This window comes from Bufo bufo, chromosome 4 (assembly GCF_905171765.1).
Source record: "Bufo bufo chromosome 4, aBufBuf1.1, whole genome shotgun sequence".
NCBI lineage: Eukaryota > Metazoa > Chordata > Amphibia > Anura > Bufonidae > Bufo > Bufo bufo.
Genome location: NC_053392.1, coordinates 120,042,988 through 120,187,166, shown reverse-complemented (window position 1 = coordinate 120,187,166; position 144,179 = coordinate 120,042,988). Strand labels below are relative to the sequence as shown.

Genomic DNA, 144,179 nt, shown 5'->3' with positions numbered 1-144,179 from the left:
CCGTTTGCATGCAGATTACCGGCTTTGGCAGCCAGTTTAGGCGACGGAACTGCTTGCCGGATCACTCTGCCGCAAGTGTGAAAGTAGCCTTCCACTGCCACAAGTTCCAATTTATTATCTTGCATTTAGCGTTATTCTGTTAGGGCTCTTTCACACCTGCATTATTGTCTTCCGGCATAGAGTTCCGTCGTCGGGGCTCTATGCCGGAAGAATCCTGATCAGTTTTATCCTAATGCATTCTGAATGGAGAGAAATCCGTTCAGGATGCATCAGGATGTCTTCAGTTCCGGAACGGAACGTTTTTTGGCCGGAGAAAATACCGCAGCATGCTGCGCTTTTTGCTCCGGCCAAAAATCTGGAACACTTGCCGCAAGGCCGGATCCGGAATTAATGCCCATTGGAAGGCATTGATCCGGCCTTAAGCTAAACGTCGTTTCGACGCATTGCCGGAGCCGACATTTAGCTTTTTCTGATTGGTTACCATGGCTGCCGGGACGCTAAAGTCCTGGCAGCCATGGTAAAGTGCAGTGGGCAGCGGGAAGCAGTATACTTACCGTCCGTGCGGCTCCCCGGGCGCTCCAGAGTGACGTCAGGGCGCCCCAAGCGCATGGATCACGTGATCGCATGGACCACGTCATCCATGCGCATGGGGCGCTCTGACGTCATTCTGGAGCGCCCCGGGAGCCGCACGGACTGTAAGTATACCGCTCCCCGCTCCTACTATGGCAGCCAGGACTTTAATAGCGTCCTGGGTGCCGTAGTAACACTGAAAGCATTTGGAAGACGGTTCCGTCTTCAAATGCTTTCAGTACACTTGCGTTGTTACGGATCCGGCAGGCACCTCCGGCAACGGAAGTGCATGCCGGATCCCAACAACGCAAGTGTGAAAGAGGCCTAAGTCAAAAATTATTACATGGATTAACAGTTTCATTATTAGACATTCCATGCAATTATGAAACTTATTTAGTAACGTGGAGAAAATAGCTATGGAGGGGGAAAAAATATTATTTCGATCAAATGCTGCTTCTCAAGAAAAATTTCTACTGGAGAAAATATAAAAATCGAAAATAACATTAGATACAACAGAAACATATTTCCCAACAATATTATCTGTCTAAAGAATATACAAAAATCTTATTCTTCTATTGTCTGACCTCATATATAATGACTCTACGTGTCCTTGTACAAAATGGAAAAGAGAGGATGGAGCCATTCTTTAAATTCATGTTTTATCCTACAATGTGCTGATCTTACAATAAGTATCACATTCCTCTGTATATACTTGTGTACCATATAATAATAATTATGCCGTACATTGTCTCATAATTAATCAGAACTTTTATTTTGCTTACTTTAATGGGAAAAACTAAATCGTATCCTTATTCAGGCCAAAACCATTACCAATATGTCTATCCTCAATATACCTATTTCTAGCCAATACTAAACCCTATTCTCATAACTTCTCTATTGATGAGATCCTGGAATATCCTACTCAATGTGACTGGTTTAGAAATGTCAAAAATTTTTATTTCATTTAAGAAATCCATTGACCGCTTTTTCTTAAATGTTTCATCAATAATAACAGGATAATTACATTTAAAACCCATCTGGTTTTAGATGTCTATACCTTTGTCCTCTAGGCTGGTATCTGCGTGAGCAATCTGACATTTTTTTCCTCTGTAGATCCTGCTCTGGAGTCGGTCTATATGTAGATGGCTGAAACTGAGAGTTATGTTCAGTTACAACTGGTGTCTGTGGTTTGTGTCTGTGACTGATTTTATCATATGATAGGGTTTAACCTTTACATGTAATTTTCTACGTTCCTCATAAAAATCTTTGGGTTTTTGAAATGTATTTGATATTTCAGTCTTCTTAGGCCAGATTTTGTCTATTTTTACATCTGCCTGTGTTCTCTCTATACTTATGTGTGATGGAGACAAGTCTTGCTTCATATTTTTCCTCATAATGTCCAGAAACTTTGCAGCGTGAAATAATGATTGTTTCTCTGATGCCAACACGAATATAGAAGGCTCTAAAAATGTTAACTTTTTGACAAACATGTGAATGATATTGTTCTGGTTCTGATCAATGGTCAGGTAGGTTGATACACTGCTCCAAATTAGATAGATACGTGTATGCACGGTGAGAGAAATAACACTGTCACTCTATATAAGGTCAAAGAATAACTGTAATTTATTAGGTAGGGGCTTCACATTATATACCCTCCATATAAGTGGGAGTAGTGGGCTCACATGATAGTTTATTTTTTTTTAGCAAGAAGGAATGTAAACCGGAAATAAGTTTAAGGCATACCGTATTTATCGGCGTATAACACGCACTGGCGTATAACACGCACCCTTCATTTTAAGGGAAATTTCAGGAAAAAAAAATAAATTTCAAATTGTACTGCTATGGGGTGGGGGGGATCTGTGGATGGAACTGTTATGGGGGGGATCTGTGGATGACACTGCTATATGTCATCCACAGATCCCCCTCATAACAGTGTCCATTTCAAATTGTACTGCTATGGGGTGGGGGGATCTGTGGATGGAACTGTTATGGGGGGGATCTGTGGATGACACTGCTATATGTCATCCACAGATCCCCCTCATAACAGTGTCCCCCAATACACCGGGCCCCGCCGCTCACCGAAGTATTTATAAACGTGAATCCTTATCCTGTTATTAGGCTGCCCTCTCCCATGTTCCCATGTCCCCCCTGTATCCCCACAGCACTTACGATTCACACGCTTCCATAGCAGGCAGAGCGGACGGCACCAGTAACGTCACTCACTGACGTCGCGCGTCTGCTCCGCCTGCTTCATTCATAAAGGGGGCGGAGCAGGCGCTCGACGTCAGTGAGTGACGTTACTGCTGCCGTCTGCTCTGCCTGCTATTGAAGCTTAAGTAAGTGCTGTGGGGATACAGGGGGGACATGGGAACATGGGAGAGGGCAGCCTAATAACAGGATAAGGATTCACGTTTATAAATACTTTGGTGAGCGGCGGGGCCCGGTGTAAGAGTACAGTGACTGCACCGGGCCCCGCCCCTAGTTACGGACTCCAGCCCCTCCTCTCTCCCGGCTCATACAGCGCAGTGAATATCGGCGTATAACACGCATACATGATTTGCCCCCTATTTTCAGGGGGAAAAAGTGCGTGTTATATGCTGATAAATACGGTATGTATGATAGACTTAGAGGAATTCCTGACCGTTTCACGTTTTTGCTGCAAATAGTTTCAATCATAGAATGCATACTGGGGGTTGTCGCTCGGACAGACACCATTTTGTAAGTGACAAGCAAGTGTGCATTATATTAATATATTCCATAACAGTCCCCCTTTGGATTCTTGATTGTAGAACTTTCCCTGCCTAGTGAACCTCTGGGAATACCATTCGCAATCCTCTCCACCCACAGTGGCGACAACCTACCCCTTTTGGGTAGACTCCCAGTTAATCAGACTTATGATAGGGAAAGATGAATCCCAGAGTACTATCTGGGTACGACATCGTAATTGGTGGGGGAACTTGTGTTGAATTCTTTGGTTTCCATTTCTTCTTCACCATATAGCAGCATGATGGGCTGTTCAGTAGTTGAAGTCACCAATTTTTTCACATATTTTTCGGACACAGTATGATGCAACATAACACTACTGACATAATTACTAGCATCAAGACTATCACCATACCTATCTGGGTGAGGAACGATTACCAATTTTTGAACCATCCAAAGTACTCATCCCATGGGTCTGTTATCGAGTTATGTTTTAATTCCTCTGAGAGGTTAGTAAGCTTGTTTATTGCTTCAGTTATCTTCCCTTTGGGGCCAGTGTTATCTGGGATGTAGGTGCAGCAAGTTTGGGCAGACTAGATGGGCCAAATGGTTCTTATCTGCCGACACATTCTATGTTTCTATGTTTCCCCAATCATTTTACAAACTCCCCCAGTCTCAGCTAGGATCAAATCTAGGGCCATCCTGTTCTGAAAGGCCACAGCAGAAGCAGCCTCTAACTGTTCTGCAATTCCTTTTAGGGCATCACGGGTGTAATTTACAAATCATTACTAGGGGTGCACCGAAATGAAAATTCTGGTCCGAAACCGAAAATTCAGGATGCCCTTGACCAAAAACCGAAACTGAAACTGCCTTTTTGCCCAAATACTTTTAAAATACTTTTTTTTTAATGATTTTATTAATAATTCTTTTTCATGAATGAAATTCATCTGTGGGTGGCGCTGTTATGGAGAGGGGGATCTGTGGGTGGCGCTGTTATGGAGAGGGGGATCTGTGGGTGGCACTGTTATGGAGAGGGGGATCTGTGGGTGGCGCTGTTATGGAGAGGGGGATCTGTGGGTGGCGCTGTTATGGAGAGGGGGATCTGTGGGTGGCGCTGTTATGGAGAGGGGGATCTGTGGGTGGCGCTGTTATGGAGAGGGGGATCTGTGGGTGGCGCTGTTATGGAGAGGGGGATCTGTGCACTGTTATGGGGAAAGGGATCTGTGCACTGTTATGGGGAAAGGGATCTGTGCACTGTTATGGGCATAACAGTGCACAGATCCCTTTCCCCATAACAGTGCACAGATCCCTTTCCCCATAACAGTGCACAGATCCCCCCTCCCCATAGCAGTGCCATAGACCGATCCCCCTACCCATAACAGCCCCGGCCCTGCTGCTCACAGCATCACTCACTGCATCTTTATTTTACCTTACAATCTTGACGCTCCAGTAACAACTCTGCAGGCAGAGCGGAGGGCGGCGTAACGTCACTTACTCATGTGACGCACCTGCTCCGCCCACTTTATGAATGAAGGAGGCGGAGCAGGCGCGTCACGTGAGTAAGTGACGTTACGCCGGCCTCCGCTCTGCCTGCAGAGTTGTTAGTTACTGGAGCCTCACGATTGTAAGGTAAAATAAAGATGCAGTGACAAAGTAAACCGCCCGCCCGGCGCCCGCCCGCAGATGGTGGGTGACAAATCCCACACCCCATATTTTCGGCCCATATGTAACAATATCGGCCGAAGTGGATTAGGTGCATTTTCGGCCGATATTTTCGGCTGCCGGAATTTCGGTGCACCCCTAATCATTACTGATTTATAATATATGTAGTTTATCCAGTCGATGTTCTTATTGATTGTCACTATTGGGAGTAGGGATTCAAATCCAGGTGCCACCTGATCTCTGGCCTTAAACTCGTTGGGGACCCCCCCTTGGGACTCCTATTGTGTCTATATACACATGTGGATCAAAGCTCCCCTGTGGGGAGGCCTCTTTTTGACCTCCCTAAATAGTTTTTTTGAGTATACTCTCTAACTGTGGGGTCATCTTCTAGTATGTGAAGGGGCATTATGGCTTTTGCTAGGGCGCATTCACCGGACAAATTGCCTTCTAACCTAGTTCTTATTTTTCCGTCTCCACAGATCCAATAGATGTCCCCCAAAGGTACCCTCTGATTCTGTGTTTCAGTGGACAGGTTGCTGTAGGATGAGCAGTACCCCTCTGTTAAATTGCCAGGGTTGATGTAACAGGTGTAGTTACCGGGGTATATGGTTAAGCCTTCACCTGGTTTGGTTTTTTTTACTACCAGGCGTATTTTCTCTTCCACTTTTCACAGGCAGAATCCTTCACGCTAGTGTTGGTGTATAGGCTGAGGAAGCAGCTTTCAGTCTCAGGTGGGAGATGCAAGGGCACTGTGCCTAGGTGTGGGCGTGTTCCCCCCCCCCTTCCCGCATGTGTAACAGTTTGTCTTATTGTGTGTGTCAGCATTGTATTTCATCCATTCTAACCACAGGTTGGTGTCAGAAAATCCTGTCTCAGCGGCCATAGTATCTTCAAAGGTGGAGGTAGTGTAGGGTTCGGACGGACCCTTCTCTATCTTTGTGAGATTATGTAGTTCTTTTAGGTAGAACATGCCCATGTCCCCAGAAGTTACCCTCATCCAGGTGCCTATAAGGTATGTCCCTGCCTCATTGGGGCATCTTCCACTCTTAAACAGTGTCATGCGGGTAAGCAAGGATTTACCCATTTTGTCTTTTTTGTCTCGGGCACTCTGAGGTCTGTATCCCTATGGGTCACCCGTGTTCCACCCAACTGCTCCCCACAAGTTACACTGTTCCCCATACTGGTTATCAGGGACACAGATGTATGTGGATCTATGGCTGCCCGTTTGGTACATGCTGCATTGCCATGCTGGCATTGGGCACAATACTAGACTACAGTAATCGAATTTGAAGGTAGCCACGTGAGTACTGGAGGAATTAAACCAGAAAGTGGTCAATATGTAGCCATCCTTCTCTTTTTGTGGGGTGGTGGCCACTTGTCCTCCTGTCTTTGGAAGATTCTGTGTATATGTGACCGTGTAGGTGTAGACAAAAAGTAGCAGAGCGATAACTGTTGCAAAAGGCATCATGCAGATTCAGCGGTGGTTTCCTAGCATTTCCCGACTTCTTGGGTTAATCTGGCAGTGAACGCTGGGCCCTGATCACTCTCAATGACTTCAGGTACTCCAAAACTACAGACAAGCTCCTGCATCAATTTTTTTAGCAGTAGTAGTTGCTGTCTGATTTTGGACGGGGTAGGCTTCTGGCCCCCCAGTGAACAAGTCTATCACTACCAGCACATATGGTATGGTCGATTTGTACAGTGCTGCCCATAATTATTTATACCCCAGGCAAATTTTGACTTAGTCACTTTTATTCAACCAGCAAGTAATTTTTTGACGGGAAATGACATGGGTGTCTCCCAAAATATAATAAGACGATGTACAAGAGGCATTATTGTGGAAAAAAAAAACATTTCTCAGCTTTTATTTACATTTGAGCAAAACGTGTCCATTCCAAAATTATTCATACCCTTCTCAATAATCAATAGAAAAGTCTTTATTGGCTATTACAGCAATTAAACGCTTCCTATAATTGCAGACCAGCTTTTTGCATGTCTCCACAGGTATTTTGGCCCATTCATCTTTAGCAATGATCTCCAAATCTTTTCAGGTTGGAGGGTCTTCTTGCCATCACCCTGATCTTTAGCTCCCTCCACAGATTCTCAATTAGATTCAAGTCTGGATTCTGGCTGGGCCACTCCAAAACGTTAATGTTGTTGTCTGCTAACCATTTCTTCACCACTTTTGCTGTGTGTTTTGGGTCATTGTCATGCTGAAATGTCCACTGGTGCCCAAGGCCAAGTTTCTCTGCGGACTGCCTGATGATGTCGTTGAGAATCCTCATGTATTGCTCTTTTTTCGTGGTGCCGTTTACTGTGATTTAGGTTCCCTGGTCCATTGGCTGAAAAACACCCCCAAAGCATTAGGTTCCCACCACCATGTTAGACAGTGGGGATGGTGTTCTTTGGGTTGAAGGCTTCTCCTTTTTTACGCCAAATGAAGGAAACCTCATTGTGACCAAACAATTAAATTTTTGTTTCATTTGACCATAACGCAGAAGACCAGAAGTCTTCTTATTTGTCCAGATGAGCTTTTGCAAAGGCCAAGCAAGCTTTTGTGTGCCTTATCTGGAGAAGTGGCGTCCTCCTTGGTCTGCATCCATGGAACCCAGCAGTGTGCAGTGTCCATTGGATTGTCTGCCTTGAGACATTGCCACCAGCAGAGCCCAGATTCACCAGGATGGCCTTGGTGGTGATCCTTGGATTCTTTTTCACCTCTCTAACTATCCTCCTGGCCAGCACAGGTGTCACTTTTGGCTTCCGACCACATCCTCTGAGATTTTCCACAGTGCGGAACATCTTGCATTTTTTTATAATGCATTGCACTGTAGCCACTGGAACTTGAAAATATTTAGAAATGGCCTTGTAGCCCTTTCCTGACTTGTGAGCAGCCACAATGCGCAGCCGCAGGTCCTCACTGAGCTCCTTTTGTCTTAGCCATGACTGTCCACAAACCAACTGCAGAGAGCTGCTGTTTTTCACCTGTTGAGTTGATTAAAACAGCTCTTCTCAATTAATCAGGGTAATTAGGATGCTTTAGAACAGCTTGGACTATTTGGAAAGGTATAGAACTTTTGATTTTCCCACAGACTGACAGTTTGTGAAGGGTATGAATAATTTTGGACTGGACACTTTTTGCTCAAATGTAAATAAAAGCTGAGAAATGTTTTTTTCCCCCCCCACAATAATGCCTCTTGTACATCGTCTTATTATCTTTTGGGAGACACCTATGTCATTTCCCGTCAAAAAATTACTTCCTGGTTGAATAAAAGTAACTAAGTCAAAATTTGCCAGGGGTATGAATAATTATGGGCAGCACTGTATGTGTTTCATCTCATTCTGCTGAGTTCTCAAATCATCATCATTCTTACTTTCCTCTACTTTATTACCAATTCCACCCTCATCTGTTGCATCTTCACAGATCACAGCATGTGTGGTTGGAACTTCACTAGTACAACTATACTTGGATCTATCTGACACTAATCTGTGAAAGACCTTCACCATATGGAAAATATTTCTTATTTTCTATTTCTTTTTACTGACTAAAATACCCTAACAGTCTATATTTTTATTTTTCTGTTCACATTCTGCATATAAATCAAACCATATTGTTTGCAGATCATACTGTTCACTAGGCATAAACTTAAATTGTAAGCTACTCTTAACAGCAATAGAATTTATTATTTCCATACTCGCAACCTCAGTAGATTCAAGGCTGGGCTTCTGTCATCAGCATGTCTTGGTACATCTGGCACTTGTTGTCCTCCTTGAGAAGATTTGATTCTCCGACCTATTAAAGCTTGATAATTCTTTTTGAGTTCACGCTTCCCCCTCTTCAAGCTTGAATATGCGGTATGGTACTAGCTCGCCAATTGTAATATAATGCCAAATATAAAATAAATATGTAGGAAAAATATCAAACTGATTTGGTAATCCTCTCCAAATCTAGTGTATGAGTTATTTGGAGTTAAGAACACCCGGAGGACTCATCACCAGGATTTAACAAGAGTTATATATAAAAAAAATAATATGAATAATGTGATTTATTTTCAGTCTTCATAAAAGTTTATTACTTGCAAAAATAGTTTAGGAAAAGTCTTAGGCCTCTTTCACACTTGCGTTGTTGGGATCCGGCATGCACTTCCGTTGCCGGAGGTGCCTGCCGGATCCGTAACAACGCAAGTGTACTGAAAGCATTTGAAGACGGAACCGTCTTCCAAATGCTTTCAGTGTTACTATGGCACCCTGGACGCTATTAAAGTCCTGGTTGCCATAGTAGTAGTGGGGAGCGGGGGAGCAGTGTACTTACAGTCCGTGCGGCTCCCGGGGCGCTCCAGAATGACGTCAGAGCGCCCCATGCGCATGGATGACGTGATCCATGTGATCACGTGATCCATGCGCTTGGGGCGCCCTGACGTCACTCTGGAGCGCCCGGGGAGCCGCACGGACGGTAAGTATGCTGCTCCCCTGCTCCCCGCTACACTTACCATGGCTGTCAGGACTTTAGCGTCCCGGCAGCCATGGTAACTATTCAGAAAAAGCTAAACGTCGGGTCCGGCAATGCGCCGAAACGACGTTTAGCTTAAGGCCGGATCCGGATCAATGCCTTTCAATGGGCATTGATCCCGGATCCGGCCTTGCGGCAAGTCTTCAGGATTTTTGGCCGGAGCAAAAAGCGCAGCATGCTGCGGTATTTTCTCCGGCCAAAAAACGTTCCGTACCGGAACTGAAGACATCCTGATGCATCCTGAACGGATTACTCTCCATTCAGAATGCATTAGGATAATCCTGATCAGTATTCTTCCGGCATAGAGTCCCGACGACGGAACTCTATGCCGGAAGACAATAACGCAAGTGTGAAAGAGCCCTTAGTCTATTGTCCTTAAAGTATCCTTTCTGTAGAGGAGGAATTCCTTCTTAGGGCTCTTTCACACTTGTGTTCTGTTCCGGCATAGAGTTCCGTCGTCGGGGCTCTATGCCGGAAGAATCCTGATCAGGATTATCCCCATGCATTCTGAATGGAGATAAATCCGTTCAGGATGCATCAGGATTTCTTCAGTTCCGGAACGGAACGTTTTTTGGCCGGAGAAAATACCGCAGCATGCTGCGCTTTTTGCTCCGGTCAAAAATCCTGAACACTTGCCGCAAGGCCGGATACGGAATTAATGCCCATTGAAAGGCATTAATCCGGATCCGGCCTTAAGCTAAACGTCGTTTCGGCGCATTACCGGATCCGCCGTTTAGCTTTTTCTGAATGGTTACCATGGCTGCCAGGACGCTAAAGTCCTGTTTGCCATGGTAAAGTGTAGTGAGGAGCAGTATACTTACCGCCCGTGCGGCTCCCGGGGCGCTTCAGAGTGACGTCAGGGCGCCCCACGCGCATGGATGACGTGATCCAAGCGACACGTCATTCTGGAGCGCCCCGGGAGCCGCACGGACGGTAAGTATACTGCTCCCCCGCTCCCCACTACTACTATGGCAACCAGGACTTTAATAGCGTCCTGGGTGCCATAGTAACACTGAACGCATTTTGAAGACGGATCCGTCTTCAAATGCTTTCAGTTCACTTGCGGTGTTACGGATCCGGCGGGCACTTCCGGCAAATGGAGTACACGACTGATCCGGACAACGCAAGTGTGAAAGAGGCCTTAGGCTCCATGTGTGTCTTCAATCATGTTCAGCAGCAAACAACCCCCAACAGACGTGAGAGTGAGAAGACGACCCCCTTGTCTGTCTGTCAATCGTTTATACCATAGATACAGCCGTGTCTTACTAATGTATGGGCTTATACATTGTCATATAAGGTAGATTTCAAATATAGATTTTGAAGTCTTCATACAAACCTCCCATTGTCAAGTGTATCACTATAGATGGTGTCAGTGTGTAGTGTAATACATCCTTTATATTAAATATAAATTAATATATCACATGTTTTTTAACACTGAATATGGAGATTATAGCCATACAGTAACCAGGTACTTTCTCGTTTCCGGTCAGTGGTTTAGTATATTAGGTCTTGATGGGTTTTTTCTGGTGGGTAAAAGTGTCTACTTTTTAAACCCTTTAAAGAGTAACTAAACCTTTATATGAAATTTTTATATGTTGTCTCTAATGCACTAATAAAACTATTTCTAATATACTTTATTAATCAATTTTGTATTTTTTATTAGACTTTTACATCCCTAAAGTGCATCATTTCTTGTGCGCTTAAAACACAGTTCTTTGTACACCGCTGAGGGGGCACGGGCAGCAATATGCGCTCCTGCCCATAATCCCTGCGCTGCTGCAGCCCTGTTGATAAAATGTGTACTCCGTACACCACTGAGCTGTCAGCGAGGAACGGAGTTTTAAGCTCACAGTGAATGGTGTGCTTTAGGGACGTAAAAGAGTAAGAAAAATACAAAATTGATAAATAAAGTACATTAGAAATACTTTTATTAGGGACATCATATTAAAAGTTAATATAAAGATTTAGTTACTCTCAAAGGGCAGCCAGCAGGTCTCTCATACATAAAAAAAAAAAGGCCTGAAATCGTTAGCAGCAGTAGAAATGATCTGATCAGACGTTTTGGCTTATGCTTTGTGATGTGGATATTATTAAAACGTAATTCATTTACCAATACCTGTATTACATTTACAAATCCAAACCCAGCTGCTGTCTAATGACCTGAACATGGTGCCAGTGTAGGGGCCATTAGACCAGGGTGAGGCTGGGATATGAGGCCATAATACAAATGCTAAAATACAGCAGGAAATTCACTCTTGAATCTGGCACAATGCCTTGTAGGACTAGCTGAGCTCATTTTAATGATACCTTTCATTTAAAGGGGTTATCTGGGAAATACTATTGATGACCTATCCTCTGGATCAGTCATCAATGTCAGATCTGCAAGGGTCCAACACTCGGGACCCCCTCTGATCAGTTGCTACAAGGGACCTGGTGCTTAGTGAATCCTGCAGCCTAGCCCCATTCAAGTCAATGGGGCTGAGCTGCAATACCAATCACTGCCACTATACAATATACGGTGCTGTGCTTGGAACTGCTGGGAGCCTGCCACACGAACCAGAGCTCCGGCAAGCTCTGCTGCTTCATGAAACAGCTGATCGGCGGGGGTGTCGGGACTCTGATACCCAATGATGTGATAATGATGACCTATCCTGAGAATAGATCATTACATTAACCCCGATAACCCCTTCAAGGATCCGTTGCTGAATTCTGGAGAAAAAGTACTCTTAATCCATATAAAAATGAGCAATTAAGAGCACTGAGGGTGGACCCAAGTCACTCTGTGCACCCTTGCGCCTCCTGCTTCTGCCAATACCTCCTCCTTGATTGACAGGCCATGTATCTGCTTAGTCGTCTTTCCTGGCCCTGTCTATCAATAAGGAGAGGGAGGGGCGGACAGATTATGCAGGAGGAGCAAGGGTCCACCCATAGTGCACTTAAAGGGAACCTGTCACCGGGATTTTGTGTATAGAGCTGAGGACATGGGTTGCTAGATGGCCACTAGCACATCCGCAATATCCAGTCCCCATAGCTCTGTGTGCTTTTATTGTGTAAAAAACAACAACGATTTGATACATATGCAAATTAACCTGAGAGGAGTCCTGTCCCTGGGATGTGTCCTGTATGTGAGAGGAGTCAGGGACAGGACTCATCTCAGGTTAATTTGCATATGTATCAAATTGTTTTTTTACACAATAAAAGCACACAGAGCTATGGGGACTGGGTATTGCGGATGTGCTAGCGGCCATCTAGCATCTCAGAAGCCATGATCGGGGATGCCTGCATGAACGACAGGATCACCTGATGAACGGTCGTCCCTGATAATCTGGACAATATTTGGCTTGTTTAAATACAGCTTTAAGCCTCATGCACACGTCCGTAAAACACGGACCGTGTGATACCGGCCTGGATTTCTAATCCAGGCCGGTATCACACGATCCCTGTTTCACGGACGTGTGCCTGAGGCTTGACACCTGGAATCTCCTAGCAGCCATCAGTGAAAAACGCACGTCCTTGAGTGATTATTTTTTATTTTTGTTTTTTTTATTTGAATGGGCGAGTCCTGTGTGATAAACTGAGGAAGATCCCCTGAATGGACCAATGATTTTTGCAGACCCATAGAAGTGAATCGATACAGATGCAAAATATCATGTGCATGAGGCTTAAGTGATGGGTATTACATTCAGCTGAGCTAGCCCTACAAGGTATTGTGCCTGGTGTAACTTCTTGCCCCTTTTACATGGGTTCATGTTTGGTTGAAAGAACGTTCATACCCGTGCCCAGTGATCAGCAGACGGTGTGTTTGCAGTGACCCTACCAGTGACGTTAAAGAGGACCTTTCACTTGTAAAAACAATGTGAACTAAGTATGCTGACATATAGAGCGGCGCCCGGGGATCTCACTGCACTTCTTATTATCACCGGGCGCCGCTCCGTTCTCCCGTTATGCCCTCCAGGACCGTTGCTCTTTAAGTTATAGTAGGCGGTGTCTTCCCTTGTCCTGTGGGCGTCTCCTTCTCCTAGGCTGCAGCGCTGGCCAATCGCAGCGCACAGCTCACAGCCTGGGAGAAAAAAAACTCCCAGGCTGTGAGCTGTGCGCTGCGATTGGCCAGCGCTGCAGCCTAGGAGAAGGAGACGCCCACAGGACAAGGGAAGACACCGCCTACTATAACTTAAAGAGCAAAGGTACTGGAGGGCATAACGGGAGAACGGAGCGGCGCCCGGTGATAATAAGAAGTGCAGTGAGATCCCCGGGCGCCGCTCTATATGTCAGCATACTTAGTTCACATTGTTTTTACAAGTGAAAGGTCCTGGCGCTGCCATAGGTTGCCACAAATCAGTTTGTGAAATATCTGATGTGTTAAATGCTTTTCTTCTGAAGCGGAAATGTCTAGGAATAATGGCTCATACCCATATACTGCTGCCTGAGCTAAAAATTAAAACATCACCCCCTCCATGCCAAATTCTCAACCTTACCCCTTTCCACCAACCCTACTGTTAAAGACATACTTGGAAATCATTATATACAGCAGTTCAGAACATACAGGGTAATGCAGCACCACGCACCTCTTAGGGTACTTTCACACTTGGGTTAGAAGTTTCCGGCAGGCAGTTACGATGCCGTAGCTGCCTGCCAGATCCGGAAATCTGTATGCAAACGGATAGCATTTGTTTACGGATCCGGCTGACAAATGCATTGAAATACCGGATCCATCTCTCCGATGTCATCCGGAATAACAGACTAGGAAACCGGATCCATTTTTTCCAGAACACTTGTTACCGGATCCGGCATTATTACATTTTGATGGAAATTAATGCCGGATCCGGCTTTCGGGCAAGTGTTCTGGAATTTTGGCCAGAGAAAATACCACAGCATGCTGCAGTATTTTCTCCAGCCAAATACTGTAAGAGGGACTGAACTGAAGACATCCTGATGCATACAGAACGGATTGCTCTCCATTCAGAATGCATTAGGACGTGACGTTACTCAATACCGGAAAACGTTAACGCTAGTGTGAAAGTACCCTTACATCCAGTGACGTCTCCTCTGATGTGGATATTCTCTTTCCTCATCTTCTCCATTCAGACCAGACCACCATGATGATTTCTTTCAGCCATCCGTTGTCTCTGCAGAGTTTGACACAGACGTCTTAGTTTCCCACTTCTCCATAATCCTTCCACCTTCTAAACACCCCATTCTGCCACCCCCAATACTTTGCCCTCTGTGCTCCCCAATACTATACTGCCGAAACAGTCCCCCTGAAAAATACTAGTACCACACAGATCGTGCCCCCTTTAATAATTACTGCCACACAGTGCCCTAAAAAATAACTGTACCCAGCAAATAGTGCCCCTGACACTAATAGTGCTGTAAATATAGTGTCCTCCAAAAATAATTGTGCTCAGCTGATACTGTGCCCCCACAGTAATAGTGCTCCCAACATCCTACCAGTGTTAGGCTACTTTCACAGATCCGTTTCAGGGCTCTCACAAGCGGCCTAAAACTGATTAGTTTTGCCCTAATGCATTCTGAATGAATAAGGATCCGCTCAGAATGCATCAGTTTGCCTCCGTTCCGTCTCCATTCCGCTCTGGATGTGGACACCAAAACGCTGCTTGCAGCATTTTGGTGTGCGCCTGACCATGCGGAGCCAAACGGATCCATCCCTATTGACTTACATTGTGTGTCAGGACGGATCCGTTTGGCTCCGCATCGTCAGGTTTTCACTGACACAATATGGTGCAATTGAAAACGGATCCATCCCCCATTGACTTTCAATGTAAATCAGGACGGATCCATTTTGACTTTGCATTATTCTTTAAAAAAAAAGGCTTTTGACACTGTCCCACATAGAAGACTTATCAATAAACTGCAGTCATTGAGCATGGACTCCCATATTGTTGAGTGGATTAGGCAGTGGCTGAGTGACAGACAACAGAGGGTTGTAGTCAATGGAGAACATTCAAAACAAGGTAATGTTACCAGTGGGGTTCCACAGGGATCTGTACTGGGACCAATTTTGTTTAATATCTTCATAAGTGATATTGCAAAAGGCCTCGCTGGTAAGGTTTGTCTTTTTGCTGATGACACAAAGATATGTAACAGGGTTGATGTTCCTGGAGGGAAACGCCAAATGGAAAAGGATTTAGGAAAACTAGAAGAATGGTCAGAACTCTGGAAACTGAAATTTAATGTGGATAAGTGCAAGATAATGCACCTGGGGCGTAAAAACCCAAGGGCAGAATATAGAATATTTGACACAGTCCTGACCTCAGTATCTGAGGAAAGGGATTTAGGAGTAATTATTTCAGAAGACTTAAAGGTGGGAAGACAATGTAATAGAGCAGCACGAAATGCCAGCAGAATGCTTGGATGTATAGGGAGAGGTATAAGCAGTAGAAAGAGTGAAGTGCTTATGCCGCTGTACAGAACACTGGTGAGACCTCACTTGGAGTATTGTGCGCAGTACTGGAGGCCATATCTCCAGAAGGATATAGATACTCTAGAGTTCAGAGAAGAGCTACTAAACTAGTACATGGATTGCAGGATAAAACTTACCAGGAAAGGTTAAAGGACCTTAATATGTATAGCTTGGAAGAAAGAAGAGACAGAGGGGATATGATAGAAACTTTTAAATACATAAAGGGAATCAACTCGGTAAAGGAAGAGAGCATATTTAAAAGAAGAAAAACTACCACAAGAGGACACAGTTTTAAATTAGAGGGGCAAAGGTTTAAAAGTAATATAAGGAAGTATTACTTTACTGAGAGAGTAGTGGATGCATGGAATAGCCTTCCTGCAGAAGTGGTAGCTGCAAATACAGTGAAGGGGTTTAAGCATGCATGGGATAGGCATAAGGCCATCCTTCATATAAGATAGGGCCGGGGGCTATCCATAGTATTCAATATATTGGGCAGACTAGATGGGCCAAATGGTTCTTATCTGCCGACACATTCTATGTTTCTATGTTTCTATGTAACGGATCTGTTCTGAACGGATGCAAGCGTTTGCATTATTGGTGTGGATCCATCTGTGCAGATACAAGACGGATCCGTACCGAACGCAGGTGTGAAAGTAGCCTTAACTGCCCCTAATAGTAATAATGCCCCCATAGTGCCTCTACTAATAATCATGTACGCCATAAAGCCCACAATAATGCCGGCAGTAATAATAGTTCCGCTTATGTGTGCCAGTGCAAAAATGCTCCCTTACAATGTGTGCTAGTACAAAAAATACCCCCTTGGGGGGGCGTGGTTTGCCGGCCGAGCAAGATGGCTGCGTGAGTTGAAGCTCCGGCACTACCTCGGCGACAGCGGGATAATATAACCCACAATCAAGATTCTAACTGCAGCCGAGAGATCACAGACGGTCCGGATGATGACTAGGGGCAAGAGGTCCATGAAAAACCAGGGAAAGCTGGACTTTTACCTGGGTAAAGGCGCCCCTCCTGGAGATGCTTCTCCTCAGCCCTGCCAGCAAAGCCTTGATGCTCCAGAGGCCTGGAACGGCTCTCAGGTCGACACGATGGCTGACTCACCAGACGCCACGTCTGATCAGCTCCTACCTGCCTCATTTGGATCCCCGACGGGGTATGACCAGCCCGGAGCGTCCCGCAGATCTCAAGCGGGAAGCCCACAGAAGCGCGCCAATACTTCGGCGCCATCTTCAAACTCGCCTAAGGCAGGCCAGACGCGACTGCAGCAGGCCAAAGAGACAACAATCGGGGAGGTGAGTGACCACACTACCCCGGCCATACAGGCGATTATGACCGATGATAAGCCTGCTTCCAGCAACCTATTAAAGGACATGTTAGTTCTTCTTAGTGAGTCCATGCACAAAGACCTATCCGCACTAGTCTGTCCACTTCAGGCAGCAGTGACGGCGGTGGAGGGCAGAGTGGATCATATTGAGTCCAAGATGGGGGATTTTGCCTCATCTCATAATCAGCTTATCGATGCCCACAACGATTTATCTGAAGAAATAGACAGGCTCAAAGCTAAAGTAGTGGACCTGGAGGACAGGTCACGCCGGAATTATATTAAGTTCCGAGGGGTCCCTGAGGAAATATCTCCTAAGGATTTAACCCCTTATCTACAGAGCCTCATGTCAGCCCTGATACCAGACCTCTCCTCATGATCTTACCTTGGATAGAGCGCACAGAGTGATGAGGCCAAAGCACCTTCCCAACACGTCGCCGAGAGATGTCCTGGTGAGGGTCCATTTCTTCCATATTAAAGAAGCCATACTAACAGCATCCAGGAAGCTAGGCACACTGCCTTCTCCATACAGCCGAATCAAGATCTTCGCAGATTTGTCGGCCGTTACTCTTCAACAGCGGAGATCCCTTAGTGCCTTTACTTCCACTCTTCGGCACAATACCATTCCTTACAGGTGGGGGTTCCCGACCAAAGTCTTGATCCATCACCAGGGAGCCGTCCACGTCGTCTCCTCCTTAGAGTCTGGGAAGAAACTTCTGGACTCTTGGAACATCCTGATGGAGGTCCCGGACCAAGGACACAGACCATCTGCTCCCCTGGACTCTGGTTGGCAACTAGTATCCCAGAAAAGGAAATCCCACCGTGACAGGTGATCGTGGGTCCACAGATGCACTATTGATTGTGGTAGTGTTGTGCAGTCCTTCCCGGCCAGGAGCCGTGATATTTGCCCTAACGTATGTTTCGCGGCACCATACGCCGTGTCTTTGTTATTCTTTTTTCAGTTTGGATTTTGATTTTGTTATTTGAGTTATGCAGATCTGTTTTTCCTTGTATGTCCTGTTACTCAGTACACTCACATGAGGGGATGTTAATAAGCTCTACTGCTACGAGATACCCTTATTTGCAATGTTCTACATCTTATTGGTGTTCTACGCCTACACAGCATAGTCTTCTTCCAACATGGTCTTTAAAGTGATAGCCATCAACACTAAGGGCTTGAACAGCCCATTTAAGAGGTCTATGCTGTGGAAGGAAATGAGAGCTTTGGGAGGGGATATCATTTGCGCAACTGAGACACACCTGTTGAAAGAAGATGCACATAGACTCAAAAAAACTCATTTCCCCCATATTTTCCACTCACATTTTAAAAAAAACAGAGGGGTGTGATGGTTGCAATCAAAGATTCAGTTGTGTTTCAGTTGTCCAGATCTATAGAAGATCAGAATGGCCGATATATTATTCTGATAGCGTCTATAAATAATGTGACATACACGATGGTATTTGTATATGTTCCTAACAAACACCAATTGCACTTTTTACGTAAATTAATGAATAAGGTGAACGCAGTGAAGGAAGGCTTGGTCCTCTGGGGGGGAGATTTTAACTCCATATCAGATCCTCATTTGGATTCAACATCCAAAACCAGAGCTCACCCGCAGAGCCTTAACCAGATTTTACTGAGGGAAGACCTCTATGATATTTGGAGGCTACATTATGATAGAGAAAAGGGACTATTCGTTCTTCTCGAATGCCCACCAAACCTACTCCAGAATTGATATCTTCCTAGTTGATAGTCACCTCCTGCGGAACGCCACTCACTCCTCCATAGAATTAATCACATGGTCTGACCATGCGCCCATCACTTTAACTATTAGTGAAAAACCAATAGACCCCCCTTATTCCCCATGGCGTAATAATACGTTCCTGTTGGAACACCCTAAATACAAAGTAACACTGCTTGAAGGTCTGGAAAAATTCTTCCGTATTAACGACGGGTCTGTATCAAACCCCTTCTCGTTGTGGAATGCCCACAAGGCATTCATGTGGGGACTGTTTATAAAATCTGGGTACAGGGCGAAAAAAGATAGAGAAGAACGAATCCATGCGTTAACCCAACAGATTAGATCCTTAGAATCCAGCAATAAAACCAACCCTTCAACTAAAGGAATGTCTCCTCTATAAATATGAGAAACACCTAAAATCAGTTTGTGCGACATATTATGCGCAAGACAACAAATCAGGAAAGTTACTAGCTCGTAGATTGAAAGAGAGATCCGCTAAAGCTAAGACCCCCTTCATTACGGCACAACAGACAGGTAAAAAGATAATAGACCCTCAGGGAATTGCGAACTCCTTCAAAAGCTTTTATGAAGCTCTATACAATTTGAATCCACAGAATGACACTCCCCCTCAAACAGCAACAGCGGTAGACCAATTTTTAAGCTCTCTAGCTCTCCCTAGCCTTACCAAGACCCAACTAGAGGACATAAACTCCCCTATTACGCAACAAGAAATCCTTGGGGTCATTTCTAAGCTGCCCAATAACAAAGCCCCCGGCCCAGATGGGTTTTCGAACGCATATTACAAGAAATTTAAAAAGGAACTTTCCCCATACTTATGCCAAATTTTTTGTCAAACTGTGAACACAGGCTGTCTCCCCAAAGAGATGTTAGAAGCGACAATAGTTACTATACCTAAAACTGATCCCCCCGCGGATGATACAAAGAAATATCGCCCGATATAGCTCCTAAACACTGACACAAAAATATACGCGAAGATCCTAGCGAATCGCTTAGCCCCCTATATGCCAATCCTTACCCATGCTGACCAGGTAGGTTTTGTAAGAGGAAGACAGCTACAAGATAACTCCAGACGCTTCTAAATATACTGGACTATGTACAGCGATTGAAACTTCCCACTTTGTTGGTCACATTAGATGCCGAGAAGGCGTTTGACCGCATTAACTGGTCATTTGCTTTCACAGTCCTACCGAAGATGGGATTCTATGGGGCCATCCTGGCGGCTTTTAAAGCATTATATACCCAACCTAGTGCTAGGGTGTGGGTCAATGGGGCACTTTCAGACCCATTTGACATTTCCAATGGTACCCGCCAGGGTTGCCCCCTATCCCCTTTGATATTCATTTTGACTATTGAGCCCTTAGCCCAAGCCTTGAGACAATGCCAGGAGATAACAGGCATTAAGATAGGAGACAAGGAACACACAGTCAGCCTATATGCCGACGATATTATTTTGACATTAACAAATCCCCAAACGTCTCTTACAGCCGCTATTAACATCATATCTCAATTTGGAGACCTCTCCTTTTATAAACTTAATGCGACCAAGTCCCAGGCCCTTCCAATAAACATCTCCCCTGAACAGGTAAAAACGCTTAAAAATGCCTTTGATCTGGATTGGCAAGATAGCCAGATTGACTACCTAGGGATAAAGCTGGCAGCATCATTTAAGAAACTATATGCCATAAACTATATCCCATTCCTAGAAATATTGGAGAAAGACCTCTCCAATCTCTCCAAATACGAAATGTCTTGGGTGGGTAGAATTAAATGAGGGGTCTGAGGTAAATATAGCATCCTTTTTGTTTTACATCATTTGAGGGTTTGACGGACATTTTTAAAGGGGTTGTCAATAGAAACATAGAATGTGTCGGCAGATAAGAACCATTTGGCCCATCTAGTCTGCCCAATATACTAAATACTATGGATAGCCCCTGGCTTTATCTTATATGAAGGATGGCCTTATGCCTATCCCATGCATGCTTAAACTCCTCCACTGTATTTGCAGCTGCCACTTCTGCAGGAAGGCTATTCCATGCATCCACTACTCTCTCAGTAAAGTAATACTTCCTGATATTACTTTTAAACCTTTGCCCCTCTAATTTAAAACTATGTCCTCTTGTAGCAGTTTTTCTTCTTTTAAATATTCTTTCCTCTTTTACCTTGTTGATTCCCTTTATGTATTTAAAAGTTTCTATCATATCCCCTCTGTCTCGTCTTTCTTCCAAGCTATACATGTTAAGGTCCTTTAATCTTTCCTGGTAAGTTTTGTCCTGCAATCCATGTACCAGTTTAGTAGCTTCTCTGAACTCTCTCCAAAGTATCAATATCCTTCTGGAGATATGGTCTCCAGTACTGAGCACAATACTCCAAATGAGGTCTCACTAGTGCTCTGTAGAGCGGCATGAGCACCTCCCTCTTTTTACTGGTAATGCCTCCCCCTATACACCCAAGCATTCTGCTAGCATTTCCTGCTGCTCTGTGACATTGTCTGCCTACCTTTAAGTCTTCTGAAATAATGACCCCTAAATCCCTTTCCTCAGATACTGAGGTTAGGACTGTATCACAGATTTTATATTCTGCTCTTGGGTTTTTAGGTCCCAGGTGCATTATCTTGCACTTATCAACATTAAATTTTAGTTGCCAGATTTTTGACCATTCCTCTAGTTTTCCTAAGTCCTTTTCCATTTGGTCTATTCCTCCAGGAACATCAACCCTGTTACAAATCTTTGTGTCATCAGCAAAAAGACACACCTTACCATTGAGGCCTTCTGCAATTTCGCTGATAAAGATATTAAACAATATGGGTCCCAGAACAGATCCCTGAGGTACCTCACTGGTAACAAGACCTTGGTCTGAATATACTCCTTTGACTACAACCCTCTGTTGCCTGTCCCTCAGCCACTGCCTAATCCATTCAACAATATGGGAGTCCAAGCCCAATGACTGCACTTTATTGATAAGCCTTCTATGTGGGACAGTATCAAAAGCCTTACTAAAGTCTAGATAAGCGATGTCTACTGCACCTCCTCCATCTATTATTTTAGTCACCCAATCAAAAGTGTTGAGCGAACCCGAACTGTAAAGTTTGGGTTCGAATGGAACTTTTAAGATTTTAGGGACCCGAACCCGAACTTTGCCGGAAAAGTTCGAGTTCGCTGTTCGGGCATTTAATAAAGATTGTTGAAAGGCTGCAGGGCAGCCAATCAACATGCTTTTAAGCTGTGGGCACTTAGAAGCCATCACAGCCATGCCTAGTAATGGCATGGCTGTGATTGGCCGGTGCATCATGTGACCCAGCCTCTATAAAAGCTGGATCATGTGTAGCACCGCCCATCAGCTCTGAGTAGTGCAGGGACAGGAAGCAGGCAGCTGAAGTGAGGGACAGTGTTAGGAATCTCATCTGGCTATTTGTTCTGTTGGTGACCTATAGTGAATTTTATGTGGGTGCAATGTACCATCTTTGTACCCCTGACACAAAAATATAATAGTTAGTCTGTCTGTTAGTTCGGTGGGTGACATATTCCCATTTTTTGTGTGAGTTACACCTGCACTGCATACGTGACAGGGAAATTGATATAGTTAATCCGTCTGTTAGTTAGGTGCACGTCATATACCCATTTATTGCGTGAAGTACACCTGCACTGCATACGTGACAGGGAAATTAATATAGTTAATCCATCTGTTAGTTCGGTGGGTGACATATACCGATTTTTTGTGTGAAGTACACCTGCACTGCATACATGACAGTGAAATTGATATAGTTAATCCGTCTGTTAGATTAGTGTGTGACATATTTTCCTGTCAGGTATGCAGTGCAGGTGTACCTCACAACAAGAATGGGAATAAATATAGTTAATCCGTCTGTTAGTTCGGTGGGTAAAATATACCCAATTTTTGTGAGGTACACCTGTACTGCATACCTGACAGGGAAATTAATATAGTTAATCCATCTGTTAGTTCAGTGGGTGACCTCAAAGAATGAGGAGAGCATCAAATAAGAGACGTGGCCCTGGTCGTGGTGCAGCTGTTGTTGGTGGAGCGCCTGTTGCAGGGAGAGGATATGGTCGATCTGTGCCAGTTACACACCCAAATGAAACACCTTCCTCAGTTGCATGTAGGCGACAGAACGTTCAGCGTTATTTTGTAGGTCCGAATACTGGTGCATGATTGGTGAGGCCAGAACAAGTAGAGGCAGTAGTAGATTGGGTGGCTGACAGTGCCTCCAGTTCCTTCACATTGTCTCCCACCCGGTCTCCTACTGAAAGCGTAGAGTTGGCACCTGCAGCCCATGGGCATCTGTCTTTCACCTCACCCCCTTGCAAATCAGCCAAGCAGTCTGAGCCCCAGGTCATGCAGCAGTCTCTTATGCTTTTTGAAGACTCTGCTGGCGGGGTTTCCGTGGGGCATCCACATAGCCCTGCCCCAGAAGTGGAAGAGATTGAGTGCACCGATGCCCAACCACTTATGTTTCAGGATGTGGACATGGGAGGACCATCGCAGCATATCTCTGATGATGACGAAACACAGGTGCTAACTGCTGTGGCTTTCTGCAATGTGCAGACCGACAAGAAGGGCAGGGGTGAAGACTGGGTGGAAGATGATGTGGAGGATGATGAGGTCCTAGACCCCACTTGGAATCAAGGTCATGGGAGTGACGTGTGCAGTTCGGAGAAAGAGGTGGTGGTCACACAGCACCAGCCACACAGCAAAAGAGGGAGCAGGGTGCAAAGGCAGAGTGGCCGTCCCCTAGCCAGTACGCCTGCTACTGCCCACCACACCCAGGGACCGAGCACACCAAAGCCAGCAACAAGGAGTTTCCTGGCATGGCAGTTCGTCAGACAATGTGCTGACGACAAGACACGAGTGGTTTGCACTCTGTGCAATCAGAGCCTGAAGCGAGGCATAAATGTTCTAAACCTGAGCACAACCTGCATGACCAGGCATCTAAATGCAAAGCACGAGCTGCAGTGGAGTACACACCTGAAAAACCACGAAAGATCTCAGGCTCCTCCTGCTCCCTCTTCTGCTGCAGTCTTGGCCTCTTCCTCCCCCTCTGGAGTGACAATGGCACCTGCCCCCAGCAAACAGCAGCAACGCCACCATCTCCGTCATCGTCACCAAGCATCTCCACACTGTCCCATTGAAGCGTTCAGCTCTCCATCTCCCAAACACTGGAGCGGAAGAGGAAGTACCCCCCCCCCCCCCTACCCACCTGCGATCCCTAGCCCTGAATGGCAGCATTTCAAAATTCCTGGCCTTTGAAATGCTGTCATTCTGTCTGGTGGAGATGGAGACGTTTTCGATTTTTTTTTTTTTTTTTTTTTTTTTTTTTACTCGTTTTATTGAAATATAACAAGTAAGGCAAGTTACATCAATACAGTGCAGGGGTAAATCCCACGCAGGGGATACAATGACAACATAATATATCTCGATGATCCTACTACAGATCTGGAGAGGAATCCATTCTCAGATAGATGTAAGAGAGCAACAAAAGCAATGAGGCATGAGTTAGAACCCAGGATCACACAGCAGGCACATGGATGACATCAGCCACAGAGTACATGCATGCATTGTGTAATGTTAAAAGAGATGAACACCATTCTCCCCACACCTTGTGGAACTTTTGTGGGCATTTTCTGTGAATAAATACAATTTTCTCCATACTCACAGCGTGGTTGACAAGTGATTTCCATTGACCCAGTGTGGGCGCCCTGTGGGCCATCCACCTCAAAGCAATGGCTTTTCTAGCAAAGAATAGAGTCTCACTCAAGAATATCCTATGGTGATGCCCCCAGGTTTCTTCATCTAATACTCCCAAAATACAAACTTTAGGGCAGAGTGGTACTGCAGTGGGAACCAGGGTTGTCAGTATCTCTGTGACCGCTGTCCAAAAGCCTTGTATGTGCGTGCAGTCCCACATGAGATGCCAGAAGTCAGCGTTTTCCTGCATGCATCTGTGACACCTATTGTGAGGTAGTCTGCCCATTTTGTGCAGTCTAGTGGGTGTGAGGTAACTTCTGTGCAGAATAAACAGCTGAATCAACCTATTATTAATTGATGGGGAGACTTTAACCGGAGCCATCAGGGCTTCATTCCAGTCATTAGCCATCAGGGAAGGTATGGAATTTTTCCACTTTTCCTCGACATCGAGACGGTTCATCAGCATCCGGTTATTGAGTAAATGGGTATAGAGTACAGAAATAATACCCCTCGGCCCTTGTGATGCCAGCACACCTATTAAAGGGTATTTTGACATTTTCGGGTCACCCGCCCCAAATTGAGCTATTAACGCATGCCTCAGCTGCAGATATCTAAAGAAAAAGTTACGAGGCAACTCAAACTTCTCCTGCATCTGAGCAAAGTGTGCCCCCGACATATAGGTCTTTCAGGATAAGGACCCCGTGGGACTTCCACAGATTCCCTCCCTCTAATTCTTTCAGATGTGAGAACATGGGATTATCCCATATCGGTATATCATCCGGGAGATCCTTAAATGATTGCATCTTGGCAGCGCTCCACACCTGGTGGTCCAATTTGTGTATGGGAAGCAAGCGCGTAGAGACAGACCGTGACCCCTCTAACAGTGGCCACAGGGATGATATGCTCAGATATTCTCTTAGATAATATTCCGCATTTGGCAATTCTGGCGTTAGGATCCATGGGGATAAGAATTTCTACTGTCCAGCTAGGTAGTACAGGAAGAAATCTGGCAAGGCGGCTCTGCCCTCTAGTTTAGACCTTTGTAGGACTTTAAGGGAGAGTTTCCTTCTAGAACCCCCCCAAATGAAGTTAGCTACTAGTGAATGAAGGCGTCCAAAGAATCCCTGTGAGATCGGTGTGCATGCATGCGCCAGGAGGTAAAGCCCTTTAGGCAGTAGAATCATTTTGACCAGATTTAGGCTCCCCATAATTGATAAGGGTAGGGATTTCCATATTCTAAATTTATCAGTAAACAGGGATTCCAGGGGTGCTATATTTAAGGAGTACGCCAATTGGGGATCCCTGGTTATCATAATTCCTAGGTACTTGAAACGTTCTACAACCGGTAAATTGCAGTACTGCGAGGGCCACGTGTGTGCCCACAGAGGCATAAGTGCTGATTTCATCCAATTATGTGTAAACCCGAGTACTCTCCAAATTTTTCTATAATATCAATCGCTCTAGGGAGCGTAGTGTCAGGTTCATCCATAAAGAGAAGGAGATCATCCGCATATAATCCAACTTTATCTGTTCGATCTCCCATGCTCACCCCTCTAAAGACCGTGTCCTGTCTGATTCTTAGGGCAAGATGTTCTATCGCTATGGTGAACAACAACGGCGACAGGGGACACCCTTGCCTAGTGCCTCTATGGAGTCCAAAAGACTCTGAGAGCGAACCATTCACCAGTATATTTGCTTTGGGAAGTCGATATAGTATTTCCACCCACTTAATAAATTTAGGGCCAAATCCAAAGTTCTGCAATACCTCTAGTAAATACATCCATTCCACTGAATCAAAAGCTTTGGCTGTGTCCAACGATGCCAGAGACCAGTGCTTATCTCCTGCCGCTCCTATCTGCGCAATAACCTGTGCTCTCCTAATGTTATCAGACGTCGACCTGCCCGGTATAAATCCTGACTGATCTTTATGTACTATAGTGATGATTACCTTGTTTAATCTAGTTGCCAGTAGTCTTGTGAGTATTTTATAATCTAGGTTCAGGAGCGATACCGGTCTATAAGACCCACACTCCAGAGGGTCTTTGTCTGGCTTCAGGATCACCATTATAGTAGCATCATACATAGATTCTGTTAACCGGTGCCCTTGCTGGGTGGCTATATATAGTTTAAGGAGTTGGGGCCCCAATACATCAACATATTTAGAGTACACTTCTACCGGGATCCCGTCCGGGCCATGCGCTTTGCCAGCTGGCAACTCCTGTATCGCCAATTGAATTTCATCCAATGAAATGTCAGCCTCTAGCAGACTCCTGTCCTCTTCACTAAGCTGAGGGTGTGCTACCTGCGCTAAATACGACCTAAGTTCTTGAGGTGTATAGTGAGCTGCAGACTTATAGAGCTCTTGATATAATCCCTTGAAGCATCCCAATAGTTCGCTAACTGATTCTACCACTAGGCCCTCTGGGTTCTTTATTCTAATGGATTGCTGTTTTAAGAAGAAGAATTTACGCTCGCTCTTTTCTTTAAGATGCATCATGTAGAGCCTACCTTTGAGCATCCAATCCTGCCTGTTTACCTCAGAGGGATTAGTCCTGAATGAGTTCTCTGCCTCTTTGCAATTAGTATGTAGCTCTAGCTCTTTGCGTGCTGAGTCTCTTTTGATATAGGAGATAGATGATTTGAGACACCCTCTCAAGTAAGCTTTCAATGTCTCCCAGAGTAGCAATTCATCCGTCATCTCATCCTGCACCTCCAGCAATAGCTGAAGCTGATCAGGGATTCTATCATTCGTGGTCATAAGGGACAACCAGAATGGATGAACGCACGTCTTGACACTCTGTTTGACACTATCCTGAAGTCTAATTTGAGCAATGACCGGTGCGTGATCCGAGGGCCCTTGTGCTCCATAACCAATATCTTTAAGATCCGTATATATTGCGGCATTGCCCAGAAGAAAATCAATCCTGGATAATGCACCTCTAGCTGGTGTGAAACAGGAGTATTCCCTCTGAAATGGGTGCCTCATTCTCCACATATCCAGCCACCCCAATTCTTTAATCATTCTAGAGAGGTTAGTGGCATGCTGAGTGCAATCACCTCCCCTCCCCACTGGGTGGAATCTATCTATGTCTTCGTGCATCACCAAATTAAAGTCTCCCATGCAGAAGAGTCTGGCATTGGGGTACTGCGCAGCGAAGCTCATCACTACCTGAAATATGGTTATGGTGGCGGGGGGGGGGGGGGGGGGGATTGTATATATTGACCACAACATACGGAACACAATTCATAAATGCATAGACAAGAATATACTGCCCTTCAGGATCCACCACCGATTGCTGCACTTCCCACCTTATGTTCCTGTGAACAAGTATTGCTATTCCTCTGGAGTGCGTGGAGCCATACACATTTAGAGACCACTGGACCCATGGATTCTTAATTCTATTCCCAGTTTCTGGCGTCGGGTGAGTTTCCTGCAACCCCGAGATGTGAGGATTATACTGGCGGAGATGAGAGAATACAGCAATCCTTTTTTTTAGGGCTGCCCAAACCTCTTACATTCCAGGAGACAACATTTAAATCTGCCATCAGTACATTAATAGCTTATTCTACAGGTGCCCCAGCACCCTCTCTTCAGGAGAGCGAGGACCCTCTCATACACCCCCTGCGCTGAAGTACTGCAACTAGTGCAACATGCCTTAAACAGAGTAAACAGTGTAAAACTTAACTGTAGAGTAACAAATAAATGGTTGAACCTGTAGGTGATGACATTAATGCCATCCAGTAATGTGGCTGAGTTACCGGAGACCTGCATAGTGCAATATGATGTTAAATCTATGCAGGTGCCTGCTCGGCCCCGCCACAGTGGGATAGTAATGCATACTGCGTGCACACATTGATTAGATAGAGGAGAGTAGGAAGAGGGGAAGGGGTGAGGCAGTGAGGGGGAAGCAGAAGAGTAATGGCGTCCTTGCCAATATAACAAAATGTGATGCTGCTTGCTCATTCACTGTGCTAGTATGAAGTGAGGGGATTTCTCCCTAGTCCCGGACATTGATGTTAAAAGTCATCGGAACACATCTAGCAGTGAAGCATGTCAGTGTGAACAGGATACTTGCGGTATCTTCAGAGGCAGCAGTATCAGCGAGGCCCTGGACGACTCGGCCTCTTGGAGATCCATTCCTCCGCCTTCTTGGGATCAACAAAAAAAACGTTTTCTCTCCATCTATCACCCTAAGACGTGCCGGATAGGCCATGGAGTATTGCAGGTTTAAATCATGTAGCCGCCGCTTTACCGAGATGAATGTGGCTCTTTTCTTTTGGAGCTCAGCTGAAAAGTCAGGAAACAGCGATATATTCGCACTTTCATGTTTGATGTCCCGCTTATTCCTTGCTCGACTCAAGATAAGGTCTCTGTCTTTCCAGTTAAGCATTAGCGCCAAAAGGGGCCTTGGGGGAGCTCCTGGAGGGGGAGGCGTAGCTGGTTTGACGCACATCCCTTGCCTGGCGCATGTGCTGAATTTGGTGGTGCAGCGGTTCCAAAAAATTACCCCGATATGTCAGTGCAGAAAGTGTGGGCCATCTGTGCGCGCTTTCAGTGTTCTCACCCTGCTGCTGTTCGCCTGTCTGCGCTGCAGCGTAACTTCAGCCTTCCCGCTCACCGCCTCAAATGCAACGTACCCACAAGGTGGAGCTGGTGAGAGACAGTCTTTAGTGCTACCTCCGGCTCCCCCGAGCCTTCCGCTTCTGTCTGCTGCGCTGCTTGACCTCGCTTGACAGCCGCCCGCGGTGTAGTAGGGGCGCTGGCGCCATTTTGGGCCTCCTGCCTCACATACTCTTTCAGCTTTTCAGCCGCTGATTGCGCTCTGCTGGGGCCCATCGTAGCCTTCCCAGACCTTCTCCTCCTCTTCTGCAACTGCCACTCGGTGTTTGGAGTGGCCAGTATGTCAGGATGCTGCAGGATTCAGTACGGGGCTCGGAGCAGGTTTCAAGTGCGTGCGCTCATGTCGGCATTTGGCCACGCCCCCCGGAGGTGGAGACTTTTAAAAACCTTATGGCGGTGGCTGTCCCACAGTACGTGGTTCCCAGCCGCCACTACTTTTCTAGGCGAGCCATCCCTGCCCTGCACAACCAAGTGGCGGACAAAATTAGGTGTGCACTGCGCAATGCCATCTATGGCAAGGTCCACATAACCACTGATACGCGGACCATTAAGCACGGGCAGGGACGTTATATATCTCCCTAACTGCACACTGGGTAAATGCAGTGGCGGCTGGGCCTGAGGCGGATAGAAGTTTGGCGCATGTCCTTCCGCCACCGAGGATTTCAGGACTTTTCTCTTTGCCTCCTACTCCGCTTCCTCCTCTCCCACCTCCTCATCCGATCAGTGTAACACCTTCACCACCAACTTCAGCACAGCCAGGGGGAAACGACAGCAGGCTGTTTTGGAACTCATCTGTTTGGGGGGAAAACCCCACACCGCACAGGAGCTGTGGACGAGCATGGAACAACAGACCAATGAGTGGTTGGTGCCATTGAGCCTCAACACCAACCTGGTGGTGTGCGATAATGGGCTAAAATCGCATAGCAGCTCTGGGCATAGCTGGTTTGACGCACATCCCTTGCCTGGCGCATGTGCTGAAATTGGTGGTGCAGCGGTTCCCAAAAAATTACCCCGATATGTCAGTGCAGAAAGTGTGGGCCATCTGTGCGCGATTTCGGTGTTCTCATCCTGCTGCTGTTCGCCTGTCTGCGCTGCAGCGTAAATTCGGCCTTCCTGCTCACCGCCTCAAATGCAACGTACCCACAAGGTGGAACTCCACCTTGCACATGCTGGGGAGACTGTGCGAGCAGCAGGCGATAGTGGAGTTTTAGCTGCACGCACGGGTGTGTCGCTCTGTGGAACAGCACAGTTTCACCACCAACGAGTGGGCCTCCATGCAGGACGTGTGTGCTGTGTTGCACTGTTTCGAGTACTCCACCAACATGGCCAGTGCCGATTACGCCGTTCTCAGCGTTACTATCCCACTTCTATGTCTCCTTGAAAAAACACTTCGGGCGATGATGGAAGAGGATGTGGCACAGGAGGAAGAGGGATAATTTCCATGGTTATCAGGCCAGTTATTCACAAGTGGCTCGGAGTGTGGGTTCCTGCACCAACAGAGGCCAGGTACACAACTGTCCAGCCAGGGCACAGTTGTGGAGGATGATGAGGGGAAACCGTGCTCACAGCAGGGTGGCACCCAAAGCAGCTCATGACCATCACTGGAGCGTGGCTGGGGGGATACAGAGGACACAGACGATACACCTCCCACAGAGGACAGCTTTTCGTTGCCTCTGGGCAGCCTGGCACACATGAGTGACTACATGCTGCAGTGTGTGTGCAACAACCGCTGAGTTGCCCACATTCTAACCAGTGCTGATTACTGGGTGGCCACCCTGCTGGATCCCCGCTACAAGGACAAGGTGCCGTCCTTAATTCCGTCACTGGAACGTGATCGGAAGATGCGCGAGTACAAGTGCACGCTGGTAGAAGCGCTGCTGATGGCATTCCCACCTGACAGCGGTGGCTCAGTTGAAGCACAAGACGAAGGCAGAGGAGGAGGAAGAAGTCGCCAACGCAGCTGGGGCACCGCCAGCACCTCAGAAGGGAGGGTTCGCATGGCCGAAATGTGGAAAAGCTTTGTCAGCACGCCACAACAACCAGCACCACCAGCTGATACGGAACATCTTAGCAGGAGGCAGCATTTCAGCAACATGGTGGAACAGTACGTGTGCACACGCCTACACGTACTGACTGATGGGTCTGCCCCATTCAACTTCTGGGTCTCCAAATTGGGCACATGGCCTGAGCTTGCCCTTTACGCCTTGGAGGTGCTGGCCTGCCCTGCGGCCAGTGTATTGTCTGAACGTGTGTTTAGCACGGCAGGGGGGGGGGGGGGGGGTGATCACAGACAAGCGCAGCCGTCTGTCCACAGCCAATGTGGACAAGCTCACGTTCATTAAAATTAACCAGGCATGGATCCCACAAGACTTGTCCGTACCTTGTGCTGAATAGACAAGTATACCGGCTACACCCAGCCATTGTTATACTCTAGCGCACTTTACATTCTCTTTTCTGTTTCCCAATGTTTTGGGGTCTTCCCAAATTTGTAAAAAGTTTTAATTAAAAAACAACAAAAACAGTGTTGGCTACCTCCTCCACCACCACTTCTACCTACACCGCCACATCCACCGCCTCCTCAACCTCCTACTCCACTTTGACCTCCACCTCCTAGTTCAAGATTATTATTTTCTATGTTTTTTATTCTATTCTATGTTACTTTATGTAAATTTCCTATCCACATTTGTTTGCAGGGCAATTGTCCTGCTCTTACCCCCATTTTGATTCCTTTTGCAGCCCTCTAGCCCTTACTATGACTATTTTACAGCCATTTTAGTGCCCAAAGGTTTGGGTCCCCATTGACTTCAATGGGGTTCGGGGTCAAGTTCAGGTCCCGAACTTTGAGCGAAAGTTTGGCCGAACCCGGCGAACCCGAATATCCAGGTGTTCGCTCATCCCTAGTTGTCAGCTTTTTCTATATTGATGACCTATCCTCAGGATAGGTCATCAATATCAGATTGGCGGGGGTCGACTCTCACCACCTCTGCTGATCAGCTGTTGGAAGAGAGCGCAGTGCTCGTATAAGTGCTATCTTCTCTTCATTATTTACCTGCTCGCCTTTTGCAACTTCAGTGGTGAGCAGTGTAATTACACCTAAGCTGTCCCATTCACTGCTATGGGATAGCTCCTTCCTATTCAAGTGAATAGGACGGAGTTGTCCCATAGAAGTGAATGGGATGGCATAGTTATAATTACACCCGCTCACCACTGCAGTTGCAACAATGAGCAGGTAAACAATGAAGAGAAGATAGCACTTATACGAGCACTGCGCTCTCTTCCAACAGCTGATCAGTGGGCGTGCCAGGAGTCAGGCCCCCGCCAATCTGATATTGATGCCCTATCCTGAGGATAGGTCATCAATATAAAAAAAAAGCAGACAACCCCGTTATTGTTTTTCTTTTCTGCAGACACCCAGGGCTAATGTCTGCGATCATCCATAATGCTGATCACAAACATTTAACACTTCAGATGCCATGGTCAATTGAGACCATGGCATCTGACAGCAGAAAACCCAGGAGCGCTGCACTCCTGAGGCTTGAACAGCTCCCCTGCACGGCGATTGGGGGAGCCATTGGTTCGCTCTGAAATTCATGGTGTCTCTGAAGAAACCAGGACTTTAACCTCTTCCGGACACAGGGCATACAGGTACGCCCTTATGTCCTGATACTTAAGGACACAGGGCGTACCTGTACGCCCTGTGTATTTTCGATCACCGCCGGGGGGCAAATGCGACGGGGGGGTCCTGTGACCCCCCGTGTAGGCGATCGCAGCAGTCAATTCAGACCTGCGGTTTGCTGCGTTTCCGGGTTATTCGGGTCTCTGAGGACCCGATAACCCGGAACAGGATGGTGATCGGTGGTGTGATTTTACCCCACCAATCACCATCCTGCGATCCTGAGTGGTGATGGTGACAACACCTCTCAGGATCGCCTCTGATTGGTAGGAGGGCGGGCCGGCGGGAGATTCAAATGATAGCACTCCTCTCCTCCTCCTTTTGTGTCCGGAGTATGAGGAGCGCTGCCTGCACGTGTCGGATCTGAGCCAGCATCTGTGCCCCAGCACCCATCCTTGCCCCAGGACCCGATCTGTGCCCCAGCACCCCCCATCTTATCTGCAGGTATTTAGGGAAAGACTATGGAAAGGTTGGGCTAGGCAGGGAAAATAAAGGGAAAGTGTGTGGTAAAAAAAAAGTTTTCTTGCATCACCCTAAGTAGGGTGTCTGGGGTCCACAGCTGTGTGACCCTAGACCCCCCAGGGGTGCTGCTGCTTTTCCCCCGGCCCCCCTCCCCCCCCCCCAACTTTTTTGGGGCGCAGGCATTTTTTATTTTTTTTTGTGCGTACGCTGACTGTGGACGGCACTCTTAGCGTCCGGCCACTGTTAGCGCATCGCATACCCCACCGCTGATCAACTTCGGACGGTTGATCAGCGGTTTTAAATTTTTTTAATTTTTTTTGTTAACTTTTTTTCCCCTTTTCTTAGTTAGTCTTTTTTTTTCTGTTAGTTTTAGGGATAAGTACGCGAACACCCGTGCCCCCACACACACGCACACCAACTAAAGATTTACACACACGCACATACACACGCAGACACACACTCCCCTATGGCCCGCCGGACGTTCTCGGCCGAGGAGACATACGCCCAGCTTGCCTCCGACTCTGAGAGTCCCAGTGAGGACGAGGATGACCCCACTTTCCTGTTGTCATCCACGTCCTCCTCATCATCTAGCGATGATGATGAGCCCCCAAGGCGGCGGAGGCGCTGCCAGGCGGAGCAAGGGGACCGCCATGCTAGGGACCCTGTGGCCCACCCTAGTACGAGCAGCTCTGGGGCTCGTACTACTTTTCCGGCCCACCAGTTAAATCCACCGGAGCCCCCTGCCGGTGAACTTGTCTGGTGTACCCCAGAGCGATTTGAGCCCGTGATTCCTGAGTTTGTAGGCCAATCAGGAATCCAGATTTCCACAGTGGGCTTCACTGAATATGACTTTTCTAGTCATTTTTTCAGTGACCAACTGGTAAATCTAATGGTGGAGCAGACGAACCTGTACGCCCAACAGTTTGTGGCTCAACACCCGGGCTCCTTTTTGGCTAGGCCCGGTGGCTGGACCCCGGTCAGTGCAGCCGAGATGAGGACATTTTGGGGCCTCGTGCTGCATATGGGCCTAGTCAAGAAACCTAGTGTCAGGCATTACTGGAGTGGGGACGTCCTCTACCAGACCCCACTTTACAGTACGGCCATGACACGCTCCCGGTTTGAGGCCATCCGCAAATGTCTGCATTATTCAGATGATGCAGCATGTCCCCCCAAGGTGATCCTGCCTATGACCGTCTGTATAAGATACGGCCAGTCATCGATCACCTTGGGGCCAAATTTGTACAGACCTATGTACCTGGAAGGGAGGTCACCGTTGATGAGTCTCTCATTGCGTTCAAGGGGAGACTAATTTTCCGCCAGTATGTTCCCTCGAAGCGGGCGAGGTATGGCGTGAAGCTGTACAAACTTTGTGAGAGTACCTCGGGGTACACTTACAAGTTTCGTGTGTACGAGGGGGGAGATTCCCGTAGTCAACCACCCACTCTGGGTGTTAGCGGGAAACTTGTGTGGGACCTTATGCACCCACTGCTAGATAAGGGTTACCATTTTTACGTGGATAACTTTTATACTATTATCCCCTTGTTCCAGTCCCTCACCAAGTCCGCTTGTGGGACTGTGCGGAAAAATCAACGCAGCCTCCCTGCCCACCCCCTCCAGGTACCTATCCCCAGGGGTGAGACCCGTGCCCTTACCAGTGAAAGCCTGTTGCTGGTCAGATATAAGGACAAGAGGGATGTCCTTGTACTGTCCACAATACATGGTAACGGCATCACCCCTGTCCCTGTGCGAGGTACCGCGGCAACGGTCCTCAAGCCCGATTGTATCGTCGACTACAATCGGTATATGGGAGGAGTTGATCTCTCTGATCAAGTCCTCAAGCCATATAACGCCATGCGCAAAACCCGGGCATGGTACAAAAAAGTTGCGGTCTACTTGGTGCAGGTTGCCTTGTACAACTCTTTTGTGCTGTCCCGGAGCGCTGGCAACACAGGGACATTCCTTCAGTTCTATGAGGCAGTCCTCAAGTCCCTGATCTTTTCGGACCGGGAAAGAGCAGGCCGGAGTACCTCGGGAAATGAAGGCGCCCGGATCGTCCCTGGCCAACACTTTCCACGTGTGGTCCCCCATACTGGAAAGGAGGGACGAACCCCAAAAAAGTGCAGAGTGTGTCGCAGGAGGGGGATACGGAAGGACACCACTACTCAGTGCGACACGTGCCCCGATCATCCGGGCCTCTGCATTGACGGTTGCTTCAGGGAGTATCACACTTCCATGGAGTACTAAATTTATATCCCAATTTAGCCACTGACTATCGGATAAAAAAACTGGTTCTCAGACTTGAGACACCAAAAAAAATTGTAAAAACTAAAATAATAAAAAAATAAGTATACAAATTAGGTATCGCTGCGTCGGTAATAATCTCCTCTATAAAAATACCCCATGACCTAACCCCCCAGATTAACATGGTCCAAAAAAAAAAAAAAACGATGCAAGAAAATAACTTTTTTGTCACCTTACATAACAAAAAGTTTAATAGCAAGCGATCAAAAAGTCATATAGCCCCCAAAATAGTGCCAATAAAACCGTCCTCTCATCCCGCAAAAAATGAGCCCCTACATAAGAAAATCAAATATAGACTTTAGAGATACAAAAAAAAATTTTGGATCAAAAAGGATAATATAGTCTAAAACCTAAATAATTGTAAAAAAGTAGACTTATTAGGTATCGCCGCGTCTGTAAGAATCTCCTCTATAAAAATACCCCATGACCTAACCCCCCAGATTAACACGGTCAAAAAAAAATGGTGCCAAAACAGCTATTTTTTGTACTTTTCCATTTCAATCCGTTTTTTTCCGGTAACAAAGCAATGGTTAACAACCAAACAAAACGTAATATTTATTACCCTGATACTGCAGTTTACAGAAACGCCACATTTGTAGTCGTAAACTGCTGTATCACTAAAAGGCAGGGCGCAAAAGGAAAGGACCAACATGGTTTCTGGAAGGCCGATTTTGATGGCCTTTTATATTGACACCATGTCCCTTTTAAAGCCCCCCTGATGCACCCCTAGAGTAGAAACTCCCAAAAAGTGACCCCATCTAAGAAACTACACCCCTCAAGGTATTCAAAACTGATTTTACAAACTTTATTAACCCTTTAGGTGTTCCTCAACAGTTAATGGCAAATGGAGATGAAATTTCAGAATTTCAATTTTTGGTAACCTTACCTCACAAAAATGTAATATAGAGCAACCAAAAATCATATGTACCCTAAAAATAATCCCAACAAAACCGCCACCTTATCCCGTAGTTTCCAAAATGGGGTCACTTTTAGGGAGTTTCTACTCCAGGGGTGCATCAGGGGGGTTGAAATAGGACACGGTGTAAATAAACCGGACCATAAAAATCAGCCCTCCACAAACCACACAGCGCTCCTTTCCCTCTACACCCCGCCGTGTAGCCGTACAGTGGTGTACGGCCACATATGGGGTGTTTCTGTAAACAGCAGAGTCAGGGCAATAAATATACAGTCTTGTTTGGCTGTTAACCCTTTCTTTGTTAGTGGAAAAAATGGGTTAAAATTGAAAATTTGCCCAAAAAATAAAATTTTCAAATTTCATCCCCATTTGCCAATAACTCTTGTGCAACACCTGAAGGGTTAACAAAGTTTGTAAAATCAGTTTTGAATACCTTGAGGGGTGTAGTTTCTTAGTTGGGGTCACTTTAGGGAGTTTCTACTCCAGGGGTGCATCAGGGGGGTTGAAACAGGACACGGTGTAAATAAACCGGTCCATAAAAATCTGCCCTCCAAAAACCAAACGGCGCTCCTTTCCCTCTACGCCCCGCCGTGTGGCCGTACAGTAGTGTACGGCCACATATGGGGTGTTTCTGTAAACAGCAGAGTCAGGGCAATAAATATACAGTCTTGTTTGGCTGTTAACCCTTGCTTTGTTAGTGGAAAAAATGGGTTAAAATGGAAAATTTGGCAAAAAAATGAAAATTTCATCCCCATTTGCCAATAACTCTTGTGCAACACCTGAAGGGTTAACAAAGTTTGTAAAATCAGTTTTGAATACCTTGAGGGGTGTAGTTTCTTAGATGGGGGGGTCACTTTTATGGAGTTACTACTCTAGGGGTGCATCAGGGGGGCTTCAAATGGGACATGGTGTAAATAAACCAGTCCAGCTAAATCTGCCTTCCAAAGACCATATGGCGCTCCTTTCCCTCTACGCCCCGCCGTGTGGCCGTACAGTAGTGTACGGCCACATATGGGGTGTTTCTGTAAACGGCAGAGTCAGGGCAATAAAGATACAGTCTTGTTTGGCTGTTAACCCTTGCTTTGTTAGTGGAAAAAATGGGTTAAAATGGAAAATGTGGCAAAAAAAAAGAAATTCTCAAATTTTATCCCCATTTGCCAATAACTCTTGTGCAACACCTGAAGGGTTAACAAAGTTTGTAAAATCAGTTTTGAATACCTTGAGTGGTGTAGTTTCTAGAATGTGGGTGGTTTCTATTATATAAGCCTCACAAAGTGACTTCAGACCTGAACTGGTCCCTAAAAATTGGGTTTTTGAAAATTTCTGAAAAATTTCAAGATTTGCTTCCAAACTTCTAAGCCTTGTAACATCCCCAAAATATAAAATATCATTCCCAAAATGATCCAAACATGAAGTAGACATATGGGGAATGTAAAGTAATAACTATTTTTGTAGGTATTACTATGTATTATAGAAGTAGAGAAATTGAAACTTGGAAATTAGCAATTTTTTTACAAATTTTGGGTAAATTTGGTATTTTTTTTTATAAATAAAAATGTATTTTTTTTACTTTATTTTACCAGTGTCATGAAGTACAATATGTGACGAAATAACTATCTCAGAATGGTCTGGATAAGTCAAAGTTATCATCACTTAAAGTGACACTTGTCAGATTTGCAAAAAATGGCCTGGTCCTTAAGGTGAAATAAGGCTGTGTCCTTAAGGCGTTAAGAGCTGTAGTTCCTATAGAGGTCTGCAGGTGGCAGGGATTCATAAGAACAAAGCAAATCTGCAATTAATTGCTTTAGCAATCAATTCAATGTATGGTAGAAGCCAAAATGCCCAACTATTAAAATATTAAGGTATTTATCGAAAACAGTGAATGCTGTAATGGAAAAAATCTAAATGACTGATTCACCATTATTTTTTGTTGCTTCACCTCCCCAAAAAAACGAATAAATAGTGATCAAAAAGTCATACACACTCCAAAATTGTATCAATAACAACTACAGATTGACCTGCATAGACATAGACATTGCTATAAAAAAAAAGAAAAATTTTTCCAAAGTTTTTTTTTTTTCAGTATTAAAGCACAAGAAAAACTATACAAATGTGGTATCATCATAATCACATTGATCCAGAGAATGAAGGTAACAGGTCAGTTTTACCACACATGGAAGCCGTAAAAACAAAACCCATAAAAGTGTGGTGGAATTGTGTTTTTTTTTTTCCAATTCCACCCCATTTGGAATCTTTCCCAGCTTCCCACTTCATTGTCTGCAACATTAGAAAGTACAACCTGTCCCGCCAAAAAACAAACGCTCATACAACTATGTGAATGGAAAAACATAAAAGTTAGGGCTCATGCACGATTGTATGTATTTTGCGGTCCGCAAAATACAGATCTGCAAAAAAAAAGAATGACATCCGCGTTGGACAAGTTTTTTTTTGTTGCTGATCCATTGTAACAGTGCCTGTCCTTATCCGCAAAACGGACAAGAATAGGACATGTTCTACTCTTTTGAGGAACGAACATACGGAAACAGAATGCACATAGAGTAATTTCAGTTTCTTTGTAGACCCATTAAAATGAATGGCTCTGCATACGGACTAGTAAAAAAATGAAAGGGAAACAGAAAAAAAATACGTTCGTGTGCATGAGCCCTTAAACAGAAAATCCTCATGGGCTGAAAGCTTTGAATCAGGTTTTCCTACTTTGCCTAATTTTACCAAGTCCCATTTTTATATAGAAATATTATCATAAACTATGGACCGAAGAACTTCAGTCCTATATTTGAACTTATGATGTTCTTTCTTAGATGTAAAAGTGGTGCAAAATAGTTCCAGGAGTGCACAGCATATTCTGAACTGACACAAGCAGTATGAGATTGTTGATTATTAGCTTCCATTTCACGACTTCTGCTTTGCCTACCCTTCTGCTGCTCTTCTGTACATGTGCTCCTGTCCCTCGGCCTATTGTAGCACTTGCCGTATGTAATCAGCAGCTATACATAGCATGCTAAAAGCTCCTTACAACAGAGAAACCTCTTACCAGTCACTTTCCACAAATGGTACAAGCAAAGGGTCTTAATGAAAATCCCTCAGTGGTATTTAATGCTAACTCCTGCAGTTGGACTCTCTGTCACAGTTCCTGTGGTGAGAAGAAAAGGAGCTAGGAGAACTCAGAGAGAGGAGAAGTCTTTGGTCCTTTGACCTCTGTCCCTGCAGACAGAGAACAGCTATTGTCTGAAGCAGCCATGTGTGACATGGGAGGACTAGATAATCTGATAGCAAACACCGCTTACTTGCAGGCCAGAAAAAGTAGTGAGGGAGATTTGAAAGAGTTACAGAAGAGGCGCAAGAGTTTGTCGCTACCTCCAAAGGATGCTTGTCGCAATGAAATTAAAGATTCTGTTAACCTGGAGTATCATAGTATCTGTGAAGAGCAACCAATTGGCCGGAGACTATTTAGAGACTTCCTAGCCACAGTGCCTGAGTATCTGCTGGCCGAAACCTTCCTGGATGAAATCGTTGACTGGGAATTGGAGGAGGACACAAGCAAGGTTAAGTTGGCACAGAATTTGGTTAGCCAAAGATTCAAAGATAATGCTGAGGGCCAGTTGCCTTTTATGAGTGCAGATCTTATTAAAAAAGTCCAGCAGGCACAACTCAGTGAGCTTCCACCATTGCTTCAGCTTGCTAAGGAGGAGGTAAATAACTACCTAAAGGAGGCTCCATTCCAGGATTTCCAGAACAGCATCTTCTATGATCGATTCCTCCAGTGGAAGGCCTTTGAGAGGCAACCGATTACCCACAAATACTTTTATGAATTCAGAGTGCTGGGAAAAGGCGGCTTTGGAGAGGTATGAGCACTTTACATGGTTCTAGCAGAAGGACACATTAAGTACTTTTTGTAATGCTATTTTGAAGCACCTCCCCCATTAGAAATACTGCAACTGGCCATATATGCACAGATAATTGGATTTATATGACTGTGATTATGCTGGTAACCAACAGGTCTATATGGTGACAATTTGGGGAGGTTTTGCATAGTGCCCTAACTTCCTCATAAACACCACTAAAATTCCAATCTGTATGCTATCTTGGGCACAAATGTCATAAGAAGGAGCATTGTTGGTTTACCCGTTACAGCTAGCTCAATGGATAGGGCATGTGGGATATGTCCATGGGGTGGATTTGTAATATATACATGCTATCAAACATTGACCCATTCTGAAGCATCAACTTCAAATCTAAATGTCAATGCAGTTTTAATTAGGCGTTTAGAGACCTAACCTTTTACCAAAAGTTATTCAATTCTATAAAGGCCTTTTAATGGTAAATATTCTAGTTATAGATTGTCTATGTGTGACCTGTCAGTGGTAAATATAGGCTTATTTCTTGTTTCCAGATGATTTGAGGTTAGGTTGTCCATCATCATCCAGACTATCGAGATGGGCACAGATATTGGCTAACTACTGTAATGAGACTGTACGTTAATTGGAGCCTTCATATCATTTCCAAGGTCCGGCTCCATGATCAACCTATAGAGAAAACCTACTCATTGTATTACTGTGGTAACCAATCAGAATTTATTTTGCCAACCATAATTTTTCGTTTTTCTGGACAATTTATACCAAAATCATGGACAACCAAGATGCGGACAAATTAGAAAACCATAACTCATGATAAAGTTTATAAGTAATACATGTCTATAGCTCAATATACTGATAAGAACTTATTACTGTGAGCAGTAAAATTATGATAATTACCACCAAAATTAGCTATTCAAGTACCACTAGCCTCATCTGTTTTTTTTTCACGGGCTCAGGAAAAAAAATCACCTATTTTTACGGTCTGTCCAGAAACTTCTGGACAGTTGGCAAGCCTAATAAAAAGGGAGATTTCTCCCTTGCGGCAGAAAAGTGGCTTTAAAAAGTTGTAAGCTGTGTGTTCGTGACTTTTTAAATGCGACTTTTTGAAAAAAAAAGTTGCCACTTTTTTACAATGCCCTCACCACTTTTCCAAAAGAGGGCATGGCCAACACCCAGACAAATTTATCTTCAGTTACACCAGTTTTCTGGCGCAAATGAGCTATCGTAGATTTCTGTTTAGGCTCACGGACTGCCAGCAGATGCGCCTAATTTATGACAAGGCCTGAGCCTCATCATAAATTAGGTGAATCCTTATGCAGTGCAGGGATTATCAAGACTAGCGCAGAAAGTGTCGGTCTTGGTAAATCTTCCCCAAAGAGTGGAAAAATAGATCATGGAAGGAGCCACGAAGCATTAAAAACGACAATGCGTTAGCATCTCGATGGGCGGGGACACACAAAGCATGTTTTTCCAATACATTTTAATACTAATTTGTTATAAGGGAGGTTCACATTTAAACATCTTCTGACATGTCACTGACACTTCCTTCATTTTCTGATTGAAGATCTTTGTTGTCATCAGGATCTCCCATTGCAGTCCTATTATAGTGAAGGGAAACTTGGGTGACATGGTGGAGGGACATGGTGCTTGAGGCACACTATGAAGGTCACAGAGCACAGATCCCTACCGGTTACATCTTTTTTTGTGTTTTTTTAAATCTTTATTTAAACCCTTAAGTACATCCAGCAGATGTATGTGCATATTTTGTATAAAATCCTAAATTTTATCCAAATATTTTATCCAAAATCCAATATTTAGTGCATACAAATCCTAGCATGGAACCTGGGCCGCCTGCTTCATAGCCTGAATAACAGTTGTATGTGAAACGTGTAAGCCAGGCTGTCCAGGGTCCAATCTTGCCACCATAAATTATGTTGTCAAGCTTTGTCTCCAGGCTTGTCCGTCCATGTGTGGACTCCATATGGGAGGATTGTTGGGCAGACATTTAGCCTTTTTGCCATTCTTTTTCAACACCAACTCTTATTCACCTGTATAACAGAGATAAGTCTGTGTAAAGACACACATTTCTGTTTCCACCAATCTTAGCAGATAACACATTAGTATAATAGAAATCAGGAAGTAAAGCCTGATGAGTCTTCGAGTGAACCGCTGACCTTTGACTCAATCAATATCTGGTCAATACGAGCTGTTGGGACTAGTGGGATTGTAGCTACATGATAACCATCGTTGAACAATGTTAGAGTACAAAAGCCTAGAATATAGTGAACTATAATATTCATAATCAAGGCTCAACTCATAAAGTCCCAAAAGCTTTAATACACTCTAGGCACCATCATGTGAGCCTAGTTGAAGAAGCAGCAATGAAAGCTATCTGTTCTGCTGGAGGAAGCCTTGGTACATTAAATGCAGTGCATATTGTGTGTTAGCAGAAAATATTCTGAGATTGGTCTGGGTTCTCTTGGCAGATGATATAGCCCATATATATGCCACTGAGAACTTTGATATCTGGCTTCATGTCTAGATGATATGTGGTTAGCTCCAGCTTCTCAATCCTGAGGATGACCGGATAAATCTTTCACTGTTAATAATACATTTCAATCTGTCTCAGTAGAAGACTATTAATGGGTCTCTGGATTTGTGTGCTTATATAGTCTCATATACAAGGGATTACCTGACTTGTCATTTACGTATACAGTATCTCATTGCTTAGCTCATGTAGATATTTTCTTTGGTTGGTTTTGGAACCCAAAATCCTCGCTCAGGAACAATGCTAAACAATAAGGTTGATGGTTGCTTTTCATCTTTATTTTAACATTGGGTGGTATGAAATCATATACTTTGTCACATAACCTTAAAGGCACTAAGGTGTGGTTGAATTAATTGATCATTAGTTTGATGACCACTCCATTCTTGAGGATCCTATGTGAGTTTCTAGTCCTGCTGCAAATCTGTCTGTTGCTAAGAATTGACAGAGAAGTGGCATGGCCCAAGGTGAACGATTTCTCCTTGGAATTACTCTACATCAATGCAATTAGGAAAGACTTGAAACCTGACATCCCCTCTACCTTCATTAATTCCTGGTAATCCTCTGTATATAGTGAAGACATCCTGCTGTGAAAAGAAGCATTTCTTTTGGTAATTACCAGGGTGAAGAGGTGACCACATCCAAACGCACAATTATACCAACCTGTTAAGTTTTAAATGGGCTGCCTGACAGAAATTTAGATGAGGGTACTGGGGACACAAACAAGCTTGTGAAGACACTCTTAACTTGGTGGTAGACAGGGAGAATTAAGAGTGATCAGTGGACTATTCCACTATTTGAGCCTTTTTCCTAAAACACCATACATACACTAGGTTTGCTTTAATTAATGGACCAGTTCCTCACTTTTGCAGCTGAAGCCTCCCTTTGGCATGTACAGTGCAGGTATATTGATATTTTATAGGCAGTTCTAAAGATTCATGGGCAAAAGTATTGAAACATGATACCTACCTGAAATATTTGATCGCATGCATATGACAGAGGAGGAAGAACAAAGATTAACAGCACTAAATGGCTAAGAATAAGTCAACTGCTAATTGTACTTCTTTCTACTATATGGCAGAGATGGGGAGTAGATTTTTGGGTGGGAGGCTACTCTGCAGCTGTCTGCCAAGACGCATCAAGTCCATGCATGTTAGGACCACCTTGAATGCCTAAGTTTGTAAAGTGAATGCACAGGAACGGTACTTTCAAGAACCTGGTGTCTTCCTGGTCTTTTTGCTGTAACTGATATTCTAGCCATAGACAACTATTTTGTATTTTATAGAGATTTTCTTGTATTTTGTAGGGCTTTTATAGTTATCTGTATAGATATTTAGTTATCCTCTCCTCCATCCTCCACTTCAAGCGTATGAGGCTTCTATATGTTACTCCCAAAGTTACGTTATTGTGCCTCTTTTCTAAAATTATGCTCAAATTCCTTCCTCCACAATGTACTATGGAGCAAGGCCTAGAGGTGCATGTTTTACTCTACAATGTTAAGACTCGAAGAATTCATGTGAAACCTAATCACTATAGTTTTGTCATGGGAAGTCATGTAGATGTAGCTATCATACACATAAACCCCTGTGGTTGTGGATGCATGTGATCTAACTCATTTGTTGTTGGCTGCAGGTATGTGCCATCCAAGTGAAGAACACAGGACAGATGTATGCATGTAAAAAATTGGACAAGAAGCGTCTTAAGAAAAAGAATGGGGAGAAGATGGCTTTATTGGAAAAGGAGATCCTAGAGAAAACTAACAGCCCCTTCATTGTCTCTCTGGCCTATGCATATGAAACTAAAAGCCACCTGTGCCTAGTGATGACCCTCATGAATGGAGGAGACCTCAAGTTTCATATCTATAACATCGGAGAAAAAGGGCTGGAGATAAAAAGAGTGATATTTTACAGTGCTCAGATTAGCTGTGGGCTTTTGCACCTTCATTCTATTAAGATCCTCTACAGGGACATGAAGCCAGAAAATGTTCTTCTGGATGACAATGGCAACTGCCGGTTGTCTGATTTAGGACTTGCGGTTAAAGTAAAGGAAGAAAAGCCCATCACAAACAGGGTAAGTAGCACATTGTCCATTGACTGCTGACATCCCATGGCGAAGTAGAAGAAGTGACTGAGCTATTTTACCTTGTATTATAAGAGCAAGTCTTAATTCCCTAGGATTTGGCCTCCACTAAGGACCTTATGTGGCTTTTTAATATTAAAGGCAGATGGTAAGCAGATTTTGCCAATTAACCATTTGAGAACTACTTAGCTGCCAGTTTACATAATATATGGGAGGCTGCTGTCTACATGTCCCTGCTTTTCTGCCATGTGACATGCTTTAGGTCATTGATATATTAGTGACGGCTGGTAACCGTAGCCTCCTCAATCTCTATAAATGGCTTCCTTTAATCAGCTTGTGGGAGAGGTTTGGCCTTGATTGGCCTAGTGGTTGGTACTTGCATAAGGTACACAGCCTGACTTTGCTACATATGGTGATCAAGTCATGTAGTAGGGAGATAATAGGATCTTTCGATGATTATAGTGTGACTCAAGGATATTGTCCACCATGTTAAAAATTTGTCAAGAGAAGATTTTAAGAGAAGGATGGACTTCCAAGTATGGCCACTATTCCTTTGTCTAACCCCTCAGATGCCGCGGTTGCTATTGATGCAGCATGTGAGAAGTTAAATGACCAAGATTACAATCATCTCTGATTCCGGTCATTGTGGCCAGGAGTCCGTTGTATTATAGAGCCGGCACCTTCTGTGAAAGGAGCGGGATCAACAAGTGAGCCCGCTCCACACATGGCCCACCCACCCATGATAGATATCAGTTAAAGACATCTGTTCTAGGATTTCCTGCCTTTACAACGCATTGTTATAACATGGATTAATAAACTTCTTGGACTTTTATCTTCATTCCTGGATGAGTGCTGGATATACATGTTTTTGTTGATTTATAAATCGTGCATAGCTACGCACATTGAATGTATACCTGCACACACTAGCTCACACTCTGTACACCTGTATGCACACCATTGACGTACTCTGCAGTCAAATACACTGCAGTCACATGCTCAGCATATACTCCAGTCACATACAGTGGCATGCAAAAGTTTGGGAACCCCTGGTCAAAATTACTGTTACTGTGAACAGTTAAGCAAACTGAAGATGAAATGATCTCCAAAAGGCATAAAGTTGAAGATGAACACACTTTTCAACACTTTAAGCAATGTCAGTGTATTAATTTGCTTTTGTACAATTTTAGAGTGAAAAAAGGAAAGGCGTACCTTGCAAAACTATGGGAACCCAAGGAGATTTGATCGCTCAAATACAAAGGTAATGTGTTATCTTTAACTTTATGCCTTTTGGAGATCATTTCATCTTCCACTTGCTTAACTGTTCACAGTAACAATAGTTTTGACCAGGGGTGCCCACATTTTTGCATGCCACTGTAACAAACGCAACCACTATCTGTATATACACAACCGTAGTCTGCAGGAAATGAGGAGACAAGCTCTGCCTCCCACATCAAACATCTTTCCGGCTCCTGCTTTTGCTTCCTCACTTTCCACTCCAGATAGGCTCTTTATTGGCTGATGCAGGCTGTGTGAAAACCACAACCAGTGAGCGCTTCTCTTAACTTCAGGGGAAATTCTGCACTGTATAACCAGCTGCTAAGAGTGGCTGTAAGCAAGGGCATTGATAACATCTCTAAGATTCGGGGCCCAAGCACCAATGCATATGTGTCAAATTCTAGATCCAACATCTCAGACCTAAAGGCATATTTAGGTGGACATTACATTTAGTTCTATTACACATACAGGAGAATACAGACCCACATTACATCAAGTGACACCAACATAGGCATTCTCTTTCTTTATCTTCTCCATTCAGCCCAGACAACCATGACTACTTCGTTCAGCCACATCTCATCTCTGCAGAGCTTGCCACACAGACATATTAAGTTCGTAGGTTCCTCACTATCATCCTCCTCCTTCTGGTGCCTCAACAGTGTCATCCTGCTGCTAGCCCCAATATTGTGTCTTCTGAAAATACTATACTTACAAAATAACAGTGCCATACAGATAGTCTCCAAGTCTCTGCCAGAGAGCTCTCATTAGTAATAGTGCCCCATGTAATGCTCCCAGACAGTGCCTCTGGCAGTATTAGTGCCCTTCCTATCATGCTCAATAATAAAGCCAATACAGAACCCTCAGGAGTAATAATTCCCCATAGTGCCCCAGTAGTGATAAAGCTCACTAAAGTTCCTCCACTAGTAATCAGTCCTCTCCATAAGTCCCCTTATAGAGCCCCCAGCAGTTATAGTGCCCCCAGTAGTTATAATGCATCCTATAGTGCCCCTAGTGGTTATAATGCCCCTTATAGTACTCACCGTAGTTACAATGCCCTCCTATAATACCCCAGTAGGTAAATGCCCATATTGTGCCCCAGTAGATATAATGGCCCTCAAGTAGTATCACAGTAGTTTTATTGTTGCATGTAGTGCCCCTAGTAGTTAGACATGTCCCTTGTAGTGCCCCAGTAAGTATCCCCATAAGTGTCCACTATAGTGGCCCCAGTGGTTATAATTCCCCATATAATGCCCCAGTAGTTATAATGCCCCCTGTAGTATCCCAGTAGTTATAATGCTCCCAATGTGCCCCCAGCAGTTATGTCACCTGTAGTGCCCCCAGTATAATGCCCCAATAAGTACTTATACTGCCCTCCTGTATTGCCCCCAGTGTTATCTTCCCCCAAAGTGACTAAATAAATAAATAAATAACTCCCTGCTGCCCAAGTCCTGAAAGTTTTGACCTAAGGATGCCCTGACTGTAAGAAAAATGTAAAGACATGGGGGGAAATTTATCAAAACTGGTGTAAAGGGAAACTGGCTTAGTTGCCAATAGCAACCAATCAGATTCCACCTTTCATTTTTAAAAGGAGCTTGGAAAAATGAAAGGTGGAATCTGATTGGTTGCAGTGGGCAACTAAGCCATTTTCCCTTTACACCAGTTTTGATAAATCTCCCCGCATACTCTCTTTTTTGTCCTGACACCTGAAGGCAGTGTTGGCTGGGGTGCTTGGGGCCCACTAGTAAACTTCATGCAAAAATTACTTAATCCCCATTCTCCAATCTCTAAAACTATGCCAATGCACATTTCTATTCAGTAGTAGCCTGCTGCTTAGCTTGTGCCTCTGGCTGCTGGCCTGGAGACCCAGTCTCTGTGCCTACAAGTTATCTCAGCCACTGGATACATAAATAACTAGAAAAGCTACAATTTCTGGGGAAATTGCGTGAAGTGTTCTTGCCTCCACCAGTAGTCTACAACTGGAGTGGGCAGAGTAACTGGGTGGAGTGGCTTGAGTAACTGTTGTGTGGTTGGAGTGGCTGGAGTAACTGTGGAAAGGTTGGACTGGGCAGAGTAACTTTATGGAGTGGGCAGAGTAACTGTGTGGAGTGTTTGGAGTGAGTAAAGATAGTAAACATTAAACTAACCAATTGATTGATCAAATTTAAAAAGTGCACATGGCAAGCTTGATAGAGTGAGAAATGCATTTCAACTTTTATTTATTTATGTAGCACATTTAATTGCAATGTTGTTGTCCAAAGTGCTTCACAGTTACATTAAAACATACATTTATAAAAACATTAGCAGCCGATTTGTGTAGGTGGGCTTGAAAATGAGGGAGTGGTGGCAGTTTAGAAATCATGTCCTGATTTTTCAGCTCACACTCTAGCTTTTGACACTCTGCTGGCTGCTCACACACCTGGGTTCCTATGGCAACTCACTCTACAGCAAGGGCAGAGAAGAGCGGTTGATGCATAGTATGTCTCTGAAATTTTAAAAATGAAGGCACAGTCGCAGTTTAGAAATTGCCCTTCAAATTTAAGGTGGCTAGAGTGTAGTTTCAATGAATGTCAATGGGCGGCGTGAGTTGCAAATAAATGGTCATATTGTGAAAACTATCAGGACTATGGCTTAGCTGTGGACATTTTTAGTGGCAGCAGGGATAGCTGAACGTTTTGGTATAAGATTTGTGTAGGTGGGCTTGAAAATTAGGGCGTGGTGGCAGTTTAGAAATCATGTCCTGATTTTTCAGCTCACACTCTAGCTTTTGTCAGCTCCCACTCTAGTTTTAAACTTTCCGCCATTGATTCCTAGGGGACCAATTTCGCCACAAAAACGCTGATATTTCATGAACCATTCAGCGAAACGTTCCACAAAGTAATAGCACACCAAACGGGAACAATCCGCACATTTCGGTATATTACTGTCTATGTAATGTAAAAACTGTGGGAGTAGTTAGGGTGGTAAATTTGGGAATAATAATAATAATATATATGTGAGATAACAGTAAGTGGTCTTGCCATGCAAGAACACTTAATAAATTGGGTACGTTGTAAGATAATCTACCCACTTTTTATATGAACACATAGGTAAGTTGAGATACTGTACATCACCTTGCTCAAGGGCCCAAAGTAAGGGCTCATTCACACGACCGTGTGTGCCATGTGCTGCAGACCACGCGGCAGTGGCCGCGTGAATCCCGTATTGCGCGCTGACCCATTGACTTGAATGAGTCCTTGATCCGCAATATACAGCAAAAGATGAGACATGTTCTATCTTTTGCAGTGCGGTGGCACAGACCCAAAAGCCCACAGAAGTGCTTTCGAGTGTTTCCATTGGCTTCCGAACTGTGCCTCCATTCTGCACTGTGGGGATTCGCTCTGGTAGTTAGGACTAGCGGATGCAGTATAGAGGCAAAGTACACAGTTCTTGAATCAAACATCAGTGTTTATTCACACATTGCAGATAAGGTGTATCACAAAACGCTGGTGGCTTGGTGTTTGTTCACACACAAGGAAAGTCCATAAACAATAAAAGTCAACTTTTCTCCTGGGTGTTAATTCACACCTTGTTAGCAGTTCAGCCTCATCAAGTCCATAGGTGGCCTGTTCGCCATTAGAGGGGCCCGAGTCCTCCAGCCCGGCTCAAACCTCAAATCCCAGCACAGCCCTCAGTTCACAGGACACATACTCCCGAGCTCCACTGTCAGAGGGAGGTAAATCTACACCACCTGGCAGTGCTGGCTGGTTTTTATGCCTGGCAAAACCCGGCCTGGAACATGGGGAGTAGTCACCCACCCAGCACTTTGACTACTCCCAGTAAGAGCCGTCCCGGATCAGCTATGACAGCCATGCTAAATCTCACGGTGTCAATTAGCGATAGCTGCTGCTGACACATAAAATACCGGCTCTTACTTCACCGAGGCCAGGAACCTCGGTGACACATACCTTCCATCCACGATGATTCCAGGTACCTTCTTACAGCACCAAGCCGTATCTTGCAGACTGCTGACCCATCCGTGATACGGGAGTCACACAGCCGCTGCCCGCTGTTTGCAGTATGCAATATGGGCACGGACCTCCTACGGTCGTTTGAATGGGTCCTAAATGTTAGGTTAGCGGGCCATGATTGCCACTGCCATGCTACTCACCATGCTGCCCAGCGTCCCCTGCAAGCTCCTGTCTCTATTACTCCACTCTGTGCTTCCGTAGTGCATGCGCATGTTCATCCCTTCCCCAGACGATGGCTGGGGGTCGCTCGGTATTTAAACCTTCTTTTCCATGCAGAGGGTGCCTGAACTTAAAGTTCTGTGTGACCAGCAAAGGTGTTGGAAGAGTTAGGGCTTCTGCCCAATCTGCACTTAATGTCCCAGTATGAGAAAGTGAAAACTGAAATTTTGCTTATTTATTGAGAAGTAAAATCTTGCATTGACATAAGTATTCAGACCCGTTACTCAGACTTAGCTGAAGCACCTTTGGCAGATACTGTAATACAGCCTCCAGTCCTCTTGGGTCTGATACACAAGGTTTGTACACCTGGATTTTTTTTTACATATCCTCTCAAGTTCTGTCAGGTTAGATGTGGACTGTCAGTGGACAGCCATTTTCAGGTCTCCCCAGAGATGTTCGATTGGGTTCAATTCAAGACTCTGGCTGGGCCACTCAAGGACATTTACAAAGTTGTCCGTAAGCTACACCTGTGTTGTCTTGGTGGAAGATGAACCTTCAGCCCAGTCTGAGCTCCAGAGCACTCTAGATCAGGTTTTCATTAAGAATACCTCTGTACTTTGCTCCATTTATCTCCATTTATCCTTAAAGAGGACCTTTCACAACTGTAGAAACTAAAACCTAACTAGATCAGTGGGCAGAGCGGCGCCCAGGGGTCCCCCTGCACTTACTAGTATGTCTGGGCGCCGCTCCGTTCGCCCGGTATAGGCTCCGGTGTCTGCGCTCCCTCTGACTGATTTCTTGTATGAGGCGTGTCTTGCTGCAGCGCTGGGCCAATCGCAGCGCACAGCTCATAGCCTGGCTATGAGCTGTGCGCTGCGATTGGCCAGCGCTGCAGCAAGACACGCCTCATACAAAAAATCAGTCAGAGGGAGCGCAGACACTGGAGCCTATACCGGGCGAACGGAGCGGCGCCCAGACATACTAGTAAGTGCAGGGGGACCCCTGGGCGCCGCTCTGCCCACTGATCTAGTTAGGTTTTATTTTCTACAGTTGTGAAAGGTCCTCTTTAACTCTGACCTGTCCCAGTGCTGAAAAAAAAAACACAGTATGATGCTTCTACCACCATGCTTCACTGTAGGGATGGTATTGGGCAGGTGATGAGCAGTGCCTGGTTTCTTCCAAGCTTAACATTGAATTATATAAAAAAATCTGTAGGCTCATCAGGTACTAGCGCTCCGGAGTTTGGCCTACCTTCTACTACAAGGTCTCAGAATATACGCAAGAAAATATACAATTGGCTAGCTCACGGCAAGACATCACAGTTGTTATTTAAAAAACATATACCCCTATAACAAATAAATAAAAAACAATAAAAACAATGTGTTGAGATAAGGAATATGTTCCCCAATAAATTAAATTTAGATATATAGAAAATATGAAAAATAAATATATTGGTCTTGGTCCCTTTTAATCTTAGCACATGCGGAACTCACGCATGTGTAGTTACCAATTGATGGCTTTGCTCTCTAGAACCTTTATCTCTTTGATTAATATCTTATGTGTATTGATTAACTTCAATGATACAGTTCATAGAGTTCATATATTTGTCTTGAAGTTATTTCTTATTTTTATTGTATTCCATCTTATTATGTAGTCCTCTTCATTGCACTGTATTATCTTCGATTGAATAGATGGTATATATTGAACGCTGCGTTGCTACAGCGGTACCGCAATGTTATTGAATATATATATTGAAGTGTTCCTTCATAGGAGTTATCAGAATAATCCACATTGAGCGATGTGTATCATATGCTCGTTCCTATTTGGTAAATGTCTTTCAATACACATCAAACATTTTTTAGATATCCCTTACTCTATGAACTGTATCATTGAAGTTATTCGATACACCTAAGATATTAATCAAGAAGATAAAGGGTCTAGATAGCAAAGTCGTCAATTTGTAACTACACATGCGTGAGCTCTGCATGTGATAAGATTAAAACAGACCAAGACTGATATATTTATTTTTATTTTATAGATTTTCTATATATCTAAATTTAATTTATTGGGGAACATATTCCTTATAAGATCTCAACACATTGTTTTTTATTTATTTGTTACAGGGGTATACGTTTTTTAAATAATAAATGTGATGTCTTGCCATGAGCTAGCTAATTGTATATTTTCTTGCGGATGACAATGAATTAGCTTAGAATTTTCAGTCTTGGTTTCAGCAGACCAGAAAATCTTGTTCCTCACAGTTTGCAAGTCCGTTAGGCGCTTTTTTTTTTGCAAACTTTCGTGTGTCTTTTACTGAGGAGAGGCTTCTTTCTGGCCACTCTGCCATAAAGCCCAGATTGATGGAATGTTGTAGTGATTTTTGACCTTCTGTAGGGTTCTCCCATCTGCACACAGGATTTTTGGAGTGCAGCCAGAGTGCAGCCAGCGTGACCATTGGGTTCTTGGTCATCTCTCTTACCGAGGCCCTTTTCACCTGATTACTGATTTTTGTGGGGCGGTCTGCTCTAGGGAGTGTCTTGGTTGTTCCAAACTTTCTCCATTTAAGAATTTTAGAGGCCACTGTGGTCTTGGGAACCTCAGATATGTACCTCCACATGATAATGTCTGTGAGACCTTATATAAGCAGGTGTGTCTTTCCAAATCATGTCCAATCAACTGAATTTACCACAGGTGGACTCCAGTCAAGTTGCAGAAATATCTCAAAGATGATCAAGAGATATGGGAAGCCCCCAGAGCTAAATTTCAAGGGTCTTAGCAAAGGGTCTGACTACTTATGTCCATGCAAAATTTTAGTTTTTCTTTTTAATAAATTTGGAAAGATTTCTAAAATTCTGTTTTGACTTTCTCATTAAGGACGATTTAGTGCAGATTGATGGGGGGAAACTTGATTATTTTTTTTAACCCCTTCCAGCAAAAGCCAGTCTGGACCAAATGCTGAAGCCCAGTTTTTTAAAATCTGACTTACAGTACAGACCAAAAGTTTGGACACACCTTCTCATTCAAAGAGTTTTCTTTATTTTCATGACTATGAAGGCATCAAAATTATGAATTAACACATATGGAATTATATACATAACAAACAAATGTGAAACAACTGAAAATATGTCATATTCTAGATTCTTCAAAGTAGCCACCTTTTGCTTTGATTACTGCTTTGCACACTCTTGGCATTCTCTTGATGAGCTTCAAGAGGTAGTCCCCTGAAATGGTCTTCCAACAGTCTTGAAGGAGTTCCCAGAGATGCTTAGCACTTGTTGGCCCTTTTGCCTTCACTCTGCGGTCCAGCTCAGCCCAAACCATCTCGATTGGGTTCAGGTCCTGTGACTGTGGAGGCCAGGTCATCTGGCGCAGCACCCCATCACTCTCCTTCATGGTCAAATAGCCCTTACTTTCAAAGTTTTCCCAATTTTTCGGCTGACTGACTGACCTTCATTTGTTAAAGTAATGATGGTCACTCGTTTTTCTTTACTTAGCTGCTTTTTTCTTGCCATAATACAAATTCTAACAGTCTATTCAGTAGGACTATCAGCTGTGTATCCACCTGACTTCTCCTCAACACCACTGATGGTCCCAACCCCATTTATAAGGCAAGAAATCCCACTTATTAAACCTGACAGGGCACACCTGTGAAGTGAAAACCATTTCAGGGGACTACCTCGTGAAGCTCATCAAGAGAATGCCAAGAGTGTGCAAAGCAGTAATCAAAGCAAAAGGTGGCTACTTTGAAGAACCTAGAATATGACATATTTTCTGTTGTTTCACACTTGTTTGTTATGTATATAATTCCACATGTGTTAATTCATAGTTTTGATGCCTTCAGTGTGAATCTACAATTTTCATAGTCATGAAAATAAAGAAAACTCTTTGAATGAGAAGGTGTGTCCAAACTTTTGGTCTGTACTGTATGTCACTTTATCTCGTTATAATTCTGGAACGCTTTTACTGATCCAAGGAATTCTAAGACTGTTTTTTTCGTGACACATCGTACTTAATGTTAGTGGTGAATTTGAGTTGATGTGTTTTACTTTTATGTATAAATATAAATTACAGAAAATGTGAAAAATGTAGCAATTTTTCTAAATTAGAATTTCTTGGATTTTAAGGCAAATAGGGATTCCTCGCAAAATAGTTATTAATTTACATTCCCCATACGGCTAATTTATGTTGACATCATTTTGTAAATTTCATTTTTTTTTTTTCGAATGTTAGAAGGCTTAGAATTTTGGAAGCAATTTTTGAAATTTTCAAAACCATGTTTTTAGGACCAATTCAGTTCTGAGGTGACTTCCATTTTAATAATTTTTTCCTGTAACATAGCAAGGAATAACAGGAGAATAAATCTCAATATTTATTACCCTGATTCTGCAGTTTACAGAAACACCCCATATGTGGTCGTAAATCTGTTCATGGGCACACGACAGGGCTCAGAAGGAGTACAATATTGTTTTTGGAGGGCAGATTTTGCTAGAATGGTTTTCGGGTGCCATGTCATGTTTGAAGAGACCCTGACATACCCCTAGAAAGGAAACCCCAAAAAGTGACCCCATTTTGTAAACTACATCCCTCAAGGAATTGATCGAGGGGTGAAGTGAATGCTTTGACCCAAAACGCAGAATTAGAAACACTTGGCTGTGAAAATGAATTGGGAATTAATTTCCCATAAAATGTTGCTTTAGCCCCAAATTTTTCATTTTTGCAAGGCACAGGACAAAATGCACCCAAAAATTTGTTACGCATTTTTTCCTGAATATGGCAACACCCGATATGTGGTCAGAAACTGCTGTTTGGGGGCACGGCAGAGTTCAGAAGGGAAGGAGCGACGTCAGGATTTTCTAACATGTAGCTGGGTTCGAGCTTGTATATTTTCAAGATTCAATAGATCTGATTACTCTACAGTGCACTGCAATAGTCATCTATTGCAATGCACTGTACTGTCAGTATTACACTGACACTAAGCCTGATCAGACCCTGAGGGTCTGTCAGGCTTAGATACATGGCAATCCTGGGTGCCTTTGTAAGGCGTCTGGTTGACATGGTAACCATCAGGCCGCTGCCATCACAGCATGGCAGCCTGAGGGGGGAGAGAGGGAGCCCCCTCCTTCTGTTAACCCCATGAATGCTGCGGGTGGCTACTAACAGTGGCATTTAAGGGGTTAAACGTCCGGAATCAGTGCCATCACCTGAGCTCGGCTGTTGCAGCATAGTGTCAGCTGTATGCAGGGGCAGACTGGGAACTTAAAGTGGCCCTGGAATTTTTTTTTTATTAAACGTGGCCCCATTTTGTAGGCAGGTCCAAATTAACAGAAGGTGGGGCAACACAAGTAGGCAGGTTCAACAATACCGTCCCAGCAGAACCAAATAACACAATGTAGCACAATATACTGCCCCAAAAGCTGGCCCTCTGTGGTGGCCATCAATAGCTACCATCTTCTGTCCTCCTCCTCCAGTTGTGTATGGAGCAGGGGTCTTAGGAGGTGAGGTGCGGGCCACAGCAGTTGAATTCAGGAGGACATGTGCAGTCTTTGGTTGGGTACATGAGTATCTGATTTTCACAGCGTTAATTAGCTGAGAGCTCATTATGTACCTGATCAGTAGCAGAGAGGAGCACTTGGGTGGCCCCCTGGGGCATCGGCCCACCGGGAAATTTTCCTGTAGAGTCTATAGCCAATCCGCCCCTGGCTGTATGTTACAGCTGACACTCGCTGCTGATGGCGGCAGTTCTGTTCCTGAACTGCAGCCATCGCATACCGGGGGACCACACAGGAGCATCAAGGGCACAGGGGGCATTGGGAACACGGGGGCACAGGTGGAATCATGGGAACAGAGGACATCGGGGGCACAAAGGTGGCAATGGCTGATTTCAGGCTCTGATCTCCAGAGTGGAAGTCAGAGCCTGAAACCAGCATTTTCACACTGCCACGCTCAGATTGGTTAGTCTGCACAGACCAATCAACCAGAGTGATCATTCGCAAGGGACCACTCTGATTGTTCCCTTTCCGGCTTCTACCGTGTCTCTGCTCTCGATGAGTTTATAGTGCCACAGCCTCGGTTAACAGTTACACTCAGTTGTGTGAAATTACATGCTATCTGGACGTACAGTTGTGTACAAATGTGGGAAGGGGTTAATTTTCTCACAAGGCCGCAATAAAACATAATATAAAAAAAAGCAAAAGGGTCTGAAGACTACATGTGGCAGGATCAGAATAAGGGCTCATGCACATGGCCGTTGGTTGGCAGTTCCATGCATTGGCGACCACAATTTGCGGTCCACAACACACTGGCAACATCCGTGCGGTTTCCACAGATGGATGCAGACCCATTCAACTTGAATGGGTTCGTGTTCCGTCCGCACCACAAAAAAATAAAGCATGTTCTATTTTTCGCGGTGTGGAGGCACGAAGAGAAACCATACGGAAGCACTCCGTAGTGCTTCCGCGAGGTTCCGTGCTTCCGTTCTTCATCGGACCTTCCGGATTGTGGACCCATTCAAGTTAATGGCCGGTGCACACATATTGCGCACCCGCTGTTTGCGGGCCGCAATATAGGCGCAACCGACCAACGGCCGTGTTCAAGAGGCTTAACTCCAATGCAATTGAGAGGAAAATGTCACACAGCAGTCATGCAATTTAGTTTCTCATTAACCACTATTGGAGTTTGTGCACTCTTATGGTTCCGTCCACAAAAGAAGCCGGCACTTTTTCCTATAGTGTGCAAGCACGGCCACCTGCTGGCCTGCAGGGTGCTCATAACCATGCAAACGAGAAGTGTATAACGTTATGGAAAAATGAATCCAGCCAGCAAAGGAGGCAATATGGACAATTACAATACATTAGTAAGTGCCTTGTAGTAACTTTCTTTACATGATAAATGCCACTTGCTGAAGGGAGAGATTGACATTCTCCTGTTTTCTCTAACTGTAACGATGAAAACAATCGGTGCCCCTTTTTCTTCTCCTTTTATGTTTTTTTGTCTCTCTGTCTGAAATTGCCGGGCCCGGAATAATAATTTTAGATCCCGTAACTGGCCGGATGCGGGAAGCATCCGAAATTGAATAATTATCATAATCAATGATTATTACTTTTTCATTTACATAGTAACAAAGAAATACATTTGTCCATCCAGTTCGGCCTGTCATCCTGCAAGTTGATGCAGAGGAAGGCAAAAAAAAAACCCTGTGAGGTAGAAGCCAATTTTCCCCACTTTAGGGGAAAAAAAAATTCCTTCCCGGCTCCAATCGGGCAATCAGAATAACTCCCTGGATCAACAACCCCTCTCTTGTAGCTATAGCCTGTAATATTATTACACTCCAGAAATACATCCAGGCCCCCTTGAATTCCTTTATTGTACTCACCATCACCACCTCCTCAGGCAGAGAGTTCCATAGTCTCACTGCTCTTACCGTAAAGAATCCTCCTCTATGTTTGTGTACAAACCTTCTTTCCTCCAGACACAGAGGATGTCCCCTCGTCACAGTCACAGTCCCGGGGATAAATAGATGATGAGATAGATCTCTGTACTGACCCCTGATATATTTATACATAGTAATTAGACCTCCCCTCAGTCATCTTTTTTCGAAAGTGAATAACCCTAATTTTGATAATCTTTCAGGGTACTGTAGTTGCCCCATTCCAGTTATTACTTTAGTTGCCCTCCTCTGGACCCTCTCCAGCTCTGCTATGTCTGACCACACATGTCAGACCACACATGTAACTCCACCTCTCATGAATATGGAAATATATGCGGTCTGTAGCTGTGTTTAGGAAACAGCGGCATCTTGTGGCCAAACAGCAGAATGTCAGTCCAGATCATTTAATTTAATCTACACAAACAGTGTTCAGACAAGGAGAGCTGTTTCCTCATCTCACACATATCTCATAGGGTGCAACAGTAACATCTAACTAGATGACCACTAGTCTATAGGTGTCGTGGTCAGCTAGTCTACCCCTGAAGGTCTATCCAGTCAGTATGCAGACTCCATCAGAGTGATGATGGGAACTTTTTATAGCACAATTTTAACACAAAGAAAATGCTGTATGGCACGTACGGGCAGGGTGCGGCAGCTGCAGTCAGGACACTCAAGCACAGTTCTGAACCAACCGTACAGTCCATCCAATAAATGCCTTACAAGAGAGTTATGGATACTTGGCATAGTAAAACTTGGCGGCTGCTGTGCGCAGAGAGAATTGTATTTTTGCCAAGAACGGTAGTGTCAGATCAATTAGCAAACATTTTTGAGAGAAGCAAGAGAAAAACTATTACTGGAAAAAGAACACCAGGGGATTCACTGCAAACTATCGAGTTGAAATGAGGTTGAAGTCATTTCATGTTATAATATCAGAAGAAGTAGAAATTAATTGCTATGAGATATCAATCCGCAGAAACCCACACACTCTATATGATCTGCAGATGACTGACATGTAGTCTTTCCAATGTCCTTCTATGAAGAAAAATACTGTCTCTGTACATTCATAGCTACATTTCCTAACTTTCAAGATATCTCACATAAAGTCCGTGCTAGATTGAAACTTTAGACCCAGTCAAAATGCGCAATTCAAAAAACACAGTTGCAACTACACAATGGCCCAATACAGTCATGCAGCAATAAAAGGGGTTGTGTCACTTCAGCAAGTGGTCCTAATCCAGCAGTTAGGTATGAAAAGGTCTCAAGGGTTTAGTAAATGCAAAACTACTTCCAGCAACTCATATAACCCATTAAAAATTATATTCTTTAATTACAATCCTTAAAAATGAATAGATACAAAAAGGACGATATTCACTGAGGGTCCACTCAGATATATTGCCACACTGAGCACCTCAAGGCATACCAGGGGATGGAGGGGAAACTGTCCCTGTCGTCTCTCCCTGGTCTAATACTCAGCCCAGGGACGACCCCTAATGGTGGGGACTCCCTGTCCTTGAACCTAGGCTGATCTAAACCTCACACAGCCCTGATACGGTGGTCCTAAGAGGGTGGGGAGGTAAACAAATGGTGCTTAAAGAGGACCTTTCACCGATTCTTACCCTATGAACTAACTATACAGATATGTAGAGCGGCGCCCGGGGATCTCACTGCACTTACTATTATCCCCGGGCGCCGCTCCGTTCTCCTGCTATGCCCTCCGGTATCTCCGCTCACTAAGTTATAGTAGGCGGAGATACCAGTCCCTAAGTTATGGTAGGCGGAGTCTGCCCTAGCGCTGGCCAATCGCAGCGCAGAGCTCACAGCCTGGGAGAAAATAACCTCCCAGGCTGTGAGCTCTGCAATGCGATTGGCCAGCGCTAGGGCAGACTCCGCCTACCATAACTTAGGGAACGGAGATACCGGAGGGCATAGCAGGAGAACGGAGCGGCGCCCGGGGATAATAGTAAGTGCAGAGAGATCCCCGGGCGCCGCTCCACATGTCTGTATACTTAGTTCATAGGGTAAGAATCGGTGAAAGGTCCTCTTTAAAAGTGGGCAGATACAAAAAACGACAATACCACATATAGCTACCCTAAATATGAACTGTGTATACAGCCCCCGTGCTGCTAATTACAGCCAACTAGGTACACAGTGCATCGTTATTTGTACACATAAATGTCAATAATATCCCAACGCGTTTCCCCCACTCTGTGGGATCATCAGGGGGTCAATACATTATGGATGCCGGATATCTATATGATATTATGATATCCTATGTTCTCAATACATTGTGGATGCCGGATATCTATATGATATTATGATATCCTATGTTCAATAGATGCCCAGAAAGATAGTAGGGGGACCATTCATTGATAGCAGGGGAGAGGTTATAATCAGACGGACTAGGTAAGGCACATGTCAAGGTCGTTAGCCGATTTCGCTGGAGTCCCATGTAGGTATCTGTGGAGGAAAAGTACAAATGGTATAGAACCAAATATGCCCAATGCATAGCCTCCACCAGTGTCCACAGTTAAAAGGTAGAACTCACAGTCTTAGAGCCATCATAAAAGGGTCCAGTGATTTCTTGAATGGCCTCACGCACACTAAATTGCCTAGATTGTAAAGGATAAAAATTCCTAATCACCAGTCACGCTCAGGATAGTAAGGAATAGACGGGGATACATATCCCTACTTACAATTCGTTGTTCGTCTCAGGGTTCGGTCACCCCTTCTCCTCCATAGGCCAATACATGTTTGCGCCAGGTGCCCCCTTTAAATACACATGCTCACCACTCTCAAATTTCCCACCCAGAGTCATCAAGACGCGACCGCGTCTACTTCCTGGTTCCATCACTTCCGGTCTATGGATCTGACCGCTTCCGGCCGGTGGAACGCAAAGCAGCGCTCACCCCTGAGCGCGCTATTCCGGTCACATGCTTCCGGTCCATGGAACGCAATCAAAATAGTCGAACCAGGAGGGTTTGTACTAAGCATAGGACATTGGGCATAGCCATATCGAATACCTTATTCATAGGCACAGACCAGCCTCCCACAGATATCGTCTATAGGTGCCCCAAACAAACATATGTTAGTAAAGATGACTAATATAGATATTTTGGCATGGTGGAAAACATACTAAGATATATTTGTAAGATCAGGTGATATATGACACCAAGGTATCATATCGCCCAAAACACCCTATAAATTATGTAAAGGGTGTATTATTATGCACATGGGAAGGAATAATGCAAGTCAGGCTACTTTCACACTAGCGTTCGGGGCTCCGCTTGTGAGTTCCGTTTGAAGGGGCTCACAAGCGGCCCTGAACGGATCCGTCCAGCCCTAATGCATTCTGAATGGATGCGGATCCGCTCAGAATGCATCAGTCTGGCTCCGTTTGTCCTCCGCTCCGCTCAGCAGGCGGACACCTGAACGCAGCTTGCATCGTTCAGGTGTCCGCCTGGCCGTGCGGAGGCAAACGGATCCGTCCAGACTTACAATGTAAGTCAATGGGGACGGATCCGTTTGAAGTTGACACAGTATGGCTCAATTTTCAAACGGATCCGTCTCCCATTGACTTTCAATGTAAAGTCAAAATGGATCCGTTTGCATTATCATGAACAAAAAAAAAAAACAAAATTATTTTTATTTTTATTTTTGTTCATGGTAATGCAAACGGATCCGTTCTGAACGGATCTAAGCGTTTGCATTATAGGTGCGGATCCGTCTGGGCACATACCAGACGGATCCGACCTAAACGCAGGTGTGAAAGTAGCCTCACCCGTACATACTAAATGGTAAAACACTCGGTAACACTGACATGGAAAAGGATCTAGGAATTTTGGTGAACAGCAAACTAAGCTGCAAAAACCAGTGTCAGGCAGGCTGCTGCCAAGGCCAATAAGATAATGGGTTGCATCAAAAGGGGCATAGATGCCCGTGATGAGAACATAGTCCTACCACTTTACAAATCATTAGTCAGACCACACATGTTTGGCCACAAGATGCTGCTGTTTCCTAAACACAGCTATATATTACCATATTCATGAGAGGTGGAGTTACACAGAGCCTGGAGAGGAATAGAAAGGGAGCAGCCATCTTAGAGGTAGCTGAGACTGAGGAACTGTGTCAGCAGAGTATCCGACGTCATCCAGGTGTGAGACCATGCCTCAGTAACCAGAGCTGCAGCTAAGTCAAGCTGATCATGTCCAAGACCCTGATCCTGACCAGAGGAATAAGGATTGCTTCCAGGAATGCTGATGAGAGCTGAGGAGCAAAGCTACATACACTGCGGGACCGCATGCTTGTTGGAGAGGCATTTGTTCTGTTCAGAGTCACCAGCAGAGGGAGAACAGACTCGGGTCGGTAAGATCGTGCACGCACCTCATTACAGTGTTGGCACCTAGAGACAGAGACCAGGCCTGTAGTTAGTTAGATAGGGTCTCTGTTTGTGTCAGGCCACAAGTGTTGCTATTGTTCATTGCAAGGACTCCATAATTCAAAGGGACATTTCACACTGGAGAGCTAATAATCTTCCCACAAACTCAAGCCAGGCTGATGTTTTGCTCAGGAGGAATACTCAGGCACATGCTACAAGACCAGTTATGGGAGGGGGAATATTGTAGAGCTTTGTAAGATTGTAAGCTGTTGTGCTGCATCGCAGGCTAGCCTTCTACCACACACCCATACAGTTATTCTTGTTTTTTTAGGGTAATAACAGGTAAGGTGTGGCAATTTGGTTGTGCCCGCCAGTAGGTAAATTACCATGCTTTCTTCCTGCATCCATCGGAGGGCGCCGCACTGTGCACACAAGGGTCTCAGCCTTCGGGCTGGGTGCATGTAAATTTATTATATGTTCCCATCATTTGTGGTTGTGTTCATTACCACGTTTAAGTAAAATTCTGTTTTGGTAAAAGCTGGTGGTGGAGTTGTTTTCCTTGTTCGTGACTTCGCTGTATCCTGGGGAGCCCACCCCGGTACACGGCTTACATCTTGGTGTAGTCGGCAGGATACAGCAACCGTTATGGACGGGAACACGGCGGGAGACCTTTCCCCTGTGCCAATGGCACCGGTCCAGCACCCAGCTACGGGTGCGCCAGTGCAAGGCCAACTTGCCCTAACACCGCTGATACAGCTTGCCCCCACCATGCCCTCCCCAGTAGGGTACATCCCGTGGGGGGCGCTGTTGCGTCATCTGCCAAAATTTTACGGAAAAACATGACGTTGCAGGACTGGACTGAAAGGGTGTGAAGTGCGGTTAGAATGTGTAACCTTACCCCCGAGCTGCGAGCAGAGGTTGCGTTGGGGGCTCTAGAGGGTGACGTCAGACGGACAGTAAGGTAAGGCCTAAATCCGAGAGAGACACCCTAGAGAAAATATTCTCCCTGCTGGAGAGAGCCCAGGGGGGGGCGTACTAAAGTAGTACAGTCGCGGAGCCACTTCTGATGCAGTACTCCAATGCCCTACAGGAGACGTTAAATGAAATACAGCGGGAGGTGGACCGGCTACTATGAGACCAGTTAATAGTGGGGCTCTCCAACAAGTTCTTATAGGACAAATTGCAAGAGATGACCCGGATGATGGCCGACATGACATTCTACAGCGTCTACCTAGCCGCCGTGGAGAGAGAGGAAGAGCACATGACTGTGGCGGCGAGAGTAGTGAGTAGCACCCATGCTGCAGGAGGTCGGTCTGCATCTGAAGACTCAGAGTCCTTAAAGGATGTGGTCCAGGCCCTGCGGACAGAATTGAGAGAACTTCGGCTGGAAGTGTCCCAGATGAAGGCAGGAACACCCCTGCCTCTGGAAATGACCCCAGCGCCTCGCAACACTCCACCCAGGATAACTCAGGTGCGGGGGCTCATCAAAAGAGGGCCGCTCTGCTGGGCTTGTCAACAGTACGGCCATATGGCCAGAGAGTGCCCAGAACAAATAAAGTTTGAGCCGACATTAAACTTCCGACCGTTCGTCCCGGAGAGGGATGGACATGACGCTAGGTGTGAAATTGCTGAGAGACCTAGACCATCAACTTTATGCCAAAGAAGGGCCGAAGTATTGGCAACAGGCCACCACACACCGGCCGACCCAGAAGGTTCTACAGCATATGGTGAAGAGCTGTAGTCTGCAAAAGAGCAACATGTCCGGTCGGCCCATTGGACATGTGAAGGTGCCGCGGAGGACCCCGGAGAAGATCCCACCTCGGCAAGAACAAATATTGATGCTGGCGGTGGGGGCTGGGCGACAACTGAATGGACTGGAGGTCCTAATCGAGCCCGCTTACCAAGAGGAAATGCAGACGCGCCCACTGGTAGCCCGTGTCCTCGCTATTGTGAAGGATGGATGTGTGCCTGTACGCTGCCTCAATGTTGAAGACTGCGAGTTAACAGTTCCTGGGAATACCTTGCTGGCCAAAGTTTATGTGTCCAAAGGGATTATCCCTCGACGAAGGAGCTTCACGCTACAGCCAGATAGGAGATCAGCCTGGACCTATGCTGTAGAGGTCCATCAAAGGGAGACCCCGACAGCGGAGTGGAACAGTCGAGTGATCATGGCCCGGATGGGGGTGGACTGCAAGACCCTGACTCCAGGACAACAGAAGTTGCTGGAAGACTCCATTTGGAAATTTCAGGAGGCATTCTCGAGACATGGTGGCCAGCATGTTGGAAAACCGGGTGATCCAGGAGAGTCAAAGTCCTTGGGCTGCTCCAGTAGTCTTGGTGCTGTCTGCCCTAAGTCATGCCAAGTTCTTCTCGACTCTTGACCTGGCCAGTGGGTATTGGCAGGTACCAGTGGCCAAGAAGGACAACGCGAAGACGGCCTTCATCCTACCTATGTGACTCTACGAGTTCAACTGGATGCGGTTTGGTCTGTTCAACGCCCCGGGAACATTCCAGCGGTTGATGGAGCACTGTCTGGGGGATCTCAACTTTGAGTCGGTATTGATATACCTGGATGACATAGTAGTGTTTGGGGCCTCCTTTGAGGATCACCTCCAGAAGCTGCGACAGGTCCTAGGACGGCTGCGAGACCATGGTCTCAATATCAAGCCTAAGAAATGCCAACTGTTTAGAATGCAGATATTTGGGACATTTGGTCACCCAGGAGAGGGTAAAGCCTGCCCCCAGCAAGGTGGAGGCCGTCCAGAAGTGGCCCCAGCCGCATACACGCATAAACTACGAGAGGTGCTGGCATTCGTGGGACTGGCCGTCTACTACAGGAGGTTTATACCCAAATTTGCTCATTTGGTGGGGCCATTAAACGAATTATCAAGGGGCACCACGGTGGCACAAAGAATCGTCCCATCAAGTGGGGACCCCGGCAGCAAGAGGCCTTTGAAGCAATGAAGGAGGTGCTGACCAGTGCCCCGATTCTAGCTTATGCGCAGTTCGACACCCCATTCCTGCTGTAAACTGACGGAAGCCTACATGGTCTAGGGGCCATGTTATCCCAAGTCCAGGATGGATGTGAGAGAGTCATTGCCTATGGCAGCCAGTCTCTGAGGGAGTCAGAGAGCAACCCTGACAACTATAGCTCCTTTAAATTGGAACTACTGGCACTGTTGTGGGCCATGACCGAAAGGTTTGCGGAGTGCCTAACAGGTGCAGAGGTGATTGTGATGATGGACAACAACCCATTAGCACATCTGGAGAATGCCAAGCTCAGTGCGTTTGAGCAGATGTGGTTGGCTTGCCTTTCTAAGCATCAAGTTCCGGTCAGGTAGGGAGAACGGCAACGCTGATGCACTCTCCCGAGTCTCTGTAGGGTCGTCGACTCAGAGTGCCGATGAGGAGCTAGAAGATACTGAAACTCCTGACCTTGGTAGATTACTCATGTTCCAGGACGTGGCACATTCAAGTGGAGTGGTGTCCGGATGCCCATGGTGCTGGGAAAGATGTTGGCTGATGGGAGAGAGTCAGAATAGCTGCCCAGACCTGTGGAAAGTGAAAGAATGGGTCCGGAGCAAGATCTGGCCTCGGCCAGAAGAGCAGGCCCGTCTGACTCCAGAGGGCCAAAAGTTGTTGAGGCAGTGGGATAAGCTGACTGTTACCCAGAGCCTCCTGTGTGGGACCATATACATACAGTCAGAGCTGCAGTATCGGCAACAGATTGCCATCCCCATGTCATTGGGACCAGAGGCCGCCCCGGAAGCCAATGAGAGGGGCGCCCATTTCAGGAGCAACCCAACAGCTGGCATGCTGTCCAGATCTGGCAGACATGGTGGCCAAGGCATGTCTTAAGTGTCGACCCTGCAGGCAGAGTAAGAGTACTGAACAGTGGGGTCCTGTCCAGGCCATCCAGACTTCAGCACCCCTAGAGCTTCTTATGATCGATTATGTACAGATTAGGTACTCTACCTCGGGACAGTCATACTGTCTAGTCATGACAGATCATTTCACAAAGTATGCGGTGGCTGTACCCACCAGAAATGGCAGAGTAGGTCGCTGAAGCGGTCTGCAAATTCTTTATACAGGTGTTCGGGTGTCAATGGAGGATACATTCGGAACAGGGGGCATGTTTTCAGGGTACTCTAATGAATGAGCTGTACCAACTACTGTATATGGGATCGAACGTTCACGCACCACCCCGTGTCACCTTCCTCCAGATGCTGCGGACTCTGGAGGACAGCCTATAATGTGGGCCTATAACAACAGGGTACACAGTACCACCAGATACTCCCCATATATGCTCAGGTTTGGGAGAGCCAGACGGGAGATTGAAGACCTCCACATGCCTGATCCAATGGAGCCACCACCGAGAAGTACCACCGCATGGGTGCAAAAGCACAGCCGCCGGGTGAGAGCGATCCACAAGGTTGTGGGGGAGCACCTGGGACAAGTGGTATACCCTAACCCAAGACCAGTGCAGAGGGATGGGTATGTCCCGGGTGATCGAGTGATGGTCAAATCCAAACGCCCGTCTGGGAAGTTGGATGGGTTGTGGGAGGCGGTCCCATACACGGTGAAGAGGAGGGTAGACCCTGCCATCCCAGTTTATGAGGTAGAGTCAATAGGGACTGGGGGGCCCTCACGAAACTTGCACCTTGACATGTTGAGGCGGTGTAATTTTGATGAGCCTGTGTGCGTGGAGGAGATGCCTCCTCCTGCTCAGAGTACAGAGTAAATCCCCTTAGAGGAGGAGGAATGGTGGGTTGTCCCTGCCCCTGTACCCACAGAGGCCTCAGCCGTGGCAAGTTTGCCACCCAGGGAAAGTGTTGAGCAGTCAGCAGCTCCTCTCCCATTAGATGTGCATGACGTCCCCAGTGCTTCTGAGCCCATCACTCTGCGGAAATCAATCAGGTACAATGGTGGTGCGCCCCCACAGCGCTATGCCCAGGATGAGTTTGTATGGGTAGGGTGCAGAGGACAACAACTTCTAGTGGGGTGGCATGTGAGATGGGGATAAAGCTCTCCTTGTCTGAACACTGTTTGTGTAGATTAAATTAAATAATCTGGACTGACATTCTGCTGTTTGGCCATAAAAATGCTGCTGTTTCCTAAACACAGCTACAGACTGCATATATTTCCATATTCATGAGAGGTGGAGTTACACAGAACCTGGAGAAGAGAAAGGGAGCTGAGATTGAGGAACTGTGTCAGCAGAGTATCCGACGGCATCCAGGTGTGAGAGCATCCCTCAGTGACCAGAGCTGCAGCTAAGTGAAGATGATCATGTCCAAGACCCTGATCCTGACCAGAGGAACGAGGATTGCGTCCAGGAACGCTGATGAGAGCTGAGGAGCAAAGCGACATACACTGCGGGACCGCATGCTTGTTGGAGAGGCATTTATTCTGTTCAGAGTCACCAGCGGAGGCAGAGTAGACCCCGGTCGGTAAGATCGTGCACACACCTCATTTCAGTGTTGGCGCCTAGAGACTGAGACCAGGCCTGTAGTTAGTTAGATAGGGTCTCTGTTTGTGTCAGGCCACAAGTGTTGCTATTGTTCATTGCAAGGACCCCATAATTTAAATAGACATTTCACACTGGAAAGCTGATAAACTTCTCACAAACTCAAGCCAGGCTGGTATTTTTCTCAGGAGGAATACTCAGGCACATGCTACAAGACCAATTATGGGAGGGTGAATACTGTAGAGCTTTGTAAGATTGTAAGCTGTTGTGCTGCATCGCAGGCTAGCCCCGACCACACACCCATACAGTTATTCTTGTTTTTTTAGGGTAATAACAGGTAAGGTGTGACAGTTTAGTTGTGCCCGCTAGTAGGTAAATTACCACGCTTTCCTCCTGCATCCATCGGAGGGCGCCGCACTGTGCAGCACAATGGTCTCAGCCTTCGGGCTGGGTGCATGTAAATTTATTATATGTTCCCAGCATTTGTGGTTGAGTTCATTACCACGTTTAAGTAAAATTCTGTTTTGGCAAAAGCTGGTGGTGGAATTGTTTTCCTTGTTCGTGACTTCGCTGTATCGGGGAGCCCACCACGGTACACGGCATACATATTCAAGACTGTAGACTGTTTTTTGTTATCCACTGTGAATTTTACTTGGGGGAAGCTATGAATATACTGCAAAGTATCACAGTCCTAATTTTTAGGACACGAAAGAAAGGATTTATGGAAGTCATGTATTTGAAGAGATTTACCCAGCAAAGACATTTTTGGGCATATCCTCTTATTGGTAAAACAGATGTTCCCAGACCCCCAATCCGCCAAATGAAGAAGCCACTAGCTGTAACTACCATACACGAATGTAGAGAGCCACTGACTTGTCCTTAGGATGCAGCCGGGGATCCCAATTCTCCTGTTGGGTGGTAGTCCAAGATTTGGAACCTCCACCTATTTATGGCATATCCAGGGAAGAAAAAAAAGACTTCAAACATTTGTGGTGTTGAGGTAAATGGGTCCCACCAGTGGAACTGATTCTGAGGGCCTACTCACAGGGGTGAGAGTTGAATTTTTAAGTTTCAATTCTTGTATATGTGATGCCTGCAGAGTTTTGCTCCATGGAAATGTATGAGTCACTTCAGTACTGACCTGTGGAGGAGTAGCTGCCACACACTGTGCCCTCTAAAAACAATACTGCTACACACTGTGCCCCCTGAAAACAATACTGCCGCACACTGTGCCCCCTGAAAATAATACTACCACACAATGTGCCCTCTGAAAACAATACTGCCACACACTGTGCCCCCTAAAAACAATACTGCCACACACTTTGCCCCCTGAAATAATACTAGCACACACTGTGCCCTCTGAAAACAATACTACCACACACTATACCCTCTGAGAACAATACTGCCACACACTGTGCCCTCTAAAAACAATACTGCCACACACTGTGCCCCCTGTAAACAATACTACCACACTCTGTGCCCCTTGAAAACAATACTGCCACACACAGTGCCCTCTGAAAATAATACTGCCACACACTGTGCTCACTGAAAACAATTCTGCCTTACACTGTGCCCCCTGTAAACAATACCACCATACACCGTTCCCCCTGAAAACAATACTGTCACACACTGTGCCCCCTGAATATAATACTACCACACACTGTGCCCTCTGTAAACAATACTGCCACACTGTGTCCCCTGAAAACAATACCACCACACACCGTTCCCTCTGAAAACAATACTGCCACACAGTGTGCCCCCCTGAAAATCTGGCATACCACTTCTCCTGGGGGAGCCCACCAGTCTTAGACTGTCCCACAGGGGTGCAGGTGAATCCCTGGTGGGCCCCTGAGCAAGGTGAGCCCCTAGTCTCCCACCCCCTGCACAAGTGGCACATAACACAGTAGACTTACTGCACTACATACAGTTGTGTTCAAAATTATTCAACCCCTAATGCTGTAAATGGTTTTAGGGAATTTAGTGTACATTTGTAATTGTGTTCAGAATGAAATCTTACAAGGACTTTTTAAAGAACCAAATGCAACTAAAATGACATCAATTATTTTTGTAATACAGTATTAAATATTTTTTTTGTGATTTCTTCATTGACACAATTATTCAACCCCTTAAAAAACTACCACTCTTAAGAACAGAGGTTCATTCAAGTGTTTTCGATCAGGTATTGAAAACACCTGTGGATGTCAAGGAGCAGCAATCAAGCATAATAAGCACCAATTAGGCAGATTTAAAAGGACTGTGATACTCAGCTCCTTCTAGACATTTACTGGTGTGTTTACAAACATGGAGAAGTCAAGAGAATGGTCCAGGAAGACAAGAGAAGAGGTGATTTCTCTTCACAGGAAGGGCAATGGCTATAAGAAGATTGCAAAGATGTTAAACATACCAAGAGACACCATAGGAAGCATCATTTGCAAATTCAAGGCAAAGGGCACTGTTGAAACGCTACCTGGTTGTGGCAGAAAAAAGATGCTGACTTCAACTGCTGTGCGCTACCTGAAGCGCAAAGTGGAGAAAAGTCCCTGTGTGACTGCTGAGGAACTGAAAAAAGATTTGTCAGATGTGGGTACTGAAGTTTCAGCTCAGACAATAAGGCGCACACTGCGTAATGAAGGCCTCCATGCCAGAACTCCCAGGCGCACCCCCTTGCTGTCTCCAAAGAATAAGAAGAGTCTACTGCAGTATGCCAAAAGTCATGTGGACAAACCACAAAAGTTTTGGGATAGTGCTCTGTGGACTGATGAAACAAAATTATAACTGTTTGGGCCCATGGATCAACGCTATGTTTGGAGGAGGAAGAACAAGGCCTATGAAGAAAAGAACACCTTGCCTACTGTGAAGCATGGCGGGGGGTCAATCATGCTTTGGGGCTGTTTTGCTTCTACAGGTACAGGGAAGCTTCAGCGTCTGCAAGGTACCATAAATTCTCTTCAGTACCAGGAGATATTGGATGAAAATGTGATGCAGTCCGTCACAAACCTGAGGCTTGGGAGACGTTGGACCTTTCAACAGGACAATGATCCCAAGCATACCTCCAAGTCCACTAGAGCATGGTTGCAGATTAAAGGCTGGAACATTTTGAAGTGGCCATCGCAGTCACCAGACTTAAATCCGATTGAGAACCTCTGGTGGGACTTAAAGAAAGCAGTTGCAGCGCGCAAGCCTAAGAATGTGACTGAACTGGAGGCTTTTGCCCATGAAGAATGGGCGAAGATACCCGTAGATCGCTGCAAGACACTTGTGTCAAGCTATGCTTCACGTTTAAAAGCTGTTATAACTGGAAAAGGATGTTGTACTAAGTACTAAGATTGAATGTCACTTGGGGGTTGAATAAAACTGATAATGATGTGAGCACAGAAAAGACATTTGTGGTTATTTCATTATAAATGTTATGTTATATTTGTCTGACTTTCAAGTGCCTCTTTGATTTAATTGTAAACCAGATGACTGAAATGATCAAAATCAATGTCAAACTGGCCAAAACACTCAATTTCAGTGGGGGTTGAATAATTTTGAACACAACTGTACATACATATATTCAACGTACAGCACCTCAACCAGCCGATGTTCATATAAAAAACTTGATAGCTTATTAAAGAAACTCTGCAGTTTATTATTACAGACACGATCAGATGAGATGACTTCTAGGTATAGAGGAAAGCTAGCCAGTATCCTCTTCTCCCCAGGACCTACCTTCCCAAAGTTGCTGCAGGGACCCCCATATTCAGTCATCTGGTAACATCTTGCTGCTGTGTGAGCAGGAAATTAAATGTATCCATATGGTGGGCCCCCAAAATAAATTTTACTGGTGGGCAGTGCGTCTTATAAAGCAAATACTACTGAGCGCTTCCATTATAGAAACGCTCACTAGTTTGCAGGAGGCGGGGGAGTGAAGCGCTGTACTCACCCCTCCTCCCTGGTCTCCTCTGGGCTGCGCTCCACTGAACTGACTGCTGACAGCGTCAGGATGTACCGGTAGTGGCCGTCAGGTAATTGTGCAGTGTGGGCCCAAAGAAGACGAGGGAACGCAACTACAGGGGAGAACGCCAGACTGGGAGAGTGGAGGTGGAGCAGGAAAGATAAGTTAATTTATTTATTTATTTTAAAGTCTTATCTGAGGTGTCAGCACTTAGGGGGTCTGACATGGGGGTGGTCTACTGGGGGTCTGATATGGGGGGGGGGGGGGTGTCTGACATGGAGACCTTATCTGGGGTTCGATATGGGGGGTTTTGACAAGCAGGTCTATTGTGGTCTCATCTGTTGTCTGAAACTGGGTTCTGATCTCAGTTCTGATATGGGGGTCTGACATGGAGGTCTAAAGGGGTTCTGATCTGAGGTCTAATATTGGGTGGTCTAACATGAGGGTCTGAGGGGGGTTTTATGTGAGGTTTAATATAGGGGGTCTGATCTGAGGATCTATTATGGGGGTTTGAAGATCTGATATATACTGGCACACATTATATGAGGGTAGTTTTTCTACTGGTGCATTAAAGGGGTATTTTTTTGTGTTGGCTCACATTATAAGGGGGGTATGTTTTGTACTGGCGCACATGCTGTCTATTGTATTTGGCAACATCTATAATACATGCAGTTTAATTGCCGTGTGCATTGAGCAAAATGTCACAAGGGGTCCCACTGAGACTTTATCTCCCAAGGACCCACATGAACCTGGTGCCAGCCATGTTTAACAGGTTTTTAATTCACTTACATCATCTCCAGTGGCCCTGTTCTAGTTAGCTGAGGGTCAGAATACATTAGGGCAAAACTATTCAGAATACATTAGGGCAAAACTGAGCCGTTTCGGACCGCTTGTGAGAGCCCTGAATGGATCTCACAGAGGGAAAGCCAAAACGCGACTGTGAAAGTAGCCTTAAAGGACAACGTGTCATCAAAAATTACCTATTATTTAAAAGGGAGTGTACCCCATTGTTTTAATGGGAGGTGACCCAATTGACTACTACAAGAGGGTTTTGTAGGTATGCTCTGTGACCTGTGCAGAGGTCAGGAGGGAGTAGATAAGCTGTGATATCACCTATTGTGAATGGTGGATTCTGTTTTATGTATATAGAGGTGATATCTGTAATAGTAATCCTGCTTGTTATGGCCAGTGCGAAAACTGCAAGTTTATATATATTTTTTCAAACATAGCTAGTGACATGGAAAATTACAAATATTTATTTAGTTTTAAAATTAAATATAGAGGTGATATCTGTCATTGTAATTCTGCCTTTGATTATACTGAGATGACTGCTAAAAGTTACCTGTACAAAACAGTAAATCATGACCTATTATTAGACCTAGTGATGAACGTTAAAAGCTGCAGGATAACCATATTTTTCGCCCCATAAGACGCACTTTTCCCCCCCCAAAAGTGGGGGGAAAATAGCAGTGCATCTTATGGGGCGAATGCTGCCATTTTTACATCGCTAACGCTGATACATCGCACAGCGCAGCAATGTATCAGCGGGGAGGGAGGAGGGGCTGGAGGTCGGCAACTTTCGGCGGGGCCCAGTGCAGTCACTGTACTCTTACACAGGGCCCCGCCGCTCACAGCAGTATACATATCTAAACACTAATCCTTAACCTCCAGTAACTTTAAAGAAGCGCTATCCTGTTTCTTTACTACTTACAATCAAGATCCAGTAACAGGCAGAGCGGGCAGTGGCATAACGTCACTCACTCACGTCACACACCTGCTCCTCCCACTTTATGAATGAAGCAGGCGGAGCAGGCGCATGACGTGAGTGAGTAACGTTACGCCGCCGCCCGCTCTGCCTGTTACCGGAGCTTGATTGTAAGTAGTAAACAAACAGATAGCACTTCTTTAAAGTTAAAGTTACTCTAGGTTAAGGATTACTGTTTAGATATGTATATTGCTGTGAGCGGTGCGGCCCGGTGTATTGGGGGACACTGTAATGGGGGGAATCTGTGGATGACACATATAGCATAAGATGCTATATAGTGTCATCCACAGATCCCCCCCATAGCATGTTCATCCACAGATCCCCCCATAACAGTGTCATCCACAGACCCTCCTCCCTATAACAGTGTCATCCAAAGATACCCCTCCCCATAACAGCGTCATCCACAGATCCCCCTCCCCATAACAGTGCCATCCACATATCCGCCATAGCATGGTCATCCACAGATGCCCCCATAACAGTGCCATCCACAGATCCCCCTCCATAACAGTGTCATCCACAGATCCTCCCCATAACAGTGCCATCCACAGATCCCCCCTCCATAACAGTGTAATCCACAGATCCCCCCATAACAGTGCCATCCACAGATGCCCCTCCATAACAGTGTCATCCACAGATCCCCCATAACAGTGCCATCCACAGATCCCCCATAACAGTGTCATCCACAGATCCCCTCCATAACAGTGTCATCCACAGATCCCCCATAACAGTGTCATCCACAGATCCTCCATAACAGTGTCATCCACAGATCCCCCATAACAGTGCCATCCACAGATCCCCCATAACAGTGTCATCCACAGATCCCCCCCATAACAGTGTCATCCACAGATCCCCCATAATAGTGTCATCCACAAACCATCATTAGTTCAAAACCCACCAAAAGCACACCTTTTGGTTCAAAATATATATTTTTTTATTTTCCTCCTCAAAAACCTAGGTGCGTCTTATGGGCAGGTGCATCTTATAGGGTGAAGAATACGGTATATACATTTTAAAAAAATATATAGTTAGTAAACTCTCACCAAAAATATGTTTAACATAAAAACAAGATTTAAACACTAGTGCATTTTATCTTGATACATTCCCTTGAAACATTCCGTTTCCAGCACAGTACCATGCCACTATCTAGCACCTGCTATGCAGCACCATATAGAATTCATAGAAAAATTAGATACAATTTGCTGTGTAATTGTATACATAAAAGCACAGCTGCCATACCAGCATGGTGGATCTTGTGCTTTAGTCACAACCATCATAGACTTGATTCATTTGCAGTTGTCAACACGATTAGTTATGGATGTCACATGGATCAATGCAATGGATACCACAGTGTCATATTTACAGTAGTGTGGGGAAGGGACTGTTTCATTTTAAAGGGACTCTGTCACCTGGATAATCAATATTAAACCAAATGTGTGTCCTTACAGCTCTTCATACCCTCTTTCCATAGGTTTTCTTTTCCCTTGGAGCTCGCTTTATATCTTAATAAAAATCCACTTGTATCCTTATGCTAATGAGGCAGTAAGGTGCCCAAAGGGGCATTATTTTTATTCAAAAGGTGCCCAGGAACGCCCTCCATCGAGTGTTCAGGCATGCCCTTATAGGGGGGTCCTTACAGAGCCCAAGCACGCCTCTCTCTCCTCTCATACACTATGCCCCCAGCATTGCCGTTGCCCCTCTGGGCCCCCCCCCCCAGCTAAGTCGCTAGTAGCTGATAACCCTGCCCACCCTTTGCGTTCAGCTTCACCGACAGGCGCAGTACTGAACAGTGCTGGCTCATGCGCTCTTTCTGTTTAACTGAGGGCATCAGCCTCAACTGTTTCACTGGGCATGCACCAAAAAACGTCACTGGGCTCGGCGCATGCCCAGTGAAACAGTTGAGGCTGATACCCTCAGTTAAACTGGAAGAGTGCAGCCGAGGGGGGGGGGGGGCAATGCTGGGGGCGTAGTGTATGAGAGGAGAGAGGGGCATGCTTGGGCTCTGTAGGGGGGGGGGCTGGGCGTTCCTGGGCACCTTTTGAATTAAAATAACGCCCCTCTGGGCACCTTACTGCCTCATTAGCATAAGGATACAAGTGGATTTTTCTAAAGATATAAAGCGAGCTCCAAGGGAAAAGAAAACCTATGGAAAGAGGGTATGAAGAGCTGTAAGGACATACTTTTGGTTTAATATCGATTATCCAGGTGACAGATTCCCTTTAAGAGCACATTTTAACTCATATATTTTGTATACATGTAGATCTTGGCAGAGTAATAAAAACTTTAGTCATTAGGCAAAGCTCCACATTGGTGAAGGAAAGAAAGAGGAGAATGTTTTTAGTGTTAGAAATGGATCCATTATTACAGTAATATTTCTATCCATCAATTATATAATTCCAGTACATTCTACAATATGGTACAAAATGCAAAAACAAAATCGTAGAAGGACTTTAAGAAAAAATGGAAAATGGAAGAATTAGGCCTCATGCACACGACCGTTGTTTTATTCCGTGTCCGTTACACCGTTTTTTGTGATTTGCTGCGGACCCATTGATTTTCAATGGGTCCGTTGAAAACTCGGCTAATGCACCGTTTGCCATCCGCGTCTGTGATCTGTGGTTCCAGTCCGTCAAAAAAATATAACCTTTCCTATTATTTTCGCGGAAAACGATTCGCGGACCCATTCAAGTCAATGGGACCGCTAAAAAATGCGGAGGCACACAAGATTGTCATCCGCGTCCGTTTTTTTCCTATAATTTGCATGGCAAACTTGACTTAGACTTTTTTTTACATTCCTTTATGTCTGGTGGTCCTCCGAAAATAAAGGAAGACACACGGAAACGGATCACGGAACAACGGAACCCCATTTTGGGGAACGGAACACAACAATGGTCGTGTGCATGAGGCCTTAGTGCTACGGTAGGAAGGAAACAATAAAATGATCAGTCACCTCACATGGCAGTTATCACATTTCATTATAACTGAACCATTAGACAGGTAACAAACTGCAGTACGGGTCCTTCTTGAGTAACAATCCGATAGGAAGAAAGTGACAACCATAGTCCTGTTCACAATGTCTCCTTTAGAATGGGTGTCACTTGTCCCTACAGAGAAGTTAAATACAGAGAAAGACCATATGTAGCCCTATGCCAAGACCTCAGACAGTGTCCCAATAAATATTGTGTCTAAGTGAGGGGCCAACTGCATCTGTAACCTGGTGCAAGCTCACCAACATGGAACCAGACTTAAACAAAAAATGGAGCTCACAAAGTATCCGTATAAAATACACTGCTCAAAAAAATGAAGGGAACACAAAAATAACACATCCTAGATCTGAATTAATACAATATTCTTCTGTTCTTTACATAGTTGAATGTGCTGACAACAAAATCACACAAAAATTTAAAATGGAAATCAAATTTTTTAACCCATGGAGGTCTGGATTTTGAGTCACATTCAAAATTAAAGTGGAAAAACACACTACAGGCTGATCCAACTTTGATGTAATGTCCTTAAAACAAGTCGAAATGAGGTTCAGTAGTGTGTGTGGCCTCCACGTGCCTGTATGACCTCCCTACAACGCCTGTGCATGCTCCTGATGAGGTGGTGGACGGTCTCCTGAGGGATCTCCTCCCAGACTTGGACTAAAGCATCTGCCAACTCCTGGACAGTCTGTGGTGCAACGTGACGTTGGTGGATAGAGCGAGACATGATGTCCCAGATGTGCTCAATTGGATTCAGGTCTGATGAATGGGCGGGCCAGTCCATAGCATCAATGCCTTCGTCTTGCAGGAACTGCTTACACACTCCAGTCACATGAGGTCTAGCATTGTCTTGCATTAGGAGGAACCCAGAGCCAACCGCACCAGCATATGGTCTCACAAGGGGTCTGAGGATCTCATCTCGGTACCTAATGGCAGTCAGGCTACCTCTGGCGAGCACATGGAGGGCTGTGCGGCCCTCCAAAGAAATGCCACCCCACACCATTACTGACCCAATGCCAAACCGGTCATGCTGGAGGATGTTGCAGGCAGCAGAACGTTCTTCATGGCATCTCCAGACTCTGTCACATCTGTCACATGTGCTCAGTGTGAACCTGCTTTCATCTGTGAAGAGCACAGGGCGCCAGTGGCAAATTTGCCAATCTTGGTGTTCTCTGGCAAATGCCAAACGTCCTGCACGGTGTTGGGCTGTAAGCACAACCCCCACCTGTGGACGTCGGGCCCTCATATCACCCTCATGGAGTCTGTTTCTGACCGTTTGAGCAGACACATGCACATTTGTGGCCTGCTGGAGGTCATTTTGCAGGGCTCTGGCAGTGCCCCTCCTGTTCCTCCTTGCACAAAGGCGGAGGTAGCGGTCCTGCTGCTGGGTTGTTGCCCTCCTACTGGCCTGTCTCCTTGTAGCGCCTCCATGCTCTGGACACTACACTGACAGACACAGCAAACCTTCTTGCCACAGCTCGCATTGATGTGCCATCCTGGATAAGCTGCACTACCTGAGCCACTTGTGTGGGTTGTAGACTCCGTCTCATGCTACCACTAGAGTGAAAGCACCGCCAGCATTCAAAAGTGACCAAAACATCAGCCAGGAAGCATAGGAACTGAGAAGTGGTCTGTGATCACCACCTGCAGAACCACTTCTTTATTGGGGGTGTCTTGCTAATTGCCTATAATTTCCACCTGTTGTCTATCCCATTTGCACAATAGCATGTGAAATTGATTGTCACTCAGTGTTGCTTCCTAAGTGGACAGTTTGATTTCACAGAAGTGTGATTGACTTGGAGTTACATTGTGTTGTTTAAAGGGCTTCTGTCAGCCCACTAAACCGTTTTTTTTTTGTTTATTAATAATCCCCACACTGCGAGCTCTCCATATATAAGTTAAATAATCATTTTTGTTCAGTAGAATTTGATAAAAAGCGATTTTTAAAATATGCAAATTACCTTTCTACCAGCAAGTAGGGCGGCTACTTGCTGGTAGCAGCCGCATCCTCCGACCCTAATGATGCCCCCTCCGCATTGTGATTGACAGGGCCAGGGAACGGAATCGTTCTCTGCTGGCCCTGCCTGTTAGCATTCAAAATCTGGCGCCTGTGCTGCGGCCGTACCTATCTTCAATCTGCGCAGGCGCACTGAGAGGCGGTCGCTCTCTCCTCAATGCGCCTGCGCCGGGTGTAGATGTGACGTCATCGGCGCAGGCGCATTGAGGATGGAGCGGCCGAGCGAGTGGCCGTCTCTCAGTGCGCCTGCGCAGATTGAAGATAGGTACGGCCGCGGCGCAGGCGCCAGATTTTGAATGCTAACAGGCAGGGCCAGCAGAGAACGATTCCGTTCCCTGGCCCTGTCAATCACAATGCGGAGGGGGCGTCATTAGGGTAGGAGGATGCGGCTGCTACCAGCAAGTAGCCGCCCTACTTGCTGGTAGAAAGGTAATTTGCATATTTTAAAAATCGCTTTTTATCAAATTCTACTGAACAAAAATGATTATTTAACTTATGTATGGAGAGCTCGCAGTGTGGGGCTTATTAATAAACAAAAAAAAAAAAACGGTTTAGTGGGCTGACAGAAGCCCTTTAAGTGTTCCCTTTATTTTTTTGAGCAGTGTATAATATTTTATTAAATTAATCTTCACATGTAAAAGGATGTTGACGTTAAAAGGAAAAGGGGACAGCAGAAAACACCATCCTGGTAGCACACATGATACAGGAGTATATGGTATGTGTACAATTGTATAAATACATGTAAAAACATGATTCAGCAAATATAATGATCCATGGTTACATGAACAATCATGATAAATAAATGCAGGATACTGGAACCAGAATATCAAGAAACAATCACATCTCATATGTATAAACCATAGTATCTACAACATGTTGCATCAAAAGGAGTCACCGGAGGTGTGTGCAACCCAGGATGACGTTACCCCGACGGGCGTTTTGGCGTGCCTTCGTTAGAAGTTGTTAATGTCTAAAAACAATGGTTATGTATACAATTTAAATATATATTGATGAAATTACTTAGAGGGGAAAAGTTATTCCCAGTAACCTTCTTAACCGCCTAACAGTTTTGCCAGAGCTCAACTTGGGTTTTGAGAAAATAACCTAACAGTTCAGCCCAAGCAGAGCTTGGGTAGCAGGGTGAGGGCTTCTTTAACCCTTCATATCTTGGGCTCTGTAGGAGCTAGAGATGTCAGCCTGGTCTTTTCTGAAAGCTGACAATCTAAGCATTAAAACAAGACCACTCCCACTAAAATCAATATCTCCCGATGTGGGGGAGCTAATGCTGCTTAGATTGTCAGCTTTCAAACAAGACCAGTCAGGCCCATACAATGCATTCAGAAAGTCTTCAGATCCTTTAATTTTTTTTGCTAAGTTGTGGACTTGTGCTAAAATAAAAAAAATACGTTTTCCACGATAAATTTGCACTTAGTACCCCATAATATAAAACTAAAACTGAATTTAAAAAATTCTAGAAAATTTAGAAATTTGGAAAAGGAAAAGATAAAATTTCACATTAATGTAAGTACATGTATTCAGACTCTTTGCTATAACACTTAAAATTTAGCTCTGGAGGCTTCCCATTTCTCTTGATCATTTTTGAGATGCTTCTACACCTTGGTATTTCTCTGCCACCTGTGGTAAATTCTGTTGATTTGGAAAGACACACCTCTGTCTATAAAAGGTCTCACAGCTGACAATGCATATCAGAGAAAAATCTAAGCTATGAGGTGAAAAGAACTGCCTGTGGAGATCAGAGACAGGATTGTGTCAAGGCACAGATCTGTTGTCAGTCATCGATAATGGAATGTGTGGCCGAAAACAGCTCTATGTGCTCAGCAATCTGGTTGTGGGCATGCTAAACTCTCACCTGGCCAAGTTGCAGGTGATGCAGTTGCTGCTGTACTACTTAGTTGTGGTAAATGTGGTGCAGTTCCGTACCTTCAACAATATTTAATTATTTTCTAAAATGAAATTTTTCTTTATGTATAATAAGCTAGATATTTAAAAAAACAACTATAACTCGCCTTGCAAAATTCAAGGTCTCATATACTGTAGCTAAATTGGAGAAAATATAAAAAAGTTGACTGCTGGATCATAAAGGGTTCACCTGAGTTGTCTGCCAGGTATATTTACTACAGACAGAAATACAAAATGTACAGTCAAAAAAGTGACATTTTTGGGAGGGTTTCATTAATTTTAATGTGTTGTGTCACTTAAGAAAATGGCATTTATCATGTAGAGAAAGTTAATACAAGGCACTTACTAATGTATTTTGATTGTCCATATTGTCTCCTTTGCTGGCTTGATTCAATTTTCCATCAAGTTATACACTGCTCATATCCAGGGGTTACGACCACTCTGCAAACCAGCAGCAGTGGCCGTGCTTGCACACTTATCCTATTGCATTCTGGTAGAGTGGATTTAATAAAAATGGTTGCTTTCCCAAAATGACTTAAGTTAACCGTCACATTAAAATTGGAAAAACCTTCCCAAAAAGTCACTTATTTTCTATTGTAGATTTTTAATATGTGTCTGCAGTAAATTGGCACACAATTCAGGGGACACAAGTGCATTTAAAAAATAATAATAAATAAATAAATAAGGAAAAGAACAAACAGCAGGTGGCGCTATACAGATACATTTTATTGAATAGCTCAGTGGCTATACCAAATGTTTAATTACATGTAATTACAAAAGCAGTCAGATCCAGGTACTGGTTTTAAAATACCTTTAAAGGGCTTCTGTCACCCCACTAAACAGTTTTTATTTTTTTGGTTACTTATAATCCCTATACTGCGATTTATGCATACATACTGTAATTAATCATTTTGGTTCAGCAGATTCTGTTAAAAACGTACTTTTAAAATATGCAAATTACCTTGCTACCAGCAAGTAGGGCTGCTACTTGCTGGTAGCAGCCGCATCCTCCTATCCTAAAGACGCCCCCTCCGCATGTTGATTGACAGGGCCAGCGGACGGGATCGTCCTCTGGCTGGTCCTGTCTGCTATCAAGATCTCGTGCCTGCGCCGTAACGGTATTCAGTAGGCGCAGGCGCACTGAGAGGTGGACGCTCCTCCGGCCGCTCCATCCTCAATGCACCTGCGCCGATGACGTCACATCTACACCCGGTGCAGGCGCATTAAAGAAGGAGCGGCCGAGCGAGCGTCCTCCTCTCAGTGCGCCTGCGCCGACTGAAGACAGGTACGGCGCAGGCGCCAGATTTTGAATGCAAACAGGGCCAGCAGAGAAAGATCCCGTCCGCTGGCCCTGTCTATCAACATGCGGAGGGGGCGTCTTTAGGATAGGAGGATGCGGCTGCTACCAGCAAGTAGCCGCCCTACTTGCTGGTAGCAAGGTAATTTGCATATTTTAAAAGTATGTTTTTAACAGAATCTGCTGAACCAAAATGATTAATTACAGTATGTATGCATAAATCGCAGTATAGGGATTATAAGTAACCAAAAAAAAAAGTTTCATTTCTCGGCTCGGTTCTCATTGTAGGTGCGGGTCCCAGTGGTGGTACCTGCAACTATCAGACAATGGGAGCATATCCTAGCGATAAGCCTTTAAGCTTTAGGAGAGGAAAGACCTCATTGTTTACCTCATGATTAGAACAAAAGACAAAATGGGTTTAATTTCCCAATACTAAACCTTTTATTAGAACCTCTTTAGTCTATTCCAAAAAGAAACACAGTATGGCGACTTGGTTACAACCAGTGGGGTACATAGAGAAGTAAGGGCCCCCAGACAGGACAGAGCCTAAGGCCCCATTCACACGTCTGCAATTTCGTTCTGCATTTTGCGGAACGGAATTACGGACCCATTGATTTCTATGGGGCCGCACAATGTGCTGCCCGGATACGGAATTGCGGACCCGCACTTCCGGGTCCGCAATTCCGTTCCCGAAAAAAATAGAACATGTCCTATTCTTGTCTGCAATTGCGGACAAGAATAGGCATATTCTATTAGTGCCGGCGATGTGCGGTCCGCAAAATGCGGAACACACATTGCCGGTGTCCGTGTTTTGCAGATCCGTGGATCCTCAAAACACGCTACGGACATGTGAATGGACCCTAAACCCTTTTAAATGACCCTTGGGCCATTTCCCACTGCCTCATTTGCTAAAAGTTGTTCCTTTAGAGGGTAGAGTCCTGACCAAGTTTTCACCTCCAGTAGAAGAGAAGATAATCCCAACTAAGTCTGGGCCCCCTCTTGCCCTTGGCCCCATAGCAGTCGCATGGTCTGCCAGCTAAGGTAGTTACGCCCCTGGTTACAACATTCTCCTGCTCTGCCCACCAAGGACTGGTGGATTCTTTATACAATGCAAATCACTACATCCCGGCAGCCTTATATTGGGATATGGCTGTCAAAGTAGCATTTAGATCCTATTGGGCTTGTAACGGATCTCCTAGCACCCCGACCGGGTACCTCCGTTGATAAATGCTCCCAGTGCCTCCCGAGGACTCCAAGCACTCCGCTCGACACCGATACCACCACAGGAACCAGGAAAAGGAACAGCTCTTACAAGAGCTAGGAGTAATAGCCAGGGGAGTATACACGTATAGCAATCCCCACACACATGAGACGAGGCTCTATGTTGAATGTAAAAGAGGAACTCTTTATTGAGGGCTACCCGCCCGTATTTATGCAGGTCCCCATCTGGTGTACACGCCCCTAGGGGACCAGAAGGAAGACTGTGACACAGGACAGATACGTAGCACTCAGGATACACAGACACAACACATCCCCACAATGCATCATGGTTTCCTCCTCTCTGCCCTGGAGACACCCGAGGAGCAATTCAATTATCTCTCAGGAAAAAGGGAAATCACCAATACACATGTGGGAACAACCGGACAGGAATCACCATTTAAACATACAATGTCACAACCCTTACAGTAAACACAGACATTTAACATATCCTCAGATAGCTCAAGTCTTAGTGCATATTATTAGGTGAATGGCACTCAGACAACATGAATACAATTAAAAGAGCTATCTGGGTACCCTCACATAACATACAATACAATTCCACAGACAGATGGTTCTGTCACACACTTCAAAACCCCACATGTCCCCATATGGCTTGGATCTGAGCGCTCAGATGCCACAAACACAGTCAAATCGCCATGGGGTTTAAGTTTTGCATGGGCTGATGGGAGGGCCCATAATCCTGGGGCAAGAGGCTGGCAACCAGGCCCCTCCAAAACCCAGTGGCGAGGTTATTTTCGCCACAGGGCTCATTTATCAAACTGGTGTAAAGTAGAACTGGCTTAGTTGCCCATAGCAACCAATCAGATTCCTCCTTTCATTTTCCAAAGGGCTTGTCAGAAATGAAAGGTGGAATCTGATTGGTTGCTTTGGGCAACTCAGCCAGTTCTACTTTACACCAGTTTGATAAAAGTTTCTCGACACCCCAACCACGACATCCTCATGCCTGAACTGTAATAATATGGAAGCAGATTTACTCTTTTACTTTTCGGGGCTACCTACCTATTCAATCTTTTTGGAAACAGCTGGAAACATTTGTCAAGGCTTATTAATTAAATTTCGTCCCTTGGACTCCGGAGTGGACAGTATTCGGTCACATTGACAACACCACATATCCCAGTCCATATCATATCAGTGGCTGCTCATAAATCCATTCTGAAGGCGTAGTTCTCCTTTTAGACCATTTCTTAAAAATATGTGTTGTGTTTTGCATGGATTGGGTAAACGCAATTCTTCAAAAGGAGCTAAAAGGGGTTGTGCAGCTGGTACATTTTGATGACCTATCTTTAGGATAGGTCCTCAATATCTGATCAGTGGGGGTTCGACCCCCACTAATCAGCTGTTCCTCTTTAAAAATACACTGCGCGTTGTCTCAGCGACGCAGTACTCGCTCCATTCACTTGAATAGGACGAGCACTTGTAATTACACTGCGCCAACCGCTGCAAGCAAGACAACGTGCAGTGTAATGAACAGGAAGTAGTGCTCACCTCCTCTTGAAACAGCTGTCGAGAGTTGGACCCCCGATGTTCAGATATTGATGAACTATTCTGAAGATAGGTCATCTACGTGTACTGGCTGCACAACCCCTTTAAGGTTAAAGCCTTCTTTACTTCATGGGAATCTTTTATACAGATACTTCTGTTGAGAATCAGGGAGAAAGTGCAGAATTTCTTTCAGTACATGTGGAGTAGTCCGTTAACTCCGATCCATAATTGTAATTGTCAGCTAACTCAACATGTACAATATGATTGGGTTTCTTGAGATTGATGTAATTGATCAGGGATCGGTCCACGCACCACAGAACTTTACCCCCTGAAATTTCCTTTCCCTGATCACAGAGACGTTTCAAGCACTGGGTTATTGTTTCCATTTTTTAGTTTAGATACTTTCTGTCGATTTAACTTCTGACAAACAGATACACATTATTCGTATAACTAAATCTTATTTTCTAAGCTTCCATGGTTCTCTGATATTTTCATGATTTTCTTTATATTATTGGAAAATTTGATAACACATGGTTAAATCTAATGGGCTCAGTATCACACAAATTTTGGACTGTATGGCCTTACAGACAAGGTCAGGGGTAGCCCGTATTCCACACATCAAACACCCCTGTAGTATTACCACTGTTTTTAGCTATTTCTTATTAAAAGGGTTGTCCACTTTGGATAAAACCTGTTTATTAGAAGGATTGTCAGACAAGCAGCTGTTGCTGGGACCCCCTGAGATCAGCTGTAATCTGTGGGGACATCTTGCTTCAAGTGTCCATCTCCCTTGCCACATCACCACTAGAGAAATTAAGCATGACATTGTGTCCATAGAAGAGTGAGAGACGACTCTTGGTTTTATAGAAGAGGGACAAGTACTGGAGCTAGGTACATTATTTCCTGATGGGCAACTGCCAAATTAAAGGCCATGTACACCTTCTGAGGCAATTTTTTTTTTATGATTGCATTTTACTCATTTTCGGGTAAAAAATTTTTTTTTTCAATTGGCCTTTATTAAAAAATATTGAGCCGTTCTGTCAAAAAGGGTTACTGGTTTTTCTAGCTGTGTGACTGGTACTTTTATCTAATAACTCTATCTCTAAACTACTGAGAGGTCATAAACACTTATTTAACCCCTTAGTGACCAGCCTGTTTTTGGCCTTACTGACCAAACGTTTTTCTTCCTTTTTTCATCGTCTCCGTTCCAAGAGCTATAACTTTTTTTTCCCATCTACATAGCTGTATGAGGGCTTGTATTTTGCGGGAAAATTTTTTTTTTTTTTTTTTTATGGCACCATTTTGGGGTACACATAACTTTCTGATTAACTTTTATTAACTCTTTCTGGGAGGGAGATGGGAAAAAATGCAATTCTGCCACTGCGTTTTTACGGCGTTTATTTTCTGGTATAAATAACATAATATCTTTATTCTCTGGGTCAGTACAATTAAAGTGATACCAAACATATATCGTTTTTTTTTATGTTTTACTACTTTTTTGCAATAAAACCCCTTTTTTTGAAGGGAAAAAATGTTTTTGCATCGCTGCTTCCCAAGCCCCATAACTTTTTTATTTTTCTTTCTACGGAGTTGTGTGAGGGCTTGATTTTTGTGGGACGCAGGGCCGGTTCTAGGTGAAATGGGGCCCTGGGGCGAAAAACAATAAGGGGCCCCCCCATGACACTTGATGACTTTTACAGAAGAAACTGTATATTTTGGGGCACAGTGTAGGCTATATGTGTATAACAAACATATTTCACATGAAAACTTAGTTACTTGACTTGGCCCTTGGGGATCTCGGACGCCACTTCAACACTTTGGCCGGGGGCTCGGCGGAGCTGATGTTGTGTTTTATCCTAATGAGAAAGATTTCATAATAAGAATTTGGAGAAGGGGCAGAAGGATAGCAGAGAAGGGAGAGGATGGTGCTGCTACTAGGGGGTCATACCCCTATATAGTGACCCCAGTAAATGCCCCCATAGTGCTCCTCTCCCCCCTAGTGCCCCCCATAATGTACCAGTATAAAATGCCCGATATATAGTGCACCAGTAGATGCCCTCAGTGTCCCTCATAATTTGTAAGCATAAAATACCCCTTCTCAGTGCCCTCGTAGATGACCCCATAGTAGTCCTCTCCCCCCTTCCCCATAGTACCCACCACAATGTGTCCCAGTATAAAATGCCCCTATACAGAGCCCCCCATAAAAAATAACCGTTCTTTGTGGCCTCAGTAGATGCCCCTATAGTGCCACCAATAATGTGCCAGTAAGAAGTGCCCCCATAGATGTCCCCCAATCATGTGCCAGTAGCCTGAGCCCCCATCAACATGTGCCGGTAGCCATAGGCGGCCCCCCCTATCATGTGCCAGTAGCCATAGGGCCCCCCCTATCATGTGCCAGTAGCCATAGGGCCCCCCCTATCATGTGCCAGTAGCCATAGGGCCCCCCCTATCATGTGCCACTAGCCATAGGCCCCCCCTATCATTTGCCAGTAGCCATAGGGCCCCCCCTATCATTTGCCAGTAGCCATAGGCGGCCCCCCCTATCATGTGCCAGTAGCCATAGGGGCCCCCCTATCATGTGACAGTAGCCATAGGGCCCCCCTATCATGTGCCACTAGCCATAGGGCCCCCCCCTATCATTTGCCAGTAGCCATAGGCGGCCCCCCCTATCATGTGCCAGTAGCCATAGGGGCCCCCCTATCATGTGACAGTAGCCATAGGGCCCCCCCTATCATGTGCCACTAGCCATAGGGCCCCCCTATCATGTGCCACTAGCCATAGGGACCCCCTATCATGTGCCACTAGTCATAGGGACCCCCTATCATGTGCCACTAGCCATAGGGACCCCCTATCATGTGCCACTAGCCATAGCCCCCCCCCTATCATTTGCCAGTAGCCATAGGCGCCCCCCCCCCCCTAGTGCCATTTTTGTACAGAAAAAAAAAAACACTTATATTTACCTCCTTGGCAGCGATGCGATGCAGGCCTTTTCCGGCCTGTGTCCCGCGCTGTGTACAGCTCAGGGCTCAGGCGGCGCGATGACGTCATCGAGCCGCCTGCGCCGGCCTCTGATAGGCTGCCGGTCTAGTGCCTGCAACCTATCAGAGGAAGGGAAAGGGACACACCTCTCCCTCCCCTGCCGCACAGCCATCTGTATCGCTGTCCTGAGGACTGCGATACAGATGACTGGAGATGAGCGCTTCCACAATGGAAGCGCTCATCTCTACTGACTGTCCTGCCTTCCTAAAGTTAGTTGCGGGCCGGCGCGAGGGGGCCCCTAAGGACTCGGGGGCCCGGGGGCAATTGCCCCCATTGCCTCTATGGAAGCGCCGGCCCTGGTGGGACGGCTTGTATTTTTCATTGGTATCATTTTGGAGTAAATTACGCTTTTTGATAGGGGGGGGCCCTATGGCTAGTGGCACATGATAGGGGGGCCCTATGGCTACTGTCACATGATAGGGGGGCCCCTATGGCTACTGGCACATGATAGGGGGGGCCGCCTATGGCTACTGGCAAATGATAGGGGGGCCCGATGGCTACTGGCAAATGATAGGGGGGGGGCCCTATGGCTAGTGGCACATGATAGGGGGGGCCCTATGACTACTGGCACATGATAGGGGGGGCCGCCTATGGCTACCGGCACATGTTGATGGGGGCTCAGGCTACTGGCACATGATTGGGGGACATCTATGGGGGCACTTCTTACTGGCACATTATTGGTGGCACTATAGGGGCATCTACTTTTTGATCGCTTGTTAAGTTCTTTTGTGGCAACTAAGAATAAATTAGCAATTCTGTCTGTTTTTTACGGCGTTCACCGTAAAAAGAGTTTTTTAAATGGAATTTTTTATTTAATGAACGTGTTTTTTTTTTACCACTTAATAGTCCCACAAGGAGACTATAACAAACAGTATTTGGATTGCTTTACAAATGCAATGCACTATCCCTATAGTGCATTGCATTTTAATGCCAATGCTATTCTGAGATTGACCAGCAGGCTGCGCCACTGGAAGTTACTCAAGGCTGGTCTGGGGACTACATGAGACCTCAGCCAGCCTTCACACACATTGGCACCCTGCAATCGCATTTGCGGGGTGCCGATGGGAGACAGATGGAGTCCGCCATTGCCCGCAGCATGTAAAGTGTTAAACAGCCCGGATCGGCACTCCTGCCGGTTTGGGCTGTTAGAGCAGGGCCGCGGCTCTCATGTGAGAGCTGGGCCCCAGCTCCCCGCTGCACGGGGGACCAGTGCAGTGCTTAGACTGTGCCGCCGTAAAAAAGCGGTGGCCCAGCCTAATGCCCCTTAGTGACCGCTGTACAAACACATATAGGCGGTCACTAAGGGGTTAAGCCACATTCTTATCAGTAAGATAAGAAATGAGTAACAAAAAGAATATGATATATTCAGAGGACCACCTACATTGTTGAGAAATACCGGAAATAAGTGATCAAATTTAGTAGATATTAAAACGTAACTTTTAATTATTACTCTTAGAAAATAGCCCCTTAGATGAGTATATATATATATATATACACACACTCGTCTAAGGGGCTATTTTCTAAGAGTAATAATTAGAAGTTAAGTTTTAATATCTACTAAATTTGATCACTTATTTCCGGTATTTCTCAAGATAAGAACTGAGCTATAATGAGTGTTTAGGAGGTCAGAGAGCAGAGATAAGGAGCCCGTCAGCTCCTGGTCTGACGGAAAAGAGAAAATCCAAAGGGTGCTTCTAGAGCATCTCTTCTCTGTACAGAAAAAAGGACTCCATATTTTTTATAAAGGCCAATTAAAAAAAATATTGTTAACTCAAAATGAGTACAATCCAATAATAAAAAGAAATTGCCACTAAAGGTGTACATAGCCTTTAAAGGGTTTCTGTCACTAGAATATTCACCATTAAACTGGCTGACATTAGCGATGTGCTAATGTCAGCTGCACCTAACTATGCTATTATTGTGATTATTCATGCCCCCGTTACTGCAGAATTCTTACTTTTATAATATGCAAATTAGCCTCTAGGTGCAGGGGGGACGTTCGCCCACCTCTTTCAATGCCCTTCTACTCTTGATTGACAGGACCAGGCAGCATTTGCATTCTCCTGCCGGCCCTGTGCACTGGGGAAATCTTGTGCCGTTCAGTATTCGGCGCAGGAGTGGTGAGGAAGCTGGCAACCGGCGAGCGTCCTTCCCTCACTGCGCCTGCGCCAAATACTGAATGGCGCAAGATTTCCCCAGTGCACAGGGCCAGCAGGAGGATGCGAAAGCTGCCTGGCCCTGTCAATCAAGAGTAAAATAAATAGTAACGGTGCCCGTCATGATTTTGGTGATCTGGCAAGCTGGTGGACGTGAGGCGCAAATCACAATTGGATTTGGAATGTACAAGTTTATTGAGAGACAACGCGTTTCGGGGTACGCATGACCCCTTTATCAAGTCTGGTGTGCTGCAGCTGCTGGTGCAGCTGGATTTTTGCTGCTCGGTTACTGCTGCCCGGTCGCTGTTACTGGCACTGAGGTGAGTCAGGTGTGGCTGGAGCGCTGTGGCTTGGCTATTGTACTTAGTGTGTGCAGTCAGGCAAAGCTTTAACAGTGGTGAGACTGATGTGGCTGGAGTGCTGTGACCCGGCTTCTGCACGTGCAGAGTAGAAGGACGTTGAAAGAGGTGGGCTATTTCCGTCGGCTCCATAGAAATGAATGGGAGCGATGGCCGCGCATGCGCGGTACGCTCCCATTTACTTCTATGGGGACCCGGCTTGGTGGTGGCCGGACCGGAGTCCTGCAGCCACCACCTTGCAGGGCTCCGTTCTCGATATAGGTGCGGGTCCCATCAGTGGGACCCGCACGTATAAGACAATGGGGGCATATCCTAGCGATATGATCCCATTGTCTATGATGAGACACCCCCTTTAAGTTCTCGAATTGAATCTTGCACCGGAGAATAGATTTTGTTCTTCTATTTATTATGTGATATGATTGGAGGGGTGCTAGAGTGCTAGATGGAAGGCCACAGAGGAGAGTGTTGCAGTAGTCTAGGCGGGAGATGATGAGGGCATGTACAAGCATTTTCGCACTTTCAAAGTTATAGAAAGCACGGATGCGGGAGATGTTTTTGAGTTGGAGGCGGCAGGTGGTGGAAAGGGCTTGGATGTGCGGTTGGAAGGAAAGGGCAGAATCCAAGGTCACTCCAAGGCAGCAAACTTGGTTGACCGGGGAGAGTGTGCAGCCATTGATCGTGATAGATAGGTCTGTTGGGGGGGTTGAGCAAGATGGGGGAAAGATGATGAATTCTGTTTTATCCATGTTAAGTTTTAGAAAGCGAAAGGCGAAGAAGGATGATATAGAAGATAGACATTTTGGGATTCTTGATAGTAAGGTGGTGATGTCTGGACCAGAGAGGTAGATTTGTGTGTCATCAGCATAAGAGTGATACTGAAAGCTATGGGACTCTATGAGCTCTCCCAGGCCAAAATTGTAGATAGATAAAAGCAGGGGTCCTAGGACAGAGCCTTGAGGCCTTCAAGGAGAAGGAGGACAGAGTATTGTTTATTGGTTTTGGCTGTTAGTAGGTCATTGCTCCCATTGTCTATGATGAGACAACCCCTTTAAGTTCTCGAATTGAATCCTGCAACGGAGAATAGATGTTGTTCCTCTATTTATTATGTGATATGATGTATGATGATCTCTTCTCACTTGTCTTGTAGGCTGGCACTAATGGCTACATGGCACCCGAGCTCCTAAAGGAGGAGAGTTACTCATATCCCGCTGACTGGTTTTCAATGGGCTGCACTATCTACGAAATGATTGCAGGTCACACACCATTTAAAGATCCAAAAGATAAAAATAAAGATGATGTGAAACGCAGGACATTGGAGGAAGAGGTTGTATTCAACCATCCAAACTTTACTCCAGAGGCTAAGGATATATGTAAACTGCTGCTCGCCAAGAAGCCTGAACAGCGACTGGGTAGCAGGTGAGGCTCGCTCTACATGATCAGTTTATGACTCGTGGTTCAGCGCACAACACTTTACATTTGGTCTGTACAGGGGAACATAGGGTCTTGTAATCTGGAGGTGTCACATTGTGGTTAGCTAAAGAACCAGGTAGGCAATACTTGGTAACCATTTAAGGAAACACTGTCAGTTTTTTGTGGCCATTTAAAAAAAAAAAAAATTGCATCCATTTGCTGTCCGTCTGACTGTTCTTAATGTTTGTTTTTTATCTGTTTTTAATAGCCATTAAAAACGGACAAATTCAAAAAAATATATTAAATCCCAACCTCTGCAGTGCCCCCAGTATGATTAATTCCACCATTAGTGGTCCACGGTATTATTAATTCCTCCTTTAGTAGACCCCAGTATTAATAATGCTTCTATTATTATTATTATTTATTATTAAATCATAAACAAAACTACGGAAGAAGTGATATGGGGCGATAACTGGACGAAGAAAATGGGTCAAGTGAAGGCTTTTTGAGGATAGGTGTAATGGTAGCATGTTTAAAAGCAGAGGGGAAGACATCAGAGGTTAGTGATAGGTTGAAGAGATGAGTTAGGGCTGGGATAAACACTGTTGTGAGGTTAGGGATGAGGTGGGATGGGATTGGGTCAAGTGCACAGGTGGTCAGATGAGATCTGGAGAGTAGACTAGAGAGTTTTTCTTCTGTAATGGTGGAGAAGAGGGTTTTAGGAGAAGAGGACCGAGCAGTTGTGTAGAGGGTCCGTGGGGACTGTGTACTGAAGCTTTCTCTGATGTTGACTATCTTTTGTTTGAAGTATTTGCAAAGTCCTCAGCTGAGATGACAGGAGGGGGTGGGGGCGCTGGGGGACGGAGAAGGTAGTTAAAAGAGTTAAAAAGTTGTTTAGGGCTGTGAGCCAGGGAAGATATGAGAGATGAGAAGTAGGCCTGTTTTGCATCAGCGAGTGAGGATTTGAATATGAGGAGGGATTGCTTGTATGCGGTGAAATGATCTTTAGAATGGGATTTCTTCCATCGCCGCTCAGCAGCCCTGGAAGTTTGAGTTTTTTGGTCAGGTTGGTGTGCCAAGGTTGTCTGTTAATTTTTCGGGTTTTGTTGTGTGTGAGGGGGGCAACAGTGTCCAGAGCTGTACTTATTGTGTTGTTATATAGGGTGGTGTCAGCATCTGGGTCTTGGAGGGAACAGATTGTAGAGAGTGGGAGAAGAGAGTCAGAAAGCAAGCAAAAGTCGAGATGTTTAAGGTTCCTGCGGGGGTGTGCTAGTGTGTGGACCGGGGAGCTGCAGAAGAGACCAATGAGGAGAAGGTGAGTAGGTTGTGGTCAGATAGGGGGAGAGGCGAATTAGAAAGGTTAGATAGGGAGCAGAGGCGGGTAAAGATAAGATCCAGAGTGTGACCATCTCTGTGGGTGGGAGCGGAAGACCACTGTGATAGGCCGAAGGAGGAAGAGAGTGACAGGAGTTTAGAGGGGCCGAGTGGCAGGTGTCAATAGGGATGTTAAAGTCACCCATGATGATAGTGGGGATGTCGGCAGAAACAAAGTGTAGTAGCCAGGTGTTAAAGTGGTCAAGAAAGATGGTGGCTGGGCCTGGGGGGTGGTAAATGATGGCTACTTGAAGGTTGGAGGGAGAGTAGATTAGTGGCCCCAAGTATTATTAATGCTTCCATTAGTACCCCTCAGTATTAATAATGCTTCGATTACTGGCCCATATTATTAATAATGCTTCCATTACTTGCCCATATGATTAATAATGCTTCTATTAGTGCCCCCCCAGTATTAATAATACTTCCATTAGTAGCCCCAGTATTAATAATACTTCCATTACTGGCCCATATTATTAATAATGCTTCCATTAGTGCCCCCAGTATTAATAATGCTTCAATTAGTAGCCCCCAGTATTAATAATGCTTTCATTAGTGGCCCCAAGTATTATTAATGCTTCCATTAGTAGCCCCCAGTATTAATAATGCTTCCATTACTGGCCCATATTATTAATAATGCTTCCATTAGTGCCCCCCCAGTATTAATAATGCTTCCATTAGTAGCCCCCAGTATTAATAATGCTTCCATTAGTCCTCCTCAGTATTAATAATGCCCCATTAGTACCCCTCAGTATTAATAATACCTCCATTAGTGCCCCCTGTATTAACAATGCCTCCATTAGTGCCCCTCTGTATTAATAATGCTTCCATTAGTGGCCCCTAGTATTAATAATACCCACATTAGTGGCCTCCAGTATTAATAATGCCCCCAGTATGAGTAATGCCTCCATTAGTGGCCCCCAGTATTAATAGTGCCCGTGTAAGATCGTGAACCGGGGAGGGCTCCCGAGGATACAGTGAAATTACAGACAAGAAAAGTGACACCGACACCAGCATTTGTGCAAAAACAGAAATTTTACTAACAGTAGTAATAAACACAGCAATAACATTAGTAACAAACACAGCAATATAAAAATACACAAGATACCCTATACTCCAGGCTCAGAGTCACTGTTCCTGTCCAACTGAACAACCCTAACACGGTGGTGCACACAGCAGAGCCTGAAATTCGATACTGTGCCGCAGAGGAACAGACCTGACCGATGGCGCACACGGCAGAGCCTACAAGTCATTTCCATGCTGCTGAGTCACTGACCTGAGTATGTACTGTATACGCTGGTTTCTCCAAACCCAGGGCCGGTTCTAGGTGAAATGGGGCCCTGGGGCGAAAAACAATAAGGGGGCCCCCCCATGACACTTGATGACTTTTACAGAAGAAACTGTATATTTTGGGGCACAGTGTAGAGGTATACTGTATATTGTGGGGCACAGTGTAGAGGTATACTGTATATTGTGTGGCACAGTGTAGCGGTATACTGTATATTGTGTGGCACAGTGTAGAGGTATACTGTATATTGTGTGGCACAGTGTAGAGGTATACTGTACATTGTGTGGCACCGTGTAGCGGTATACTGTATATTGTGGGGCACAGTGTAGAGGTGTACTGTACATTGTGTGGCACGGTGTAGCGGTATACTGTATATTGTGTGGCACAGTGTAGGCTATATGTGTATAACATAAACATATTTCATATGAAAACTTACAATTACTTGGCTTGGCCCTTGGGGATCTCGGACGCCACTTCCACACTTGGCTGGGGGGCTCGGCGGAGCTGATGTTGTGTTTTATCCTAATGAGAAAGATTTCATAATAAGGATTTGGAGAAGGGGCAGAGGAATAGCAGAGCAGGGAGAGGATGGTGCTGCTACTAGGGGGTCATACCATGGGGGAGTAATAACGCCCACCATAATGCCCCCCCAGTAGAAATAATTCTCCTTATAATGTGTCAGTGCAAAAAATACCCCCCTGTAATGCCCCCAGTTGAGCTAATGTCCCCATAGTGCCTCCATAATGTGCCAGTATAAAATACCCCTATATAGTGACCCCAGTAAATGTCCCCATAGTGCTCCTCTCCCCCCTAGTGCCCCCCATAATGTACCAGTATAAAATGCCCGATATATAGTGCGCCAGTAGATGCCCTCAGTGTCCCCCATAATTTGTAAGCATAAAATACCCCTTCTCAGTGCCCCCGTAGTAGTCCTCTCCCCCCTTCCCCATAGTACCCACCACAATGTGTCCCAGTATAAAATGCCCCTATACAGAGCCCCCATATAAAATAACCGTTCTTTGTGGCCTCAGTAGATGCCCCTATAGTGCCACCAATAATGTGCCAGTAAGAAGTGCCCCCATAGATGTCCCCCAATAATGTGCCAGTGAAATGTGCCCTCATAGATGCCCCTTAATCATGTGCCAGTAGCCATAGGCGGCCCCCCCTATCATGTGCCACTAGCCATAGGGCCCCCCCTATCATTTGCCAGTAGCCATCAGTATTGTACAGAAAAAAAACCACTTATACTTACCTCCTTGGCAGCCTCTTCCGGCCTGTGTCCCGCGCTGTGTACGGCTCAGGCGGCGCGATGACGCCTGCGCCGGCCTCTGATAGCAGGGCTCCAGACTAAAAAAAATACCTAGTAGCCATTGGCTCCTGGACTGAAAAATTTAGGAGCCAAATTAAATTTTTAGTCGCCAAATCGAAACCGAATGAAAATTTTGGTACCGTGACAACGCTACGCCGATCAGATCGGCGTAGGGTTGTTTCAATACCAAAATTTTGATTCGCTTTCATCACCATAAAAAAGTATTGCGATACTCAATATCACGCAAAAAAGCCACGTGCATTTCGCATTTTATGAAACGTTCGGCCCATAATTGAACACTCCTATCCTATTTTTTGGGGTGACAAGGTGACTAAAAAATGGCGAATGCTCACCGCATAGGAGATATTTTTTAATAATTTAATAGTTTGGACTTTTCGGATGCAGCGCTATGTAATATGTTTATTTATTGTATATATTTTTAATATGTAAAATTGGGAAAGGGATTTAAACTTAATATTTTAGAGTACTTTCACACTAGCGTTTTTCTTTTTCGGCATAGAGTTCCATCACAGGGGCTCTATACCGGAAAAGAACTGATCCGTCATATCCCCATGCATTCTGAATGGAGAGAAATCCGTCCAGGATGCATCAGGATGTCTTCAGTTTAGTCGTTTTGACTGATCAGGCAAAAGATAAAACCGCAGCATGCTACGGTTTTATCTCGGGCGAAAAAAACTGAAGACTTACCTGAAGGACGGATCCGGCATTTTTCCCCATAGGAACGTATTAGTGCCAGATCCGGCATTCAAAATACCGGAATGCAGGATCCGTCCTTCCGGTCTGCGCATGCCAGTAAAAATGTGTAAAAAGATACAAGACGGATCCGTCTGTCCGCATGACAAGCGGAGAGATGGATTCATTCTTGCAATGCATTTGTGAGATGGATCCGGATGCATCTCATAAATGCTTTCAGTCACATCAAGATCGGCGGATCCGGCAGGCAGTTCCGACGACGGAACTTCTTGCCGGATCACACTACCGCAAGTGTGAAAGTAGCCTTAGTGTTTGTGTTTTATTTTTACTTACTATTAGTTCCCTTAGGGGCTGGAACCCTTGTCCTATTCACCCTTAGGCCCCTTTCACATGGGTGAGATTTCTGCGCGGGTGCAATGCGTGAGGTGAACGCATTGCACCCGCACTGAATCTGGACCCATTCACTTCTATGGGGCTGTGCAGATGAGCGGTGATTTTCACGCATCACTTGAGTGCGTTGAGTGAAAATCGCAACATGCTCTATGTTGTGCGTTTTCATGCAACGCAGGCCCCATAGAAGTTAATGGGGCTGCGTGAAAATCGCATTGTATCCGCAAGCAAGTGCGGATGCGGTGCGATTTTCACGCTTGGTTGCTAAGATGAAAGTCTATTCACTGTGTTATTTTCCCTTATAACATGGTTATAAGGGAAAATAATAGCACTCTTTAATACAGAATGCTAAGTAGAAGGTCAATATAATAAACATTATATACACGCCAGTATAATAAACATTGGTGGCGCCAGTGCGCCCCCCCAGTATAATAAACATTGAGTGCGCCCCCCCAGTATAATAAACATTGAGTGCGCCCCCCCCAGTATAATAAACATTGAGTGCACCCCCCCAGTATAATAAACATTGAGTGCGCCCCCCAGTATAATAAACATTGAGTGCGCCCCCCAGTATAATAAACATTGAGTGCGCCCCCCAGTATAATAAACATTGAGTGCGCCCCCCCAGTATAATAAACATTGAGTGCACCCCCCAGTATAATAAACATTGAGTGCGCCCCCCAGTATAATAAACATTGAGTGCACCCCCCAGTATAATAAACATTGAGTGCGCCCCCCAGTATAATAAACATTGAGTGCGCCCCCCAGTATAATAAACATTGAGTGCACCCCCCAGTATAATAAACATTGAGTGCGCCCCCCAGTATAATAAACATTGAGTGCACCCCCCAGTATAATAAACATTGAGTGCACCCCCCAGTATAATAAACATTGAGTGCGCCCCCCAGTATAATAAACATTGAGTGCGCCCCCCAGTATAATAAATATTGAGTGCACCCCCTAGTATAATAAACATTGAGTGCGCCCCCCCAGTATAATAAACATTGAGTGCACCCCCCCAGTATAATAAACATTGAGTGCACCCCCCCAGTATAATAAACATTGAGTGCACCCCCCAGTATAATAAACATTGAGTGCGCCCCCCCAGTATAATAAACATTGAGAGCGCCCCCCCAGTATAATAAACATTGAGTGCGCCCCTCCAGTATAATAAATATTGAGAGCGCCCCCCCAGTATAATAAACATTGAGAGCGCCCCCCCAGTATAATAAACATTGAGAGCGCCCCCCCAGTATAATAAACATTGAGTGCGCCCCCCCAGTATAATAAACATTGAGTGCGCCCCCCCAGTATAATAAACATTGAGAGCGCCCCGCTCCCCCCCAGTATAATAAACATTGGTGGCGCAGTGGGCAGTGCCAATGAGGGTTAAAAAAATAAATAAAAATTAACTCACCTCCACCAATTGATCACGTAGATGCCGGTCTCCTGTTCTTTCTTTAGGACCTGTCAAATGACCTGTGGTGACATCACTGTGGTCATCACATGGTACATCATATGATCCATCACCATGGTAATGGACCATGTGATTAGCTCAGTGACATCACCATAGGTCCTGAAGAAAGAACAGGAGACCGGCAGCTGCGCGATCAATTGGTGGAGGTGAGTTAATTTTTTATTTATTTTTTTAACCCTCATTGGCACTTCCCACTGCGCCACCAATGTTTATTATACTGGGGGGGGGGCGCTCTCAATGTTTATTATACTGGGGGGGCGCACTCAATGTTTATTATACTGGGGGGGCGCACTCAATGTTTATTATACTGAGGGGGCGCACTCAATGTTTATTATACTGGGGGGGCGCACTCAATGTTTATTATACTGGGGGGGCGCACTCAATGTTTATTATACTGGGGGGGCGCACTCAATGTTTATTATACTGGGGTGTTGGGGGGGGGGCGCACTGCGCCACCAATGAAGATAACTGACGTGTTAATACAAATACAGGAGGCGGGTGCCGGAATGAAATAGCCGGCACCCGACCTCTATGATAGGGGGCTGCGATCAGCGGCAGTTAACCACTCAGGTGCCGCTACCTGTCATAGAGGTCGGGTCCCGGCTATTTGATTCCGGCACCCGCCTCCTGTATTTGTATTACAGGTCAGTTTTCTTCATTGGTGGCGCAGTGGCCACAGCCCCTCCCCTCCTCCTCCCATCTCTCTTCTTATTGGCGGAGGCGGCGGCAGCAGCAGCACAGGGGGAGGGAGAGAGCCCCCCTTGCCTCTATGGAAGCGCCGGCCCTGCCTAAAGTTAGTTGCGGGCCGGCGCCCCTAAGGACTCGGGGGCAATTGCCCCCCTTGCCTCAATGGAAGCGCCGGCCCTGTCCAAACCAAACAGCAAGTCCCTGCCACAACATGTGATCCTGCAGGACCTGTAACTTTGACCCTCTATTCTGATCAGCTTCCTGATGCCGATGTTCCTCCCTAGGAACAGAATCTGGATCCACACGGTTCTCTCAGACAGCTCACAAAATGGCGGACTGCTTCTTCTCCAGGCTGAGTAACTTCACCTCTTATGGCAGCCCCGACTGGTCCACGGCTCTTCCAGCCTTCCGGGAACCGATCCTCTCTCTCTCCTGGACACCATCTGGATCACTGACAGCCATCAGTCACTCCCAACAGTGACCCTGGCCACTCCAAGTCCCACTGATGCGAGGAGGGCACACAATGCTGTCTTCCAGTCTCGGCCCAGACATGTCTGCTCAGCTCACAATTTCCTGCTTCTTCACAGCAGCAGCATGAGTCATCTCCACCTCTTATGCATATCCAAATACTTAGCAAAACTTAACTGTGTGGAGGAACAGCGGCCTCTAGTGGTAAAACTGCACAATGACAACTCTAACAAGAAAAAAATCACATCAACAGTATTGGAAACCGTATTTAAGCAATGGTGGCTGTTTCACCCTCTTACATCCGCATTAGTGGCCCCCAGTATGATTAATGCCTCCATTAGTGGCCCCCAGTAATAATAATGCACCCTTTAGTAGCCCTAGCATTATTAATGCCCCCATTTTGCTTGTATAAAAATAATTACTCACCTCTTCCACTTGAAAATGTGGGGATACTCTCTCCTCATTGAATGCAGCAGGGAAGGACCTGGGCTCACCTCATCCACTTGACCGGCATTCCCAGTTTGATGATGTCATCACGCTGGGAGCTCAGATCATTTCCTGCTGCATCCAGTGAGGAGTGAGTGTCCCCTTCACTGGAGACAGCAGAACGTGCTTTCCCAGAGTGGTGATGTCATCATGTGCGCCACTCTTACCGGTTTCTTGTCTCTGCCTCAAAGTGGGCTTGGTTCAGTGTTATTATTTGCTGCAATATTATTTCCGCCGTGCCCAAGTTTTTCTGAGAGAAATTATGGTTTGCATTAAGCCAGCAAAGAGTTGACTTAAAAAGAGGAGAGTGTCTAACCTCTATGAAGAAGTGCCAAATCTATCGTATGGAGTGTGTCACGGAGATAAATTTGGTGGATCTTCTGACTACCTGGTCTTCATTTTTAAGGTCTATTAGACAGCATTAGTGAATGTGGGACACTGTGTGTGGAACCATCCTAAATGTGTGACTCTCCACTTTATACTGATAGGAGTATTTGGAGACCAGAGTTGAGTAATAATTCCTTTGGTTGACATGAGATGTGAGAAGATGCTGCCAATTTTGACCAGAGCTGCCAAAAAGCTGATACCTATGGGAACAGCCAAACTTTAGCTTTGAGGAAACCAAGGATCAGACAGGTTGGATTTTTACCACCTGGTAGACACTGATCTACCTCTCTCCATAGAATAACAGGAATTATTTGTCAAAGGCAAGAAACCCAGTCAACAAAAAATGTGTTGAGTATGTGTCCTGTAACCTGTAAACTAAATACATATTATCCCCCAGTAGAGGGCATTGTAGACAGTCAGCATCTATTACTGTGCAGTCACATTGCAGTCTTTTATGTTTTTTTGCATCTTTCATGCCTTTCTAAATGGTGAGGGGAAAAAAAAAAAAAAGATTTTTACATTATTTTAGCCTCATGATGCTTCAGGATGGGCTGCAAATTTCACATATTTGATACCTTAATAGGTGCTTTCATCGGTGCTCATTGACGTCATACACTGAATGACCTGTCAAGTGGGGTAGAGGTGGGTTATTGACAGGGCCGACGTTAGGGGTGGCAAACAGGGCAATTGCCCATGGCCCCCATCCCTAAATCGGGCCCCCTGCTGAGCTGCCCAGACAGAAGTGGAAGCGAGCTGGTGGCCGCACCTGAGAAGAGCACAGATAGCAGAGCAAGGAGCGCTGGTCCCTGGTCTCTCGCCCACTGTAGCCTGCAGGGTCCTGATGCTGTAGTGAGGAGCTGGGGGCTGCCTCCATAGCACCGGCTCCACAGCAGTCAGGCAGACCTTGGCCCCGCCCCTTCCTCTCTCTCACTGGAGGCCCTGCACTGGGAAGGTAATGGCCTCCTCTGCTCCTGTGGTTTACTGGTGAGTTCAGAATGTCACCCTCTAATGACCGGACATATGTGCTGCCGGCCCCTCTGTCCTCTCTGTGCTGCAATAAATGACAAGGGCTTGTTGGCAGACATAACCTGATAGGTACAGGGGGGAGGCAGCCTGCAGAGAATATACCATCTATGTCATATCTATCTATCTCTCTATCTCATATCTATCTATGGCCTCCTGCACACGACCGTTGTGTGCACCCGTGGCCGTTGTGCCGTTTTCCGTTTTTTTTCACGGACCCATTGACTTTCAATGGGTCCGTGGAAAAAACGGAAAATGCACAGTTTTGCAGCCGCATCCGTGTTTCCTGGCTGTGAAAAAAATATGACCTGTCCTATTTTTTTCACGGCCAACGGTTCACTGACCCATTCAAGTCAATGGGTCCGTGAAAGAACACGGATGCACACAAGATTGGCATCCGTGTCCGTGATCCGTGGCCGTAGGTTACTTTTTATACAGACGGATCCGAAGATCCGTCTGCATAAAAGCTTTTTCAAAGCTGAGTTTTCACTTCGTGAAAACTCAGAACCGACAGTATATTCTAACACAGAAGCGTTCCCATGGTTATGGGGACGCTTCTAGTTAGAATACACTACAAACTGTGTACAAGACTGCCCCCTGCTGCCTGGCAGCACCCGATCTCTTACAGGGGGCCGTGATCAGCACAATTAACCCCTTCAGGTGCGGCACCTGAAGGGGTTAATTGTGCTGATCACGGCCCCCTGTAAGAGATCAGGGCTGCCAGGCAGCAGGGGGCAGACCCTCCCCAGTTTGAATATCATTGGTGGCCAGTGCGGCCCCCCCCCCCCTCTATTGTAATAATAGGTTGGTGGCCAGTGCGGCCCCCCCTCCCTCTATTGTAATAATTTGTTGGTGGCACAGTGTGCGCCCCCCCCCCCTCCCTCCCTCTATTGTAATAATTCGTTGGTGGCACAGTGTGCGCCCCCCCCCCCTCCCTCCCTCTATTGTAATAATTTGTTGGTGGCACAGTGTGCGCCCCCCCCCCTCCCTCCCTCTATTGTAATAATTCGTTGGTGGCACAGTGTGCGCCCCCCATCGTCCCCCCCTCCCTCTATAGCATTAACAACATTGGTGGCCAGTGTGCGGCCTCCCATCTCCCCCCCCCCCCATCATTGGTGGCAGCGGAGTTCCGATCGGAGTCCCAGTTTAATCGCTGGGGCTCCGATCGGTAACCATGGCAACCAGGACGCTACTACAGTCCTGGTTGCCATGGTTGCTTAGCAATAGTACAATAGTAGAAGATTCATACTTACCGGCTGCTGCGATGTTCGTGTCCGGCCGGGAGCTCCACCTACTGTTAAGTGACAGGTCTGTGCGGCGCATTGCTAAATGAACTGTCACTTACCAGTAGGAGGAGCTCCCGGCCGGACACAGACATCGCAGCTCCCAGGTAAGTATGAATCTTTTACTATTGTACTATTGCTAGTAACCCGCTGCCACCAATGATCGGGGGGGGGGGGGGGGATTGGGGTAGATGGGAGGCCGCACACTGGCCACCAATGTTGTTAATGCTATAGAGGGAGGGGGGGCCAATGGGGGGCGCACACTGTGCCACCAACGATTTATTACAATAGAGGGAGGAAGGGGGGGGGGGCGCACACTGTGCCACCAACGAATTATTACAATAGAGGGAGGAAGGGGGGGGGCGCACACTGTGCCACCAACGATTTATTACAATAGAGGGAGGAAGGGGGGGGGGCGCACACTGTGCCACCATCGAATTATTACAATAGAGGGAGGAAGGGGGGGGGGCGGGGGGGGGCACACTGTGCCACCAACGAATTATTACAATAGAGGGAGGAAGGGGGGGGGGGCGGGGGGGGGCACACTGTGCCACCAACGAATTATTACAATAGAGGGCGGAAGGGGGGGGCGGGGGGGGCACACTGTGCCACCAACGAATTATTACAATAGCGGGAGGAAGGGGGGGGGCCGCACTGGCCACCAATGATATTCAAACTGGGGAGGGGGGGGTCTGCCCCCTGCTGCCTGGCAGCCCTGATCTCTTACAGGGGGATATGATAGTACAATTAACCCCTTCAGGTGCGGCACCTGAGGGGTTAATTGTGCTGATCACGGCCCCCTGTAAGAGATCGGATGCTGCTAGGCAGCAGGGGGCAGTCATGTACACAGTTTGTAGTATATTCTAACTAGAAGCGTCCCCATTACCATGGGAACGCCTCTGTGTTAGAATATACTGTCGGAAATGAGGTTTCACGATCTAACTCATATCCGACAGTATATTCTAACATAGAGGCGTTCCCATGGTGATGGGGACGCTTCAAGTTAAAATATACCATCGGATTGGAGAAAACTCCGATCCGATGGTATAAAAGGGACTCCAGACTTTACATTGAAAGTCAATGGGGACGGATCCGTTTGAAATGGCACCATATTGTGTCAACGTCAAACGGATCCGTCCCCATTGACTTGCATTGTAATTCAGGACGGATCCGTTTGGCTCCGCACGGCCAGGCGGACACCAAAACGACTTTTTTTTCATGTCCGTGGATCCTCCAAAAATCAAGGAAGACCCACGGACGAAAAAACGGTCACGGATCACGGGAAAACGGGACCCGTTTTTGCGGACCGCAAAAAAATACGTTTGTGTGCAGGAGGCCTAAGTCATATCTATCTATCTATCTATCTATCTATCTGTTATCTATCTATCTATCTATCTATCTATCTATCTATCTATCTATCTATCTGTTATCTATCTATCTGTTATCTATCTATCTATCTCCTATCTATCTGTCTATCTATCTATCTATCTTTTATCTATCTATGTCATATCTATCTATCTATCTATCTATCTCATATCTATCTATCTATCTATCTATCTATCTATCTCCTATCTATCTGTTATCTATCTATCTATCTATCTATCTCCTATCTATCTGTTATCTATCTATCTATCTATCTATGTCACATCTATCTATCTCCTATCTATCTGTCTATCTATCTATCTATCTATCTTTTATCTATCTATGTCATATCTATCTATCTATCTATCTATCTCATATCTATTATCTATCTATCTATCTATCTATCTATCTATCTATCTATCTATCTCTGTTATCTATCTATCTATCTCCTATCTGTCTATCTATCTATGTATCTATCTATCATTTATCTATCTATCTATCTATCTATCTATCTATCTATCTATCTATCTTCTATCTATCTATCTATCCCCTATCTATCTAAAATTATGGAAGAGAGGCAGCATTTTGACTTCAGTGAAACAAGTGGATAGCTGCATAGTTCTGCATCCACCGGAGGTATTTTGTGTAGGCTCCCCAGCAATAGCCGTTATCTTCAGGCTGTCTCATTTCATCTGTGGGGACTATCCTGTCCCACTCATGTGTCAAGGAGATAAGTATTATCATTTCACATCGGTTTATTTATCTATCTCTTGATCCCTACCTTGCTTCATGTTTACTTCTGTATTACCCCTGATAAACCTTTATTTAAAGGTGGAACGCGTGACGCGTCGGGATCATTATACCATTTTGGGGATTGATTAGCTTTATCTATATATCTAGGAGCTCATATTGCTCCAAATTTTTGTGTGTTATTATTTTGATACCACTGTTTTAATATTACCTATTTTTGTAGGGTTATATTAGAGGTATATCAGTCTTAGGTACGGGGACAGGGAACCTCCACCATCAGGGGGCAACCCTGGGCGAAGGAATATCTAGGGCGATATAGGGATAGTTCAACATCCCCCGACCTCCCCATTATATATATATATATATATATATATATATACACTCACCTAAAGAATTATTAGGAACACCTGTTCTATTTCTCATTAATGCAATTATCTAGTCACCAATCACATGGCAGTTGCTTCAATGCATTTAGGGGTGTGGTCCTGGTCAAGACAATCTCCTGAACTCCAAACTGAATGTCAGAATGGGAAAGAAAGGTGATTTAAGCAATTTTGAGCGTGGCATGGTTGTTGGTGCCAGACAGGCCGGTCTGAGTATTTCACAATCTGCTCAGTTACTGGGATTTTCACGCACAACCATTTCTAGGGTTTACAAAGAATGGTGTGAAAAGGGAAAAACATCCAGTATGCGGCAGTCCTGTGGGCAAAAATGCCTTGTGGATGCTAGAGGTCAGAGGAGAATGGGCCGACTGATTCAAGCTGATAGAAGAGCAACGTTGACTGAAATAACCACTCGTTACAACCGAGGTATGCAGCAAAGCATTTGTGAAGCCACAACACGCACAACCTTGAGGCGGATGGGCTACAACAGCAGAAGACCCCACCGGGTACCACTCATCTCCACTACAAATAGGAAAAAGAGGCTACAATTTGCACGAGCTCACCAAAATTGGACTGTTGAAGACTGGAAAAATGTTGCCTGGTCTGATGAGTCTCGATTTCTGTTGAGACTTTCAAATGGTAGAGTCCGAATTTGGCGTAAACAGAATGAGAACATGTATCCATCCTCTGATGGCTACTTCCAGCAGGATAATGCACCATGTCACAAAGCTCGAATCATTTCAAATTGGTTTCTTGAACATGGCAATGAGTTCACTGTACTAAAATGGCCCCCACAGTCACCAGATCTCAACCCAATAGAGCATCTTTGGGATGTGGTGGAACGGGAGCTTCGTGCCCTGGATGTGCATCCCTCAAATCTCCATCAACTGCAAGATGCGATCCTATCAATATGGGCCAACATTTCTAAAGAATGCTATCAGCACCTTGTGGAATCAATGCCACGTAGAATTAAGGCAGTTCTGAAGGCAAAAGGGGGTCCAACACCGTATTAGTATGGTGTTCCTAATAATTCTTTAGGTGAGTGTATATATATATATATATATATATATATATATATATATATGTATCTATATACTATATGGTATCTTTCCTGTAGTGGGAGTTTTTCATTTTGTTATAGCTATACAGCAATACGTTTTTATATGGGCACACTTGTACCCTTACCCATCTATATGATATAATAAAGGTATTTTTTAGATTTTCACGTTAGCCTTGATATTTCTGACTTAATTTTCTACGTGACTCACCATCTATCTGGATATATCCAAATTTTTTATTTTCTTTAAACAAGTGGATTCCTTTATTCCCCCAACCCTCCTAGCTCCCTCCTGTTGGCAGTCTATAGATTGCTTAGCTCCAGTCTGTTTCATTTGCATTCCTTATTACTGAGCCATTGCATTTTTTTAATTGAATCTTGGTATAAATTTGGCTTTTGCACACAAACCGTCCGTTCCGTGCATTGGGGATCGCAATTTGCTGTTCCCAATGCACGGGCACCATCTATGCGGTTGCCGCTGACGGAAACAGACCCATTCAATTTGAAAGGATCCGTGGTCCGTCCGCACCGCAAAAAAACATGTTCTATTTTTTTGTGGTGCGGAGGCACGGAGAGAAACCCCACAGCAGTGCTCCATAGTTCTTCCACGGGGTTCCGTGCCTCCGTTCCGCACCGCACCTTCTGTATTGCTGACCCATTCAAGTGAATGGGTCCACCAGTGGCGTACCTACCATATAGGCAGACCACGCAGCTGCTATGGGGCCCGTGAGAAAGAGGGGCCCGAAGTGGAGGAGAGGCCCCGCCCCCTAATTGCTCCTGTTTATCTTTCTAAAGCTAAACGACCTTTGATGATGTAATCAGAGGTCCTGTAAGGGAACTGCACAGTGTAAAGTGTAGTTCCCAGGTTAGAACAGTGCATCTGCCAGGACCTGTGATGACATCATCTTCAACATCACAGGTCCTGCAGAATCTAGCAAAGGAACTGCATCAAAAATGGTGTAGTTCCTAGATTTCAAAGGTATATCTGCCAGGACCTGTGATGACATCATCACAGGTCCTTCAACCACTAACAGCAAGTATTAGAAGTTCACAAGCAGCTCTGCATTGATCTATACAGACTGGAATGGAGTGCTAAGAGGAGGTCCTCCACTTCTCATCATTTACCACCCCTCCATGCCCTGTTTTTACTCATTGCTCACTCATGTATAATACTTCAGACAGTTACAGTGACCACTACCTCATGTACCTCACACACACAGTGACCATAATGTATAACTGACCACATATTTCTGTAAACACTGCATCTACAGTATTATACCTTCTATGTCTCACACTGCTGTATTTACTATATACCTGTACACACTGCATCTATTATACCTCGTACCTCACATATTACACTACTATATACTGTATACTGTATACCTGTATACACTGCATATATTATACCCCATACCTCACATATCAGTACACTGCTGTATATACTATATACCTGTACACACTGCATCTATTAATACCTCTTTTGTGTGCCAGGGCTGTTTTGTAATCCCAATCCGTCCCTGATGGCATAAATTATAAAACGCAGCAGCAAGAATAGTTCATGGAACAAAAGGAGGGGCTATAAAAAGGGAATAGGGGCCCAATTTAGATTCCTGCTATGGGGCCCAGTGATTTTTATGTACGCCCCTGGGGTCCACATCCGTGATATGGTGAGCACTCGGTCGGTGCCCACATATTGCAGACAAGCAACGGCCGTCTGCATGAACCCTTAGGCTGAGTTCACACTTCAGTTATTTTCATCAATTATTGTGAGCCAAAACCAGGTGCGGGTCAAAAACACAGAACAGGACGGCAATACAGATGTCTGTGCTGTGGCAGCCGGCAGGGGAGGGAGAGGTGTGTCCCCTCCCTGTTCCTCTGATAGGCTGCCAGCACTAGGCCGGCAGCCTATCAGAGGCCGGTGTAGGTGGCGCGATGACGTCATCGCGCCGCCTGAGCCAGCGAGGGACACAGGCCAGAAGAGGCCTGCATCGCATCCTGGAGGAGGTAAGTATAAGTTTATTTTTATTTTTTATATATATGTACAAATTACAATACTGGCACATAAGGGGGGCTGCTGGCACATAAGAGGGGCTGCTGGCACATAGGGGGGACTATTGGCACATAAGGGGGACTACTGGCACATAAGGGGGGCTACTGGCACATAAGGGGGGCTACTGGCACATAAGGGGGGCTACTGGCATATAAGGGGAGCTACTGGCACATAAGGGGCGCTACTGGCATATAAGGGGGGCTACTGGCACATGATAGGAGGCTATAGGCATATAAGGGGGGCTGCTTGCACATAAGGGGGGCTACTGGCACATAAGGGGGACTACTGGCACATAAGGGGGGCTACTGGCACATAAGGGGGGGGATACTGGCCCATATGGGGGGCTATTGGCACTTGATAGGGGGGCTACTGGCACATGAGAGGGGGAAAAGGCACATAAGGGGGACTACTGGCCCTTGATAGGGGGGCTACTGGCACATGATAGGGGGGACGACTGGCACATAAGGGGGGGGATACTGGCCCATATGGGGGGCTATTGGCACTTGATAGGGGGGCTACTGGCACATGATAGGGGGGGCGACTGGCACATAAGGGGGCTACTGGCACATGATAGGGGGGCACTCTGTCTACCTGCACATGATGGTGGGGGGCTCTTATTACTGGCACATGATTGTGCATGCAGGACTTTTGTCTCCGCTTAAAAATCATCTGAGCGGAAACATAACGGACCCCATTATAATCTATGGGGTCCTAAGGGCTCTGTTTGACTCAGTTTGGCGTCAGTTATGTGCCTTTTCCGTCCTTTCCGTTCTCCTGCTCCTAAACGGAGAAGGAGAACGGAAAGGCTGAACGGTGATGTGAACGTAGCCTTAGCAGTAATTTATGATTTTCTTTTGCTCTCAATAAATCTTGTGTTAAGCATAAAAAAAAAAAATATGGTGAGACGGTTGCAAGTACTCTTCTGATATGATTTCATCAAGCAGTTTTGATGGGGGGAGAGAGAGAGAAATTTTACCTAGAAACTGCACTGACCCAACCCTGTACCTCACATGGATCCAGAGATCTCCCCATTCATTGCTCCAATTGCTCTGGTAGATTTATTTCAAGCTAGCAGCTTAGGGGGCATGTCCATTCTCAGGAGGCATGTCCTCTCTACTGCAGCTGGTAGCAGTTGAAGGATGGAACTTAGCACGTACTTCCATCTTTGTGAGCAGGACAGAGAAACTAGAAAAAGAGCAAACAGCAGGTGGCGCTATACAGATTTCTGTGAATAACTCACTGGCTATAATACATTTTTAATTACATGCAATTACAAAAGTATTGGTATGAAACATTATTCATTTATGCGCTTATATAGTGCTGACATATTCCAAAGCACTTTACAGACATTAGCATCAAGCTGTCCCCAATGGGGCTCACAATCGAAGTTCCCTATCAGTATGTCTTTGGAGGGTGGGAGGAAATACAAACTACAAATTGGCGTGGTGTTAAAAAGCAGGAAGTGCTCAACCCCATATGCAGTGGTGCATCTATACCGGAGGGGGCAGATCCTGCACTTCCCGCTGCTAATGGCAATCCCCAGCAAAAATGCATACAATGGAGGATGCCTGCAGCGGACCACAAGTACCACAATGGACATCCTACACAAGATAGCAAATGTGTGCATGTGATAAAACAGTAAAAATACTGCACTCTGCGGTCTTACTAACCCTCGTACTGGTGTAAAATTGAGAATTAGCCAACATATCCTGCTTGGAGGACATGTCTGAGCCCGAGCACCGCGCCAAGGTTTCTCAAGTAGCTCGGGACCTAACGCTAAACCTACCTGGGCCGTAGCATGTCCTCCAAGCAGGATATGTTGGCTAATTCTCAATTTTACACCAGTACGAGGGTTAGTAAGACCGCAGAGTGCACCTGTCTTTGTTTTTGCTATATTATTTTTAGGAGGGTGGGAGGAAATCAGAGTACCCGGAGGAAACCCACACTGAACATACAAACTCTATGCAGAACCCAGGACCCCAGCGCTGCAAGGCACCAGTGCTAACCACTGAGCCACCATACTGCCCATAATGTAGAATATTTTTTGTGGGACAACCCCTTTAAACAAGATCTAATAAAGCACGGGTGTGACAAACTCGGTGGTGGTACTGGTTGTAGATGAGCTCTTCAATAACTACTCACTGATTATATTTTCATGGCAAATAGTCCATGATCTCCAAACCAAAATGCAAGCAAAACTGTGGGGAAGTCATGGCTTGTGGAACACAAAGATAAAAAAAAAAAAGTTCTTTACCATTTTTTATATAATAATGTGATTTGGAAATCCATACCAGCCCAGCCCACTAGTTCTTTGTCTGTTGCCACTCACACACCATTGCCAGATTGCTAGCAAAGGCATCAAATTAATTTTACAAGTGATAACTGGGTAACAAAGTACGTTCTATGCAGTCTCCCACTGTCAGCCCTGAAGCGAAATAACATTTCTCCTTGACAAAACAAATGGTAATGTCCAGTTGTTCATTCATTAATATACATGTAGTTTAAGGCCCCTTTCACACGAGCAAATTTTCCACGCGGGTGCAATGTGTGATGTAAACGCATAGCACCCGCACTGAATCCTGACCCATTCATTTCAATGGGTCCTTTACATGAGCGGTTTTTTTTCATGCATCAGTTCTGCGTTGCGTGAAAAACGCAGCATGTTCTATATTCTGCGTTTTTCACGCAGCTCTGGCCCCATCGAAGTTAATGGGGCTTCAGTGAAGTAAGTCCGGATGCAATGCGTTTTTCACTGATGGTTGCTAGGAGATGTTGTTTGTAAACCTTCAGTTTTTTATCACGCGCGTGTAAAACGCATTGCACTCGCGCGGAAAAAACGGAACAACTGAACGCAATTGCAGACAAACTGACTGCACTTGCTTGCAAAATGGTGCGAGTTTCACTGAACGCACCCTGAACGCATCCGGAGCCAGTCCGTAACGCTCGTGTTAAAGCGGCCTAAGGGGTAGTAACAGAGGAATGGCACAATGCTGGGTTTATTCATTTTTCCATCACATTTTACACTGATTGTTTACATGGTTATGACCACCTTGCAATCCAGCAGTGGTGGTCGTGCTTGCACACTATAGGAAAAAGCACCAGGTTCTCTAGCGGCCGGGACCACAGGAGTGAGCATAGACAGTCGCTTTATCCTACAGTGAGCAAGCATGACAACCATTGCTGGATTGAAGGGTGGTTGTAACCATGAAAACAAGCAGTGTATAATGAGATGGAAAAATGAATCAAACCAGCAAAGGAAGCAAAATGGACAATATTGGTACATTAGAAAGTGGCTTGTATTAACTTTCTTTAATACGATACATGCTATTTGCTGAAGTGAGACAACCTCTTTAAAAGCTATGGACACTTTCAGGGCATTTTTTAATCATTGCATTTTACTCATTTTGGGCTAAAAATCATTTTTTCAATTGGCCTTTATTAACAGATTTCAGCAGTTTTTGAGATACAGGAGTTGAAAATCATTTGCAGATATCAATTCTCAGTCTCTGTCAGCTGACGGCTCATGTGAAGTCTTAGCTATAGAGCTTCCAAGATGCCTTGCTGTGGGATAATGGCTAGGCAGTCTTGGCATGCTGGGAATTGTAGTTTTGCAGCAGCTGGAGAGCCATCCCTGCTATAGAGTTTAGTTATAATGAGTGTTTATGAGGTCAGATCAGAGATAAGGCTTCACATGAGCCATTAACAGTCGGGGACTCAGAATTGAGAGTCTGCAAACAGATTGATTTTTAACCCCTATTTTTTTTTGTAAAAACGATGAAAAATGTAATAATATATTTTTGACAAAACAAATGGTAATGTCCAGTTGTTCATTCATCAATTAAAAATTATTTTAGCCCCAAATGAGTAAATTGTAATCATAGAATAAAATTGGCACAAAGGTTTCCATAGCTTTTACGGACTTGCACTGTTAACAATATCTCCAGTTGCGACTGGACCATAACGCAAGTATAAGCAAAGTCTAATTTTAATCACTTTGTATTATGGTTCTACCCTGAACTGTCTTAGGCTCCATTCACACGTCCGCAAAATGGGTCCGCATCCTTACCGCAATTTTGCGGAAAGGGTGCGGACCCATTCATTCTCTATGGGGACGGAATGGTTTCGGACAGCACACAGTGTGCTGTCTGCAGCCGCAATTGCGGAGCGTGGCCCCGATTTTGGGTCCGCAGCTCCGCAAAAAGATAGAGCATGTCCTATTCTTGTCCGCAGCTTGCGGACAAGAATAGGTATTTCTATGGGGGTGACGGGCTGGTGTGTTGCGGACCCGCAATTTGCGGGTCCGCAACACACCACGCACGTGTGAATGTAGCCTTATTTCTTAAGTTTTACCTCCAGTCTGGCAGACACTGATATCCTGGTTTGCTGTACGGTGTACAAGAATTTCAAACCAACCTGGACTTAGATTAATAGTCCAAGATATGGACTAACCCCAGAAAACATCCATGTGTGCTACTGCTTAGAAAGTGTTTATAGGATCCTAAATGGTAAAAATGTTTTCCAGGCACCTCTTTTCTAATTTGCAGTCAAAATACACTGCGTGCAGAATTATTAGGCAAATGAGTATTTTGACCACATCATCCTCTTTATGCATGTTGTCTTACTCCAAGCTGTATAGGCTCGAAAGCCTACTACCAATTAAGCATATTAGGTGATGTGCATCTCTGTAATGAGAAGGGGTGTGGTCTAATGACATCAACACCCTATATTAGGTGTGCATAATTATTAGGCAACTTCCTTTCCTTTGGCAAAATGGGTCAAAAGAAGGACTTGACAGGCTCAGAAAAGTAAAAAATAGTGAGATATCTTGCAGAGGGATGCAGCACTCTTAAAATTGCAAAGCTTCTGAAGCGTGATCATCGAACAATCAAGCGTTTCATTCAAAATAGTCAACAGGGTCGCAAGAAGCGTGTGGAAAAACCAAGGCGCAAAATAACTGCCCATGAACTGAGAAAAGTCAAGCGTGCAGCTGCCAAGATGCCACTTGCCACCAGTTTGGCCATATTTCAGAGCTGCAACATCACTGGAGTGCCCAAAAGCACAAGGTGTGCAATACTCAGAGACATGGCCAAGGTAAGAAAGGCTGAAAGACGACCACCACTGAACAAGACACACAAGCTGAAACGTCAAGACTGTGCCAAGAAATATCTCAAGACTGATTTTTCTAAGGTTTTATGGACTGATGAAATGAGAGTGAGTCTTGATGGGCCAGATGGATGGGCCCGTGGCTGGATTGGTAAAGGGCAGAGAGCTCCAGTCCGACTCAGACGCCAGCAAGGTGGAGGTGGAGTACTGGTTTGGGCTGGTATCATCAAAGATGAGCTTGTGGGGCCTTTTCGGGTTGAGGATGGAGTCAAGCTCAACTCCCAGTCCTACTGCCAGTTTCTGGAAGACACCTTCTTCAAGCAGTGGTACAGGAAGAAGTCTGCATCCTTCAAGAAAAACATGATTTTCATGCAGGACAATGCTCCATCACACGCGTCCAAGTACTCCACAGCGTGGCTGGCAAGAAAGGGTATAAAAGAAGAAAATCTAATGACATGGCCTCCTTGTTCACCTGATCTGAACCCCATTGAGAACCTGTGGTCCATCATCAAATGTGAGATTTACAAGGAGGGAAAACAGCACACCTCTCTGAACAGTGTCTGGGAGGCTGTGGTTGCTGCTGCACGCAATGTTGATGGTGAACAGATCAAAACACTGACAGAATCCATGGATGGCAGGCTTTTGAGTGTCCTTGCAAACAAAGGTGGCTATATTGGTCACTGATTTGTTTTTGTTTTGTTTTTAAATGTCAGAAATGTATATTTGTGAATGTTGAGATGTTATATTTGTTTCACTGGTAAAAATAAATAATTGAAATGGGTATATATTTGTTTTTTGTTAAGTTGCCTAATAATTATGCACAGTAATAGTCACCTGCACACACAGATATCCCCCTAAAATAGCTAAAACTAAAAACAAACTAAAAACTACTTCCAAAAATATTCAGCTTTGATATTAATGAGTTTTTTTGGTTCATTGAGAACATGGTTGTTGTTCAATAATAAAATTAATCCTCAAAAATACAACTAGCCTAATAATTCTGCACTCCCTGTATAGTTTTTGGCTAGACACAAAAGTTCAGTCATGATGACCTAGTACTACTATTCTTGTGGATCCAACTGTATACATTCTGTTGTGTGGTAAAGGTCCTGAGAGGTAAAGGATGCAGCGACCTGGGAGGGGAGGCAAGGATGAGAGGTGTGGTAGTGGTGACACAGATGGGAATTTTAGGGGTTGACAGCTGTCCTCGCACCATAAAACAATACATACTGTATAAGGGATAATCACTTTACTGTAACGCTGCTGCTTCCATTTCAGTACTTGCTAGGCAGTAGGCACCCATTTGGACTCGACTTCCCACATCTCAACACAGTGGACCTGTTCAGCCAGTATTGGCAGAGGTGGGCTTCATGCAGCCAGTGATTGGCTGAACAAGCATTTGCTGCATGTTGTGAGGGAACGGTAAGAGGAGACCAGAAGAGCCTAGTAAATATCATATCAAGAGCAGGGAGATCAGTAAGATTTTTCAAAATGTTATGGTGATTTAAGCCAATGTTCCAAAAAGTCTCAGTGGCTGGACAACCCCTTTGATATTTCTGAGTGAGTTTTTTTTTCAAGCTGTGTTGCTGTCTTTGTAACTTGACCTGTACACTGACGTGTTATGTAATCTCTTGCAGAACCAATGATGACGATCCAAGGAAACATCAATTCTTTAAATCCATAAATTTCCAAAGGCTGGAAGCCGGTATGGTGGACCCACCATTTGTACCAGACCCATCTGTGGTCTATGCCAAGGACGTTGCAGATATAGCTGATTTCTCTGAGGTCAAAGGGGTTGAGTTTGATGAGAAAGATGCCAAATTCTTCAAGAGGTTTTCTACTGGCGCAATACCAGTCAGCTGGCAGAAGGAGATCATCGACACTGGACTATTTGATGAACTTAATGACCCAAACAGGGAAAGCACTGGGAGATACATGAGTGGTGGTGAGAGGAAGTCAGGAGTATGTTCTATAATATAGTTGGCACTCATTGTACATTAGCGGCAGAATGGGACTTACTTCTCTAAACATATTCCTACAATTGAGCATTTGATGCTTTACAGACCGCACTGTACATTCCATCCAAGTCCTTGTAAGATGGTTGTTTACAAAGTACCAGTCCAAATGACACCGGTAGCTTATTACCAAGAAACCACCGTCCGTCATCTTGAGTATGTATGTTTTGGCAATCTTTTACAAAAATCTCTTGTGTCTCAGTGTGTTACTCCATTTTGACTTCTTACTCAACAGACTCTGCATTTATAAACTTATCACAAAAGTTTGTCTGTTTTTTATTAAAAGAAGGAAGCTTGAGGACAAGGGGTATTTGTGGTGTTTTGATTGGTTTTATTGTTTAAGAGCATTGCTTTCGTGGTATTCATATCTGACTGTCTTGTCCTATTACATTAAATATTTCATCTTCTCAAAAATAAATCATGCAAGTTTCAACTAGAATATATATATATATACTGATTCCCAGAAAGGAATGGACTGTGGTTCTGAGAATAGGCTTGTGCTTCAGTGTTATGGGTGGTATGACTTTGTCGAGTATATTTAAAGGGGTATTCCCATCGTAAACATTTATGGCATATGCTCTGGATATACAGTATCTCACAAAAGTGAGTACACCCCTCATATTTTTGTAAATAATTTTGTTCTATCTTTTCATGGGACAACACTGAAGATCTGACACTTTGATAAAATGTAAAGTAGTCAGTGTACAGCTTGTATAACAGTGTAAATTTGGCGTGCCCTCAAAATAACTCCACACACAGCCATTGATGTCTAAACCGCTGGCAACAAAAGTGAGTACACCCCTAAGGCCCCTTTCACACTGCCGAGATTTCCGCGCGGGTGCAATGCGTGTGGTGAACGCATTGCACCCGCACTGAATCCGGACCCATTAATTTCTATGGGGCTGTGCACATGAGCGGTGATTTTCACGCATCACTTGTGCGTTGCGTGAAAATTGCAGCATGCGCCTCTTTGTGCGTTTTTTTTCCGTAATTTTTTTTTTACAAGTGCGGATGCGGTGCGATTTTCACGCACGGTTGCCAGGTGACGATCAGAATGGGGACCCGATCATTATTATTTTCCCTTCTAAAATGGTTATAAGGGAAAATAATAGCATTCTGAATACAGAATGCATAGTACAATAGGGCTGGAGGGGTTAAAAAAAAACACCATGGTGATGGATCATGTGACGGACCATGTGATGAGTGTAGTGACATCATCAAAGGTCCTATTCCTCACAAAAGAAGACAGAAGAGATGCCCGGCTGCGCGAACAAGTGGATTAAGGTGAGTTAAAGTTTTTTGTTTGTTTTTTAACCCCTCCAGCCCTATTGTACTATGCATTCTGTATTCAGAATGCTATTATTTTCCCTTATAACCATGTTATAAGGGGAAATAATACAATCTACACTACAACTAACCCAAACCTGAACTTCTGTGAAGAAGTTCGGGTCTGGGTACCACAGTCGGTTTTTTATCACGCGCGTGCAAAACTCATTGCACCCGCGCGATAAAAACTGAACATCAGAACGCAATCGCAGTCAAAACTGACTGCAATTGCGTACCTACTCGCGCGGGTTTTCCGCAATGCACCGGGACGCATCCGGACCTAATCCGGACACACTCGTCTGCAAGGGGCCTAAGTGAAAATGGCCAAATTGTGCACAATTTGCCATTTTCCCTCCCAGGTGTCATGTGATTAATCAGTGTTACAAGGTCTCAGGTGTGAATGGGGAGCAGGTGTGTTAAATTTGGTGTTATCGCTCAAAGAACTCTGAGAATCTGAAAAAAAGAATTGTTGCTCTACTTAAAGATGGCCGAGGCTATAAGAAGATTGCCAACACCATGAAACTGAGCTGCAGCACGGTGGCCAAGACCGTGCAGCGGTTTAACAAGACAGGTTCCATACAGAACAGGCCTCGCCATGGTCGACCAAAGAAGTTGAGTGCACATGCTCAGCGTCATATGCAGAGGTTGGCTTTTCAAAATAGACATATGAGTGCTGCCAGCATTGCTGCAGAGGATAAAGGGGTGGGGGTCAGCCTTTCCGTGCTCAGACCATACGCTGCACACTGCAACAAATTGGTCTGCATGGCTATCATCCCAGAAGGAAGCTTCTTCTTAGGGCTCATTCAGACGGCCGTATGCTGTCCGCAAAAATACTGAATGCTATCCGTTTTTTTGCGGATCCGCAAAAAAACGGATCTGCAAAAAAACGGATAGCATTCAGTATTTTTGCGGACAGCATACGGCCGTCTGAATGAGCCCTAAAGATGATGCACAAGAAAGCCTGCAAGGACATGGATTACTGGAACCATGTCCCGTGGTCTAATGAGACCAAGATAAACTTATTTGGTTCAGATGGTGTCAAGTGTGTGTGGCAGCAACCAGGTGAGGAGTACAAATACAGTGTCATGGTTTGGGGCTGCATGAGTGCTGCCGGCTGTGGGGGGCTACAGTTCATTGAGAGAACCATGAATGGCAACATGTACTGTGACATACTGAAGCAGAGCATGATCCCCTCCCTTTGGAAACTGGGACGCAGGGCAGTATTCTAACATAATAATGACCCCAAACACACCTCCAAGATGACCACTGCCTTGCTAAAGAAACTGAAGGTAAAGGTGCTGGACTGGCCCAAGCATATCTCCAGAACTAAACCCTACTGAGCATCTGTGGTGCATCCTCAAACAGAAGATGGAGGAGAGCAAGGTCTATAATATCCACCAGTACCATGATGTCATCATGGAGGAGTGGAAGAGGATTCCAGTGGCAACCTGTGAAGCTCTAGTGAACTCCATGCCCAAGAGAATTAAGGCAGTGCTGGAAAATAATGGTGGCCACACAAAATATTGACACTTTGGGCACAATTTGACCATTTTCACTTAGGGGTGTACTCACTTTTGTGAGATACTATATGTGTGGGTATATATGTGTGATAGATGCAGGTCTCACCTCTGGGACCCACACCCACCTACTGAACAGTGGGTCCCTCGACCCCAGTTCTGCTCCACTGGTTGCTGCATCCAGGGTAAATTAAAGGGGTCTTCTGGGATTTGGATAATGGGGCTGAGCGCGATACCAAGCACAGCCACTATACAATGTGTGGCAATGTGCTTGGTGAGCAGGGAGAAGGCCACGGCGCTCACAGGAGCACGGGTGCCTTCTCAAACAAAGGAAGAGGATAGGTCATCAGTATCAAAATGGCAGAAAACCCCTTTAGTGGAGAGGTGGCCCCGCCAAGCCTGCTCAGCTATTTACGTGATTCCCTTTGAAGTGAATGGAGAGAGCTGTGCACATGTATGGCCACCTGTCTATTCATACTCTATCTAGAGGCCAGTAGCCATCTCATCAGGCATGATGGGTCTCGAGACCTCTGTTCTAGAGATGGGTGAGAATACACCTTTAAGGGTCCTTTTTCTTGCGCCAATGTGAGGGGCGTCGATCAATGCAAATTTAATGTGGGCAAACAAGATCATTTGGGGCCCATACAATTTTCATATTTTAGAGACACATCCTCTGTTTACCCAGGGAGATGTACTGCCAACTAGTGTTGATCGAGCACCAAAGTGCTCGGGTGCTCGAGTAGAACACCTCGGATGCTCGGGTGCTCTACCGAGCACCCGAGCACAATGGAAGTCAATGGGAACGATGTTGTCCGAATAGTACGCCAATTTTACAGACTGACAATAATGCGCGCAAAACCGAAGATAAAATCGATTTTAGAGGAAAAATTGTTAGGAAACATTCTTTCCTGTATATTTACTTGTATATAAAGTGCAAGTGCTGCCAAATATTAGAAGGAAGAGGCACTCCGATACAACCTGTATATCACATAAAGGAGGGCCTCATTCACATTGTGGTACAATTGTTCTGGTAGTGGGACTCCTACACTCATAAAGCCTATGCACTAAGTGAAAGGGCTGCCAAAAATTACAAGGAACCGGCACTCCTATACACCCTTTATTACACATAAAGGAGGGCATCATACACACCCTTGAAAAATTATGATTGCTGGCCTGCTGGTGACCCTCAAAAACATTATGTGCAAGGGCCTGCTGGTGACATTCTAAAACATTAGGGGCGAGGGCCTGCTGCTGATCTGACCATCTAAAACATTAGGGGTGAGGGTCTGCTGCTGAGCTGACCATCTAAAACATTAGGGGTGAGGGTCTGCTGCTGAGCTGACCATCTAAAACATTAGGGGTGAGGGCCTGCTGCTGAGCTGACCATCGAAAAAATTATGGTTGAGGGTCTGCTGGTGAGCCGACTCTCTAAAACATTAAGGGCAAGTGCCTGCTGCTGATCTGACCATCGAAAAAATTATGGTTGAGGGCCTGCTGCTGATCTGAGAATCGAAAAAATTATGGTTGAGGGTCTGCTGCTGAGCTGACCCTCTAAAACATTAGGGGCGAGGGCCTGCTGCCGAGCTGACCATCTAAAACATTATGGTTGAGGGCCTGCTGCTGAGCTGAGAATCGAAAAAATTATGGTTGAGGGCCTGCTGCTGAGCTGACCCTCTAAAACATTAGGGGTGAGGTTCTGCTGCTGAGCTGACCATGTAAAACATTAGGGGTGAGGGTCTGCTGCTGAGCTGACCATCTAAAACATTAGCTGCTAGTACCTGCTGCTGATCTGACCATCTAATCTCTCTTGGCGAGAGGCCCAAATCAAGGAATGGCGATGAAAAGAGCTCCTCGGAATATCCAGGTGAGGATTGTGTTGACCAGACTCTTGGCTACTGAGACTGAACTTTGTGGAAGACAGGGTGGTGCTTAACCGACTGGAAGCATTATCTGCTGCAATCCAACCGACCACCTGGTCGCACTAGTCTGACTTCAAGAGTGGTGTCCTGCGCCGCCCTGCAAACTGAGACATGAAGCTAGGTATCGTGGATGAGTGTGTTTCTTGTGCTCTTGCAGCAGGCACAGTTTCACGCCTCTGCGTGCACCAACAGCAGCACGGCCACTTCCCCGTCCCTTACTGCTCGCCTTCTGCATATTAAATGGTATATATGCTTGCAAGTAAGTCACATGTACACTAGCGCAGGTAAGTGTATGCGCAAATAAATTAAACTGAATGTCACTGATATTTAGGATGTGTAAACGTTATACAGGAGATGTAGCGCAGGTAATGTCGCTGTGACCAGTGGCTAATAAAAAATTACACTGAATGTCACAGCTATTTGGGATGTGCAAACATTATACAGGAGATGTAATGCAGGTAATGTCGCTGCCACCAGCAGCGAAAAAATTCGAATGTAACTGATATTTAGGATGCGCAAACATTATACAGGAGATGTAGCGCAGGTAATGTAACTGTCTGCAGTAGGCACTGTCTACGGAAAAAGTACACTGGATGTCACAGATATTTTTTGGCTGCGCACATGTTACACAGGAGATGTAGTGCAGATAATGTCTCTGCAGCGGCCAAACAATTGCGAGCTATTTAGCGCAGGTTGCGCTAAAAATATATATTGCTGCCAGATATAACAATAGTCCTTAAAAGGCCAGCCCTGCCTAACAAAAAAATAAAACTCAATTCCCTACACTAGCTGTCCCTTCTACAGCACAGCTCTCCCTGACTAAGACTGGCCGAAGAACGTGTCATCGGGTGCTTTATAGCACCCGATGACGCGTTCCGGCCAGCCAATCACTGTAATGCCAGTAACCAACATGGCTACTGCATTACAGTGAATGGCTGTACTTACCTGCAGGGAGGAGACTCGAGCATCACGCTCGAGCACACGCGGTATTCGGCCGAACACCGCGATGTGCCGAGCATCACGACACTCGAGCCGAACTGGTGTTCGGCTGAGCATGCTCGATCAACACTATGGCCAACATCAATGATTTAAAGGGGTTGTCCGGGTTCAGATCTGAACCTGGACATATCCCCCTTTTCATTCAGGCAAGATGCTCTCCCTTGCACTGTGATGTATTGCGCAGGGCAAGGGCTGGTTGTTCATATTTTTTACACTGCTAGGTGGAGGCTTCCGCCTAGCAGTGTTCCCGGTGACGTCACCGGCACTACAGGCTATGGCAGCGCTAAAGTCCGCCCATTAGTGCCGGAGACGTCATCGGGTTCACTGCTTGGGGGAAGACTCCGCCTAGCTGACCCATGACGATTCAGCGCAGGGCAAAGAAGAGCATCATGTCAGAGGGGCTGCCTGGGTGAAAGTGGGGATATGTCCAGGTCCAGCTATAAACCCAGACAACCCCTTTAAGTCAGAATAATATACAATTAGCTGGTCTGTCGGCTGATCGCTGGCATCTTTAGGCTAATTGCAGACAATCATTTCCCATTATGGACACTGCTCATTTCTCTGGTGTCCACTGCATTATACTGATTTAGGCCTCATGCACACGGCCGTTGTTTGGGTCCGCATCGGCGGCTCGGATGCGGACCCATTCACTTCAATGGGGCCACAAAAGATGCGGACAGCACTCCGTGTGCTGTCCGCATCCGTTGCTCCGTTCCGCGGCCCCGCTAAAAAAATATAACATGTCCTATTCTTGTCCGTGCTTTGCGGACAAGAATAGGCATTTATATTGAAGGCTGTCCGTGCCGTTCCGTAAATTGCGGAACGTGCACGGACGCCATCCGTGTTTTGCGGATCCGTGACTTGCGGACCGCAAAACACACCACGGTCGTGTGCATGCGGCCTTATAATGCTGAATGCTTCTGCATGACCTTATTGTTACATAATTATACTGACAGCATTATGTCAGTACAGGCTCGGACTGGCCCACAGGAGTACAGGTGAATCCCCAAGTGGGCCCCGAGTAAGTTGGGCCCCTAGTTCCCCACCCCCTGCACAAATGGCAGTGACTTCACTACATATACAGTCAGGTTCATAAATATTGGGACATAGACACAATTCTAACATTTTTGGAATTATACACCACCACAATGGATTTAAAATGAAACAAACAAGATGTGCTTTAACTGCAGACTGTCAGCTATAGGGCTCTTTCACACCTGCGTTATTGTCTTCCGGCATAGAGTTCCGTAGTCGGGGCTCTATGCCGGAAGAATCCTGATCAAGATTATCCTAATGCATTCTGAATGGAGAGAAATCCGTTCAGGATGCATCAGGATGTCTTCAGTTCCGGAACGGAACGTTTTTTGGCCGGAGAAAATACCGCAGCATGCTGCGCTTTTTGCTCCGGCCAAAAATCCGGAACACTTGCCGCAAGGCCGGATCCGGAATTAATGCCCATTGGAAGGCATTGATCCGGATCCGGCCTTAAGCTAAACGTCATTTCGGCGCATTGCCGGAGCCGACATTTAGCTTTTTCAGAGTGGTTACCATGGCTGCCAGGACGCTAAAGTCCTGACAGCCATGGTAAGTGTAGCGGGGAGCGGGGGAGCAGCATACTTACCGTCCGTGCGGCTCCCCGGGCGCTCCAGAGTGACGTCAGGGCGCCCCAAGCGCATGGATCATGTGATCGCATGGATCACGTCATCCATGCGCATGGGGCGCTCTGACGTCATTCTGGAGCGCCCCGGGAGCCGCACGGACTGTAAGTATACCGCTCCCCCGATCCCCCGATCCCCACTACTACTATGGCAGCCAGGACTTTAATAGCGTCCTGGGTGCCATAGTAACACTGAAAGCATTTGGAAGACGGTTCCGTCTTCAAATGCTTTCAGTACACTTGCGTTTTTCCGGATCCGGCGGGCACCTCCGGCAACGGAAGTGCATGCCGGATCCCAACAACGCAAGTGTGAAAGAGGCCTTAATTTGAGGGTATTTACATCCGAATCAGGTGAACGGTGTAGGAATTACAACAGTTTGCATATGTGCCTCCCACTTGTTAAGGGACCAAAAGTAATAGGACAGAATAATCATCATAAATCAAACTTTCACTTTTTAATACTTGGTTGCAAATCCTTTGCAGTCAATTACAGCCTGAAGTCTGGAATGCATAGACATCACCAGACGCTGGGTTTCATCCATGGTGATGCTCTGCCAGTCTTCAGTTCCTGCTTGTTCTTGGGGCATTTTCCATTCAGTTTTCTCTTCAGCAAGTGAAATGCATGCTCAATCGGATTCAGAACTGGTGATTGACTTGGCCATTGCATAATATTCCACTTCTTTTCCTTAAAAAAACTCTGTGGTTGCTTTTGCAGTATGCTTTGGGTCATTGTCCATCTGCACTGTGAAGCGCCGTCCAATGAGTTCTGAAGCTTTTGGCTGAATATGAGCAGATAATATTGCCCGAAACACTTCAAAATTCATCCTGCTGCTTTTGTCAGCAGTCACATCATCAATAAATACAAGAGAACCAGTTCCATTGGCAGCCATACATGCCCACGCCATGACACTACCACCACCATGCTTCACTGAGGAGGTGGTATGCTTAGGATCATGAGCAGTTCCTTTCCTTCTCCATACTCTTCTCTTCCCATCACTCTGGTACAAGTTGATCTTGGTCTCATCTGTCCATAGGATGTTGTTCCTGAACTATGAAGGCTTTTTTAGATGTCGTTGGCAAACTCTAATCTGGCCTTCCTGTTTTTGAGGCTCACAAATGGTTTACATCTTGTGGTGAACCCTCTGTATTCACTCTGGTGAAGTCTTCTCTTGATTGTTGACTCTGACACAGATACACCTACCTCCTGGAGAGTGTTCTTGATCTGGCTAACTGTTGTGAAGGGTGTTTCCTTCACCAGGGAAAGAATGGTAATCCACCACAGTTGTTTTCCGTGGTCTTCCGGGTCTTTTGGTGTTGCTGAGCTCACCGGTGCGTTCCTTCTTTTTAAGAATGTTCCAAACAGTTGTTTTGGCCACACCTAATGTTTTTGCTATCTCTCTGATGGGTTTGTTTTGTTTTTTCAGCCTAATGATGGCTTGCTTCACTGATAGTGACAGCTCTTTGGATCTCATCTTGAGAGTTCACAACAACAGATTCCAAATGCAAATAGCACACTTGAAATGAACTCTGGACCTTTTATCTGCTCATTGTAATTGGGATAATGAGTGAATAACACACACCTGGCCATGGAACAGCTGAGAAGCCACTTGTCCCATTACTTTTGGTCCCTTAACAAGTGGGAGGCACATATGCAAACTGTTGTAATTCCTACACCGTTCACCTGATTTGGATGTAAATACCCTCAAATTAAAGCTGACATTCTGCAGTTAAAGCACATCTTATTCATTTCATCTCAAATCCATTGTGGTGGTGTATAGAGCCAAAAATGTTAGAATTGTGTTGATGTCCCAATATTTATGGACCTGACTGTAGATAGGCAGCATCTCGACCAGCCTGTCTATATAAAAAGGCTACTACAACACTGTAGACATAGAAAAACAGCGCAACATAGGGTAAGTATGCCCTGGACAGTAATCCAGATGTGAAGTATCTCCAAAATGGAGGCTCACCTTGTAGAGTTGTGCTATGGATAGGCACAACTCTATAGTAGACTTGTAGAGAAAAACAATATCCAATTGGCAGGTGTGCTGCCGCAGATAGGGAGCCTTTGGTAGAGAGGCCAAATCTTTCAAAGGATGCAATATGTCTAGGAAGGTGCCAAGATTACCTTGTTCCTGATGGGTGGAATCGAGGTGCCACTTTGTCCTAAATTTCGATATGTACAAATCCTTCTGCACAGAGGTAATAGCAGGTAAAAAACAAGGCTGTTTGGAGTTCGCCCCGGCCGGTAGCGAAACTCCACTTGTACTCACGCTCACAAAGGGAGCTAGTGACTTCACCTCTTGAGCTACGGGCTTACAGCAGCCCGTAGCTCAAGAGGTGACGTCACCGGCACCCTTTGTGAGCGTGAGCGTGAGTAGAAGTGGAGTTTCGCTACCGGCCGGGGCGAACTCCAAACAGCCTTGTTTTTTACCTGCTATTACCTCTGTGCAGAAGGATTTGTACATATCGAAATTTAGGACAAAGTGGCACCTCGATTCCACCCATCAGGAACAAGGTAATGTTGAAATTTTGAAACTGAAGTGTATAGGTTCTACAGAGTCAGAGCCAGAGGTTAATAAGGGTCAGGATAAAATAGGCTGAGCGCAGTGTCATTTTGTCTTTATATAAGTCATTTGTCTAGTTCCTTATAACAGTCATTGCAGAGCTGTTTAGATACTGCTGCTTATTCAGTGTAATTAGCGCAGGTGGTTCATTCATTACAGTTTATGTTAGGAAGGTAACTGCTCGGCGCAAAAGACACTGGCATCGACCGGGTAAATGGTGAAACAGTCTTCTTTATTGCACACCCAAATCGCAGAGCGAAAAAACGCCCGGTGTGGAGCTGTCCTAACTAACTACAAGTAAATACCCAAAACTAGACTCAGAACAGCATGTAATATAGAATCACAAATTTTTTATTGGACATACACTTGTATAAAACATAGAAATCCATATACACTCACCTAAAGAATGATTAGGAACACCTGTTCTATTTCTCATTAATGCAATTATCTAGTTAACCAATCACATGGCAGTTGCTTCAATGCATTTAGGGGGGTGCTCCTGGTCAAGACAATCTCCTGAACTCCAAACTGAATGTCAGAATGGGAAAGAAAGGTGATTTAAGCAATTTTGAGCATGGCATGGTTGTTGGTGCCAGACGGGCCGGTCTGAGTATTTCACAATCTGCTCAGTTACTGGGATTTTCACGCACAAGCATTTCTAGGGTTTACAAAGAATGGTGTGAAAAGGGAAAAACATCCAGTATGCGGCAGTCCTGTGGGCAAAAATGCCTTGTGGATGCTAGAGGTCAGAGGAGAATGGGCCGACTGATTCAAGCTGATAGAAGAGCAACGTTGACTGAAATAACCACTCGTTACAACCCAGGTATGCAGCAAAGCATTTGTGAAGCCACAACACGCACAACCTTGAGCAGGGCTCCAGATGGCGACCAAAACGGTCGCCAATGCTCCTTAAAATTTGCAGATGGCGACAAGACTTTTTAGTCTTGTCGCCATTTGCGACTGTACTGCCGCGATCCTGCGCAGCCTAAGTTCAGTAGGACACTGCACAGTGGAGAAGGAAGGAGTCCCTCCCTCTCCACTGTGACGCGGCCACCACTACCACGAATGGGGAGATAGCAGGGGAGGAGGAGGAGGGGAGGAGCTGTCGCCACTGCGCCACCAATGAATGTAAAACATAAGTATAGGCAGCGGTATCACAGACCCGGCACTCGGCCTCAACAACAGGGCATGCGATCCACGGCCATTAACCCCTCAGGTGCCACAGATCGCATGCCCTGTTATTGAGGCCGGGTGACGGGTCTGTTATACCGCTGCAGACAATTGTATGAAAGAGGACCTTTCGTGGGTCCAAAGAATATGAACTTAATAGCAGGCTGCATAGAGCGGCGCCCAGGGATCTAAGTGCACTTACTATTATTCCTGGGCGCCGCTCCGTTCGTCGTCTGTGCCCCCGGTATTTTCAGCATTCAGAGGAAGGAGGAGGAGACGCCAGTGTCTCTCCTTCTCCCTGACAGCAGCGCTGTCCAATCACAGCGCAGAGCTCAGAGCCAGGGAGAAAAAACCTCCCTGGCTCTGAGCTCTGCGCTGTGATTGGACAGCGCTGCTGTCAGGGAGAAGGAGAGATACTGGCGTCTCCTCCTCCTTCCTCTGAATGCTGAAAATACCGGGGGCCACAGAGGACGAACGGAGCGGCGCCCAGAAATAATAGTAAGTGCACTTAGATCCCTGGGCGCCGCTCTATGCAGCCTGCTGATAAGTTCTTATTCTTTGGACCCACGAAAGGTCCTCTTTTTAATTACATTCATTGGTGGCGCAGTGCTCCCCCCCCCCATTATCACTGGCCACAAGTCGCCCCCCCCCCCCCCTTCATTGTTATATGGTGGCCACAGGGTCCCATCCCCTCCATTGGTGGCAGTGGCAGATTACACTGCTGGGGCTCCGATTGTTACCATGGCAGCCAGGACGCTACTGAAGCCCTGGCTGCCATGTTCAGCTCCCTGCTGCTGTGTGCACAGAGCACAGGGCAGCAGGGAGATGTGAGCTCCTATTTACCCTGATAGATCTCTATCAGGGTGAATAGGACAAGGGATGACACGATCCAGGTTCTAGTCCCTAAGGGAAGAAATGGTTTTTAAATAAAAAGTAAAAAAAACACCAAAATACTAAAAGTTTAAATGGCCCCCTTCCCAGTTTTACATATAAAATTTACAAACAATAAAGAATAAACATATTACATATCGCCACGTCCCAAAAAGTGTGAGCTATTAAAATATTAAAAAATATTCCCGCTCGGTGAAGGCCGTAACAGAAAAAAAAACTCTAAACCACGCAATTCGCCATTTTTAGTCACCTTGTCCCCCAGAAGATGTCCCTGGATGTGAGAGGTATGTGGTGCTGTTTTTTCCTATATGTAGTGCTGGCTCACTACTGTCACCTGCGTCTCATCTTCTCAAAGTCCTTTTTTTTAAATTATATGCATTTTAAATTTGGCGACTAAAATTTTTTATTTGGCTCCTAAATTTTTTAGTTTAGGAACCAATGGCTCCTGGTAATTTTTTTTGGTCTGGCGCACTGTTGAGACAGATGGGCTACAACCACAGAAGACCCCACCGGGTACCACTCATCTCCACTACAAATAGGAAAATGAGGCTACAATTTGCACAAGTTCACAAAAATTGGACTGTTGAAGACTGGAAAAATGTTGCCTGGTCTGATAAGTCTCGATTTCTGTTGAGACATTCAAATGGTAGAGTCCGAATTTGGCGTAAACAGAATGAGAACATGTATCCATCCTCTGATGGCTACTTCCAGCAGGATAATGCACCATGTCACAAAGCTCGAATCATTTCAAATTGGTTTCTTGAACATGACAATGAGTTCACTGTACTAAAATGGCCCCCACAGTCACCAGATCTCAACCCAATAGAGCATCTTTGGGATGTGGTGGAACGGGAGCTTCGTGCCCTGGATGTGCATCCCTCAAATCTCCATCAACTGCAAGATGCTATCCTATCAATATGGGCCAACATTTCTAAAGAATGCTATCAGCACCTTGTGGAATCAATGCCACGTAGAATTAAGGCAGTTCTGAAGGCAAAAGGGGGTCCAACACCGTATTAGTATGGTGTTCCTAATAATTCTTTAGGTGAGTGTATATTAGCAGCATTTAATCACACAGGATTGATATCCACAGGTCTGTCACATTATAATACATATAACTAGCAATAAAACTCCCAGGCTGTGAGAAAAAGATAATAAATCACAGCCCACAGTTAGTATATAAAGTGCATAGTGCCACAAAGTACAAATAACATATAGGAGATAAATGCAGTCAAGATATATACAGACCAAGACAGTCCTGGATCCCAACACGTGTTTCGCGGTCGCTTTCTCAAAGGATAGTGGTGGTGTGTATACACTGATCATATATAGTCTGAAAACTTGGTAAATTGGGACCACATGGGATGCAAACAGACGCCCAAAGACAGGAAACGGAAGTGCGGCGCGTTCCACGCTGGAACGCACCAGATCACTTCCGGTCCAGTCAGTGTCCGGACACTGCAACACTCATACTGATCACACATATCGCCATAAAAAACGGGGAAAGCTAGAGCAGACCCATAGAAGATTAATCATAGCCGCATCCAACATAATAATCCTGCAGCGGCTGGCAGAGGCAAACAGCTCCACGGAGGATCGCACTGGCCATACCGGATATCCGGCATGCGGTCCACCATGGAACGCACCAGCCCCAAACCTGCCCGCACAGCCTCCTGCTGTGTCGGAGACAATGCCGCAAATCCCGCGAGAACAGCGGGGCATGATCACATGATGCATTCCACGCTGGAACGCAGGCGGCACTCTGCGGCACGATCTTAGACTGGAATATCGGCCCATCATACGTATCGCTATTGAGGGAACCACATATACAGTATATATGAACTAAATAGAGCAAACAATACATATATAATAATTATTAATTAGTTTCATATATTAACACCCATGATAAATAAATAACAAAATTCATATATCGCAATACCCAATAAAAAGAAAATATATAAATATATAATAATATAATAAAGACATATATAATAATATAATATAAACTTCATATATATATATATATATATAGTAGTGCTAATCTTGTGAAAGTTGATGGTGAAAAAGATAATTGTGCAAGTGAAAAAATAAAAAAATAAAAATAATAAAAGGTGAGTAAAGTGATAAAAATTGTAATAAAAAGTAAAGTGAAAAGGTGATAAGGAGCTGCAAATCAAGTGCCATCATCTATATGATTACGTTCAATAAATGCAATATTACCCTATTAATGATATGAAAAAATATATATAATATAAAACACATATATAAAATACATAGTGAATAATAAATATATATGTCCATTCAATGCAGACAAAGCTGCTTCCCTTTTCATTTTTATTGTTTTGTTATTTCCGGAGATCCGTTTAACCCCCTCCTTGCTGGTATTATCCATCTCATACAATTCATCGCTTTCATCACCAGGCTTTATCAATCCAAATATTTTAAGATGGTATAAAATATATACATCCATATTGGACAACCAAAATAACCTTGAGGAGAGAGGAGTCTTGGTCTGTATATATCTTGACTGCATTTATCTCCTATATGTTATTTGTACTTTGTGGCACTATGCACTTTATATACTAACTGTGGGCTGTGATTTATTATCTTTTTCTCACTGCCTGGGAGTTTTATTGCTAGTTATATGTATCATAATGTGACAGACCTGTGGATATCAATCCTGTGTGATTAAATGCTGCTAATATATATGGATTTCTATGTTTTATACAGGTGTATGTCCAATAAAAATTTTGTGATTCTATATTACATGCTGTTCTGAATCTAGTTTTGGGTATTTAGTCTTCTGTATTGCCAAAATTTCAGCAAGACAAAAACAGCACGTTTCGGGTAATCCTCAAGTCCCCTTCATCAGGTTAAGGCTTGCTGGAGCCTTAAAGAAGACTGCTTTACTGTTTACCCGGTCAATGCCAGTGTCTTTTGCGCCAAGCAGTTACCTTCCTAGACATATGTCCATATAAAAACTGGGTAGATTATTTAACAGTTTATTATTATAGATGGATTGGGTGGCTGAGATGACTTCTAGACACTGAGGCAGGCCAGCCAGTATCCTCGCTAACTAGGCACCTGCAGGGACCCCTATAATTACCTTGTAGTGTCTTGCTGCTGTCTGCCACAGTGTAAACGGGTAATATTTGCATGTATCTCTGTAGTGAACCCCCAGAATAAATTTTACGGGTGGGCCCTAGGCACCCCGATCCAACAATGATTGTAGTCCTCTAGTAACCCCTCCCTTAAATATACTCTGATATCCGATAATACCTACCTGGACATGATAGGAGTTATAATCCTCTCCTCTTATACCCGTCACTGAAATGCCCTCAGATATCCTATAATAAAGACCTAGACATGATGGGATTCGTAGTTCTTTTCTCTTTAACCTCATTCTTGTTATATCCTCTGATATCATATAACAGCCTTGGCATGCTGGGAGTTATAGTCTCTCCTCTTGTAGTTGTACCCCCTCTCTGTAATGTCCTCTGACCTCCTTCCTGAAACATCCTCTGATATCACATACTATGGGCATGCTGGGAGTTGTAGTACTCTCCTCTTAAAACTCCCTGTAATCTCTCTTGACGCTGACATATAGATTCTGCTTTCCATTCTGTGTGTTGTATCGTCACAAACTGTCCCAGGTATGGTGAAAGCAGTCACCCTAAGCTATTATATAATGGATGAATTACATGTAGGGCTGCCACTTTTCCTAACAGATTACCGGTATTACCGCCAACGCCAGCGGTTTACAAGGCAGGTGGCAACCCTAGTGGAGACCCAGCACCCCAACGATTAGTTGTTTTCAGCAGCCTGGATTTAAAACAGTGGATGGAGCCAAAAGCAAAAGGCTCCATCCACTGTGCAGTGGCCTTGAAGTTGCCACCATACTGCAGCTTGTAACGGGGTGGTGCTGCCCCTTTAAATGATTACATCCTTGCTTTCAGTGTAAGAGCCGGCGCCCCTGAGAGTGCAGAGGGAACCCAGCAGTCATGTATGATGTCTGTCCTCTTTACCTGTCTTCTTGTGTCTGATGTGTGAAGGGGCCCAGCACTAATCAGGGATGTGGCTGATGGTCAGTCAGATGTCTAGTCAAGGAGAGAAGACAGCAAGAAGCAGTTCAGGGCAAGATGACAGTTGGGAGGAGGGAAAAGAGTGTCTAATGGCCTCCATAGCATGGGCCAGACAAGACAGCCCTGATCCACGTGTCCCGCCACATCTTGTTAGTGCGAGTTGTCAGAAACTGTAACTTAGAGCTCTCAGGACAAGATTTGTAGCTATAGAGCCATGTGGCACCATCAAGCTGTTTACCTGATAGACCAGGGGTAGGCAACCTCCGGCTGTCGTGAAACTACAACATACCTTCCAACTTTAGAAAATCGTAAAGAGGGACAATATGTGCAACACGGCAGTTTTTGTTCATACTAGGCCACGCCTCTAACTCCGCCCAAAGCATAATTACTGACCCCGTCAGAACGGCAGCAGCTGGGGGTCGGTTAGGTGAGTGTAAGTTTCTTTATTTTTTTACAGCATGTGGAGCCCCTGGGATAATTTTTTTCTTACGCTTCAATATACATTTAAATATTAGCACATAAATCATCAGATTATAGATATTTTAAGGTCCAAATAGGAGCACAAAATAATGAAGTTCAGTATAGAGGTAGAAAGCATACAGCAAAGAGCAATTTAGTAAATGTATTAATGCACATTTATGGATTAATTCTCCAGGTCAAAAAGAAGGAGATTTAAGGATCAAAGAGGGACTTGGGTCAAAGAGAGGGACAGTCCCTCCAAAAGAGGCATGCTACAACTTCCAGCATGCATACTTGCTCTGCTCTTCTAAGAACTCACATAAAAACGAATGGAGCATGCTGGGAATTGTAGTTTCACAACAGCTGGAGGGCCGAAGGTTGCTGATTCCTGAGATAGACTGTTCAGTTGCCCATAGCAACTGCCAAGCATTCCCAATGATGACTGTAACCACTAAGCACTGCGCCTCCTGCTTGGGTAAAGTTAGAATGCAAGTGTCTGTTTCATGGCTGCGCCGTCCTCGGCTGCGGTCCCAGGATAGGAACGAGGGTAATATATAAAACTGACCAGTCTGTTCATTTACATGGAAAGGGTTAAGTAAGAGCCAACGGTCCAGGTACTCGGTGTCAGCACTTGGACCAGTGGCTGTCCGAAGGAGGAAACCCTGCGATCTTCGGCAGACCATAAATATATGGCAGTTATCCAAACTGAAGTATATTGACAAAGTGTGGTCAGGAAGGGGTTAAGGGCCTCTGCAGTAAGGCACATTGACAGTCGCTAAAGGGTTAATCCTTCAGAATACTGGCACCAACATGTCATAGACACCTGTGACATCACAAGCACGTGTGTCATAAGAGAAAAGCCCTTGTAAAAAGTGGGCGAGCAGCCATATTTGGTGCCGTTCTTGATGGCCTGAGGACCTTGAGCTTGACTACCCCCACCCACCACACCTTGACAAAATTTGGAGGTTCTAGCAGGAAGACCATCGCCCAATGGGAGGAAAGGGACATCCAACTAGTCAACCAGATCAACCCGGCTGCTGCACCCCCCCCCCCTACTATTTATGCGGCCGCCACATAGCGGCATTACCCTCTAAGCCCAAGGGAAGGGCAGCCCTCCAGCCATGGTTCCCTAGAGGTTTCCTCCATAGGGGGTTTTCCTCTCCTGAGTGCTGGAGGGTGACTCTCCGTGAGACGGGGGTTTGCTATTTTTAATATTTTAAATAAACAATTTGGCCATTTATTCCCCAAGTCATGTGTTTTGTGTCTTTATTTTGCGTTTTATGGTTTCATGGGTGTATGCATGATTTTCTTAGGGAGGAGGTTAAAGGGATATTCCCATCTGGGACATACACTCACCTAAAGAATTATTAGGAACACCTGTTCTATTTCTCATTAATGCAATTATCTAGTCAACCAATCACATGGCAGTTGCTTCAATGCATTTAGGGGTGTGGTCCTGGTCAAGACAATCTCCTGAACTCCAAACTGAATGTCAGAATGGGAAAGAAAGGTGATTTAAGCAATTTTGAGCGTGGCATGGTTGTTGGTGCCAGACGGGCCGGTCTGAGTATTTCACAATCTGCTCAGTTACTGGGATTTTCACGCACAACCATTTCTAGGGTTTACAAAGAATGGTGTGAAAAGGGAAAAACATCCAGTATGCGGCAGTCCTGTGGGCAAAAATGCCTTGTGGATGCTAGAGGTCAGAGTAGAATGGGCCGACTGATTCAAGCTGATAGCAGAGCAACGTTGACTGAAATAACCACTCGTTACAACCGAGGTATGCAGCAAAGCATTTGTGAAGCCACAACACGCACAACCTTGAGGCGGATGGGCTACAACAGCAGAAGACCCCACCGGGTACCACTCATCTCCACTACAAATAGGAAAAAGAGGCTACAATTTGCACGAGCTCACCAAAATTGGACTGTTGAAGACTGGAAAAATGTTGCCTGGTCTGATGAGTCTCGATTTCTGTTGAGACATTCAAATGGTAGAGTCCGAATTTGGCGTAAACAGAATGAGAACATGTATCCATCCTCTGATGGCTACTTCCAGCAGGATAATGCACCATGTCACAAAGCTCGAATCATTTCAAATTGGTTTCTTGAACATGACAATGAGTTCATTGTACTAAAATGGCCCCCACAGTCACCAGATCTCAACCAAATAGAGCATCTTTGGGATGTGGTGGAACGGGAGCTTTGTGCCCTGGATGTGCATCCCTCAAATCTCCATCAACTGCAAGATGCTATCCTACAACCTGATCAACTCTATGCGACGGAGATGTGTTGCACTGCGTGAGGCAAATGGTGGCCACACCAGATACTGACTGCTTTTCTGACCCCCTCCCCCAGGGGGCTGGATCTCACAGGCTCTCACGGAAAGCAGCTAGGATGCCTAAGGAAGGCATTAGGCTGCCTTCCTTCCCATTGGGTCCCCTTTACAGCAGTGCGGAGACCCGATGGACACCTCGCACTCGGCAGGATACCGCGCGTGCCGCGGTCAGTGCTGACTGCGGCAGTGCAAGGGTTAATGAGCTGGCATCTGTGTTTTCACTGCCGGACCCCTGTAGCTGGTATCCTACCGGTTAAAGTGATAACTTGACACCATCTAGCAAAAAGGCTGTAAAAACAAAAAATAAATGTCAGCAAGAATACTCTGAATTAAGGCTATGGCTACGCGCAACATTTATGTCGCACCAAAGTCGCTCGACATTTTTTGCAATGATAGTCAATGGTGTCGCACTGCGACATGCAACATGCTGCGACTGAAAAACAACTGTTGGATTTTTGTGTCGCAGAATGTTGCAAAAAATGTTGCGCGACACATATCGCAATGTAGTTGTACTATGTTGCTGTGTAGCCCTAGCCTAAAGGTTCAGGATTAGGGTCCATTCACACATCCGTAGTGTATTGCGGATCCGCAATACACCCGGCCGACACCCCCCACTGAACTGCCTATTCTTGTCCGCAATTGCGGAAAAGAATAGGAAATGTTCTATTTTTTTCCGGAGCCGCGGCCCAGAAGTTCGGGGCCGAAGTCCGGAAGTTCAGGGCTGCGCTCCAGAAATGTGGATGCGGAGAGCACATAGTGAGCTCTCCGCATCCATTCCTGCCCCATTGAGAATGAATGGCTCCGCACCCATTCCCGATATTGCGGTTCGGATGCGGACCCATGTGCGGACCCAAGAAGTTTTGGAGTGCTCCAATCTTTGTTATTTGTTCAGTATTCCGCATTATATCGTTAGTACAGGTGCATTGGATTGGCGTAATCCACCCCTGCACCTGTACTAACTGGATATACAGCGGAATACTGAACAAATAACAAAGATTGGAGCGCTCCAAAACTTCTTACCTGAGAATTGTTCTATCCCAAGATAACGGGACTGAAAGGCTACTCTCGCTATTTTTCAGACGGTAACCACGTGACACGCATTAGCGTGCGAGGACGCCGACGGAAAGAGACACAGCCGTATGGTGTGGTGAGTAGAAGCTAGTGAGACGGGATCTCCAGCTACCGGCTTCGATCTCCATCAGTAAGACATCTAATACCGCATTACTTACCACCTACACCTAACCGCCAGTGATATACCTGGCAAATATCAACTTTGATAACAGTGACTGTTTCTGCCGGACCGAATCGCTGCATGCCCACTGTGTATAGTCTATGGACTGACTTTTTTCCTCCAGACGAACATTTGGGGATTTACAATATATTGCTGCCTATTGGGTGTTATTTTTTGAGCAAATATCGTCAAGACTAAAAGGATGTTTCTTATATGATAATTATAAACCCCTCCGTCACAGTGAACCAAGGGACTCTATGCATATGCTCTTACACTTTGCTGCGATCATTTTGCGACTGTATTGCGATTGTTATCTCACACTCTGCTTCCACTCTATAGTCGCAGATATACATCATATTTGGAACTGTGGACAGTTAGAGTTGGCTTAAGCAGACCTACTCAGCATGAATTTTTTATAATGTTGTTATTTATTATTATGTCTTGATTTTATCGTTGTGAGAAAATATATATTAAATTGTAACCTATTATATGACCCACATATTGAGTGCCAGTCTTATATTCCTTTTTTTTTCCATTTCTACTCCTTACTGATTGGGTGATCAGTTAAGACTAGAGCACCTTTTCCATTCTGAGAAGGTGGTGAGCTATCCACCATCCACGTTAACCATATTGTATTTAAATCCTGAATACTTACTTGGGGGCGTGGCCTAACCGTCATGGTGTGAGGACGCAAGTTGTTTCAGCTCCGACATTATCCTGCAGAATCCTGATTGTCTGTGCGTGTGGTCAAAGAAAAGACACCCCCCAAGTGATCCGCAACTCACGGTTTACCGGTAACCGGAGTTTCAGCTGTGTGCCTGCTGCGGTCATCGCCTGCCGGATCCCCTGGAGTGAGGCCTGGGAAAGGAGCAGTATCCAGCACTGTGGACCCCTCGGTGAGAGCGGGAGAGCGGGAGAGGTGGGGACGCAAGATCGCCTTACTTACCGGGTCGCCTTACTTACTGGTGGTGGTGGTCGGGTGAGTCCTGGAGTGGCTGGGAGGTGAGACGCCTCCGGTTCTCTCTCTGCTGGGCTGCTGGTTGCAGGTCCCCCACGTGTCTGGCGGTGTGAGCGCCATCTTGCCTGTGACGCTGTGTGCAGTTGTCTTCATGCCCCAGGACTGAACCGGGATCCTGGCTCTCCTGTCTGCATACACCTGGCATCTGTATTAAGGGGCGAATGCACCTCAACTGAGTGGGGCCAGTATCCTGACTCCAGGGAAAAAGCCGCCATTGCTGTTCTATTGCCCCTGTGTGGGGGAGATATTTAAAGGGCCAGTACTCCTATTACTGGTGAAGGGGAGATCACCTTATGGGCCGGAAAACAGGCACCTCAGGACCGGCTAATCCACCCAAACTTATGCTGGACAACATGAGTCAGACAGAGCACCGAGAAGTTGCAACCTCCTCTGAGCGTCCAGAAGTAGACTTTGCAAAAATTATGGCGGCCATCACTAACTGCCAAACGGCGCTTACGGTCAAAATTGACCATGTCCAGGCTGATCTTACTCTTCTCAGACATGATATTGATAAAATTAGAGAGAGAACAACGGAAGTGGAAAGAAGAGTGAGTGATGTGGAGGATAGAGTACAGCGTGATGACTCTGCAATTAATGCGCTACAGAATCAAGTCAAGACCCTGATGGCAAAGGTGGAGGATGCCGAGAACCGTAACAGACGGAACAACATCCGTATTATGGGTTTACCTGAAAGAGCAGAGGGGCCCTCTCCAGAAGAGTTTGTGGAACGTCTCATAAAACAAATCTTTAATCCTATAAATTTGTCAGGGACTTTTGCAGTTGAACGTGCTCACAGGATTCCCACTCGCCCCCTCCCTCCTGGGGCCCCATCTCGTCCCTTCATCTTTAAAGTCCTAAACTACAGAGACCGTGATGCTATTCTGGCTGCAGCTCGCCGTTTGAAAGACATTCTTTTTGAAAATACCCGGATCTCCTTTTACCCGGACTTTTCTACAGAAGTGCAGAAGCAACGTAGACAGTTCACGGCGGTGAGGAACCGCTTAAGAGAGAAGGGACTTGTCTATGCAATGATGTATCCGGCTCGGCTCAGAGTCCAGGAGGGTGACCAGGTGAAGTTCTTTGCCAACCCTGAAGAGGCATCGGACTGGCTAGACCGCAGAGGCTGAGAGTCATATATCTAATGTTTTGAATGTTTTTCCATGCGTTTCAGATGATAGTTAAATAACGGAGCTGAACGAGTGATGGTTGTAGCAACCTGCTGCATAGGTTCAGTTATTAGGTTTACCTAGAGCAGTAGGGCTGAAGGAAGGGTTGCTGTTCCCCTTTTTCTATTAAAGAGGCAAATGGGGGGAGGGTTTTTAAGCTTGGATAGGTTGGGGTCATCTGGGCAGGGTGGGGGGGGTTGCCTGATGTTACGGGCGTATTCAGGGGCTCTTGCTCTAATGTTTGGAAGTTGGTATGAATGTGTGAGTGTATGGCTTGGGTGGTGCAGTGACTTCTGGGATTACTATCTCAATAGACCGCCATAATGTCAGTTTGTCGGTTTGTCTCCTGGAATGTCAGGGGTCTCAATGACAAAATTAAACGGTCTCTGGTCTTTAATTTTCTACGAAATCATAATCCTGACATTCTGGTATTGCAGGAGACACATCTTCAGGGGCGAAAGCTCTTAGCGTTGAAGAGGCCCTGGGTTGGTTCAGCATACCACGCGGTATATAATTCTAGAGCCAGAGGTGTGTCGATTCTGGTGGCGAAATCCCTTCCCTTTCAGGTGTATTCTGTGCATACGGATATAATGGGTCGTTTTGTGATTCTCCATGTGGCAATCAGGGGCATCGATTACCTTCTGGTGGGCCTTTATGTCCCCCCCCCTTTTCGTAGGGATATACTGGATGAGGTTATGAGAATGGTAGCATCTATGCCCCCGGCACCTCTGATTGCCTTTGGGGATTACAACGCGACTTTGGATCAGTCACTGGATCGTCTTCGCCCTAGTGATACCCATAATGAGGCGCTAAGCTCCTGGGCTGATGTATTTGATTTAACGGAGGGTTGGAGGTACTTACATCCGGGGTTGCGCCAATATTCCTGCTATTCCGCTTCTCATGTTACGCTTTCACGGATAGACTTAGTTTTTCTTAGCAGAGATCTATTACCCTCCCTGACGGTGGCTGATTACCTCCCCCGAGGTATCTCTGATCATGCTCCATTGTTAGTAGTTCTAAAACAACCTCTAGCGCCGGTGGAGAGGGTATGGAGACTCAATAGTAAATGGCTAGAGGTCCTGCCTGTTGTTTGGAGTGTACAGCAGGGTTTGAAAGACTATTGGGAGTTCAATGAGGGCTCAGCTAACCCGTTGATAGAGTGGGAAGCCTTCAAAGTTGTGATGAGGGGTACTCTGATTCATGCGATAGCTACGTATAGGAAGGAGATGAGGGCTACAAGGACTAAGCTAGAAGGGGAGGTAGTAGAGAGAGAACAGGCTTTTATTACAAATCCGGATGGAGAGGGTCGTAGTTTATGGGAGGAGGCTCAGAGGAAGCTCAATTTGCACCTAACAGAATATACCCAGAAGAAGTTATTGTATCAAAGGCGTGTAATATTTGCTGATGGTGATAAGAATGGGAGGGCTTTGGCGTTCCTGGCCAGGACTGAGTCGCCCCAGACGGTGGTCCCACACATTACTTGCGGGGATGGCTCAAGGGTATATCAACCGGAGGACATATGTGAGCAATTTGCTCAATTTTACAGGGACCTGTATAGCTCCAAAATTGCGATGACCCCAGATGAGATCCGGTCTTTCCTTCAGAACATCCCCCTTACTACATTGGCTAGAGAAGACAGTAGCTTTTTGGAGGCAGCTATTGATGTGGGAGAAATTAAAGCGGCAATCAGTGATATGGCAGCAGGGAAATCACCTGGTCCGGATGGGTTCCCAGTCGAATGGTACAGACTAGACGTTGAATTGTACTCTACACGCCTACTGAATCTTTTTAACCTACGCACATGATTCTGGTAGACTGCCTCTATCCTTTGGCGAGGCTACCATTGTGGTAATTCATAAAGCTGGGAAGCCTCCGGACCACTGTGCATCATATAGACCTATTTCCCTGCTGAACACCGATGCCAAGATCTTAGCTAAGATCCTGGCCAAGAGGCTTAATCAGGTAATCTTATCCATTATTGACCCTGACCAATCTGGTTTTATGCCCGGGAAAACAACGGATATCAATCTTAGGAGGTTATTTACGAACTTGCAGGTCAGGCATGATAATGCAGGGTCAAGGGTCCTAGCATCTCTCGATAACGAGAAAGCCTTTGACTCGGTAGAATGGCATTTTATTTGGGAGACAATGGCCCGACTTGGTTTTCCTCACTCCTTCATTCAATGGGTCCAGTTACTGTATCAGGCACCTTCAGCGCGCATCAGAGTAAATGGGTCTCTTTCCCGACCATTTAAATTATACAGAGGTACAAGGCAGGGTTGCCCCCTGTCCCCGCTGTTGTTCGCTCTGATAATGGAACCTCTTACTCAATTGATAAATAATAGCTCCTTGATAGAGGGGTGGACAGTGGCTGGGATACAGGAGAAGGTTTCGCTATACGCGGATGACTTGTTGGTGTACTTAGCTGACCCTGGCCCATCCTTAGAAACTTTGCTAGATGTGGTGAATGGATATGGTAGGTTCTCAGGGCTACGAGTGAACTGGGCTAAATCGAGCTTATGTATAGTGGACAGTGAAGAAGCGATAGAGATATCTCCAGTATCCCCCCTGAAAGTGGTAGACAGCTTTCTATATTTGGGGATCCACATACATAGAGACCCTCGGAAATTTTGCCATCTGAACCTGAGGCCCACTATGGAATATGTCACACGCAAGTTGGAAGCATGGGAAAATCTCCCCTTGACTTTAATAGGAAGGATCAACATCTTTAAAATGGTGTTACTACCGAAACTGTTATATATATACAGAGCGGCTCCAGTGAGGGTACCGAAATCCCACTTTGATGTCATAGATAAGGTTATGTCCCGATTCCTATGGTGTCATCGGAACCCTAGGATAGCAAGGAAGACGTTGAAGGCATCCTACTTGCAGGGTGGTCTACAACTTCCTGACTTATATGTTTACTACATAGCGACACGCCTGATGTATGCTTCCTGGTGGATTAGAGCAGACTCCAATAATCCGGCGGTGGTGCTGGAGGCGGCGTTAGTGGGTTCGTATGAAGCTCTAACAAACTTGGTCTACAGGGGAGGTGGTTCTTTGTTGAGTGGGACGTACACAGAAGCTATGATAACGGTTATAGAAGCCTGGGCAAAGTTTGTAAATACACATATGGACACCCAAGCAGGGGATATCTGGTCTCCGTATATCCCACTATGGCGTAACAGACATCTCCCTGAGCTTTTACACTTACCAGACTTTGAATTTTGGCCTAGGAAGGGGCTTAAATATCTGACGCAGCTATTCCAGGATGGAGTCTTTCGCTCCTTTGGGGATTTGCGGTCGGACTTCCTGTTGCCACAGACGAGCTTTTACCGGTTCCTCCAACTGAGACACGCTTGTGAGAAACAGTTCCACTCCTTGTCCCTAAGCTTGGAGTGTGGTCCTCTGGAATCGATAGCCAGAAGGAAACAACCATATAAACCAATTTCTTCCTTTTATGGTGAAATTATTAAAATGCAGGACTCTCCTATCCAGCGATCATTTGTTAAGTGGTCGGCGGATATCCCAGAGTTGGAGGATTCTCACTTGGAGGAATGGCGTCTAGGGTGGAGGAGGTCTGTCGTGAGCTCTCGAGATCAACTTATTCAGGTCAAATGGATGCATAGGGTGTACCTGACTCCGGTACGTTTATATCAGATGCGGCAGATACCAAATCCTGGATGCGACAGATGTGGAAGCGACAGAGGATCCTTTTTCCACATGGTTTGGTCCTGTCCGGCCTTACAAAATTATTGGAAGGGGGTGTGTAATTTCATTAATGTTAAACTGGGTTTACCAGGGATATGTGATCCTATTGTTTGTGTTCTGGGGCTAGTTGCTGATGCGACTCCTTCCAAATATTGTAGAATTCTCCTACGGCTCTTAATGTTCTATGGTAGGAAGAATATACTCTTGAACTGGAAGCCTCCCAAGTGTCCCACGATAAGCCAATGGGTACAACTAATTAACAACGATCTCCAGATGTACAAGTTGACCTATGAAGCGAGAGGATCCCCTGATCGGTTTGACAAAATCTGGGGTATATGGGTACAGGCGGAGGGCACAGTTTGAGATCCATTACTGGTTGGGGCTGTGCCACCCAAGTGTGTGTGTGGATGTATGGATGTGAGTGGGTGTGAGCAGACATCTATTTCCCTTCCTTTTTTATGACAAAAGAATGTTTTGTATCCAAATGCATTTAAGTCTCTTACTGTCGTATATTATGACACTGATGGAATTGTCTGATCTTGCTCACGTGTATGACTGTATTGCAGTATTGTTTTTTTTTTCCCTATGGGATTGTTGTACTATTTTAAAAAATGTTAAATAAACGCTATTAAAAAAAAAAAAAATCCTGAATACTTTGTGCAAAACTGATACCATGTCATGCCTAATGCAGGGCCTGAGGGGGCGGCATTGCACAGATATTCTCTCTTGCTGTTCTATGGATTCCCGCCCTGTCAAGCCCTGCACTATATATAACACAGGGTACCCGTTCTGCATGGAGCATTCCTTTAAACACTGAATTCTCTGGCAATAGTAGCGATTCCTAAAAATGCAACAGCTGATTATAAAATGGATGCCGTTCCCTCTTAGTTTTATTTGAGACGCCGCATAGAACCGCGCTGCCGAATCCATTTGTATTACATGATGGTGTCACGGTGGATGCATAGACTTTCCATTTTCACAGGATAAACATTGGGGGCGATTTATCTAACTGGTGTAAATGAAAACTGGTTTAGTTGCCCCTAACAACCGATCAGATTCCTCTTTTCATTTTCCAAAGGAGCTGTACAAAATGAAATATGGAATCTGACTGGTTGCTATGGGCAACTAAGCCAGTTCTACTTTACACCACTTTTGATAAATGAAAGAGGCTTCATGGGTCTATACCAGTGCACAGGGTTTATTTCGGCCTATGTCAGGGAAGACCATCGGTTTGAGTTATTATTTATAGGTCAAACATACCACATATATTTAAAAAATCTAGCAAGTTTGTAATATACAGTGCCTAAAGTAACATATCCTAAACAGGGTTGCCAACCAGAATTTTTTCTTGACAACTTATCCCAAAGTCACAATTCCCCATAAGGCTGGGTTCACACCACCGTTTCATTTTCCGTTCTTCTGATCCATCAGAAGAACATAAAAAACTAACAAAAACAGGATCCTGTAAAAAAAAAATATGGATCCGGTTGCATCTCTTATGCACATTTGACATATACGCTTAAGCCATTTCCATCTGAGATCCGTTTTTTTCAGACCAAAAAAATGTTCTGCATGTAAATAAGACGATGATGTGAAACCAACCTAAATTCTAGGTATCTTTTCTTTGAATTCTGTGTTGTACTGTTCAGCTGTTAGGCCCCTTTCACACGAGCGAGTTTTCCACGTGGGTACAAACTCATGTGAACGCATAGCACCCGCACTGAATCCTGACCCATTAATTTCAGTTCTGCGTTGAGTGAAAATCGCAGCATGTTCTATATTCTGAGTTTTTCACGCAGCCCTGGCCCCATAGAAGTGAATGGGGCTTCAGTGAAAAACGATGCAATGCGTGTGGATGCAATGCGTTCTTCACTGATGGTTGCTAGGAGATGTTGTTTGTAAAGGCCTCATGCACACGGCCGTTGTTTTGGTCCGCATCCGTGCCGCAGTTTTTGCGGCTTGGATGCGGACCCATTCACTTCAATGGGGCCGCAAAAGATGCGGACAGCACTCTGTGTGCTGTCTGCATCCGTTGCTCCAGTCCGTGGCCCTGCAAAAAATATATAACCTGTCCTATTCTTGTCCGTTTTGGGAACAAGAATAGGCAGTTATATCAATGGCTGTCCGTGCCATTCCGCAAATTGCGGAGTGGATATGGACGCCATCTGTGTTTTGCGGATCCGCAATTTGCAGACCGCAAAACACACATCATCCGTGTGCATGTAGCCAAACCTTCAGTTTTTTTAGCACGCGCGTGAAAAACGCATCAAAACGCATTGCACTCACGCAGAAAAAAATGAACAGCTGAACGCAATTGCAGACAAAACTGACTGAACTTGCTTGCAAAATGGTGAGGGTTTCACTGTACGCACCCTGAACGCATCCGGAGCCAGTCCGTCACCCTCGTGTGAAAGAGGCCTTATTCCTCCTGGAAATGTATGACAACTGGACATTATTATCTCCCCTTCTCCCCAGTAAAAGTGTCATTGTCCGTACGTACTGAACAATGTCAGAGTGCGTAGGGTAGGGGCATCCTGGATTGACAAGGGGAATAGTAACACCCAGTTGTCAATCCTTTTGTATATTTCTTGTTAGGCCTCTTTCACACTGGCGTGTGTGGCCCGCAAAATGCGGGCCGCAATACACGGGCGCCGCTCCGTGGGCATCCCGCATCACGGATGCGGACCCGTTCACTTGAATGGGTCCGCAAATCCGGAGATGCGGAATGGTGCGGAACGGAACCACGGAACGAAACCCTACGGAAGCACTACGGAGTGCTTCCGTGGGGTTTCGTCCCGTACTTCCGTTCCGCAAAAAGATAGAACATGTCCTATCTTTTTGCGCAACGGCCAGATCGCAGACCTATTCAAGTAAATGGGTCCGCGATCCGCTGCGGTGCCCCATGGACTGTGCTCGTGCAATGCGGGCCGCAGCACGGCCACGGGCCGCACACGCCAGTGTATAGACCAAGCCTTACCAAAGAACCTACTGGGGCAGATATATTAATAGTGTCTGTAGACAGGTCAGACAGAAGATGCG

At 45.4% G+C, this 144,179-nt stretch overlaps 1 protein-coding gene across 1 annotated transcript; it reads left to right on the top strand.

The window, feature by feature from the left end:
• The first annotated feature begins 39,892 nt into the window (after positions 1-39,892).
• Positions 39,893-115,055, top strand: GRK7 (G protein-coupled receptor kinase 7). Its single transcript, XM_040427776.1, has 4 exons — positions 39,893-40,498; positions 44,688-45,125; positions 91,225-91,493; positions 114,713-115,055. The coding sequence occupies exons 1-4, from the start codon at positions 39,893-39,895 to the stop codon at positions 115,053-115,055; spliced, it is 1,656 nt and encodes a 551-aa protein (XP_040283710.1).
• The last annotated feature ends 29,124 nt before the right edge of the window (positions 115,056-144,179 follow it).

What these genes read in the sequence shown, in the direction of transcription:
- GRK7 (XM_040427776.1), top strand. Translation starts at nt 39,893, where the DNA reads ATGTGTGACATGGGAGGACTAGATAATCTGATAGCAAACACCGCTTAC. An exon ending in GAAAAGGCGGCTTTGGAGAG is followed by an intron (nt 40,499 to 44,687) that starts GTATGAGCACTT and finishes TGTTGGCTGCAG; the next exon opens with GTATGTGCCATCCAAGTGAA. An exon ending in AAAAGCCCATCACAAACAGG is followed by an intron (nt 45,126 to 91,224) that starts GTAAGTAGCACA and finishes CTTGTCTTGTAG; the next exon opens with GCTGGCACTAATGGCTACAT.